At 42.9% G+C, this 119,070-nt stretch overlaps 1 protein-coding gene across 1 annotated transcript; it reads right to left on the bottom strand.

The window, feature by feature from the left end:
- Positions 1–7,137: 7,137 nt before the first annotated feature.
- On the bottom strand, positions 7,138–100,982 carry btbd8 (BTB domain containing 8). The gene is made up of 19 exons (XM_080195205.1): positions 100,578–100,982; positions 98,194–98,391; positions 90,723–90,926; positions 73,634–73,941; positions 72,177–72,297; positions 70,948–71,037; positions 64,094–64,174; positions 58,027–58,123; positions 50,159–50,247; positions 49,936–50,038; positions 41,568–41,750; positions 35,512–35,649; positions 34,134–34,263; positions 23,304–23,365; positions 22,101–22,824; positions 21,302–21,380; positions 16,939–17,078; positions 10,605–12,977; positions 7,138–8,539 (listed from the first exon to the last, which is right to left on the bottom strand). Exons 2-19 carry the CDS (start codon positions 98,328–98,330, stop codon positions 8,070–8,072), a joined length of 5,529 nt encoding a protein of 1,842 aa, XP_080051331.1. The 5' UTR covers positions 98,331–98,391; positions 100,578–100,982; the 3' UTR covers positions 7,138–8,069.
- Between the last annotated feature and the right edge of the window lie 18,088 nt (positions 100,983–119,070).

Here is a 119,070-nt window from a genome sequence, read left to right as displayed (position 1 = left end):
AATTGGAGGGGAATTTGGCCACACAGTCATAGATGTATAAGGAATATAGTAGGGGGCTGAGAACACCGTATGGGACGCCAGTGTTGAGGATGATTGTGGAGGAGGTGTTGTTGTCCAGCTTTACTGATTGTGGTCTGTGAGTTGGAAGTTCAGGATCCAGTTGCAGAGGGAAGTGCCGAGGCCCAGGCCACAGAGATTGGAAATGAGTTTTGTGGAATAATAGTGTTGAAGGTTGAGCTGTAGTCAATAAATAGGAATCTGACACAACCCTGGAACACCTAGATAACAAGGACACCTGAGTGTAGGGCCAGGGAAATGGCAACTGTTGTGGACCTCTTGCTGTGGTGTGCAAACTGTAGTGGATCCAGGTAATCTGGTAGGCTGGAATTGATTCATACAGTGTACTTTAGAAGCACTTCATAACGATGGATGTCAGAGCCACCGGCCAATAGTCATTAAGACTTGCTGCTTGGTTTTCCTTAGGTACCGGGATGATGGTCATCTTCTTGAAGCAGATTGGAACCTCAGATTGTTGTAGAGGGAGGTTGAAGATGTCTGTGAATATCTCCGCCAGCTGATCCACGCAGGATCTGAGTGCACTTCTGGGTGCCCCATCCAGGCCAGTTGCTTTCCATGTGTTGACCTTCAAAGAAGCTGCTCTGACACCTGCAATGGTGAACCCAGATATAGGTTCATCCAGAATGGAGAGCATGCTCTCACTGACCTCTTGCTCAAAACGGGTGTCAAATGCATTGAGCTCATCAGGGAGCGGTGCATTGGAGCTGGCGATTTTACAAGCCTTCCTCTTGTAGCCTGTTATGGCTTCCGGACCTTGCCAAAGTCAGCAGGGGTTGGTGTGGCTAGCCTGGGACTCTAGCTTGGTCCTGTATTGTCTTTTGGCATCTTTGATGGATCTCCTTAGATCGTATCTGGCTTTCTTGTATAAGTCAGTGTCACCTCAGACCTGGACTTCGGCAAGCAGTGGATATCTCTTGTGTAGAACTTTGTCAAATGCTTTCTGGAAGTCCACATCTACTGGCTCCACTTCGTCAACTCTATTAGTTATATCTTCAAAGAATTCCCACAGATTTGACAAGCATTATTTCCCCTTCATGAATCTATGCTGAATCTGTCTGATCCTGCCACTGCTTTCTAAATGCTCTACTATTAAGTCCTTGATAATGGATTTGAAAATTTTCCCCAAGCTTACTGGTCTATAATTCTCTATTTTCTACCTCCCTTTTAGAATATTGGAGTGACATTCGCTACCCTCCAGTCTGCAGGGACTGTTCCTGAGTCTATAGAATCCTGGAAGATGCCCACTGATGCATCTGCTATTCCTAGAGCCACTCTGGGATGTAGATTATCAGGGACTTATCTGCCTTCAATCGCATCAATTTTCCCAGTACCATTTCTCTACTAATATTGATCTTTCTCAGTTCTTCACTCAATCTTGTATTCTCCAACATTTCTGATGTCTGATTTGTGTCTTTTGTGAAATATTCAGTTGCTCGACCATTTCTTTGTCCCCGCTTATACATTCTCCCAGTTCTGTCTGTAAGGGGCCTACATTTGTCTTCACCAAGCTCTTTTTCTTCACATATCCATAGGAACTCTTAGTGTCAGTCTTTACGTTCCTAGAAAGTTTTTGTATTGTATTTTCCCCTTCATAATCAAGCCCTTGGTCCTTCTTCACTGAATTCTAAACTGCTCCCAATCCTCAGATTCTTACTTTTCTTGGCCAATCTGTATGCTTTTTCCCTTAGATTCGATACTCTCTCTAATTTCCTTTGTAAGCCATGGATTAGCTCTCTTACCCATTTTGCTTTTGTGCCAGACAGGAGCAAACAGTTGGTGTGGTTCCCCCACTGTCATCCCTTTAAGTAACTCTCCCCAATCTGTCAAGGCCAACTCATGCCTCATATCCTCAGTTTCCTTAAGATTCAGCAACCCAGTCTCCAAATCAACTACTTCACTCTCCATCGTGATAAAAAAAATTCTATCATGTTATGGTAGTTCATCACCAAGGGTCTTGTACAGCTACATTGGCAATGATTCCCTTCTCATTGCACAGTACCCAGTATAAGATGGCCTGCTCTCTAGTTGGTTCCTTGGGCAAGAATTCCTCTTCTACATTGTGGCTCATTTGATTTTCCCAATCTTTGTGCAGATTAAAATCATCCATGATCACCGCTATTCCCTTATCACATCATCATTAAATTAATGTTTAATGCCAATCCCCACTGCAGGTTGGGGGTCTATATATGACACCCACTAATTGTTTTTGGCCTGTGGTATTTCTCAACTCTACTCATACAGACTCCAGTTTGTCAGAGCCAATATCCTTTCAGAAAGCATGTTTACATTACATAGAATGAAGTAGGATGAATAACTAAGAGGGCTGTTTTGCAGTAAAGGATGGAGACCTAAGGGTTTTCTATGGAGTACTCACAATATGATGTGCAATCAAGCATGGCTATTTACAAGCAACTTGGATAAACTAGCAGTAAATATTCTGCAGTTACAGTCTCAGTAATTTAAGTACTGTGTGCGCATTCTGAATAAAAAGTTCAGCAGCAAGGCAGTAGTCATGTTAAGGACTCCATTCCCATCTCCCAGTTCCTCTGTCTCAGTCAGATTTGTTTCAATGAAGCAGCCATCCACACTGTATTTCAGAGTTGTCTTTTTACCCCTCAACTGAGGATTCCTTTCCACCGGGGTTGACAAGGCCCTCACCTGTCTCCACTACCTTTCCTGCACTTCTGCTCTCACCTTCCCCTCCCTCCCAGAACGGTAAGGTTGCTCTTACCGGCTTTCATATTGAATTGCAAGATTCTATGAAGAGTGTGTGAAAAGATAGAAGCATAGATCCTACAGTGCAGAAGGAGACCATTCAGCCCATTGAGCCTTCTGGACTCATTGTGCTCATACCTATCAGACCATAAGCTCTTCTCCTCCTCCCTTCACCAATTTGTTTTTTTTTGCATGCATTTGTTGTTCCCTTATGCCTTGTCAGCAGCACATCTGTTCTAGGCAGATTTGTTTTTTGGTTCTTTTCTTGCTACATCATTATTTCCTTTGGCCCTGTGAGACTAACTCTGCTCTCAACCTCTTCTGTCTTCCTCCCCATCACAGATCTTTCTTTGTCCTTGTCCCATCCACCCCCTTGTTCAAAACTTATTCCCAGTTCTGATGAAAGGTGATGGAGCAGAAACATCTATTTCTCTCTCCAGAATTGCTGTCAGACCTGCCAAGTAAAAGCAGAAAATGGAAAACAAGTCATCCCTTTATATTTTTAGCAAGCAGTGGGCAGCATAGGAAGTTCATCCATGATGTAATCCATTGCCTTTTTACAAGAGAGTCATATTGGTGCTAAATGTCAGGAATGAATACAAGATGTAAGTAACATGAATTATTCCGTTTCTTATTGCCTCATTTACCTAATAAAGTTAGTTGAAAACACAAAACATATTGAACATTCTGATCACTTTCAACTGTTTTCTGAAAATGAATTTTGCATTAAAATCATGACATCAGCACAAAATCTTGATTAAAATCATGCAAGACAATGTTACTAAAAATGAATTTATTGAAAATTGTGTTTGCTTTAAAGATAAGCTACAAAATTACTAATAGATATCTGGACTGGACACCACAGGATCTGAAAATATACATCACTACATTTTTTTAAAAACATCACATTAAATTCAATTTGAAAGTTGCTCATGTAAATAAACTCCTATCAAAAGATTGCAGTTGAGGTACATTGGTTTTTCCATTGTTTACATTATACATTGCAACTTGCTACAATTTCTCTCCTTTCCCAAGAACATGTGCCATTGTAGAATGTCAAGCCCATGTGACCATTTTGCATGTTTTTACTTAGCCAGCTATTAACAGGCTGGTCAGTTCTATGTTAGGGTCTGATCCCATCCAAACTGCCTTTGCGCACACAGTTCCCACTGTTAGGCATCACTCAAAATCCAAAAAAAAGGCAAGAACACATTTGAGGTACTCATAAAACTGCAGCAACTGTGCTTATAGATATGAAGACTGAAGGAGAAAACCGGGGTGTTATTTTGCATCCTTTGTATCAAGAATCTGTGCTGACCAAACAGCTGAAATCTTTTCATTATAAAATTCCCATGTCCATTCATAACATGAACTGCCTATGCAAACTAGTTATGCTGGAATTGTGCCCTCCTGAGGTACAACAGTGCCAATGACAAGAGAATACATTAAAACAGTTTACATTGTATTTGCATTTTTGATGAAAATAGCCACATAAAATTGAGACTGAACTGCATCTACATGTTTTAGTCTATATAACCTTCTTCACCAGAAAGCTACATTGCAACTTTACAGGAAATCGTTTAGTGTATTTTTAAAATTGTTGATACAAAGTGAACATATTACAAAATATGGGAATTTAGTGACAAGGTTTCAAATGATAATGAAATTTTAAATTGCAAAATTAGAATAACTATAGCAGATACTAAACAAAATAGGGGGCAGCACAGTGGTTAACACTGCTGCCTCACAGCGCCAGTGACCTGGTTCAATTCCCAACTTGGGTCACTGTGTGTGTGGAGTTTGCACATTCTCCCTGTGTCTGCGTTGCTTTCCTCTGGGTGCTCCAGTTTCCTCCCACAGTCCAAAGATGATTGGCCATGCTATATTGCCCCTTAGTGTCAGGGGATTAGCAGGGTAAATATGTGGAGTTACAGGAATATGGCCTGGGTGGGATTGTGGTCAGTACAGACTTGATTGGCTGAATGGCCTCTTTCTGCACTGTAGGGATTCTAGTTGGCATCTAAAACTTCATGTGCAACCTTTATAGAATTTTTCTCAAAAACATTTTTAATGCCTTTTTCCAAGGATTCACGGAATTTAGGTGATGCAATAATTGGAAACTAAGCCATGATCTAGTTTTTGTATTTATAAGTTGCAAGGAAGATGAGGTTCAAAGCCATTAAATATCAGTTTGTCAGACATCTGTTTTTGAATTTAGGAAACCTCCAGGGATGCCCAGTTCTTTCATAGAAGAGCATTTTACTGAGGTTTGCTAAAGCGGATGTTGTGCACAAGACCCTACTTAAGAGAATGATCATATTGTTTTTCATTGCTAGCCTATTACTGTATTGGGGAAAAAACACAAACTTTAGGTGACACTAATTCAAAATGCATCACTTAATTTTCTATTTTGTAGTTTCTCTAAAACACCAACATTTACAATAACCAGAATCAGGTGTTTCTCCAAAACATCAAAGAACAATGTACATTTCTACAGAACTGACCTGTCCCTCAAGGTACGTTACTGATGTGCGAATACCACAGATTGCACAATACAAGTTCTCAATTTTGATTTACCGGCCCCTTTGGAACGCAGTTCCAGGAAAAACACCAAGTATTATTTTCTTATTCCGAGGAGAAAAATAGTTCGAGAAAGTCACCCCAAAACATTCCAATATTTCTTACCTGCTTTAAGTCTTCTGCACCTCATCCCTTGATTTGATTTATTATGTAACAGTATACAGTGAAAAGTATTGTTTCTTGCACACTATACAGACAAAACATACCGCTCATATAAAAGGGAACAAGAGAATGCAGAGTGTAGTTACAATCATAGCTAGGGTGTAGAGAAAGATCAGCTTAATGCAAGGTACATCCATTCAAAATTCTGATGGCAGCAAGGAAGAAGCTGTTCTTGAGCCAGTTGGTACGTGACCTCAGACTTTTGTATCTTTTTCCCCAACAGAAAAAGATGAGAGATTGTCCGGGGTGTATGGGGTCCTTAATTATACTGGCTGTTTTGCTGAGGCATGGAGAAGTATAGACAGAGTCAAAGGATGGGAGGCTGGTTTGCATGATGGATTGGGCTGCATTCATGATCTTTTGTAGTTTCTTGGGCAGAGCAGGAGCCATACCAAGCTGTGATACAACCAGAAATAATGCTTTCTATGGTGCATCTGTAAAAGTTGGTGAGAGTCGTAGCTGACATGCCATATTTCCTTAGTTTTGTGAGAAAGTAGAGGTGTTGGAATGTTGTGCAAGGTGACAACATGAAGGGAATGGGGGGGAAGAGGGATGACAATTTTTGATTTGAAATGACTCAAGATAGCCTATAACTGGGTGAATTTTGCAAATAGAACATCTCCCTTACTTTCAAAACAAGGAGCAGGAAAATACAAAACTGTCTGCAATCAAACGCTGAAGTTGATGCATTTCATTATAATTGGTTAAGCAGCTTTTGAACCACAAAGATCCCTCAGGCCTTTAGCATAACTATTAGCTTTTAAATGCAGGCTATCATCCAAAGGTGGGCAGGTTAGGTTGATTGGACATGCTATATTAACCTTTAGTGTCCCGGGATATGATAGGTTAGAGACAGCAGCAGGATAACTAAGCCGGGGTAGGGCCTGAATGGGGTTGGTGTCAGTGCAGACTCGATGGGCTGAATAGCTTCCTTCTGCACTGTAGGATTCTACGATTTCCTTTACAGCATAGTGTGAACAAGGCACACAGCATAATATTTTTCCATGTCTTGATAGGAGTGCATTTAGTTAAAAAGCATCAAGACCAGTTGAATGCTTGGGTAATAAATATTTTTATTGGTTAATTATTCACCCACATTTAAGTCTAAAGACCAATCTAACTTGTTGGATACAAAAGCTGGATCTCTGAACTGAAACTAGCTTGTTTGTATTGGTATGCAGGTGAGAAAATTTTGTCTTTTTCAAACTCAGGGACAATAGCTACAAGGGAACGGGAAAGCTTTTTCTAACTGCGCAGATGAACTGGTTCCGCCCCCCCCCCCCAACCCCCCACCCCCCACCCCCCAAAATTGGTCCTTTCCACATGACTAAGTCCTGTTTAAGGGGAAGCTGGAGAGGGTTTTCTAAATCAAATCAGGGTGTTTGACCAAACACAGAAAAAGGCAATTTTAATATCCCCTGTATGAATTGATCTAAACTTGGCCGTGCTAAATTGCCCCTTCACGTTTAAAAGATGTGTATGTTAGATGGATTAGCCATGGTAAATGTGTGGATTTACAGGGATGGGGGGGGGGGGGGGAGGAGGTGGTGGGGCAGAGAGGGTTAAGTAAGATACTCTGTCAGAGACTTGCTGTGATTCAATGGGCAAAAACAGCCTCTTCTGCACAGTAGGGATTCTATGAATAATTTCCACCAGTTTGTTCAAATGGTTTTTGATCTGGTCAAAACAAGTGACATGATAATAAAACTATGACTACCTCCCGGATTTACATGATGCAAAACAAATCAACATTTTTTTTTAAAAGATCAAGCTTTGTTTTGGAAATCAAAACGATTGAGATTTTTGTGAAGCTATTTTTTTCAGAAAGGGGTGTGCTTCATGTTCAAAGGGTCTAGTTTATGTTAATCCAGCTGAGGATGTCAAAATTACACCTGCTGTGATAAAGAAAATTCCCATTTTGCTTTAACAAATCCACATTTTACAAGCAGCCAGGAGCTGCCACGTATCCTGTAGTTTATTTTGTCAAACAGGGAGTTAAACAAATGAGTTCAGATTTTGGTCCCAGGGAGATGTGGTATCAAAAAAATCTCAAATAAAAAAAATAAAGTACAAGTTGCCATAGCTGTGCTGGATTCCAAAACAAGATTTTTTTTTAACATAAGTAAACAGTTTTAAGAAAATTCCAACATCCTGGGATTTCTAAATTCTCTCCATATTACCAAATGAGATTCTTTTTTCCAGATGACTCATTCTTGAAAGTAATCAAATTGATTTTAGTTTTACTAACATGTTACATTAGGAAAATGAAAGTAAATTTACTTTCCAGTTTTAGGGATTTGGACTAATAACTTACAAAATTTTTATTTTTCCTGAGTCTCACATTGAGATAAAGCAAACGTTATTATACAAAAGCCTCTTCACAAACACCCTCCAAATGGCAATTTTGTAACAAAAATTTATATAAGTTTATTATCTACTGTTGCATCCAGTAGTGATGCAATAAAACCTGGTCAAGCTACGAAACAAAAATCTAATTCTGCTTGCAACCCAATGTATACAATTTAGAGGTTAGGCTAGTGGTGGGTTTCCAGTTCGACAATTGTCCATTCCCCCTGTGGGGACACTGATTCTTCTGGGGAAAAACTAGCCACTGTAATGCTGGCTGTAGAGTCTTCGGATGGAGAGAGCAGTTCAGTCCATTTACATAGTGCCTCTTTCTCAACTGCAATTTTACCTGAAGTCTTGCAAGCATCTCTAGAAAGGAAGAGTGTTTGGTTGATAAGATACTGTGCTAGGTTGACGTCTTCAGGTAGACAGTTAACAACCCCGCAATTTAGGTCCTGATCTCCAAGAAGCTGCTTCAGAAGTATCCAGTCTCTTTCTGCAAAGTGTTCATTTTCTTCTCGATGCTCCTGACTCACTTCTACCTCGGAGTTCCGTTCCATATCTTCAGTTATCTCCATCTCGTATATGGGAGAGAGGGTTTTTGAAGGGCGACGCTCAAATGTACAGCTTTGTGATCTGTCGCAATCAGCTAAGTTTCCTGAAACAATTCATAATACTAAACATTGTAAAAATTCCAATACTGAAAAACTCCAACCGGGGCTGCTGCAGAATACTGTGAAATATTTTGGTTAAAAAAGACTGATTGCAATAACGATTAATGAACTACAAAGCAGTTTCTGACGGACTTGAGGGCAGTAGCAGGATACAAGTTAATGAAGGTTAACAGAGCATGAACCAACAAAGTCACGTGGCCAAATAAAAAGATGCATGATCAAAGTAAAAGCATTAATGTAATCCAGTTAGTTAATCCAGAAACAAGTTGGTAGGGAAATCATAATGGGTGTTAAATATTGTACAAATGCGCTATGCATTCTTCTGAAACTTATCTTCACACAGGCAGTCACTGGTATAAAATTGGTGAATTCTTACCTTTGTTAAAACAGCAGAGAATTTTTGACAAATCTATTAAATTGTTTATTTTTTTAAGAAAATTAATTTATGAGACATGGGCGTCGCTGGCTGGCCAGCATTTATTGCCCATCACTAGTGGCCCTTGGATGGCATTTGAGAGTCAACCAAATTGCTGTGGATCTGGAGTCACGTGCGAGGACAGCAGGTTTCCTTCCCTAAAGGGCATTATTGAACCAGGTGGGCTTTTCTGGCAATCGACAATGGTTTCGTGGTCGTCAGTAGATTCTTAATTCAATAAAAATATCTGGAATTCAAATTCCATCAGCTGCCATGGTGGGATTCGAACCCGGGTCCCCAGAACATTAGCTGAACTTCTGGATTAATAGACTAGAGATAATACCACTAGGCCATTGCCTAATTTTGAACCAAATGATTCCAGTAAAAGGAAAAGACATCAAGTAGTTTTTATGGGTAACATTACTCCAGGTGATCCTTGTGGTACTATTTACTGGTCATCGATAATATTGCCCTCGTGATTCAGCTACTACTAAACGGATAAAAATGTGATTGGCTGGTTTAAAGTTCAGTTAAACCTCAATTTTAATTATTCTAATTGCAGGCATTATTGGCCATGTGCTAATAGTTTGTGCATTGGTTTAGTCTGATTTGGTGTTCGGTATTCTGCTACACACTCAAATATTTTTTAAAAAATTAAATAAAAAAGATCAGGAAAATCTGATGCAGTTTATTAAGTTAGTAAACCAGTTAAAAGTTCAATCATTCATCAAGCAAAATAAAACTCAGCAAAAATCTTAATTGTCATTGCTAAGCAAACCAGAAAGCCAACAACACAAATACATTTGGCAGAACTTAACTTATTAGGAATACAAGCACAAATAATTTTAATTACATCCTGGACAAAACAAATACAGCATCCATAATACATTTTGCAGCTGGCCAGTTACCTTAAACCTAATTAATTTTGATTTACAGAACTGTGTACAAGTACTGCTATTAACATTTCAGTGCAAATGTCATTTAGTTTCACTTATCAATTGGCATTGTAACATTTTCCCACATGTCCTGAGACCACACCACTTTAACTTGTTCGAGTGTGAAAACACACTTGCTTGCAACTCAGACTTTGCAACTAGCTCTCTAAGTCTAACACTTTGGCATTCCAACGGCTTGAAGGGTTGTGTTGGTCTGGTCTCGCATGCCTAGCTCCGTAAATTCAATGTGCAATAGATCTCCAAGAAGGTCCACTTACCAGCATCTGGTTTAATACATTAAATACACATATCAAATACATGGTATTGGCTAAATGATTTTTAATGTCATACATAGAAAACGGCCAGAGGATCCTGGAGTGCATGTTTTCTTTCAACAAGTCATTATAATTAGATATGAAATAACTTAAGTGCTCAGTATTCATGCTAACGGTTACTGGAAAAAAATGTACACGTTCACGGTTAATAATACAAGGTGTACTCCCCACTTTTTGTACCTCAAATCTTCCCCCTTGACATTTTGTTGTTTTGACTTAAAATTCCCCGCAGTTCCACAAACTAAACTGATGTGGTCTTACTTTTATTCCCCTACGTTTGGGCAACGTGGCACAGAAGATCAAGTGCTGTCTTCAGACCAAGTGGTTTCTGTTGGTATCAAAGGTTAATTACAGTATACATTACCTGCTGGCAAAGTATTATTAGTTTGCTCACTGGATGTTGAGTAGTAACCTTGCACATGCTCTTTATCCACGTTAGCTAAAAGCTCATTTGCATCAACGTCGCCCTCGTGTATACTGGAAGAATCCCCTTTCTGGCAGAGATGCAAATGGCAGGGTCTTTCCTGATGTCTATTGTCATCATCGCCGTCACCTGGAGGCTGGATAACATTTTTTTCAGGCAACATGTTACCCTCGTATTGGTTCTTGAGTACACTTCCTTCCATCCAGTCTTTTTCTACGTGCTCATTTTCTCCTTCGCCAAGATGGTCTGACCCAGGTGCAGTAGTGACGCTTGTTGCCTGTTCCATTTCTGTTGAAGCAACCTGTGGCAGTGCATCGTTAGATAGCATGTTAGTTTCATCCACATCCCCTGAAGGACTTGGACCTCTTGATTGTTTCTTGTCCTTCTCCACATGAGGCTGACCACATACCAAAAAATCATCATCAATTTCTAGTGAGTATCGCGAATAGTAAGTTCTCCCATAACGTTGGGGGCCACCCTCATGGGAACCACTGTCAAATACGTCAGAGGGAGTCAGAGAATCGAAAGAGTAGGCAAGGGGACTTTCTGCTTCTCCTTCATCGGAACCCAACTCTTCACATTCATCCACAGACAGCAAAACAGAACGCTTGAAATTTGCAGCTGAAGAAAAGTTTGTGACCTCTGTCTCATTTTCAGTTACATCTTCAAAAGCCAGGTTGTCAATACCTTGAAAATGATAGATGTCCTGGTCAGAAGGGGGCAGGGGAGGAGGAGCAGGAAGTGGGGGAGGGAAGATTTCTTCTGCATTCTCAATTTCTGACTTATCTTCTTCAGTCACTTCACATGAAGACGACAAGAGGTCGGAGACGGGATCTAATTTCTCAACAACAGGCACAGCGTCTTCCTCAGAGCCCTTTTCCACAGCTTTAATCCCTGGAGATATTCTGGGACAGTGATTACTTATTGATTCTCTCATATTCGTACCTCGTGTCTTTCCATGAGGCTCGGTACCCTTCACTTTCACTTCTACTCTTAATCCAGTGTCATATTCCTTCAGTTCCTCTGGCGTGCTTGTGTCACTGCTACTTCTCCCGAGAAAGTCATGACATACAACCGTGCTGCACTTGGAAACACCCCGCCCATTCGATCCATCATCATCCTGGGAACCTCCAGCATCATAGTCCTCGGAATTGGGTTTTATATCATCTGATGATGTTGTTGCGCTTCCAGTGTCTGTGTCTGGGCTTTGTTTTGGGAAAGATGCGTCTGAAGCTGGAGAGACTTTAGTACCCAAGTTCCAAGATTCCACTAGCGGAGTTTCTGCAGACGCGTGACTTTCAGTGATCCCTGTCTCAGCCATTTCTTTCGGCGAGTTTGACAGAACTTGGTTGACATCTTGTTTAATGTTACAATCTACAGCATCGCTGGTTCGGTCAAACGAATGAGCAGACATTGTTGCATCGTTTAGTTCAAGTACATCCGTACTTAGAAGTGACTCTCCTTCTTGCTCATCATCTTGCAAAAGATGGTCTAATTTAACTATTATCGCACAATTACCTTCTCTTTGAAGAGGGCCTTCCTTTGGGCTGTCACCTTCATGAAACATTGGTAGCTTTGTTTCAGAAGATGGATCACTTGGGGATTCCTTATTTGCAGTTGATGAATGAGCTTGAGTGATTTGCAGATTTGACTTTAGTCCAATGTCTTCAGATGGTTCCTGTGTTAAATGATCTTCAGAATTAAACACATCTGCCACAAGTGAAGTGGCAGGCGTATGTTCTAACGTACAAAGATTTGCCTTTTTACCAAAGCTAGGTAGATTGTTTGAAAGGGCATGGGTCAAAATCTGGTCTCCTCCTGCCAACTTGCTATCTTGTGAAGCAGCTGGTAACACTTCGGTATGCTGGCCATGTGCTGATTGATTATTTGCTCCCACTTGATCATTTTTTATCCGCGTTTCACTTTTCACATCATGGCACGGAGAATTTGGAGCTGCCTTGTCATGACAGCTAGAGATGGATCTTTTCAGGCTGGAACTGGCCTTGTTTGTAGCTGCAAGCAGTTTAGTTGATGGCTTCCTTACGTTGGGCAAAGATGTACTTTTCTCTTTCAGTGCAAATTTACTGGAATTAATAGGTGTCCTTGGACTTGTGGTGCCAATTTGTGCCATTTTCCTTGTATTTGTCTTCACGGTAGTGAGGGCAGCTGCTTTCGCTGGTTTAGAGTGAGCTTTTGCAAGCGTCTCATTACCGATTATTACTTCGCTGGTTGAAACTTTGGCCGCCTGCTTTGATGAGTCACTTCGGTCAGAAGCAGGGTCTTTCTCCAAATTCACCAGCTCTCCTTTTGAATCTAGAGTGACAGGAGAATGGTTAAAATTGTTAGTGTATGTCATACTATACAGTTCTGAAAAAAAATACATTTGAAGTGCCACATCCACAAACTGACAGCATAATGACCAAAAATGTTGCTCGTCAGAGCTCTGACGAAGGGTCACCTAGATTTGAAATATTAGTTCTACTCTACTCAGATGTGGAGACAAAGTTTACTGAGTAAAGTTTACTGAGTAAAGTTTACTGAGTAAAGTTTACTGAGTAAAGTTTACTGAGTAAAGTTTACTGGATTTACTGAGTAGTCACAAGTAAGGCTTACACGAACACTGGAATGATGTTACTATGAAGTTCCCCTAGTCGCCACACTCCAGCGCCTGTTCAGGTCGATGCACCTAACCAGCACGTCTTTCAGACTCTGAGGAAACTAGAGCACTTGGGGGAAACCCACACAGACAGTGGCCCAAGCCGGGAATTGAACTGGGGTCCCTGGTGCTGTGAGGCAGCAGTGCAAACTACTATGCCACCGTGCCAGTGTCAAGATGCTGTCATCCCTGCTGAGATTTTCCAGCATTTTCTGTCTTTGTCTACATCTACCCTGTCAAAACCTTTCATAAATCTTCAAAAGACCTCTGTTAGTCATTCCCTCAGTCAAAAAGTCTCATCTTGTTCAATTCTCTCTCTGATAGGTATATCATCTCAGTACCACCCTATTACATATTTTCACTTTATCCAGTCCCTTGATATCCTTTCTGTAGTATGGAGCACAATGAATAGCTCCTGTCTATGTATGCTCCAACCAAAGTTCAATACAAGAATGGCACGCTCTCTTTGCTTTTACAACCCCTCCAGAAATTAATCCCAGTGCCCTGTTTACTTTTTAAACATCACCAATTTCAGGGATTTGTTTATCTATACCCACAGATCCCTTTGCTCCTCAACAACAGTAGGAAACTTATTTTTCAGGGATTATGCAGCCTCTTTTCTCACCAACAAAATGTTGCACCTCACACTTGCTATACCACTGTTTTTTTTAGTATTTATTAGATGTGTGTGTGTGTGTGTGTGTGTGTGTGTGTGTGTGTGTGTGTGTGTGTCAGTGACAAGGCCAACATTTCCTCCCCATTCCCCGATTGCTTTTGTGCTGAGTAGCTTTCAGGGGGCACTTAAGAGTTAACCACATTGCTACGAGTTTGGAGTCACATGTAGGTCAGACCAGACAAGGGTGGCAGATTTCCTTCCTTAAAGGAGCATTAGTGATCCAGATGGGTTTTTATAACAATCAACATTGATCATTATTGACTTTAATAACCACCATCTGCCAAGGTGGGGTTCGAACCCCAGTTCCCAAAGCAATGCCCTCAATCTCTGGGTTACTAGTCTAATTATATTATCACTACTTCACAGCCTCAATTGGCTGCTACATGCCAATTCCATAAGCTTTAATGTCTTTCTGTATACTTCCATAAACTAACATCCATTAATTTGGAGCGGCTGGAAAATTGAACCTTTGCTTCAGATGACAATTTTACTCATTTGTAAAATGCACTTGCTCTTAAATTGAAATTTAATTAAAACAAAATTATATAAATCATGAAATCAGACAAATCAAAGTCATCTTCAATTTCTAACATACGTAGACTATTTAGCATGCAGTTCATTATTTCTAATTGCATTGTCTTTTTTTGACAAAAGAAATTCCTTTTAGGGTGCAGGGTCCACTTGGGCCACTGATTCATTGATCTGAGTAACTCAGCACGGTGGCAAGCACACTGCCCCACACTGCCAAGGGACCAAGGTTCGATTCCCGGCTTGGGAATCGAACCTTGTCACACTGTCGTGTGTGGAGTCTATCCATTCTCCTTGTGTCTGTGGTGTCTGCACATTCTCCCCATGTCTGCGTGGGTTTCCTCCAGGTGCTTCAGTTTCCTCCCACTGTCCAAAAAGACATGATGGTTAGGGTGCAATGGCCATGCTAAATTCTCCCTCAGTGTACCCGAACAGGCACTGGAGTGTGGCTACCAGGGGATTTTCACAGTAACTTCATTAGTGTTAATGTAAGCTTACTTATGACACAAATAAATAGATCAACTTTAAACTCTTTGTTAGCTCACCCAGGTGAGGAGCCTAGTTTTGAACTTGGATAGTCTATTTTATCTGGAGAGGATCATAGTCGAACCCTAACCCATTCTCACTCAGTGAATCACTACACATTTCTAGATTTAAAAATCACAATGCAGTCTAAATCAGCAACTAGGTTAGACTTTTCCCCTCGCTAGCACCACGGTTAACAACAAAGCACAATCTGAGAATGGAACCAGTCTTCTGGTCTGACTAGCACTTGACCCATAAGAAACCCAAATTATTTGTACACACAAAAATTTATTCAACATGGACTTTTAATCATTAAAAGAGTTTATTATGCTGTGCACAGAAAAATATTGGCTTGTGTATCCTTGCCAAAGGATATTAAACATTCAAGGAAAGGGATATGTTGAACAGCAAGATTAATTCACTGGAACTTCTCCAGAGAAGGTTAATGTGGTCTGAAAGCACAGCACAAGGAACATTGCAAAAAAAATTGAATGCTTTCGAATAGAGAAAAGACTAATGAATTAGTTTGATACCATTTGCAAAAAGGGAATCATTATTTGGTACATGAGGCTTGTAAATGTTATAAGCAGAGAAATGTGGGTATCCTTGTACTGAAATCACAAAGTTAGCATTCAAGAAAAGCAAGCTAGGGAGGCAAACGGTACTTTTTTTCGTTCATTTATTACTATTTATTAGTGTCACAAGTAGGCTTACATTCATACTGCACTAAAGTTATTGTGAAAATCCCCTAGTTGCCACACACTGGCACTTGTTCAGGTACACTGAGGGAGAACTTCGCATGGCCAATGCACCTAACCAGCACGTCTTTCGGATTGTGGGAGGAAACCGATGTACCCGGAGGAAACCCATGCAGACTCCACACCGACAGTGACTCAAGCTGGGAATTGAACCCAGGTTCCTGGCACTGTGAAGCAGCAGTACTAACCATTGTGCCACCGTACTGCTCCTATTGTTAACCTCTGTTGTAAAACAGTTGGAGTAAGAGCAAGGAGACATTGCTACAGCTGCACAGGGCTTTAGTGAAACCACATCTGGAATTGTGTATACTTTTGATCTCCTTACTCAAGGGAGTATACTTTTAACTTAGAAGTAATGCAACAGAAGTTCACTAGATTGATTCCCAGAATGAGAGACTTGTCATATAGGAGAGAGCGAGTACAATGGACTTGCTCTCTTTGGAGTTTAGAAAGCATGAGAGGTGATCTCATTGAAACAATCAAAATTCTTGCTGGTTCCTCTGGCCAATTAAAACCATGGGTCATGGTCTCAGGATATAGGATTAGCCATTCAGGGCTGAGATGGGGAGAAATTTCTTCACTCAGAAGCTGCGAATCTTTGAACATTCTCTAGATAGAAAATTCCAGTCAGAGTAAATTCAAGACAGATTGCTAAGACTTTGGAACACTAAAATAACAGTAAGAATAAGGGGATAGTGCAGGAAATTGGAGTTGGAATTGAAGATCACCCATGATATTGAGTGATGAATTGGACCTGAGTGAACACATTGTCTATTCCTATTTCTGATATTCTTCACTGGGTCAACATGCTGCTGTTATAATGAAGCAAAAACAAGGCTTGGGTAATCAATGAGGCCCCACCAACAAACCCTTATATCAGCACAGATAGAATTTTGGTAAGTATTTTGCTGAAGGCGTCAACATATTTAAGTGGCTTTGCTGAATAGATTTTGCTTGAGCAGTACTACAAAGCGTTCATTGATAGTTACATAATCAGGTTGTCACCACAAAAGATTATGAGCACATGAGATTTTGAGATGTAGATTTTGCAATGGCTGTTAGCTGTTTAATTTTACAATTACCACACACACACAAATAAAATTTTTGAAAAATGAGGGATATTCGTGGTACCTTTAGCTTTGCCTGCTGTCCCAGATGCACTCCTTGCTCTGTGCTGAACAACTGAGTTACTGCTGCTATTCCAGACTTTCTTCGTGTGAGCCTGTGACATCCCTTCATCTCTATTCTGTGCTCTCTGTTTGTTTGGCACACTACCAAAGAGACACACAACAAAAGTCATTCCATATTCCTTTTCATGTCTTTGAAAAAGCACCAGCTATAAAAGCAGCAATTAAAAGTAAAAAGTTTATTTATTAGTGTCACAAGTAAGGCTTACATTAACATTGCAATGAAATTAGTGAAAATCCCCTAGTTGCCACATATCAGTGCCTGTTCAGGTACACCGAGGGAGAATTTAGCATGGCCAATGCACCAAACTAGCACGTCTTTCGGACTGTGGGAGGAAACTGGAGCACCGGAGGAAACCCATGCAGACACGGGGAGAATGTGCAAACTCCACACAGAGTGACCCAAGCCAGGAATCGAACTCAGGTCTCTGGCGCTGTGAAGCAGCAGTGCCGCTCAAAGAACGAAATTGTATGCAACCTCCCAAACCTTGGCAAGGTTTCAATTAACGCCAGATTTGCCATTGCAGATCAATTAGGTTCATCATAAGGACTACTGTAGGGCCTTAAACAGATTAAAACATTAGTTAAAAGTTATGTAGATTGGTATGAGCCTGTTAGGCCAAAATGCACTGTAGATACTTTAACAACCATGCCTTTTCCTGAGGCAAAGCAAGCACTGGCTGGAGACACACAATCTAATCAATGACAGTACCAAGTGAAATTAAATCTTAAAATAAATTGAGTTCAAAGGCTTGTTTGCAGGTTAAAGATGACAACTCATGTTAAAACAGGTCAGGTGTAGGTGACAATAATTTCTTTTCACAAATGATTTAGTTTAATTTATATTTCAATTTCACAGTTTATTGGTTTTGTTTTATAGTATGGCTGATTTAATTAATAGTTGCTTCTTGCGCTTATTTATTTTTGTCTCCTTTACTGAACTCCCGTAAGGAGGGGAATACAATCCAAAGCAACAGTTGCATTCTACCACCTTATACCAGTGAGTAACAAGTTAGCACAGAGGGCTGCACAACTGGTCCTGTTTTCACTTGACATCCATACATTTTCCATAGGGCTAACTGAATGGAGAGGAGAGCAGAAGACCATGGCCAATTCTATTCCTTCCTCACCTAGAGAATTTTTGAATTTCTGCAGAATGCTCTCCATACTGTTGGGTCCAGCCCGATGGAAGACCTCGTCATTTTTGATTCACTCTGACATTAAATGATGATGGAAGTTGGTTGTCTTTGATGGCAGTGTTCTGAAGCTTTGATGTGCCACCTGTAGCAGATCCAGGATTCTGTGCCACGCAGCAGGCTGGCAAAGACAATGGCCTGGGAGGGTTTGATTTTAGTCTCCAGCTTAATGCCACGCTGCACCCGGACTGATCATGGGAGTTGGCAGAGTTTGCTTTCTGGATGTGGGCAGATATCTCCGTTGCTCCTGGAGCGCACACAGAGCAGGGAATTGTTCCCCAGCCTGGAGACTGGTGCCATCAACGTTCTGGTGCTTCATTGCGTACGCCTGATGCTGGCTGAAAACACAGGCCGGAATTTTCCAGCCATTCATGCCCCACCGATGTTGCAAGTGAGGACAGAGAATTTGGCGCTTAGCTAAATCTCTATTCGGTGCAGGGACCAGAAAACACTGCTGGCACGAATGGCTAGAAAATTTCACCCATAGTCTCAGTATCAGAGACCAGAAGTTTTGGTAGCATTCAGAAATTTGTCTGCCATAGTCTGGGTGATTGCAGAATGACCAAGCAGATCCGAATTGGGGATCTATCTCAGGGAAAACAACATGAAGGCGATCAGTATAAAATAGGCAAGGACACTCTAAAATGTGTCAAACTTCTATGTTGCAGGCCGCCTTCCTCGGGAAAACACTGCAATCGATCGGGTGGAGGCAACACTCAAATTAGGGTCAGGGTGTTTAGAGGACCATCCATTCTAATCCTGCAACATCTGAAGTGGCACAACTGGAAGAGATCATTTTCCACCCTCCCAGCCTCAAGAAGTGTTTTGGGATCACACTGTAGCAGGGGGACATTATCATTACATTTCCTCTTCCATTTCTCTGCCATCTTTGACCCACATCACCTTCCTCCATGGAGTTCAATGAGGCTGCACTAACATGGCTCCATCACCCATCTGACTGGAGCTTCTCCAGCTTCACTTCCTAACCCCATATTAATACCTCTCCAGTGTGCCCCCAAAATTCTGTTTGACTGAAAGGTAATCCTGGGCAACAGCTTTCACTATGTATTCACATTTACCCTGATAGCCTTTGGGCCACTTCTTTCAAGCTTTCCGGCCTGTGTGTTGGAAAAGTGTGCATTCAACATCCAGAATGAACCTCCAGATAAACAGTGGGAAGACTAAATCCATTGGCTGTGCACCCCTGCAATAAACCAGTGCCCTCAACACAGACTTCATCACCTTTCCCTAACTATCTCAAGTTGATGCAGAAGCTTCACAATGCTGGCTTCTTATTCAACCCCATATTTTGCCCATCAGCCCACAACCAACAGTTACTCACCTCCAACACAGACTCATAAACCTTCATGTCTTTGTCATAAAGAATTAACCGTGCCCACGCTCTACTTTGCCAAATTGCTGCCCCTGTAAAATACTGTTTATTCTAAACTTTAAGTGCTGCTCACGTATTAGCCATCCTCCCTGAAAGACCTTCTGGACCCAATTCAAAATTCTCAAATGTATCAATTCTTTAACCGCTTTGCCCCCAATCTCCCCCCAGAGTTTAAGCATAACTCTATTCTTCTGACCCCAGTTGCTATGCTGCTGCTAAAAATAACTGTTTGAACATAGGGTCCACAATTTAAGCCAATTAGTTTTCCAGTACTCTCGTATCTGAAATATAATCGGAATTTTTTCTTTAAATTTGAAAGTATTTTTGCTATTATTGGAATTAAGTCTATGTTTCCAAGACAATGAACCTGACCTTGTCAGCAACGAACAAATTTAGCACACTGCCTTCTACAGGACATTTGAGACCTGCAGGGCAAATACCATGCCCTTAACCATCTACAGCGACAAATCTTCACAGACAGGCAATTCCACATCAAATCATGGACAGAAAATAAAACAGAGAAGAGAGTTGAGACTTACTGTGCTGTAAAAAATATTTAACATTAGAATAGATAAGTTGCACAGATCTACTGGGACTTGATGGATTGATTACAAGAGGCTGAATAGACTGGGACGTTTTTCTCTGAAGCGTAGGAGGCTGAGGGTGACCTTATAGAGGTCTGTAAAATAACGAGGGGCACAAATCAGCTACATAGTCAATATCTTTTCCCAAAGATAGGGGAGTCTAAAACTAGAGGGCATAGGTTTAAGGGGAGAGATACAAAAGAATCCAGAGGGGTATTTTTTCACAGAGGGTGGTGAGTGCCTGGAACAAGCTGCCAAAGGTAGTAGTAGAGGCAGGCACAATTTTCTTTTAAAAAGCATTTAGATAGTTACATCGGTACGATGGGTATAGAGGGATATGGGCCAAATACGGGCAATTGGGATTAGCTTAGGGGTTTAAAATAAACAAGGGTGGCATGGACAAGTTGGTCTGAAGGGCCTGTTTCCATGCTATAAACCTCTATGACTCTATTTATCTGCATGTGTGCAAGTGTATGTGCATGTATCATGCCAAACACAACTTCACTCCCTTCATGTGTTTCATTGTCAAGTCTCTTGCGAGATTGCCATTAACAGTTGAGGGAGCCAGGGAAACGTGGGTAGCAATTTCTAAATCCTATGCTTAACTGCACGTGTGTGTACAGTGGAGGTTACTGTCCCACTTGCACTTTAGTATTGGGTGCCTGCCAATAACCTCACAGGTTACTCTTGCCGCAAAATGCAAGTCACAGTTAATAATCCTCGATCAAAAGTAGAGCAATCCAGCAGAGGGGGCCACATCTACAAGTCAGATTCAGTTTACATACCTGAATGTGGCCTTGTTTATGTTGAATAATCCTCATTTTAACCTCTACATCTGAAGTTCAGTAATTCTGTAATCATTCAGGACACACGTTGCTTTATACTTTACAATGCTATTCAAGTATGGTTAACCAATGCAGATTTGATGGTCCGCCCCTGTGATGTAACATGCTATGATTCAAAGTGCTTGGACTCCTAATATTGCACTATTAACTAGGGCATCATTTCTCACAGCAGCAACTTTGAACATTGATGCTTAAGATCCCATCAGTGCCATGGAGAGAGAGAGAGAGAGAGAGAGAGAGGATTGAAATTTTTAATGACCTATATTCACATATCAATATCATTGCTTACCTATTAGAAAGAGGTCTACTAGGTTTCATTGGTGCAGCAGGAGTCTTGGTCACTTTGATGACACTTGCTGGTCTACTAACTGCAAGGCAGTAAAAAAAAAGCTATATTTAAATATACAACTTTTCATAGATATGAAGGTATGAAACTAGAAGAGAAGGCCAACACGTGAGCATTTCATCCCGGCCCTTGTAAAAATGTTTAAAAATAATGGAAGCCTTAGACCCCAATTGGAGGGATTAAAGTTAAAATCCTAGCTCTCAATTAAATAAGCTTAATTTGACACAGCATGCTGACTATTGGAACAAGCATACGAGAGAGGAAGATTTGGTGAGGGGGTGTGGGACAGGAGGAGGAAATGATAATAAAGCAAAGAAACACCATGCAGGCTTTTCAAGTACTTTTCATTGTACAGTTCATACCCACTCATCATCCTGAAGCCCAGCAGCAGAGTCACAGAATCCCCATAGTGCAGGAGGCGGGCATTGAGCCTACACCGACAACAATCTCACCCAGGCCTTATCTCTGCAACGTCACGGACTTACCCTGCTAATCCCCCTGACACTAAGAGGCAATTTAGCATGGCCAATCCACTTAAACCCGTGCATCTGTGTGACTGTGGGAGGGAACCTGAGCAAACCCATGCAGACACGGGCAAAACTTGTAACGTACACCAAGTGGACAGTCACCCAAGGCTGGAATTGAACTCCCTGCGGTTGAGGCAGCTGTGCTAACCACCGTGCCGCATACTTGTGGAACAGGAGAAACAGGGAGGATGGAAGTAATAATTCATTATACAAACCTGCAGACTTCTGGTTTAACGGGTTCTTTGCCATCTCCTTTGAAGCATTTTCAATAGGACTATTCACAAACGGCATTTTCTTGCCACGGAAGTTTACTTCAACTACATTCCCCTCTTGCAATCCAGTGGAATGTCCGCTTGTGCCCACAGCAGCATCCTTGTTTGAAAGTTCCAGCTTGTCAGAGTTCCACTTGTTCCCACGTTTCTCTGCTTGTGGCATTTCTGTCTGCAGGGGGACGGTTTTCTTTGCTGGTTTTCCGGGCTTTGCCTGCAAGCTGGAAGAACCGAGAGATACTTTGGGTCGTGCACCGGTATTGGCTTTTCCATCCTGCCCGCAACCCTCTCTGCTGCTCACTGTCGAACCCACACCATCAGGACTCGCTTTCACTTTACCGACAATGCTCTCATTTTGCGCCTTGGCTTCAAGTCTGGTTTTCGCAGGAGTGTTCACCTTTGTCAAGGTGCTTCTTTCGTTTGCTTTCCCAATTTTTGGCACTTTGTCGTTTGCTTTTTTAATGTCCTTTCCTTTTGCTTCACCTTTCCTCAAAGCTCCAGCTGACAGGCGACCATTTGCTGTTTGCAATGAACTTTCAGACTTCATTCTTGCAGCAGCAGTTAATTGACTATTAGAGACAATCAGATTTGTTGACAGCAGCCTTCCTTTTCTAGACACTTGCTCCAACAGGTCAAATGGAGGAAAATCGAGTAGAGGACGTTTCTTTTGCTGTTGAGATAAAGGTTAAGATATAATGTTCTCCAAGAAGATATTTACTAGCGATGCGCTATTTACAAGTTTATTTTTTTTTAAGGTTCAGTAAGTTGTCCCACAACACATCAAATGAAGGAGCAGTGCTCCGAAAGTGCGTGCAACCAAATAAACTTGTTTGACTTTAACTTGGTGTTGAGACTACTTACTGAGCCTACCCCAGTCCAACACCAGCAACTCCACATTTTTTAAGTTGGCACTTTTAGATTTACAGCTACAATTCTAAGTGGATCCTGCTTACATTTACAATTTGAAAATAAAAAGTGGTATATTAATTTGATGTCCAGTTCAGACATTGCATTGGCAAAACATGCAAGAAAATAAAAGCGTCTTTGTATCATTTGCATTACCTGATTTATTAGTGACATATGTAATGGGACATGGTGAAAGGTATTGTTTCTTGTGTGCTATACAGATAAATTGAATTGACGTCTTACCTGTGAACTAGTCAAGGTTGGTCTTTTGCCAAGTTTTCTATCATCCCCTTTGTCAAGAGCAGCTGAAAAGATGATACAAATTAGCAAACCATACACTGAATTGCTAAGATATAAAGAGATGCCCCGTTACTAGCATCAACATTGCAGATGTTGCCAAGCAAAATTCACCTATTCACTGGAAAACGTGGCCTGGCTAACATAATAGAACAGGTTCAATGGGTTGAATGAAGCATAACACATATGATACAGACATAATATATATGACAAATTTCAAATGGTTTTTAAGTAGAAATGGAACAAAATGAAGTACAATAACACAAATCTACTACTTTCAGGAACATAAATAAAGATCAAGCACCTTATTCTCCTGTGTATACCTGATTGGCACTTGTAATGGAATATTCAGACTTTAAAAGCTTCCAATGTTGATACAAATACTTTGACAGATGGTTGAAAATCAGCAGTGAAAGGTTAAACAATTACACAAAATACTTCCTTTTCTCTTGAACAAAAGCAAGCGACAAAGCGTTCTGAATACGCAAGAAACCTTTTCAATATTCACAAGTCCTAGCGCCTGCACCACCAGGAACAGGGGGGAAACTGAACGTTCTTTATACTCTGTTCATGCAACTGGAAATCTCTTTTCTAAAGAGACAAAGTGAGCAACACACATTTGGCAATCTACACACAGTAACATACATCCCCTCAGGAGTGTCTCAGTCTAGACTGGGCTGCCAACTTACTGGCGAGGAAAAGGCAGTATAGCAATCAATCAACAATTTCAACAACAAAATTAAAACTCAATGCAGAGATAGCAGTACTATCTTTGTAGTATTACCTAAACAGTAGTATACAGTATATGAGTATTTTGAATTGCAGCATGTGATAAGTGCAGTATGTTTGGGAGGAATAAGTATCATTGGACTTGCCCCAAAGCTCTCCACCCTTATGATTTTCCTCATCACATCTAGCTGGATCTACTATAAGCTAATTGAGAGGGGTCAATGACCATGATGGGTCAACAGCTCTAATGTTGTACCATGCAGCTACCATGGCCAGCACGATGGCACAGTGGTTAGCACCAGATACTCAGGTCCAATTCTGGCCTTGGATCTGGAGGTGGAGACTGCATGTTCTCCCCGTATCTGAATGGGTTTCCTCCAGGTGCTCCAGTTTCCTCCCACAGTCTAAAGATGTGCAGGTTAGATGGATTGGCTGTGCTAAATTGCCCCTTGGCACCAAGGATGTGTAGGTTTGAGGGGGGGGGGGGGGGGGGGGGGTGGTATTAGCAGGGTAAATAACGCGGGGTTACAGGGATAGGGCCTGGATAAGAAGCTCTTGAGTAGGTGCAGACTTTATGGGCTCTATGGCCTCTTTCTGCTCTGTAGGGATTCTATGTAGCAAAGCAAATGGGTCTTTTACGATTTGTCAATCCCCTTAACCCTATGATTCTTCCCATTAGCCTGCCTCCAGGCTGTGAGTTGGAGTGTAGGGATCAGAATAACTTACCGATTCATTTGTAGAAATGTAGTAAAGTTGATCTAATCCCAACTGAAGTTTAATTCTTAAGTTTTCAAAGGTGCAGTTCTGGAACACTCAAGTTTGAATTCAAAACATGTACTAAGGTCTATTTATCACTGAGGTTATTTAAATACATGCATTAAATCTTCAAAAGGGTCGGCCTAATGACTCCTCCCCCACCACAATTATCCAAACCAGACTAAGCAACGTTACAAAGAACTGAATAAGTCTTCTGTTCTTATTTGGCCAACTGTTCAGATGGGATACTGACTTGATAGGAAAAAAACTCGTTGATGAAGTCATTAAAGACCAGATAAACTGGGATGAAGATTATAGACAAGATTGGTAGTTTAATCTATCAGCAGTCAGAAACAAATACAGAACCAAAGGGGAAACTGGTGATTTTCTTCACTGAAAATTTGCCTAGTTTAATGAGGCAGTTCGAACCACCTGAACCCAGTTTACATATTAGTACACTGATTAGAAATTTGCTGAATCTAACCATCTCCCCGTGACACTCAATCCCATCACCAATGCTGAATATTCCACTATCAACATCCCGGGGGATACCACTGGTGAGAAAACAAACTAGACCAACGAGATAAATACTGCAGTTATGATCAGATCAGAGGCTGGGAATTCTATGGCGAGTAGCTAACCTTCCAAGTCCCTGAAGCCTGTTCACCATCTACATTAGGAGTGAGATGGGATGGTCTCCGCTTGTCTGGATGAGAGCTGCTCCAATACTGAAGAAACTCAACACCACCTGGACAAAACAGACTCAGATGGCACCCCATCCATCACCTTCAATAGTCACTCCCTCCACCACCAATGCGCAGTGGCAGCAGTGTGTACCATTTACAAGGTGCATTGCAGGAAGTCACCAAGGCTCCTTTGACAGCACCTTCCAAACCCTTGACCTCTACAACCAGGACAAGACCAGCCGGCACCTGGGAACATCCTCCAAGCCACATACCGTCCTGCCTGGGGGATATACTACTGATCCTTCATTGTCACCAGGTCAAAGCCCTGGAACTCCCTCTTTATTAGCACTGTGGGTGTCCCTACACCACGGACTGCTGCAGTTCAAGGCAGCAGCACACTACCACTTTTCTCAAACACAAGTAGGAGTGGGCAATAAACACTGGCCTAACCAGCGATGGCCTCATCCTATGAAATAATAAATTTTTGAAATCTGCTATTAATATAATTACAATCAATTTCCACAACAGGAAAAATAACAAAGGTGCAAAGATTGTAAGACAGCCTGTCCTAAGTCCACTAACTTTGATACTGTATGTTGTTTAGTACTGTATTTTATTTAATTTTAAGACATTACTTGTCAACATTTAAGCCATACATTTTCCTACAATCCTTCAAACAAACAAATCTTGACGTTGCTATTACTGCAAGAAATGGTTTCCACCTTACCTTCAACTGCTTTCCTACAATTTCTCGGAGTCCTGGATTTGTATACGGAGTGAATCTCTTCAGAAATTCCTGGATGCGGAACAGTGTCTCACATGCAGATTGGCCACTCAATCTGACATGCCGAGATTCTCAACATGGATCTGAAAAGTTTCCAGGTCCAGCAGGCAAATTCCCTGCTTGATCAGGTTTTTAAGCACAGACTGAAATACTTTGCACATGTCACAGAAGAGGCTGCGATTCTGACACAGAGCCTTTCTGAAAACTCAACTGGAAATCAACGTTTTTCAAAATTGCCAGTGAGAGATGTCCCCAACTACATGCAGACAGTTATGGCCAGTTTCCAGTCAGCTGAAGTTACTCCATTGCTCATTATAGGATTAATTTAGATGAATAACCTTTAGCCCACTTCACCTATTTTTGTCCCCCCTCCAGAATGCCAACCTGAATATATTCCCTTTAAACCAGTAACAATATCTGGGCTACCGTCCCACGAAGGGGCGGCACGATAGTACAGTGGTTAGCACTGCCGCCTCACAGCACCTGGGACCCTAGTTCAATTCTGGCCTCGGGTCAGTGTGTGGGGTGCTTGCACAATCTCCCCATGTCTGTGTGGATTTCCTCCAGTTTCCTCCAAAGATGTGCACGTTAGGTTGACTGGCCATGCTAAATTGACCCTGGTGTCAGGGGGATCAGCAGGATAAATATGTGGGGTTATGGGAATGCAGCCTGGGTGGGATTGTGGTTGGTGTGGACTCGTTGGGCTGAATGGCCTCTTTCTGGACTGTAGGGACTCTGTGAAGGTTGACTTTATGTAAACATAAGAACATAAGAAATAGGAGCAGGAGTAGGCCATCTGGCCCTTGGAGCCTGCCCCGCCATTCAATAAGATCATGGCTGATCTGTCGTGGCTCAGTTCCACATTCCCGCCCTCTCCCCATAACCCTTAATCCCCTCGCTTATCAAAAACCCATCAACCCGTGTCTTAAAAATATTTAGCGAGGCAGCCTCCACCACTTCAACGGGCAGAGAATTCCAGAGATTCACCACCCTTTGAGTGAAGAAGTTCCTCCTCAACTCCGTTCTAAACCGCCCCCACCCTTTATCTTGAGGCTGTGCCCCCTAGTCCTACTGTCCTTTCTGAGCGGGAAGATTCTCTCCACCTCTATCCTATCCATCCCATTCATCATCTTATACGTCTCAATGAGATCTCCCCTCATTCTTCTAAACTCTAACGAGTACAAGCCTAATTTATTCAACCTCTCCTCATAGCTCAACCCCCTCAACTCCGGCATCAGCCTAGTAAACCTCCTCTGCACTCCCTCCAAGGCCAAAATATCCTTGCGTAAGTACGGCGCCCAAAACTGCACACAGTACTCCAGCTGCGGCCTCACCAATGCCCTATACAGTTGCAGCAAGACCTCCCTACTTTTATATTCAATCCCCCTCGCTATGAAGGCCAGCATCCCATTAGCCTTCCTGACCACCTGCTGCACCTGCAAGCTGGGTTTTTGCGACTCATGCACAAGGACCCCGAGGTCCCTCTGCACCGTTGCCTGCTGCAGTTTTTCGCCACGTAAGTAATAATCCTTCCTACCATTATTCCTACCAAAGTGGACCACCTTGCACTTGCCAACATTAAATTCCATTTGCCAGTTCCTGGCCCATTCACCCAGCCTATCTAGATCCTTCTGTAGACTCTCCACACCCTCCGCACAATTTGCCGTTCCCCCAATCTTGGTGTCATCAGCAAATTTCGACACCCTACACTCGGTTCCCTCCTCCAGATCATCTATATAAATGGTAAATAGCTGAGGCCCCAGCACCAACCCCTGGGGCACTCCACTAGTCACCATCCGCCAATCCGAATAGCACCCATTGACCCCCACTCTCTGCCTCCTATTTGACAACCAATCCTCTATCCATGCTAACACCCTACCCCCAACTCCATGTCCCCTGACCTTCTGCAATAACCTCTTGAGGTACCTTGTCAAACGCCTTCTGAAAATCAAGACAGACCACATCCACCGGCTCTCCTCTATCCACCGCCCTAGACACATCCTCATAGAACTCCAGTAAATTTGTCAGACACGACTTCCCTTTAACGAAACCGTGCTGCGTCTGCTCTATCAAGCAATTCCCCTCAAGATGCCTCGCTATTTCCTCCTTGATGACGGATTCTAACATTTTACCTACAACAGACGTTAAACTAACCGGCCTATAATTCCCTGCCTTTTGCCTGGCACCCTTCTTAAACAACGGCGTAACATTAGCCGTTTTCCAATCATCCGGCACTTCCCCGGAATCCAGCGACGTCTGGAAAATAACCACCAAGGCATCCACTATCACCTCCGCCATTTCTTTCAGAACCCTCGGATGCATTCCATCCGATCCTGGCAACTTGTCCACAATCAGCCCCCTCCAGTCTGTTGAGCACCACCTCTCTAGTAACAGTAATGTCATTAAGACCCTCCAGTCCTACCACCTTTCCATCTCTAACACCCGGCAAATTATTCATGTCCTCCTCCGTGAAGACAGAAACAAAAAAGTTATTCAAGACCTCAGCCATATCCCCATCCCCTACCACTAAGTCCCCCTTCTCATCCTCTAAGGGACCAACGTTCACCCTAGCCAGCCTCTTCCTTTTTATATATTTATAAAAACTCTTGCTATCCTTTTTTATATTAAGCGCTAGCCCAGCTTCATAGTTTAAGCAATATTAATCTCTCAATCTTGTCTGTACCAATGCCCTCTGTTGTGGCACATCTGGAAACAAACAGAAACGCTGCTTTCATGCTTGCATCGTTAATTCTGTAAATTGCTAACACAGCAGATCAGCCTCACAGCCTGGAGGGCCCATTAGGTGGCAGCAAATAAAAAACTTACTCCAGTGACAACCCAACCAGAACACAGCACGGTATCAGCGCCAAGACCGTGAACAGATTTGACAATATAACCTAGCATCTCGTTACTCACCATACAAGTCAAAACTCCCTTAGGTCTTTTAATATTCCCCATTGCAAGTTGTATTCTACTCAAATATGTGCGGTACCTTGCATTTGCCAGAACAGCACATATTTAGCTAAAGATCAGCAAATCCTAGGTGAGCTCTCACTGTAAAATTTTAAGCTGCTTTCTCGAGAGTTCGTATTTGGTAGCACTACCTGTATCTAGACTGTGAAGCAGGTCACTTGTGTACATCAGGAATAGATGTACTAACAGTTGGGATTCTTGTCCACCCAACTCAAATACTTCCTTCAGCTCAACACCATCTGGACAAAGCAGGCTCAAATGGCATCCCATCTATCACCTTCAACAGTCACTCCCTAGCCATCTCCTTTGCATTCTTCCTTTTAGCAATCTACTAATCAAGCAGTGACCATGGCTTATATAGAAGGCAGCCAAATGGTCTATATTAAGTTCATCCAGACAGAACGGCCCAAATGTCAAAGCAGCATACAACTGATTCAATAATTACTTATTGCTGCCCCATTACTCCTTCCAGAGGTTATTCAATATGTTAATCAATCCTTGTGTAGAATTTGCTGCATCAATTCTTAATGTGCCTCATTATTTTGAGTCCAAGCCTCTTGACTTACTTTTATACTTCAAATTACATTGCAAAGAGTATCTCGTGTAGTACATTAGAAACCTTTCAGAAGTGAAGGGACACTGCTGTATGACCCCCATCTGCCTCCAGTCATTTTCAGATGTAGTCTCAAAAAAAAACAGGCAAATCTTCTACACGTAAAAATGTTGGTGATCAAATGTCACTTTCTTGAAACTTGGACACTTCTGCCCAATTACTGTGGCTATTAAAATCAGACTAGTTTTGCAATGAGTTATGACTTGAAATATGAGACTAAAATGAACCTTCAGATGTCTCCACTCTGAATAGCTTGCATCCTATCAGAGTCGCCCTTAACATGGATGAAGGAAAGTGTTTGATAGAGCCTTATAGTATAGGAGGCCATTCAGCCCATCATGCAAGTGCCAGCTCTTTGAAAGAGCCATTTAGTAGTCCCATGCCCTAGTGGTTCTGTATCTATCCAATTCCCTTAAAAAAGTTCCTATTGAATCCACTTTCACCACCTTTCCAGGGAATGGATTCAAGATCATAACTCAATTGTCAAAAAAAATTCTCCTCTCCATCCTGAACCTCGATTCTTTTACCAACGATCTCAAATCAGATTACCGACCCTTTTGCCAAAGAAAAGTTTCCCTTTATTTACTCGACCAAAACCTATAATCTTGAATATGAAATGATTCATCAAATTTCTCTGTTCTAAAAGTAACAATCCAAACTGGTTAGATGTTCGTAAGTCTCCTTGTCGAAATCTCAGTAGGCCAAATGGTGGAAAATTATTGCTCAATACTTAACATAATCAGGTAATTTTTGGCAACACAAACATAGGACCTCTCCACTATTCCTTCTTAAAATGCTTAGTTTAAAAATCAGTAAAGCCTTTTTATATTCCAGCATGCCATCACGAGCCATTCTGGAGTATAAATGGATAAGGTTCAAAAGCAAAACCCGAGAGAAGGGAAAATGGAAATTAGATATCTGGGCGAAGAAACAGGAAAATACAGTTGTTACCGCCTTCCAGAAGTGATGTGCTGAAATGGAATACAAATCTAAAATATTTCTTTAAAAAAATGCCCTTGGATTGTGTTTAAACCCATCCTTTGTGGATCACAAAGCAAAGCCACTCAAGATACTCTTGTGGTATTTAACATAATTTGAACACAATTGTTTTACAGACCTTTTTTTATTGGTACCTTTCAGTACTTTAATTCTAATTAAAGTCCAAACATGGTCCCCAGATGAAGGGCAAACAAGATCCAAGCTGACAGGATGAGCCATTGTAAAACCGAGGTGGCATTGAAAAATTGCATCAGGTAAAACCTTGGTTTAACCTCACTGGCTAGCCTGATCCTTTACTCTACCATAGTATAGGCAAACCACCATCGCAGGTGTCAGCACACCCCCAGCACAATGGGACAGCCTCATTCTGGGAGATCAACGTGCCTGATCGTCAACTCTCCCCTGCCAGGGAAAATAATGCATTCATTTTGTTGATGAGTGCACTATGACAATGGATCTTCCTTTGAAAAAGAAAGTTGCATATATTAAACATTCAAAAGATCTAATAAGTGAACTGAAATCCTATTTGAGTTTTTAAAAACAGCTTAGCCTGTGATTTGCTTCAAATTAGTTCCAGCACGTTTGTTACACTTCAGTGAATAAGGACATAACACTGACAAAAAGTGGCCAATTATACATCTCCTACAGTGGTAGATTGTCCTCGATTATCCTTACATTCCTGGTAATTACAGCATCAAATTTTATTTCATGGCGCTATCTTGGATTGCTTCTAAATAATTGCCTAGTAATTATTTTACAGTGTGTTCCTCTCAGGAATTAGAAGTTGGGTGCGTTAAAATTGGAACTGACAGGGTAATGCTTTGGTGAAGGGCGCAGAGGCAGAGTGAGAAGACAGTTTCCACATTGTCAACTCCTTTCAGCTTCTCCATTCCAGCACATTCCTAATTTCAACTATGGTCAGGCAGCAAGCGGAGGGAGAGAGAGGGACAGTCACTGTTGTGCTTCTTTTGCAACTGTCTGAAGAGTCACATTTGAAGATGCCTGGGAGCAGGTGGAATGGCAGCCAAGTAAAAAAAAAGAAAGGAGAGATTTTACGTTGTGGGCTTACATTTGCACAGGTATCCCCATCAGCAATAAAATTAAAAAATGCTGCTTATTTATCAGTCAGCTTCCTGGATTACTTATAACCACTCCAAATGCTTCCACCACTTTCTCGTTGGCCACCGATAATCAACTGCTTTTGAACAATGGAAATAATTTGAGATGTATGCATGAGAGTAAGGAAACTGAAAAATTATATCCATTCAGGGTTTTCTGTGATAATCACCATCATTGTAACAAGGCACGACATTGCAGAGTAACTGATTTCTCTTCAGGTAAACTCTTCCTTAAATGTGTCTACCAGGGTTACACAGCGTATGGAAAGATGAGAACATTCATTATTTCTTGCTATTTATTATAGAAGGTGTATGCAGTACAGAAACATGAATATTTTTTAATAAATATGTTCATACCAAGCCTCAGCAATGGTGTGTGTTTTAAGGATAGCTCCGATGGTTAAAAGCGGTGCTTAATAATGCCAATGGTTCAATCCTCCACACTGGCCAAGGAGCTCTATGGAGTCTGTCTCTAATTGCCCCATTATGGTATCTTGGCATCACTGATCCATAGCAAGCCTCAAACAGGGGACACTAATCCGCACACCCCCTTATATAATGTGAAACACAATACAAGGGGATACTAAAAATAAAACAAAGGCGACTACCTCTTGACCCTTACCCAAGAAAGCTAAATAGCAAATATTTTGTATATTGCATCCATGTTACTGTTTAAATTTATCCTGGAAATTCTACGGTGAAATAAATGAAACAATTGGACAGATGAAAATTGAATCCAAGATCTAGTGATACTAAATCTGTCTCATTACCTCCACGAAGCTTGGGTAACAAACACACACTCTGGAATGAGATAATTGAAAGACAATATTTAATTTGAAAACTGGTACTCATTTATTCAGCATCCAGCAGATTGAAGTTGCACTGCTGTCTCCTTGCTGTTCAATACCCAGGATAAATGTCTGGGGTGTACAGTATTAGCAGAGAGGTGTCTGTCCTGAGAGCTCTTTGTTGACATCAAACAAGATTAAAACCCATCTACATGCAACATCTTCCTAGTTTGTTCAGCTAAACACAGGGATAAACTTTCTTTGTACTTATTGTAGCTAATCTGCAGAGAGGGCGAAACAGCTACAACTGCTTGGGACAGGCTCTAGGAAGTGGCCCACACATGACCATCTATCTAAGGGCGATTTCCACATATACACGGTCAAGTTTGACTAGAGATGGCATTCATGAGAATGCCAATAATCATTTTTTATTAATCTTGTAGCGTAGCTATTAATAAATAGGCATAGTCACCACTTCAATGTAACACATAGATTTTAAGCTTTGTAAAAGATGATTTTTAATTTGCTAGTCTCTTTCAAAGCAGACTTCAAACTACATTTGCTCTCTAACCTCACACCCATAAAACAGTCTAATTCATGCTTGCGTTAGACTTTGCAAAAAAAGGCACAACATTCACCCCATCCAGCAATTAAAACCTCATCAAGTATGCTGGAGCAAGGTGGTGTGTAAAAACTATTAAATAACCACCCAGATCCTTGGGGACGCTTTTAGCTGACTTAATAACAGCAACCTGCAAAATAAACCAAGACTCCCAATCGTCCAGGACAAAAAAATCACGTACGCGGACCATCCCCATCGCACATTACAGCACCGCCTGTCCAAGGTTCTCCTAACCTTCTTAACAGGGTGGGGAAGGAGGGGAATAAAAGATTCAATGAATTATCTACCTACTCAAACTGAACAAAATACTATAAAAAGCAAGGCTGGATCGAGAAAGGGTAAACCCCAGTCACACACTTTGCAACACTATGACTGACCCCATTCTTGTTTTATGATATTCGCAGCCAACAATGTAAATGGTCATAGCTGTTAAAACAGCATATGTCTAACCCCTCTCAGAAGACTGGTCAATTATTGATAATTTTACTGTGCACCTCTCTGGACTGTAACATTAGAGAGAACAACCAGTGCACACACAAAGCCTACCCACATTTTTACACTTGCTCGGGAGAACAAAGGCAATCACGCAGATTTATTGGCAAAAGCAATGCTGTAGGTGACAAAACTCCAATGAGAGCCAGAGCCAGACCCTCCCCCTACCCCCCAACCCCACCTGCTATGTATTTTTCTTCCCCCACTGTTACGAACCTGCTTGTATTTGTTCCTGGTCCTGAGGTTTCATCAGCTTCCAGCCTTCCGTGTGACGAACTGCATAAAAAGACTGAACCAGAAACGTCCAGAGCTTGTCAAAGAGGGCCGAGATCTCACTCGCAAAACCCTGTGCAAGGAGAACGAATCAGGAGCTGGTAAAAAGCACGTCACTATAGTAACCAAATCATTATTCCACTCCAGAATCTGCTAACTCCCCCAGCTAATCAATGATGTCACTTGCTGTCCCTGGACAGTCGGCTGGTGTAGTAGGGATTTAAAAAAAAACCAGGAATAAAACCTCAGCTTCAGACACTGACACTCAGCCGGTGCAGAGATCACACAGTGTAATCCCTCTGTTTGCTGCAGTGGTTTACTAACCAGCAGCATCCAGCTATTTCCTGGTGCCACAAGGTCAAATTCTCCCCAGATGAATGAACTGATCGATCCACACCGCTGGCAGAGAAAAAAGTTTCCACATGGAAGCCGCTATATTAAACTAATTAATCCTCCTGCTCTTTAGGGGAGCTGTCAGTCAGTCTTTGTTGCTGAAATAAAAGTGGCCAAGAGTTGTGTGTCGGGCAGATGCAGCCTCAGTAAGAAGTTGTACTGTACCTGATAGAAGTTTATAAAATTTTGAGGTATAGATTGGGTGAACTGTAGGAAGCTTTTTCCCAGGGCAGAAATGATAGTTACAAGGGGGCACAAGTTTGTGCTAAGGGGGGGAATGTTCAGTGGGAATGTGCAGGGGGAGTTTTTTTTTAAAATGATGTGGAGATGCCAGCGTTGGACTGGGGTAAACACAGTAAGAAGTCTCTCAATGCCAGGTTTAAAGTCCAACCACTTTATTTGATAGTAAACCCACAAGCTTTCAGAAACGCTGTTCCTTTGTCAGATATGTGGAAGGTTCCACATCCCAGATGAAGGAACAGTGTTTCCGAAAGCTTGTGGGGTTTACTATCAAAAACTGGTTGGACTTTAACCTGGTGTTGTGAGACTTCTTACGAAGATTTTTTTTATAAAAAGCAGAGGGTGGTGGGGGCCTGGATCACAGTGCCAAGTGAACTGCTTGAGACAGACATGTTAGCTACATTTAAGGCTTATTTTGATCGGCATATGAACAAACGGGGAATAGAGGAATATAGATAGTTGGTCTAGATAGGTAAGCGTGATCAGCACAGGCTTGAGGGCCTGTGCTGTACTGTTCTTTGCTCCCTGTGATTCATTATTTACCATGTTAAGAACAAATACATTCTGGCAATGGCTTGTGTTAATGGCCAGCAGCGTGCTGTGCATTGCTTTGGAAACAAACTATTCTAAACTCTCTCCCACTCCCACTGAAACTCAAGCCTAGGTGTTCGGATGATTAAATACTTACCACCTCTTTGCAAGCCACCTGACTCCTTAACAAGTCCACGGCGATAAATTGCAAGCAACCGTCTGTCACTGTAATGTTTTGTTCGATAGCTGCAAAAATCCTTTCCACCAGATATGGCCTTCTGCTCATCCTCTGCGCCTAGAAGATGGGAGTTATTTTATAGCTGACATTTTCAAACCAAATGTAGCTTCTTCTTTCACCTACTAGTGAAAAGGAATGTTGAATCTGGCTTCTGCATTAAATAGCGAATGGGATCAAACTCTGCACACCAAATATGCAGCTAATTTAGTCCTGTGCAGGAGGAATGATGAGCACATTACCAGGTGCGCTCTCATTTGCTCCATTTCCAGTGTACTTTGCCCCAAAGGATTCTTGAAACCAAGGTAACATATTCCCCAGGACAGCTGAATCTGTAGCCTGGAGTATATATGACAGATAAGATGGATTGTGCTAAGGAAACAGACGTCTGTTAAAAATAAATCACCTACTGCATACTCTTACCTGTTACAAATATCCATCATCCAAATGCAAATGTTCCCACACAAGAGGTTAAGTTTGGTCCAGAACTTTCACATTTATGTACGCAAGCAGAAAGGTCACATTATTAAATTTAACTCCAAATTATATTTAAAAAAACCCCAAAGTAATTAGTGCTGTGTAATAAATCAAAAGCAGTTCCAGTACAAATATGAAAGCTCTGGAGCCAGGACATGTGAAACTTAAGCATGATTTATTTTTAGCAGCCTGAACCTGTGTATAACAGTCATCCTGTTCTGATGGAAAACCTTGAATGCTCATGTAAGAGACTGAAAGTGCTTCCATTGCTTTTCTTCCTTTTTAATCCTGCATCATGCACACTATTAAGTAGAGAGGGGAGTTGTTCCCAAACCTGCTCCGTGCATTCTGACCGCAAGAGATTGTAATAGAACAGCCAGACACGTGCACATTTCTTCTAGGGAAACATTTGATTTCTGCTGGTTACTTCCCCCAAAGATGGACAACTACTGTGGTACAGTGGTTAAGCATTGCTGCCTCACAGCACCAGAGACCCAGGCTGGGTCACTGTCTGTGCGGAGTCTGCACGTTCTTTCCGTGTCTGTGTGGGTTTCCTCCGGCTGTTCCAGATTCCCCCCTCAGTCCGAAACACGTGCTGATTAGGTGCAATGGCCATGCTAAATCCTCCCACAGTGTACCTGAACAGACGCCGGAGTGTGGTGACTAGGGAATTTTCACAGCAACTTCATTGCGGTGTTAATGTAAGCCTACTTACGACAATAAACAAACTTTGAGAACATTGCATCAAGAATCTTGGCAGCGATAACTCGCCCTTTCACACGGTGCTGCAGAATGCTGGAGTTCTCGGCACCACTGACTGTTTCGATACCATGATTAAAAACACGTTTCCCTTTTTAATCTCTTGTTAAAATTTCAAGGTGTTCTCTCCTTACTGTTCATTCATCCCTCTGCCTGCTCCTTGCGCTCGCGAGATGAGTGTGCCTGTATTTTCATACGTTTATGCCAACTTGAAATGTGAGGGAAAAACAGTGGCTGAGCAAGTTGAGCAGCTCGCCTGCATGAGCCCTTGATCCATCTGTTAGCTGCCGAAACACGTGCAAGCAAACACTTCACACCATGCCAATAGGGGAGATCAAAGCTGGCTGCCAGCAAGGTATTTCGCACGGTGCACATCAGGTTTTTGAAAGTAGAACCCGAGTTGAAAAATAAAATCATTGTGGATTCCTGTGTGTTTTTATACTGCTCTTGCGCTCAGAGCATCCAAGAATGAAGTGGGAGCTGGATAATTGCAAAGATGTCCTGCATTAGGAGTACTCAACTGCTCTCAACTACAGGCAGTAAGGGAAAGCTCTTTGATAAGGCGGTTGACTACTTGCTTCCGAGAAGATGCAGCATAAGCTTCGTCCATCTCAGATCCACGTGGGACAGACCAGAGATGAGGCAACAATTTAACTGCTTTAGCCGGATATCGTAATGAGCATTTTTCGCAACGAGCTACATGCACTCCTGAGATGTTCTCTAATGCCCTTAACTCAATAAAATAATCCAAGGTGCTTCACAGGAACATTAGATGCTTTGTCCATGCTAAGTTCTCTGTCTATCCAAACAGGCTAAAGTCTGACAACACCAGGTTTTAGTCCAACCTATTTATTTGATAATAGACTCACAAGCTTTCAGGGTTAGCCCCTTCGTCAGGTGAATGGAGAGTTCTGGCCTCAGACAGAGCATATAAAGCACAGACAGTTTAGAGATTACTGATTAGAATGTGAATCCTTACACCTAACCTGCTGTTCAAGACCTGAAGTGGCTGACAGTGTGAGTGGAAGGAGCACCGATCACAGTTTAAAGAGATGTGTATTGTCTCCAGACAGTACAGTAAATGAGGTTTTGCAAACCCAGGCAAGTCACGGGGGTTACAGATAGTGCGACATGAACCCAAGATCCCTGTTGAGACCGTCCTCATGTGCGCGGAACTCACTTGCCTGGGTTTGCAAAACCTCACTTACTGTACTGTCTGGAGACAATACACATCTCTTTAAACTGTGATCAGTGCTCCTTCCACTCACATTGTCGGCCACTTCAGGTCTTGAACAGCAGGTTAGGTGTAAGGATTCGCATTCTAATCAGTAATCTCTAAACCGTCTGTGCTTTATATGCTCTGTCTGAGGCCAGAACTCTCTATTCACCTGACGAAGGGGCTAACCCCGAAAGCTTGTGAGTCTATTATCAGATAAATAGGTTGGACTAAAACCTGGTGTTGTCAGACTTTTTACTGTGTTTACGCCAGTCCAACACCGGCATACCCACATCATATCCAAACAGGCGCCAGAGTGTGGCATCTAGGGGATTTTCACAGTAACTTCATTGTTGTGTTAATGTAAGCCAACTTGTGACACTAATAAAGAAAAAAACAGCATTGTCAAACAAAGTTAAAGTTAAAATTGGACACTCAAAGAGATATTAATGCAGATAATCAAGAACTTGGCCAAAGTAGTTGTTTAAAGGACAAGCATAAAATGAGGAAAAGGAATTAGAGAGGCAGAGAAGCATGGAATTCCCAGATTTTAGGTCAGGACCTTGGAAACTAAAGGCACAGCCATCAACATTGGAGCAATACCCCAGGTTCAAAACCCACATCAGTTGGGAGGATTTAAATTCAATACAAAAACCAGGAATCAAAAGGCTACTGATGTTCATGAAACCATTGTCAATTGCTGTAAAAACCCATCTAGTTCATGAAAGTCCTTTAGCAAAGGAAATTGACCACCTTTAACCTTCCTGGCCTACATGCGAATCCAAACCCACAGCAATGTGGCTAACTGTTAATTGCCCTCTGAAATGGCCAAGAAGCTACTCAGTTATTTCAAAAGAATGAAACTGGATGGACGACCTGGTATCGAACCACAGGCTGGAAACTACAATGGCAAACTCAGCCCAGCCAACGCTGGGGCTTGTGGCAAAATTGGGAGATGAGTCAAACAACAGCCTGGCCTACCAGGTATGATTCCGTGTGCCACCCTGTAAGGTATATTTCCACGAGTATGACAATGTCGCAGACATCACCATCCCTGCATTTGTCCTGTCTCACCGGCAGGACCAACCCAGCAGAGATAGTTCTCCAGTGGTAGAGAGTCAAGAGGGAGTTGCCCCAAATCCTCAATATTGACTCTAGACGTCAAGAATCAGATCAAACATGGACAAGGAAGCCTCCAGTTGCTTATCATGTACAACACCCCCTCAGCTGAAGAATCAGTACTCCTCTATATTGAGGACCACTCAGAGGAAGCAATGGGAATGACAAGGGTGCAGAAGGTACTCAATGGGGGGACTTCCAAGAGTGGCTCAGTAGCACTAGTACTGAGCAAGCTGGCTGAGTTCTAAAGGACATAGCTGAAAGATTAGGTCTGCACAGGTGACGAAGGAACCAAGAGGAAAAAACATACTTCACTTCATCCTCACCATCCTGCCTGGAACAGATGCTTCCTTAATTGCCTCCTCCCTTTGCCGAAGAACTCCTCCCAAAGTCATGGTACGGATTCCACTCACAAAGGGGTACAAGGGACATGATCTTCACCACGTGGCAACTACCCAAGAGAAATGCAGAGAACAGCACTCACCCTTGTACACGGCCTTTTTCACCTTACAAAAGGTCTTTGATACTTTCAACCACGAGGGATTATGGAATGTCCTCCTGTTTCAGCTGCCCCCAAAGAGTTTGTCACCATCTTCTGCCAGGTCCACAATGACAGGCAAGCCATGATCCTGACCATCAAATCCATTTGCATCTGGTCTCGGGCCAAGCAAGGCTGTGTCAGCAGACCAATGCTCTTCTCGATATTCCTTGCTACAACGCTCCATCTCACTCTCGGGAAGTTCCCCACTGGAATGGAACTAAATTACAGAACAAACTGGAATCTGTTCAACCTCCACTGCCTGAAGGCCGGATCCAAGGTCATCCCATTCTGTCACTGAACTACAGGATGCAAACGACGTTTGTGCCTGTGCACACTGAGGTTGCGCTCCAAGCCATCGTTAACACCTGAGGCATGGGCTTTACACTAAATTCATAAGACAGTGACCAACCTGCCCCCACTAGGCAACACTGCCTCAGTTATTAAAATTCATGTCCAGACCTTGGACAAAGTGAACTATTTTCCTTACCTTGGGAACCCTCTGTCAACAAGGTCAACCTTGACGACATGATCCAACATCGCCTTCAATCGCCCGAGGAAGACCAGAACCTCAGATCTGGCACCAAGTTCATGGTCTAGAGAGCAGTAGAGACCCTCCTATACGGTTCACCGTGCCTCAAAACCCTACAGAATTATCACCCATACTGCCTCCACAAGATCCTATAAATCTATTGGCAGGATAGGCGCACCAATGTCAGTGTCCTCACACAGGCTAACACCCCCAGCATTGAAGCATTTTCTATACGCAATCAGCTCTGCTGGGTGGGTCACACTTTCCGCATGCCTGATACGAGACTTCTGAATCAGAGCTTCGGCACAGCAGGTGAGGACAGGAGGGCAGAGGAAACATTTCAAGGGCACCCTCAAAACCTCCTTGAAAATGTGCAACATCCCCACTGACACCTGGGAATCCTGGGCTCAAGACTGCCTAAAATGAAGGAAAAGGACCTCAACACCAAGTTTCCTAGCTGAGAGCAAGCTGAAGCCAAGTGTCAACAGCGAAACGAGCATGTGGCAACCCAGGCACCCACCCACCCTCTCCTCCAACCACTGTCCGTCCCACCTGTGACAGAGACTGTAGGTCACGTATTAGACTCCTCAGTCACCTGAGAACTCATTTTCAATATAGAAGTAAGTAATTCTCAACTCAGAGGGACTGCCTAACAAGTTCACTGTTTAGTTTTGTAAAGTTTAGATGAGCACTTGAAGTGCCATAGCATACAAGGCTATGGACTGTGCTGTAAAATAGGATTGGAATAGATAAGTTTTGTTGGCCGGCACAGATACAATGGGCCACTTTTTGTGCTGTAAAACTTAATGGACTATGATGAAAGGGGTCATCAATCATGCTATCAAGCAGCATTTGCTGAGCTGTAACCTGCTCACTGATGTTCAGTTTGGGTTCTGCCAGGGCCACTCAGCCCCAGATCTCAGAACAGACATGGTTTTAACACAGACAAAATGGCTCAACTCCAGAGCTGAGATGAGAGTGACTGCCCTGGATGTCAAGTCTGCATTTGACCAAACGTGGCATCAAGGAACCCCGGCAAAACCGGAGTCAATCGGAATTGGGAGAAAACTCCCACTGGACGGACTCATACCCGGCACGCAGAAAGATGGTTGTGGGAAGTCAGTCATCTCAGCTCCAGGACATCACTGCAGGAGTTCCTCAGGGTAGTGTCCTGGGCCACAGATTCTGTCAGACCTGCTGAGATTTTCCAGCATTTTTCTCTTTTTGTTTCAGATTCCAGCATCCGCAGCAATTTGCTTTTATTCTTCATTTCAAAAGCTGAGTCGTTCACATTAAAACATAAGGGATGCATAATGGATAAGAAAAAGAGATCTTACTTTTAACAGATGAAGGAAGCTTTTACTCCTGATGGTCTCGAGGAAGTGCGGTACAATAAACTTGATGCATTCATCCTGCAGTTCTTGTGTCAAAGCAATAGTTTGTTCTGCCCATTTCACCTCAGGAAGGCTCCACAGCAAGCGGTCACTTTCCATCAGCACTGAAACCACATTCTTCACACGCTGAAAGACAAGTACATACACCAATCATCTGTGCGCTCTACTGCTCACTGTAGCCAAGAGTCTCTTTTTAAAAGGAAACCTGTGCACATTACCATTTTATTTAATCTGTCTTTATAATAGATTCTTTGCTTATCAAACATTTTGAATTTTAGTTCAAAGTGCTGCATTAATTAAGTATTAAATAGGTGGGTGGTATGATGGCACAGTGGTTAGCACTGCTGCCTCACAGCACCAGGGACGCGGGTTTGATTCCCGGCTCTGGTCGCTGTCTGTGTAGAGTCTGCACATTCTCCCCACGTCTGTGTGGCTTTCCTCCGGGTGCTCTGGTTTCCTCCAACAGTCTGAAAGACGTGTTGGTTAGGTGCATTGGCCATGCTAAGTTCTCCCTCAGAGTACCCAAACAGGCACCAGAGTGTGGGGCGACCAGGGAATTTTCCACAATAACTTCATTGCAGCGTTAATGCAAGTCTACTTGTGACACTAATAAATAAATAAATAAATAAACCAAACAGTCAAAAAATTGAAACATAATCGTCTTACTGGAGTTTACACTTATCTAATACGAGGAAAGGTGACAGAATGGATCAAGGGTAAAGTTGTACACAGGTGATGTACTCGCAGGCTGAATCTATATGGTTAGAGCCAAGAAACAGAAAAGGCTCCAAGTGTTCATTTTAAATCTCCAAATAGAGAAGATAGAGGAAATCAGAGGCCAAATACAACAATAAAAGCAGAGTACTTCAATTTTCTGAAAACAGACAGATATAAAACACAAATAAAATAAAATGCAAGAACAGTGAAGAATTCCTAAAATGTACGCGGGAGGCCTTCCTTGAATTAGTATTATTATAGCCCAAGGAATGAAGCAGTGTTGGATTTCATTCTTGGGAATAATGACAACGCAGTGTGCCTCACTGAAAGAACATCTGGATAATAGCGATCATAATATAACCCCCAGAGTTTGGTATCAGGACCATTGCTTTACTTGTTACATATAAGATGAGCAAGGAAGGCAGTATCAGGATATTGAATTTGATAATCAGCTATGATCAAAATGAATGGCAGAGCAGGCTTGAAGGGCTGAATGGCCTTCTCCTGGTTCTATTTTCTATGTATGTCTCTACGTAGAAATGAGTGACAAATTGGGAAGCTTGCAGATGGTACAAAACATGACAATACAGTAAATATTGAGTAAGCAGGAGAACAGAGACCAGGTGAAATGGTCAGTTATGCAGTTTAATGAGGATAAATGTGAAGTAATGCACCTTCAGAGAAACAACACGCAGAGGCAGTATAATCACATGGTACTATTTTAGTTGGATGCAAGAGCAGTGACACTGAGGGACAAATATTCACAAATCTTTGGAAGGTGGCAGGGCAAGTTAATAAGGGAGGTAAGAAAGCAAATGGAATTAACTGGCTTTGTGAATAGGGATCTTGAATACAGAATCAAGTAAACCTTGCTTCACCTTTACAAACCACTCTTTGGGTCTCAACTGGAGTATTGTAGTCAATGCTGGGTACTACACCCGAGGAGGAACGTTAAGGCCTTGGATCAGAGAAGTTGAGATAGCTCTCGGAGCAGAGAAAGTTAGGGGAGCAAATGAAAAGCATTATTCAAAATTATGAGGGAACATTGCTGGAACAAGGAACGACAGATGATTTCCTCTGGCAAGTGGGTCAGTAAATAGAGGTCATACGTTTAAAATTATTGTCAAAAGAGCCAGAGGGGAATTGAGATAAACTATTTTCCAGAGTGTTTAAGATCTGGAACGCATTGAAAGGGTGGAGGAAGCAGATTCCATAGTCATTTCCAAAAGGCAACTGGACAGTTGAAGTCGATTAATTTCCACTGTTATGGGAAAAGGCTGGGAAGTGGGATTAAATTGGACAATTTTCAAACAGCCGGTATGGGCTTGACTTCAAATAGTCTCCTTTTGCGCTAGAATGTTCTATAAATGGCACGAGTTTCTTTTTCCAAAATGATCCACAAAAGGGAGCCAAAGCGTTCTTCTGTATGACCAATGGAAGCTCATTTGGCCACAAAAGTTCAGGACTCAAATTTTGCTCCCTCCCTTGTTCCTCCCCAAAGAAACCAGGCAAGAGAAGAAACATCCAGTGATTGCTCAGTCTGGGGAGGTTCAGAATACTGCTGTAGATGAACTCTGGCAAGATCAGGAAATAAATCTTCACAAATCCTCCCCCAGTTATGCTGCAGCAGCTGTAATTGGATTTCATATCAGCAGGAGATTTAGATTTCAAACTGTGTTGTACTTGTACTCAGGACTTCTAAGCCAATATAGAGTCAACCACATTCAAAGCAAACAAATCTGGTATCTATTTTGATTTTATTAACAGTCTTTGGCGCTCAATAAATCCTCCTTTTCTTATTACATTCAAGTTTATAGATGGAAAGATTTAAACAGTGGTTGGTATCTATCTTTAGAACAGAGTTCTTGTTCATAAAGCTGGTTGTCATCTACATTGTGACTGTTCAGCACGTCTACATCAATCATTGTGCAATTTCCCCATCAAATGCTTTAGGTTTTATTTTTGTTGCGTGATTCTCTCCTCAACGACACCAGAAAGAACATTCCAGCAATTCAACACCATCCCCAGGACAGGCTCTCATCCACAACCTTCTTCAAATTCCCAGAAGGAAAACAATCAATTGGAAACATCCGGCCAACAACTGCCCCCTTCATCCCTCCAATTCCCCATGCAGCACAAAGCACCTTTTAGAACGGAGTTGAGGAGGAACTTCTTCACTCAAAGGGTGGTGAATCTCTGGAATTCTCTGCCCGTTGAAGTGGTGGAGGCTGCCTCGCTAAATATTTTTAAGAAGCGGGTTGATGGGTTTTTGATAAGAGAGGGGATTAAGTAGAATCATAGAATCCTCCAGTGCAGCAGGAGACCACTCAGCCCATCGAGTCTGCACCGACTACAATCCCACCCAGGCCCTATCCCCATAACCCCACAAATTTACCCTGTTAATCCCCCTGGTACTAAATCACAATTTAGCATGGCCAATCAATCTAACCCACACATCTTTAGACTGTGGGGGGAACTGGAGCACCCGGAAGAAACCCACACAGACATAGGAGAATGTGCAAACACAACACAGATAGTGACCCGAGGGTGGAATGGAACCTGGGTCCCCTGGTGCTGTGAGGCAGCAGTGCTAACCACTGTGCTGTAAGATTGCTTCCTCCAACATCCCCATTCCACCCCATCTGTAGCTTCACTTACAGGGTCTCTGACTGAGGCACGAACAGATACTGAAACAGACAATCCACAGATCAATGGTTACCTGCCAGGCCTGGCAACTCCTCAAAAGTAGCGGACAGTGACCCCATTTGATGGCAAACTATATTCACAGTTGATTAAATATATATTTGGTCTGTGCCTAAAATTCAGTTTGCTGCGCACACAGTCCCCAGATTAAAGAAATGACCAGTCCCCACTTCAGTTTAACACAATATCACTTTGGGAAAGTGTAGCTGGCAGGAGCCAGAGGGTGGGGGGCTTCTCAAACTGATTACGATGCATATGCAGCAAGTTAGAGGGCCTCCAGTGTAGAGCATGCTCAGAGCCATTTTAAAATTAAAAGAATCTCATGAGACTCTGCTTGTTGTTGAGTTGACCTTGCCCATTGGTTTGGGAAGGCTGTGGCATTGTCACTGGGCTAGCAATCCAGGGGCACTGCTCTGGGGGTCCAGGTTTCAAATCCCACCATGGCAAATGTTGAAATTTGAATCCAATAAAAATCTGGAATTAAAAATCCAATGATAACCACAAAACCATTGTCAATTGCTGTAAAACCCATTTGGTTCACTAACATCCTTTAGAAAGCAATGAGGAATGCAAAGAGGGGAGATGAGAAAGCTCTGGCTGGTAAAAGTAGGGAAAATCCCAAGATATTCTATAAATATATCAATGGGAAGAGGATAACTAGGGAAAGAGTAGGGCCATGAGGGGGCACTCTGTGGGTGGAGCCAGAGGATACTGGTAGAGTGTTGAATTAATTCTTCATATCCATCTTCACTCAAGAGATGGAGGATGATGGTATGGAATTCAGCAGAAAGACAGATTCTTGAGCAAACTTGAGCAAAAAGGACAAGATATTGGAGGTGCTGGCAGCCTTAAAAGTGGATAAATCCCCAGGTCCAGATGAATTGTGCCCTAGGCTGTGTGGGAGGCAAGGAAGGAGATAGCAGGGGCTCTGAACCAAATTTTCAATTCTTTACTGGTCACAGGGGAGGTGCTAATTGGAGAACAGCTAATGTGGTTTCACTATTTGAGATGGGTTGCAGAGATAAACCAGGGAATGACAGACCAGTGAGTCTCATCAGTGGTCGGGGAACTATTAGAGAAACATCTTAAGGAGAGCATCTATATATCCACTTGGAGAGGCAAAGCTCTATCAGGGATAGTCAGCATGACTTCGTCAGAGGGGGGGGTCATGCCGAACAAATCTGATTGAATTTTTTTGAGGTGACCAGGTGTGTAGATGAGGGCAGTGCAGTCAATGTCATTTATATGGATTTCTGCAAAGCCTTTGACAAGGTCCCACATGGGAATCTTAAAGAAGGTAAATTCACACAGGATACATGATAATTTGATAAAGTGGATTTAAAATTGGTTCAGTTGTAGGAGACAAAGGGTGATGACAGAAGGCTGCTTTAGTAACTGGAAGCCAGTGCCCAGTGGCGTACCACAGGAATCCGTGTTGGACCCCCTATTATTTGTCAATTATATAAATGACATTCTCCTCGTGTCTGCATGGGTTTCCTCAGGGTGCTCCGGTTTCCTCCCACAATCCAAAGATGTGCGGGTTAGGTTGATTGGCCATGCTAAGAAATTGCCCCTTAGTGTCCAGGGATGTGTAAGAGAGACTAATGGGTATAATATGTAGGGATATGGGGGTAGGGCCTGGGTGGGATTGTGTTTGGTGTAGACTCGACGAGCCGAAGGGCCTCTTTCTGCACTGTAGAGTTCTATAATTTCTATGACATTGATGACCATGTTGCGGGGGGGGGGGGGGGGGGGGGGGATTAGTATGTTTGCGGATGACACAAAGCTTGGACGGGTTTTAACAGTGAGGCAGAGTGTCTTGTGCTACAAGGAGATATAGACGGAATGGTCAAATAAGTGGCAAACAGAATTTAATCCTGAAAGGTGAGAAGTATTACACTTTGGAAGGAGTAATTTGACAAGAAAGTACTCATTGACTGTTAGGACATTAGGAAGTTCTGTGGAATAAAGGGACCTCGGTCTGTTTGTCCACAGGTCTCTGGAAGAGGAAGGCCATGTTGGTAGGGTGGTGAAAAAGGCTTATCGGACAGTTGCCTTTATCAATCGAGGCATAGATTAAAAAGCAGAGGAGTCATATTGGAATTGTACAGAACTTTGGTGAGGCCACAGCTGGAGTACTGTGTGCAGTTCTGGTCACCATATTATCAGAAGGATGTGAACGCACTGGAGGGAGCACAGAGAAGATCTACCAGGATGCTGCCTGAGATGGAACGTTTTAAGTTGTAAAGAGAGCTTGGATAGGCTTGGGTTGTTTTTATTGGAGCAGAGAAAACAGAGGCGAGCTGATCGTGGTGAACGAGATTACGAGAGAGATGGACAGAGTGGATAGGGAGCAGCTGTTCTCCTTGAAGGGTCAGTCACGAGGGGACATAGGTTCAAGGTGAGGGGCAGGAGGTTTAGGTGGGATGAGGGGAAAAACTTTTTCACCCAGAGGGTGGTGACCATCTGGAATGCGCTGCCTGGGAGGGTGGTGGAGGTGGGTTGCCTCACGTCCTTTAAGAAGTACCTGGATGAGCACTTGGCACATCATAACATTCAGGGCTACGGGCCAAGTGCTGGCAGATGAAATTAGGTGGGAGCTGAGGTGTTTCTCTTGTGTTAGCATGGACTCAATGGGCCAAAGGGCCTCTTCTGCACTGTATGATTCTATGAAATCTGCCATCCTTACCTGGTGTGGCCTACATGTGATTCCAGATCCATAGCAATAAAAGCCCCCTTAAATGGCCCAGCAAGCCACTCAGTTCAAGGGCAATTAGGGATGAGAAACAAATACTGCCCCCACCTGTGACATCCATTAATGAATGCCTTTTTTAAAAAAAATTAAGGCTAAAATGTAGAACTGGCTAAATCAAAGTGGCAGACTTTTGAGGTGACATTTAATAACTCTCAGCAAAGATTCATCCGAGTAAGAAAGAGACACTCAGAAGAATGCATCATCTGTGGCTAAATAAAGAGCAACTAAAACTCGTGCTGGCCTGTTAACTGCATGCCTGGGGAATTGATAATGGACAACAAAATGGTGGATGCACATAACACATAGTGTGTCTGTCTTAGAAAACTTCCTCAAGATACTTGAAAATCAAGAGGTGAAGGGAGGGGGGAACTTAAAAGAATCAGCAAGATCAGTGAAAGATACTGGGAAATGTTTGACCTAAGGGCTGACAAGTCCACAGGACCAGATGGCCTGCACTTAGAGTCTCAAAACCAGTGGCTGCAGATTGTAGAGGCATTAGTTATCTTCCAAAATTCCTTTGATTCTGGAAGGGTCCCAGCAGATTGGAAAATAGCAAATGTAACACCTTTATTCAGTAAGGGAGGGAGACAAAGCAGGAAATTGTAAACCAGTTAGCCTAACATCTGCCATAGGGAGATTGCCAGAAACCCTTAAGGGGGTTTTAACAGGGCACTTAGAAAATCAATGTGATCAGACAGAGTCAGCATGGTTTTATGAAAACAAAATTATGTTTAACCAATTTATGAGTTTTTTGAGAAAGTAACAAGCAATGTGGATAAAGGGGAACCTGTAAATATGTATCTGGATTTTGAAAAGGCACTTGATAAGGAGCCACAACAAAGATTATTACACAAGTCAAGAACACAGTGGAGGAAGTAACATTAGTATTGATAAAGAACTGGTTAGCCCACAGGAAGCAGAGTAGCAGCAATAAATTAGTCTTTTTGGATTGGCAAACTGTGGAGCACCACAGGGACGAGGGCCTCAAACACTTACAGATGGATTTAGTAGTTTAATACTGGAATTTATACACAAGCAGAACTTCTCATTTAATTGACTGATACCTAAAATACAATCGCTTACAAAATTCCCCACAACTTGATCATCCCGAGAGAGAGTCTTGCACGAAATACAATGCCATTTTAAATCATTCCTTCTGGGGATGTGGCTACTGCTGGTGAGGCCAACAGTTATTGTTCATCCTGTAAATTAGAGGCTTGAGGTCACTTCAGCGTCAACCACAATTGGTGTGGGACTTGTACATGGCCAAACCAGACAAAAATGACAGGTTTCTACCCTAGGTTCCTTCTTACTGAAACAATAATCTGATAGCTACAAGGCCACATTTATTACCGCCAATGTTTTTATTTCTGAATTTAAAAGGTTGGTTGGACGATTTCTGTAACATATATCCTAGGTACGCAACACAAATAATTCCCATACTCAAACAAGCACAGTAGGGCTCGAGGTTACCAATTGTCAACATCACCATACTCAATGGGCTTCTGAATTTGGAAATGAACGCTGGAACTGGTGGGAGATGGAATGGGATTCATGTCAGAACAGTCAAGAGATCTCTCACAGCAAACCAACTACAGTTTCTAAAAACTAGGGCCAAATCTCCCAAAGAAACAGGGTTACAGCACCAGCAAAATGCAGAATGGAGGATAGCTACATAAAGTTTATTTATTAGTGTCACAAGTAGGCTTACATTAACACTGCAACGAAGTTGCTGTGAAAATCCCCAAGCGCCTGCTTGGGTACAATGAAGGAGAATGTAGCATGGCCGATGCATCTAACCAGCACATCTTTCAGACTGTGGAAGGAAACTGCAGCACCCAGAGGAAACCCATGCAGACATGGGGAGAACGTGCAGACTCCGCACAGACAAGTGACCCAAGCTGGGAATCGAACCCGGGTCCCTGGTGCTGTGAAACGGCAGTGCTAACTGTTGTGCCGCCCATAATAATAGGGACTATGCGGATAACACTAAGCCCAGTCACCCAACAGCAGTGTGGTCTCCAGTTATAGGGAGATATCCCATTATCTCCATTCTGGCTTTGAGCAGCCTTCGCAATGGATACTGCAATGCAAATTTAAACAGATAAATGAAAAGTGTCGACGGAAGTGACTTACTAAAGACTGGACTATGGACATCAAACAGGCTTTCTGCAGTTCCACTGGTAGACGGGAAAAATTCTTCCCTGACCAGCACTTCACAAAGTATTTGGTAATCCATCTGCAAAGAGAAAAAAACACCCACAAATTTCAGCACAATTTTCTTTCAAAAAACAAAAGTTGTGCTAGGCACCTGGAGATTTACACCACATGCATTACTTTACCACATTCATTATTTTACCTCATGCAGGAACTATAAAGGCCATTAATTCCAACAGAGTGAGATATTTGCAGGCATTCCAGGATAGATTGTTGCATTCCAATAACAGGCTATAAATTAATCAAAAGGAAAGCAATCAGACAGGAGGCAAACAGACTGCATTGACTGAATGCAATTAATATTAAATACATCTCCCTCCATAATTAGCACACTGGCAACATAACATTTTTATTACGAAATCTATATCCCCCTCTCTCCCCTGCCCCCCCCACCAAAAGGGAAACCAAAGGTAGCAAACAGTTCGTGAGCGCTGAAAACCAAGTTAAAAGGTTAAGTTCGATTTGTTTGGCAAATATACCATTCCTGGTCTTAAACACATGCTGCTCCCATCCGCTCCTCAGCAATATCAAGCAGCGATGCATTCTGTGAAGACACAGCGGATATCCTATTCACTTAAGTCCTCCGCTGTGCCTCGCAAATCACACTGGTAACCGTCAGGGAGGTGGGTGGTGGGAAAGCAGGATCTGCTAACCGGACAAAATTCCAAACACAATTCCAGAAACGTAATCAGCAACAAGAGCGTCATTTGTTCGGAGAATCCTAAAATGCAGAAGGCGGCCATTTGGCCCATCGAGTCCTCACTGACCGCAATCCCACCCAGGCCCCAGCTACGTACCCCAGTGCATTTATACTGGCTAGTCCCCCTGACACTAGGGGACAATTCAGCATGGCCAATCCAACTAACCTGCACATCTTTGGACTGCGGGAGGAAACCCACACGGACATGGGGGAAATGTGCAGACTCCACACAGATAGTGACCCAAGCTGGGAATCAAACCCGGGTCCCTGGCGCTGAGGCAGCTGTGCAACCCACTCTGCCACCATGTCACCCTTTTTATTGAAATATCCAGGAACAAATGGCATTCTTCAATCTGTCACTGTGCAGCAATTCCGCAAAAGTTCAGAATGTGGGAAAATAATGACTTGGGAAGGAGTAAAGTACTGACTATTAAACCAGAGAGTGGTCAACTAGACTTCTTATAGTTCTGCTGGAAGCAGGCAAAGCTATAGTTATTGATTTTTTGGCAGCTATCAAAGTAGCAATCACTATATACCTTAATTTTAAGTTCATTTATTAGTGTCACAAGTAGGCTTACATTCACACTGCAATGAAGTCACTGTGAAAATCTCCTAGTTGCCACACTCCAGTGCCTGTTCGGGTACACCGAGGGAGAACTTAGCACAGCTAACCAGCATATCTTTTGGACTGTGGGAGGAAACCGGAGCATCCGGAGGAAACCTACACGGATATAGGGAGAATGTGCAGACCCCACACAGACAGTGCCCCAAACTCGGAATCAAACCCGGGTCCTTGCACTGTGAGGCTGCAGTGCTACCACTGTGCCACCCACTGAAACCAAAGCAAAAATGCTGGAAAGATGTTGTTTGGTCAGCATTTAAAATGTATTGTTCAGAGACTGGTTCAGCCAGAAATAAAATACTTTTTTCAGCTTCAAGTGAGATGTTTTTATTTGAATTATGTAAATTTTCTCCACTTTACTTGAAGGTTTTTTAAACAAAAAATCTCCCAACAATTCTCTGACTGCATTGGCTTCAAACATTCTGCCGCTCTCATTTTGCATTTCACTTTGGCCAATTAATTTTTCAGAATATCAGCCTACAGTACCATAATCAAAATAAGATGTGGAAACATGGGGGAAGGAACAGAATGCCATCAATCCCCATGTTCATAGAAACCCTGCAGTGCAGAATGAGGCCATTTGGCCCATTGAGTCTGTACTGACCACAATCCCACCCAGGCCTTACCCCCATATCCCTACATATCCCACTAATCCCTCTAACCTATGCATCTCAGCACTCCAAGGGGCAATTTTTAGCATAGCTAATCAACCTAACCTGCACATCTTTGTACTGTGGGAGGAAACCGGTGCACCTGGAGGAAACCCATGTAGACATGAGGAGAAGGTGCAAACTCCACACAGACAGTGACCCAAGCTGGGAATCAAACCCAGGTCCCTGGAGCTGTGAAGCAGCAGTGCTAACTGTGCCACCGTGCCATCCCATGAGATGTTCTCATCTCTCCTGATGAAAGGAAAGAGAAGATTACTCAATCAGGTCATGGTTGGTCTGAACCTCAATTGCACTCGCCCATCTTTGAGTCCCAAAACTAAAATACATCACCAGAATTTTGATCGATCCAATTCTCCCGGCATCCATGATATTGTAGGGGGAGGGGGGGGGGGATTCCATGTTTATACTCTGCTTTGTTAAAAAAGAAACCCATTTCCCCCCTCTCAAATAGCCCAGTTCTGATTTTAACACCGTGCTGACTTGCTCATTTTATCCACAGGAAACACTTTCTGTGGATGTACCCAATCTAGTCAATCTTTTTAGCTTATAAACACCTTGGTCCAATCACCTTTCAGCATCCTATACTCAAGGGAACACCTGCCTTTTTCACAGTTTTACTGATTTGATTTATTGTCACGTGTTAACAGTGAAAAATATTGTTTCTTGCGCACTATACAGAAAAAGCATACTGATCATAGAGAAGGGAACGAGAGAGTGCAGAATGCAGTGTTACAGTCACCGCTAGGATGTAGAGAAAGATCAACTTATTGTGAGGTAGGTCCATTCAAAAGTCTGATGGCAGCAGGTAAGAAGCTGTTCTTGGTTGGTATTTGACCTCAGTTTTATATCTTTTTCCCGATGGAAGAAGGTGGAAGAGAGAATGTCCAGGGTGCATGGGGTCCTTAATTATCCTGGCTGCTTTTCTGAGGCAGCAGGAAGTGTTCACAGAGTCAATGGATGAGAGGTTGGTTTGCATGGTGGATTGGGCTACATTCATGACCTTTTGTAGTTCCTTGCAGTCTTGAGCAGAGCAGGAGCCATACCAAACTGTGATACACACCAGAAAGAATGCTTTCTATGGTGCATCTGTAAAAGTTGGCATCAAATTTCCTTATTCTGTAAAATTAGAGGCGTTGGTGGGCTTTCTGAATTATAGTGTTGGCATTGGGTGGGGGCGGGGGGAATGGAATAGGACAGATTGAGAGAGATCTGGACACCTAAAAACTTGAATCTCACAACCATTTCTACTTCGCCCCTGTTGATGTAGACAGGGGCATGCCCTCCACTACACTTCCTGAAATAAATGACAATCTCCTTCATTTTGTTGACATTGAGGGAGAGATTATTGTTGCTGCACCAGTTCACCACATCCTCTATCTCTTTCCTGTACTGTCTTGTCATTGTTTGAGATCTGTCACACTATGGTGTTGTCAGCAAACTCGAAAATAGAGTTGGTGGGGAATTTGGCCACACAGTCATAGGTGTATAAGGAGCATATGACAAGGGGCTGAGGACACAGCAATGTGGGACTGTGGATGATCGTGGATTGTTGTTGCCTATCCTTACTGACTGTGGTCTGTGGGTTAGGAAGTTCAGGATTCAGTTGCAGAGGGAGGAGCCCAGGACCAGGCTAGAGAGTTTGGAGATGAGTTTTGTGAAAATAATAGTGTTGAAGGCTGAGCTGTAATCAAGAAATAGGAGTCTGACATAGCTGTCCTTGTTATCCGCACCTGCGCAAGGATATTTTGGCCCTGGAGGGAGTGCAGAGGAGGTTTACTAGGCTGATACCGGAGTTGAGGGGATTGAGCTATGAGGAGAGGCTGAATAAACTAGGCTTGTACTCGTTAGAGTTTAGAAGAATGAGGGGAGATCTCATTGAGACGTATAAGATGATGAATGGGATGGATAGGATAGAGGTGGAGAGACTCTTCCCGCTCAAAAAAGACAGTAGGACTAGGGGGCACAGCCTCAAGATAAAGGGGAGGCGGTTTAGAACGGAGTTGAGGAGGAACTTCTTCACTCAAAGGGTGGTGAATCTCTGGAATTCTCTGCCCGTTGAAGTGGTGGAGGCTGCCTCGCTAAATATTTTTAAGAAGCGGGTTGATGGGTTCTTGATAAGAGAGGGGATTAAGGGTTATGGGGAGAGGGCGGGAAAGTGGAACTGAGCCACAACAGATCAGCCATGATCTTATTGAATGGCGGGGCAGGCTCAAAGGGCTAGATGGCCTACTCCTGCTCCTATTTCTTATGTTCTTATGTTCTTATCTAGGTGTTCCAGGGTTGAGTGCAGGGCCAGGGAAATGGCATCTGCTGTGGACCTGCTGCAGCAATAGGCAAACTGTAGTGGATTCAGATAGTCTGGGAGGCTGGAATTGATTTGTGCCACGACTAACCTTTTGAAGTACTTCATAGTGATAGATGTCAGAGCCACCAGCCGATATCATTAAGGCATGCTGCTTGGCTTTTCTTTGGTACTACCTATCAAGATCTACCCTAGTCAATCTTTTTAGCTTTTAAACACCTTGATCAGGGCAGCACAGTGGTTAGCATTGCTGCCTCATAACGCCAGGGACCCAAGTTCGAAACCCATCTTGGGTCACTGTCTGTGTGGAGTCTGCACATTCTCCCCGTGTCTGCGTGGGTTTCCACCAGGTGCTCCGATTTCCTCCCAGTCCAAGATGTGCTGGTTAGGTGCATTGGCCATGCTAAATTCTCCCTCAGTGTACCCGAACAGGTGTCAGAGTGTGGCGACTAGGGGATCTTCACAGTGACTTCATGTAAGCCTATTTGTGACACTGAAATAACTTAAACAAATCACCTTTCAGTATCCTGCACTCAAGGGAACACCAGCCCATTTCACACAACTCCAGTGGTGAACGTCAGCCCGGTGCTACCACCCTCCAGGCCCAACACACGAGGTGCTGTGCCCAAAGCGGAATAGTGTCAGACCAAAGTTGTGTAGAATTGGAGCAGCTAAATATTTTTAAGAAGCGGGTTGATGGGTTTTTGATAAGAGAAGGGATTAAGGGTTATGGGGAGAGGGCGGGAAAGTGGAACTGAGCCACGACAGATCAGCCATGATCTTATTGAATGGCGGGGCAGGCTCGAAGGGCTAGATGGCCTACTCCTGCTCCTATTTCTTATGTTCTTATGTTCTTATAATTCTAACGGTTTTCCCCACCACTCCCACCCAATCCCCCCCTTACTTTGCAACCTAGCTCCCTCAAGATAAAATCCATTTGCTACTTTGATTACCATTGGACATTTCAATTAGCTTTTAGTGCAGACATCCAACAAATCTTTGTTCCTTCACTGTTCCTGAATTCTGTCCATTAAGAAAAAGATTGAAATGCACCTTTTTTTTTGGATCTGAAGTGAATGAGTCACAGCTCCTGTGAACTCCATTCGAAGTCCTATCCACTCACATAATCTGTCATTCTGTAACTTCCTATCTGCACAACTGGCTGTGTCTCCTTTCAATGGAATCTGTCAATTTGGATAGACAGTTCTCTATTCATTCAACCAAGCTATTAATAAATACATTGAAAAGTCAAGGCCCCCAGAAGGGATCCCTGGCAGCATCACTGGCCACTGGAAGACAAAAGCTTTCGTTGATGTAATTTGAACTGTGCATGATGTGCTTTGGAAAGAATTTTGAATGAACTTTTCTGATGTCTGTGTTTGCAGAGTCTTCAGGGGATGGTTAGAGTAACAATTTAAACTAAGGTTAACATAGCTCCACTATTAATCCTTTGCCTACTGTAGCTAACCAGTAATCAGGGGCTCAGAGATCAGAAAGCTACATTTACATCTCCCTCACTCCCCACTAAAATCAACTCGTTTCAAAGCTTCAAATGACAAAATAAAATCTACCCTCCAGAGTTCAAACTTAGGCTAAATCTAGTCATGGGCTGTGATTTAGAAAGAATTCCCTTATTCAATGGATGTTTGCAATTACTGGATCATGCTCTGAGCTCTGTATTAAGCACAACAAGCAAGTTACACACACCAATAGTCAAAGTACTATTTATAATAATTGCATCAACAAAAGATGCATGCCAAGGTTGTGATTAAGTGCGCCATGCTCTAACCGAATGACCTATTCCTTATTCTACACTCCTAGATGCCTCTTGGTTTTTACAAGAATGATAGTTGTCGTGGCCACCACTACAGACTAGCTTTCAACTCTCTTACATTCACTAGCTGCAGTGATGAGATTGAATCCATGCCTCCCAACCCACTGGATTACTAGTCCAGCGAGATTACCAACACACATCTCCCTGTAATAGTAGAGAGTTGTAGGAGCTAGGTAGACTAACACATGCCAGGTGGCAAAATCTCACCAAAACACATCAAATTCAGCTCCAAGCTTAGGGCTTCAAATTTGAGATGTCTAAAGATTACAATGGCTGGGAATCAAAGCTGCGTTAATGGCTTGGAAGGCAGTCATGCTCACCATTTTACCACTAAATAAAGTGATTATGATGTGGAGACACCGGCATTGGACTGAGGTGGGCACAGTAATAAGTCTCACAACACCGGGTTAAAGTCCAATAGGTTTATTTGGAATTATGAGCTTTTGGAGCACTGCTCCTTCACTCACCTGATGAAGGAGCAATGCTCCAATAGTTTGAGAATCCAAATAAACCTGTTGGACTTTAACCTGGTGCTGAGAGACTTCTTACTGTGATAATGACCAGATAATCAGTATTTTTTGTTACATCAATTAATAATGTATTAATCAGTGGATTTTTAATTCCAGATATTGTGTTGAAATTAAATTCAAATTTCACCAGCAGTCATGTAACGGAAGGGGGATGGGGGCAGTAACTTAACTTCCGGGGATTTCACTCAAGGTCCAAGGAGGCTGAAAACTTTCAGCGTCTTCTTGCAAAAACAGCAGAGGCAGCAACAGTTAATTTTGAGGTGACAGGAGGCACACTGCATAATTTGAAGGATTGGTGGGAGTCCAAAATGCTAAAATAGCATCAGCAGGGGGAAAACAAAAGTCAGAAAAACAAATTGAAAAAGAATCTTTGGAGTAGCCCACTGGGACGCTAAGGAATGTAACTGCTGAGCAGACAAGCCTGAAGTGAAACCAGACAGAGTATTTAGTCTATTTCTTGTTCTTCAATGCACTCTCTGATGGCAGGCCTTTTGAGAACAAAGCATGGTAGTTGGCCTCAAGACAATCTTCAGTCTAGACCAGGGAAATGCTGTAACAGCTACAGATTCTTATGAAAGTGCATACGCTTTAGGATTTTTTTTAAAACAATGAATGGGGGGAAAGGGTTACAAACTGAGAACTTAATGAATGTAACACAAGTCAATTTCGGTAGTACATAGCACACATTCTCCCCGTGTCTGCATGGATTTCCTCCCATTTCCTCCCATAGTCTGAAAGATGCGCTGGTTAGGTGCATTGACCTGAACAGGCACCGGAGTGTGGTGACTAGGGGATCTTCACTATATCTTCAGTGCAGTGTTAATGTAAGCCTACTTGTAACACTAATAAATTCACAGGTACACAATGTATACTTTAAAAAACACATGGTGTCTATTGTCTCAACAAAACAAAATCTCAGAAATTACACTGTTTGCCTATTTTTAAACAGAGAACCAAACTGTTCATATCCAAATTAAACAGTTCCACAAAAATAGGGGACGAGGAGCATATCAGCCATGATCGAATGGCAGGGCAGACTTGATGGGCTGAACGACCTAATTCTGCTCCTATGTGTTATGAACTAGGTCATCAAAACAAAATCTTACATTTAAAAAAAATTCCACAAGGCAAGATTGCTCTCTGTCCAAAGCAACAACATGAATATGGAAAGCCCAAAAGACAATGAAATAAGAAAACTAACAAACATCTGAAAACGAGAATTGTGATCATACTTCTAGCATAAGCTGCACTTCTGCCTTGCTATACATTTTACTTTGATTTATTGTCACATGTACTAACATACAGAGAAAAGTGTCGTTATGTCATTATTAAAACAAAAGCAAAATGTTACCTTGTGAAAAAATTTGCAATAATCTTTCTTGAGAACATGTAGGACAACTTTCTTCAACCCATCCAAGTTGTACATATCTGCTAAGGTAAGCACCGACCTGAAGAGAAAAAAAGTGCCGAGTTAGCATTAAGATTCATTCAATTTGTCATCTTCCTTTCACGTTGTGTGTTTGGGACTCTTCATCATTAAATATGCTCATACGTCACTTAGCGGTATCTAGAATCAGTGTGAGCAGCGTGCGTCTGACCAATGGACCCTTAACAATGGCTGTTCATTAATCATCATTTCCAAAGGGCAACCGTGTTGCCAAATAAAATAGCTGTCAATATAGTGGGGGCGGAAATCTCTTTCAAATGCCAGCTGCATGTTTTGAAACGGTTTGGGGTAGAGTTTCCATTTTGGGTGCACATCACATCTGAAATTGTACTACTTTCGAGCAGTCTCTATTTTCCCCTCTGGTTTCTGCTCAAACACACTTACTGCTGAAAGCAAAACCTGCACTGGTCCAGTGCAGACGGGCATTAAGAAGATTGTTGGTGTAAAATTATCTGGATGTAATTAAGGGTGGTAACCAGGTGCACCGTTTGATTAATACAGCTGAAAATATTTGTGCCTCATAAAAATAAGCATCTTAATCAGAGGCCACCGCCTGCGAATATTTTGATTTCAAATGACCAACAATGGCTTGAAAACAAATTGCACAGAACCAATTTTCCAGTTATACCGGGGACAGAATCAGCTTCTCAATAATTAAAATGCATATATGCTAAACATTCCTATTAGTATCCAAGGAAACCAGCTTAATTTTGTAAGCTTCCTCAAATAAGAGGAGTAACTGGAAATTGCCGATTAGGTCTGGGGGTGCGGCTGATTATGCAGAGAGTGTCTGCTTCTATTACAAAGCTAATGGGCAGAGCGGATCGGACAGAATCCAGTTCCTTGCTTGCTCCAAAAAACATAAGAACACAAGAACATGAGAAATAGGAGGAGTAGGCCATCTAGCCCCTCGAGCATGCCCCGCCATTCAATAAGATCATGGCTGATCTGAAGTGGATCAGTTCCACTTTCCCGCTTTCTCCCCATAACCCTTAATTCCCTTGTCTATCAGAAGCCTATCTACCCGTGACTTAAATATATTCAGCGAGGCAGCCTCCACCACTTCAACGGGCAGAGAATTCCAGAGATTCACCATCCTTTGAGTGAAGAAGTTCCTCCTCAACTCTGATCTAAACTGCCCCCTGCCCCCCCAAAAAAAACAATTCAAATTGAATCCAATTCATAGTCCCCACAAGAAAGACATACAAGATCCAAGCTGACAAGAAGGGGCATTGCACACCTGGTCTTGAGCTTGATTTGACACTTGTGCCGGTATCTTATGACCTGGCTTGGGCAAGGCTCATAAAATCTCACCTGAGATCAATGGAAAATTCCGTTCTGTGAGCTGAGGTGGTAAAATTCTGGCCTTGATCATAGCCCATAGGCTGAGAAGGTGCGTACCCCAGCCAGGCGAAGGGCTCAATGAGTTGAGCTATAGGCTTGGACCAGCTAAAGTCATTAAAACTAATGTTCTTTTAAAAAGCTAACTTAAAAGGGTCACAGAAACTCAACTCGCACTTCAGGTTCTGAGAGAACTCTTTTGCTGAGTTCAAGCTAATTGTACCAGAATCCAGTGAACAGCAGAAATGCCAGACTGTTATGTTTGCTGGACGCATATACCTCGCGTTTTCTTCAAAGAAGAGTAATTATAGACAACTAAAGTAACAGCCACAACATGTTTCAGCAATTTTGAATTTTAAAAAAACCATTAAAAATAAATTTCAGCTCAGAGGTAAAAGGCAGAGCTGGCAAAAATCTTCCTGGCTGTATTACAAGGCTGTAGGTTGAAGTACTCTCTCCCCTTCTGCTCCAATTAGTTTCTAGTCATCCTACATTCTAGCAATTCCTCACTTTGCATTGCAGCTGCATTCCTGATAACTGAAAATTTAAGAGGATCAACTTTAAATGAATCAGATTTTTCCTTACAGCCAACTTAGAAGCTGCAGTTTGGTTCTATGGAACCTCTCCCATTAGAAACATTAACTCGCAAGTTAAATACCATACATTCCCAAATTTTTAAATGAAATAACTTTCAAGATAAAATAAATTTAATTTAAAAATATGCCAGCCCCCTTCTATTTACCCTCCCATCGTTGACCTGCTCCTGAACCCTTGTTTTGAGTCGGGGAGCAGGAGCACATGGGGTAGTTGGACAGATTTTTAATTGGCAATGGATTGAAGAGTTATAGGGAGAAGGCCAGGATCGAATGGCCTAATTTTGTTGCTATATCCAATGAATTTATTTGTAGGAGGGGCTGCAGAGCTAGTTAGCTCACTCAGTGCGGTGCTGACCCCAGAGTGAACTCACGCGAAAGCAGAGGTTCTGATGCCGAGTATGCAAAGTGGCCCCATTATATTGGCATCTCTAAAGCAAGATGCCACTAAATGAGGCGACTTAAAAACAGAGACCGACTCTAATGTGAGTCAGTTGCTGCAAGTGTCTGCTGTACATTTCTTGGGATCTTGCCAAATGGCACTTCATACTAAAGGCAAACTAGCCAAACAGCAGTTCATAATAAAACACCAACACTCCCATTAGAAATTTAATGTGAAATCCATGATCAAGTTTCGCAGTTTCCAGTGACCAGTGCTGAGCCCAACTGAACAAAGAAAATTACAGCACAGGAACAGGTTCTTCGGCCCTCCAAGCCTGCACCGACCATGCTGCCCATCTGAACTAAAACCCCCTACCATTCCAGGGACCATATCCCTCTATTCCCATCCTATTCCTGTACTTGTCAAGGTGCTCTTAAAAGTCACTACCGTATCCACTTCCACTACCTCCCCCGGCAGCAAGTTCCAGGCACCCACCAACCTCTCTAAAAAACCTGCCTCGTACATCTCCTTTAAACATTGCCCCTCGCACCTTAAACCTACGCCCTCTTGTAACTGACTCTTCCACCCTGGGAAAAGCTTCTGACTATCCACTCTATCCATGCCTCTCAATCTTCTAGACTTCTATCAGGTCACCCCTCAACTTCCATCGCTCCAGTGAGAACAAACCAATTTTCTTGAACCTCTCCTCATAGCTAATATCCACCATACCAGGCAACATCCTGGTAAATCTTTTCCGTACCCTCTCCAAAGCCTCCACATCCTTCTAGTAATGTGGCGACCAGAATTGAACACTATATTCCAAGTGCGGCCCAATTAAGGTTCTATAAAGCTACAACATGACTTGCCAATTTTTAAACTCAGTGCCCCGGCTAATGAAGGCAAGCATGCCGTATGCCTTCTTGACTAACTTCTCCGCCTGCATTGCCACTTTGTGACCCGTGTACCTGTACACCCAGATCCCTCTGCCTATCAATACTCTTAAGGGTTTTGCCATTTACTGTATACTCCCTATCTGTATTAGGCTTTCCAAAATGCATTACCTCACAAATGTCCAGATTAAACTCCATCTGCCACCTCTCTGTCCAAGTCTCCAACTGACGTATATCCTGTTGTGTCCTTTGATGATTCTCATCGCTATCCGCAAATCCACCAACCTTAGTGTCGTCCTCAAACTTACGAACCAATCCAGTTACATTTTCCTCCAGATCATTTATATATATTACAAACAGCAAAGGTCCCAATACTGATCCCTGAGGAACACCACTTGTCACAGCCCTCCATTCAGAAACCCACTCTTCCACTGCTACCCTCTGTCTTCTTTGACCAAGCTAGTTTTGCATCCACCTTGCCAGCTCACCTCTGATTCCGTGCGACTTCACTTTCTGCACCAATCTGCCATGAGGGACCTTGTCAAAGGCCTTACTGAAGTCCATGTAGACACCATCCACTGCCCTACCCTCATTTTCGTCACTTCCTCGAAAACTCGAAGTTCGTGAGAAACGACCTCCCCTTCTCAAAACCACGTTGCCTCTCACTAATATGTCCTATTTATTTACGTGGGAATAAAACCTGTCTTGAAGAATCTTCTCTAATAATTTCCCTACCATGAAGTAAGGTTCACCGGCCTGTAATTACCCGGATTATTTTTGCCACCCTTCTTAAGCAAAGAAGCACATTGGCTATTCATCAATCCCCTGGAACCTCCCCTGTAGCGAATGAGGATACAAAGATTTCTCTCAAGGCCCCAACAATTTCTTCCCTTGCCTCTCTCAGTATTCTGGGGTATATCCCATCAGGCCCTGGGGACTTGTCTACCTTAATGTTTCGAGAACCCCAATACCTCATTCTTTGCTTCTGTAAATTACTGAATATCAAATATTTGTTGATTCCAAGATTTCAAAATTACCACAAAGCGATCTGCATGTCCCATGCCTGGGAAAAGAAAGGTAGATTGGTCTCCGCCTGACAACAGAAAAGGAATTAATATCACCAGCACAATGATCAGGAACATTGGATTTCTGATTGGATACTGAGGAGTTACTTGACAGATGTACAATTTGCAAAGTCATTAAGCTAACAGTGCTTTCTATGGAAGAGAATTCCGCAGACTAAATCCCAGAAGAAATTTCTCTAAGTGGGAGCTCTCTCATTCTTGCACCTGGTTCTCATGGCCTCATAACAGCAAACATCTTCCTGGCATTCCCTCTGTAAAAATCTCCCCAGGATCTTGTTTGTTTCAGTAAAATTGCCTTTCATTCTTATAAACTCCAATGGGTATAGGCCCAACCTGTTCAACCTTTCTTCATAGGATAAGCCTGTCATCCCAGTAAACGGGTCGAGTGAATCTTTTCTGAATTGATCCTTGTAGCACTCCACTAGTTACAGCGCGCCCAATTTCCACCCTAACCTCTGCTTACTGCAAGCTCACCTAACCTCAACACCAATCGTACAATTCAATTATTTACGAACAACATCAGAAACTAATCAATTTTTGCTTTAAATATCTTAGCTAGCAAACATGCCCAGTTCCTGACTGTCTGCAGGAGGCTTCACTTTTGCCAATTTACTCGGAATATGTGCTTCCAGATCAGAGAATCTGAACCTTGGATCTTTCTGGAGTCAACGAGTTGTTCATCTGACATTGAGGCGAGTGAGTGCCAGTAGCAACAGCAGGTCAATGGCCTGGTGGTATCTCCATTCAAAAACAGGTCTGTTGAGCAAACAAATTAAGAAGTGGAAGCATGTCTTTCCAGCCACTTCTCCTTCCACCATTGTTTGGAAACTCCATTAGGAGTTTCTCTCGCCACCACATATTGATTCCCTACTTTTAAGTTCCATCCTTTTCATTCATCTGAGAGACATGGGCGTTGCTGGTTGGCTGGCCAGTATTTATAGCGCATCCCACGCTAGCCTAGGGCATACTCGCTTCCACCGGGAAAAAGATGCAAAAATCTGAGATCGTGTACCAACCGACTCAAGAACAGTTTGCTCCCTGCTGCCAGCAGACTTTTGGATAGACTTACCTTGCATTAAGTTGATCTTTCTCTACACCCTAGCCATGACTGTGACACTACATTCTGCACTCTGTTTCCTTCTCTATGAAAGGTATGCTTCGTCTGTATAATGTGCAAGAAACAATATTTTTCATTGTAGACTAATGCATGTGACAATAATAAGTCAAAATTGAGAGTCAACCACATTGCTGAGACTCTAGAGTCACACGTAGCCCAGGCCAGTTAAGGATGGCAGATTTCTTTCCAGAAAGGACAAATGGGTTTTCCCGACAATCGACAATGGTTTCACGATCATTGGTAGAGTCTTAATTCCAGATTTTTTAAAATTGAATTCAGATCACACCCTCTGAGATCCTGGATTAATAGTCTAGCGATAATACCACTGGACCATCGCCTCCCCCTCCTCTCGTCCAGTTATCAGCCTCCCTTCACAATTGAATTTTTTATTCCTGAGAGATAGACTGAGACCCTTGTATTGAGGTTAGCAAATTCAGAAAGTTTCATAGGAAAGTCCTCAAACATTTTACATTTCCTAAATTATAGATGACAGTTTTAAATCAGATAGACATTCAGACACCTTTTCCACTGAACGTATTTAAGTACAAAACAAAAATATTTACCGTGGGAGAGCTTCTTTGGGCAAGTCTAAAATGGCTCCATATAAAAAGTTCATCATGATTTCCACTTCCATATGGCTCACACTGTAATTAAAACATAACATGTCTTTATATTGATCATAATGAAAACATTGGAACAAAGACAATTGCAAACAAAGAATTTAAAAAAAAATCAAACTCTTCTAAAATGTTCCCAGACAACCTGTGCTCTCAGGTTTGCCGAATACTCCTCCACATTCCCCAATTGATCCAAGAATGGCTTAAGGTCTTACTTAGCTTGTCAAGTGTTAACTGGGAGATAGCTACCCTGAGCGCAGTCAAGATGAGGATCTCTTTGTTGGAGGTTGTTGGGTAATACACTGCCACTGAACTTTGCTAACATATGCAAGGAGAATGGCAAAAATGCAGCAACGTGAGGAAGAGTCTTTGTACACAACGAGTGGTGGTTAGGATTCGGAATCTATTGAGATGGAGACAGATTCATTCGTGGCTTTCGAAAGAGAATTGGAGCATACGAGAAGAAAATTTCCAGGAGACATGGAAAAGGCTGGCTGAACTGCCCTTGCAGGGAGCTAGCACAAATGTGATGGGCTGAATGGCTTCTTTCTGTGCTGCTACCGTTTGGTGGTTCCATGATTCTATATTGCATGCCTACAAAGCGACATCTTGGGAAAATCAAAATATTCTATAATATAAAAGAATGACAATGCAGGTGGAGAAGGTATCAAGGAGGCAAACGGCATGTTTGCCTTCATCGGCTAGGGCATTCGAGTTTAAAAATTGGCAAATCATCTTGCAGCTTTATAGAACCTTAGTGAGGCCACACGGAACAGAGTGTTCAATTCATGTCACCACACTATCAGAAGGATGTGGAGGCTTTGGAGAGGAAACAGAAAAGATTTACCAGGATGTTGCCTGGTCTGGAGGGTATAGCTATGAGGAGAAGTTGGAGAAACTTGGTTTGTTCTCACTGGAGCGACAAGAGGTTGAAGGAAGGCTTAATAGGAGTCTACAAGATTGAGGGGCATGGACAGAGTGGATAGTCAGAAGCCTTTTCCCAGGGTGGAAGAGTCAATTACTAGGGGCACAGGTTTAAGGTGCGAGGGGCAAAGTTTAAAAGGAGATGTAGGAGGCAGAACGTCTGGAAGCCGTTGCCGGGGGGAAGTAGTGGAAGCAGATATGGTTGTGACTTCCGTCACTAGGATGGGAATAGAGGGATACGGTCCCTGGAAGGATCGGGGGTTTTAGTTCAGTCAGGCAGCATGCCGGTCACATCAGGCAGGTGTAGGCTTGGAGGGCTGAAGAAACTGTTCCTGCGCTGTAATTTTCTTTGTAATATATTCCTTTATTTGTCACTTACTATCAGTTAATGAGTATACGAAGCTGAATTAGCATAGTCAGTAACTGCACCAATTATCAGTGACTAAATGGGCACGTGCATTTAATATGCAATTTTCCAGTCACAGCTCATCAATTTCTGCCTGAAGCCAGCAGCTTGGCGCTGAAATTTAGACTGCCCTGGTGAACAGCTCAAGAATTCCAGCACATTCCTGAATCCCTCTGAAATAAATCTAAGCTGCTTCTGTGGTGTATTTTTCCTCAGAAATACGGATACATTGCTAATGATGCCTGATGAACATACTTTCTTAAAAATCACTTCAAGACTATATACTCCAAGTTCTGCCATCATGAATGAATACCAGGCCTTTAAACAGGTTTAAATTATTGAACTGCTAAGATGTGTTGCAATTAACCATCTAAAACCACGTACATTACTCGCTCTGTGCTTCTGGAATATCTTCCACTAAATCCAAAAACATCAGCCAGAAAATGCAACAGATGAGGATAAAATCATTCACAGACAAAAGGAGCACTCAATGCAAACAGATACTTTAAGTGCTTTATGTTTGAGGAAATCTTCAAGGGCACGCATTACAAATTTCCTGCTGCCTCCCTATCCAGTTTCTTCAAAACCACAGATCATATTAATGATACAGCGACAGATTTAAAATGCTGGATGTTCATGCACACTGAAAAAAGAAAATAATAGCTGGGAATAAAGAGAGTAAACCCAACCCAACAAGATGGAAAAATAAGCTGGGCGGCACGGTGGTTAGCACTGCTATCGCACAGCGCCAGAGACCAGGTTTGATTCTCCACTTGGGTCACTGTGTGTGTGGAGTTTGCATGTTCTCCTCGTGTCTGTGTGGGTTTCCTCCAGGTGCTCTGATTTCCTCCTACAGTCCGAAAAACATGCTGGTGAGATGCATCGCCCATGCTAAATTCTCCCTCAGTGTATCCAAACAGGTGCCGGAGTGTGGCAACCAGGGGATTTTCACAGTAACTTCATTGCAACATTAACATAAGCCTACTTGTGACACCAATAAATAAACTTTAAGAATACTGGAAGTACACAGTAGCTTACCACTATCCAACATTAAAAAGGACAGATTTATATTGGGTGTGGGCAACTTGTTACAAAAGCAAAGTAGATGCACCTTTTTTTTTTAAGGTCTCAACAAACAGAGAGCAGAACAACAGATACAAGGGAAGTCACCAAGGTGTGTCTTGCTGGGAGAAAAGGAGTGACTGTTGAGCTGTCCTTTTTAATGCTACATATCTGCCAGAAGTGTGAGTTTTGTAACATAATTTTAATTTAAATTTATTCCTTTGTGAATAAATGATGCGCGTGTCACTGGCATTGCCAGCATTCGGGTGCCCACCCCTAATTGCCCTTGAACTGAGTAGCTTACTGGACCATTTCAAGAGGGACATAGACCATTTCAAGGAGGGAGTGTAAGAGTCAGCTGCAGTACTATGGACCCGAGTCATATGCAGGTCAGACCAGCTACAGACGCAGATTTCCTTCCCTAAAGAACATCAGCAAACCAGGTGGGTTTTCATGACAAACTATGATAGTTTCATGGTCATCATTACTGAAACTAGCTTTAAATTGCCAATTGTGTTAACTGAATTTAAATTCCACCAACTATAGTGGTGGGATTTGAATCCATGCCCCATTAGTCTGGGCCTTTGGATTACTAGTCCAATGACATTCCCACTACACCATCATCTCCACCACTTAGTTGCATTAGTTAGTTCATGTGAAAGGGCCTTTTTATTTTAAAAAGAGAGGTTTGATGCAAGTATTAGTTGCCTGCTATTAATGTTTAATCTATATTTATTTTTGTTTGTTACAGTAAAAGTCATAACAATGAATTCCTGTCCACCAGTTCTTTCTGCCAGTCACTGCGAAGTTAACCTCTTTTTAAAAAGTTCTTTGTCTCAATGGGGTTTATAATATATTCAAAACTGCAACATCCACAATCTTCCGGTGCAGAGTAAGTCAAAATTCACCCAGTGGAGAAATTTCTCATCCTAATCCTAAATGATTGTCCCCTTACCCTGAAACTGTCCCCCGATGTTCTAGATCAGCAGTCTCCAAACTCCGATCCGGATGTGGCCCATGGGCTGTAGTTTGGAGACCCTTGTTCTAGGATTACCCACCCAGCTGAAATGGACAGTGTCCACCCGATCAAACCCTTTCAGAAGCTTGTATATTTCCCCGAGATCAACTCTTATTCTTCCAAACTTGGTGAATGTAGGTCTAATCTACTCAGCCTCATCATAGGACAACTTCCTCATTACAATCCAGTCAACTCTGGGCTGTACTGCCTCCAATGCAAATCTTCCTTTCCTTAATCATGAAGGCTAGTACTGCACCCAGATTGTGGCCCCACCCAAAATCCCGTAAAAATTGTAGCAATCCTTTATTTCCGTGTTTCAAACCTCTTGCAATAAAAGCCATTGTGTCTTTCCTAATTGCTTGACGTACTTGCACGCTAACATTGTACATAAGAACATAAGAAATAGGAGCAGGAGTAGGCCAACTAGCCCTTCGAGCCTGCCCCGCCATTCAATAAGATCATGGCTGGTCTGTCGTGGCTCAGTTCCACATTCCCGCCCTCTCCCCATAACCCTTAATCCCCTCTCTTATCAAAAACCCATCAACCCGCGTCTTAAAAATATTTAGCGAGGCAGCCTCCACCACTTCAACGGGCAGAGAATTCCAGAGATTCACCACCCTTTGAGTGAAGAAGTTCCTCCTCAACTCCGTTCTAAACCGCCCCCCCTTTATCTTGAGGCTGTGCCCCCTAGTCCTACTGTCCTTTCTGAGCGGGAAGAGTCTCTCCACCTCTATCCTATCCATCCCATTCATCATCTTATATGTCTCAATGAGATCGCCCCTCATTCTTCTAAACTCTAACAAGTACAAGCCTAATCTATTCAGCCTATGGGCAAATCTAAGTAAATATTGATATTCTGCCTTCCTATTAAGTGAAGAACTTCGCACTTCCCCACATTATAGTCTATTTACCACCTTGTTGCACATTCACTTCATCTAAATCTCTCTGCAGCCTGGGCCTTCCTCACAGGCTATATTCCCACCCAGGGCAGCATGGTGGCACAATGGTTAGCACTGCCACCTCTCAGCGCCAGAGACCCAATTCGAAATACTGGCTTGGGTCACAGACTGTGCAGAGTCTGCAAGTTCTCCCAGTGTCTGCGAAGTTTCTTCTGGGTGGTCTGGTTTCCTCCCACAGTCCGAAAGTTGCACTGATTAGGTTGATTGGCCATGCTAAATTGACTCTAGCATCAGGGGGATCAGCAGGGTAAATGAGGATGACAGGAATAGGGCTGCGAAGGGATTGTGGTCGGTACAGACTTGATGGGCCCAATGGTCTTCTTCCGTACTGTAAGTATTCTATGGATTCTATGATTAGGTGCTAAATTCTCCTCCCTCAGTGTATCCAAACAGGCCCTGCAGTGTGGCGACTAGGGGATTTTCACATTAACTTTATTGTATTAAGATAAGCCTATTTGTGATACTAATAAATAAATTAAATGAGCTTTATATCATCAGCAAATTAAGATACATTGCTGTCTCTTTGTCCGAGACTCCACCATTGATCCTTACAGCACTGCACTAGTCATAGCCTGCCAAGAAAACATCCCATTTATGTCTATTCTTCTCTTCGTCTGTTAACCAATCCTCCACCCATGATATACTAGCCCAATTCCATGATCCCTTTTATTGCCTATTAACCTTCTGCAAAGCACCTTGTCAAATGCCTTTCAGAAATCTAGGTTTACTGCATCTACTGCTTTCCCTTTATCTATCCTACTTGCTACATATTCAAAATCAAAAATTAAAAACTGTCAAACATGATTTCCCTTTGGGAAAATCATGTCGACTTCCATAATAATAGAATGCAGCATTTTCTAGATGACTGATGTTGGGCTAATTGACTTGCAATTCTGTGATTTCTCTCTCCTTCCTTCCTTTCTTGGATAGCTGGGTTACATTTGCCAACAGGGGTGGGAAGGTGGCACAGTGGCACTAGCACTGCAACCCCACAGCACCAGAGACCCAGGCTCAATTCCAGTCTTGAGTGATTGTGTGGAGTCTGCACATTCTTCCTGTGTCAGCGTGGGTTTCCTCCCACACTTCAAAGATGTACAAGGTTTGCTTGATTGGCCATGCTAAATTGTCCCTTAGTATGAGAGATTCCCAGCCTCTGTCAACACTACTACTATTATCTATTACCAAGGGTGGCATGGTGCATAGTAGTTAGCACTGCTGCCTCATTGCACCAGGGACCTGCCTTCAATTCCGTCCTCGGATGACTGCCTGTGTGGAGTTTGCACATTCTCCCCATGTCTGCATGGGTTCTCTGGTTTCCTCCCATGGTCCAAAGGCGTGCAGGTTAGGTGGATTGGTCAAGCAAAACTGCCCCTTTGGGTCCAATGATATGTAGGTTAGATGAATTAGCCATGGTAAATGTGTGGGGTTACAGGGATAGGGCAGAAGAGAGGGCCTAGCTAAGATACTCTATCAGAGAATTGGTGCAGACTTGATGGGATGAATGGTCATCTTCTGTACCGTAGGGATTCTATGAATACATCTATTCTGCTAGGACCATTCCAGAAGCTGAAGAATTTTGGAAAAATCATACTTAGCGTATCCACTAATTCTACAGCTAACTCTTCTAGAACCCTAAGATGCAGGCCACCAGGTATTGGAAATTTATCACAATATAGTCCCTTAAACTTCACTGCTGACATGAATTACCTTAACATCTAAGTATTCTACATTACCCTCTATTAGTGCTAAACATTGGCAAGGCGATGGCCTAGTAGTATTGTTGTTCAACTATTAATCCAGAAATGTTCTGGGACCTGTGTTCAACCTGTGTTCAAATCCCATCACAACAGATGGTGGAATTTGAATTCAATATAAAAAAAACTGTCAATAAAAGTCTAATGATGACCATGAAACCATTGTTGATTATCGGAAAAACCCATCTGGGTCATTAATGTCCTTTAGGGAAGGAAATCTGCCATCCTTACCTGGTCTGACCTACATGTGACTCCAGGGCCACAGCAATGTGTGGCTGACTTTCAACTGCCCTCAGGCAAATAGGGATGGGCGATAAACGTTGGCCAGCCAGTGATGCTCAAGCATCAAACGAAAGGAAAAAAAGCCTTTCGTTCTTTTTTATCTTGGATCAATCCTAGAAACCACTATATTTAATTTGTTCCGCATGAAAAAAATAAAAATTTTTAAAACATTTATTAATTCCTTTAAATTGTCACTGATATCAGTTGCTGCTTCCTGAACACTCGAACACGAGTGCACTGTTTTCTGGTAAGAAAAAGCCAAATATTTTCCTTGTGAAAATATTTAATTAGACCTTTGTCAAATTTGTATGACCCAAGTAGAGATATTGTATGTGAATGTCCTTCAAGAACGATTTATAGCCTTTCCACGCACCTACCCATGCCATCATACCTACCCAGCAAGAGTGATCGACTTCTGAAAGCTTTCGACCCAGTTTCCACTTAGCATTGCTGAAAAATAGCTGGAACGAGCACACAGGATGGCCCTGGTAAGAAAACACATGACAGGCTTAACAATTCAAACTCTAACATTATTTTGTTCTTTTTAGACAGTTTTAATAAATCTTTAATTTGAGAAGATTTTTCTTTAACCTAACAATAGTGCATCAATCTATGAACTCATTGGTGGGTGGCACTTGGCACTGCTGCCTCACAGCGCCAAGGACCCGGTTCAATTCACTACTTGAGTCACTGTCTGTGTGGAGATTGCACATTCTCCGTGTCTGCAAGGGTTTCCTCCGGGTGCTCCAATATCCTCCAGAGATGTGCAGATTAGGGAATTAGCAGGATAAATACGTGGGGTTACGGGGATAGAGCCTGGGTAAGGTCCTCTGTTGGAGAGTCAGTGCAGACCCAATGGGCCGAATGGCATCTTTATGCACTAAATACATAATTCAATTACTTAGTTTGGCACTAGTTATCTTACAGAAATATTAAATCAAGTGATTGAACAAACAGCCATTATTTACAGGGATGGCACGTTAGCACAGTGGTTAGCACTGCTACCTCACGGCACTAGGGACTCGGGTTCAATTCCTGGCTTGGGTCACTGCGGAGTCTGCACGTTCTCCCAGCGCTGGCAAGAATTTCTTCCAGGTGCTGCAGTTTCCTCCCACAGTCTGAAAGACGTGCTGGTTAGGTGGATTGGCTGTGCTAAATTCACCCTCAGCGTACCCGAACAGGTGCTGGAGCGTGGCGACTAGGAGATTTTCACAGTAAATGTAAATCTACTTGTGACTAATAAAATAATCTTTTAAAAGTCTTTGCTACTGAAACTAAAATAATCAGAAAACAAAAAAGAATTTCCAAAGTGCAAAGAAGTAGCTAGTTTGCAAAGTTGAGATGCTGAGAGCAGGAAGAATGAAATATGATAAATTTTGACGAGATTTTTAAAAATCAGGAAAATCAGCACAATAATATATTTTCTTTTAGAAAAAGCAGTTAAATAAAATTCCTTACTGTAGTGATTTTTTAACAAAACAGATTTTATTCACAAAGCTGTAGATACACTCACACATTTGACTACCTCTATCAGTGTATTGGCAATAAATGAAGACAACATTTCTAGGTTAGCTTTTCAGTTCACGTCAGAATATTCTTACCAACAGCCATGAAATGATTGTACCTGTGTGCATGGAAAATTCTGTTCTCAACATGAAGGGTTATGTCAGGACACCATCCTTTTCTATACAGAGCTAACAGATCGGCACCCAACACAGATGCCGGCTCTGGCAAGGGGTCATCACCTGCTCGAGAGAAGACATGAACATTGCGTCACAGAAGGTGGTTCCATTTTTACATTGGTAAAGATGTCATTTCACAATTTGAGCTTGGTCTCACAAGCCAGCCACCGCAATCCGCGCGGCGAACCTCTCAGCAAGCAATACAACCCACACAGCAAACCTGGTGAGGCCAGACTGAACTTTCAGCTGAGATTAGTCTTTTTCAGAGTCATAGTTTTGCCACTGTCCTCAAATAAGTATAGTGCTCCGGTTTCCTCCCACAGTCCAAAGATAGAGTCATAGAGGTTTACAGCATGGAATAAAAGCCCTTTGGCCCAACCTCTCCACACTGCTTTTTTTTTTAAGCCCCTAAGCTAGTCCCAATTGCCCACATTTGGCCCATATCCCTCTGTACCCACCTTGCCCATGTAACTGTCTAAACGCTTTTTAGAAGACTAAATTGTACCCATCTCTAGTACCACCTCTGCAGCTTGTTCCAGACACTCACCACCCCATGAGAAAAAAATTACGCAGGTTAGGTGCATTAACTGTGGTAAATATGTTTGGTTTCAAAGGGTGGTGAATCTCTGGAATTCTCTGCCCATTGAAGTGGTGGAGGTTACCTCGCTGAACATATTTAAGTCATGGGTTGGTAGGTTTTTGATAGACAAGGGAATTAAGGGTTATGGGGAGAAAGCGGGTAAGTGGAACTGATCCACTTCAGATCAGCCATGATCTTATTGAATGGCGGGGCAGGCTCGAAGGGCTAGATGGCCTACTCCTGCTCCTATGTTCTTATGTTACAGGGACTGGGCAGGGAGATAACATCTGTCAGCGAGTCGATGCAGACTCGATGGGCTGAATGGTCTCTTCTGCACTGTATGGATTCTATGAACACTATCTAATGCAACTCACACAACGGCTGTTAGTGCTTTGTAACATTGACCAGCATGGACCGATGTTCTATTTTCTCTTGGTAGTCTGATATCAGCTTGGAAGTAAAAGCTAGAAGTAGGGGCAGTTGTTCATGTGTCTCCTTGAGCCTGCTCAATTAGTCATTCAATAAGATGGCATCAAGGGGCAGCAGAGAGAGGGGATCCTAAAAATGAAAACTTGGTGGCATTGCAAGAAAACATCCACAGGAGTTAAAACAACTTTCCTCCAAGATAAACTGAGGTTTGAGAAAATGAGGTTTGAATGGAAAAGTACCTTTTTTATTCTATTTCATACATAATTTAGGTACAAATGAAAAGCAAAGCTTTGGAACCTTTTAAAATTTCAGGAGTGTAAAAAGCAAGCAAGAGGCATAATGGAAGAGACAAATGGAAAAGAACAGCTAATTACTTTAGGAGTTACCCACCACTGGATAGGGTGTCACACTCTGCTTCCATTTCCTCTGGCATATCAAACATTGGTTCAGGCATGTCATCTTCCAACAGACTTGAGGTCAACATCTCCTCATTTACTTCCAAGGATCCATTATCAGGAGGAAACTGTTTAGATGGCATATTTCTGTCAATTTCTCCTCTATTGCACATCCCAACATTGTGAAAAACACCGTTGAGGGAACAATTATTTTCTTCCGGCAATCTTGCTTGACCGGGCTCCTTGTTCAGAAGCAGCTCCTCCTCAAGGTGGTCTACTTTTCGGTCTGCTGTATAAATCTGCCTATTACAGAATAAGCAAGACAAATCATTATACCAACAGTAGTTTCTGCATGCTATAGTAAGTTGTATTTAATAAGCCCTTTTGTGTTATTCTTTGTATTCACCCAAGGATTTTGGCAATATAAATCATACCCTGATAATTAACACGGTCAACTGTTATTGTCAGCAACACAAGTGAGATGTAAATCACGTTCCCAATATATTCAGTTTATTAGGGTCCATTGGGCAAGCATGGGTGAAAGGAGCTGGATAAAGCACACAGAAGATAACTATCCCGATAAGTCTTTCAATGCATCTATTTAATAGATATCTTACTTATGCATGCACTTCTTGTCATTGCAATTTTTAGTCAAGCGTATCATATCTTTTCATCGTTTATAAACAAAAAAGCAAAACGCTGCAGAGACTGGGAGGATTAAAAGAGGGTGGCACAGTGGTTAGCACTGCTGCCTCACATCGCCTGGGTTCAATTCCCAGCTTGGGTGACTGTTTAAGTGGAATCTACAGGTTCTCCCCACTTCTACATGGGTTTCCTCCGGGTGCTCCGGTTTCCTCCCTCAGTCTGAAGACATGCTGGTTAGGTGTGTTGGCCACGCTAAAATTCTCTGTGTACCCGAACAGGTACCAGAGTGTGGCAACTGGGGGATTTTCACAGTAACTTCATTGCGCTGTTAACGTAAGCGTACTTGTGACACTAATAAATAAACTTACTTTTAAAAAAAAAAATCCCTCTGCCTTAGATCTGAAATGGCAACTGGTTAACTCCTCCTCAGCTATTGCCTGATCTGCAAAGTATTTACTGTTATTGTGTTTTTTTATGAATTGTTAGACTGAGTGCCTGTCCCTGCCTTTGTTCGCCTGTGTGTCTCTCTGCCTAAACATTCATCAACTGACTGCAAGCCACACAACGAGCAATTTGCTAATTCCCAATAATCACATTTTATACTTCTGCGCTGGTATTACTTGGTCTAAAACTAGATTCACGCAATGAGTTGATTTGAAAAACTAAAGCCACGGTCTTCACAGCATTTGTTCCAGCCAGTTACACCTATCTGTATGATCTTTCAAAATAAAGGTTCTTTTCTAAGTGGAGCCCTGGCAACAGGAAAGGGACTGAGCTATTCAAGCTGTCAAGGCTTAGGAATTTAAGGGAACAGAAGTAATGGGGTGGATATTAATTTAAGTCATTAATTCCAGAGTTCGTCAGCAAGCCTATAATTTAACTGTAAAAGCTAATTGTATTCAGGTGCAGGGTCACGTTCAACTCAACGATAATAAGAAAATGCACATCATTTCAAAATCAGTAAAATCCTTAATAATAGTGAGAATTTATTAAAAAAAACCAAAAAACTTACGACTAGAGTTTGTTTAAAAAACCGAAGAGCAGGTCAAATTCTCTCAAATTATACATATTTAGTATTTCTTTGAAACTGTCCACATTTCACAAACTACATTTGGCCTGGCCTACATGTGGAATTTGTATTTTTATATTTATTAACAAAATGTATAAACCTCTTTCAAATAACACATGTCCAAAGAATTGTGGGTTGGGTCGATCGGCCGTACTAAATTATCCTTTAGTGTCGGGGGATCAGTGTAGTAAATATGCAGGGTTACAGGGATAGGGCCTGGGTGGGATTGTGGTTGGTGCAGACTCGATGGGCCAAAAGTCCTCCTTTGGCATTACAGGGTTTTTATGATTCTGTGCAATCCTCAGAACAGGTCAGGTATTTAGAATTAGCTCTGCCAGGTCCAGTGTACCGTCACTGCCCACCCCCACCCGCTTACAAGCATGAAAAACGTAGCCTTTTCTCTACCTGACCTTTAGGTGATACTGTCTTGGAGAGTGGAGCGCTTCATCTTATCTCATACATCGTTACACGCGGGAGTTATTAAGTTAAGTCTTGCGAGCTAACCACTAATTTATGTCCCATCACCAAATCCCCGACCGAGCCATAAACCTCCTGAAAGGCAATAGCCAATTTTCAGTTTCAGGATGCATATTTCCGATTTAGTACACCAGCTTTTACTGGCAATGCACAGCTCCTTCTGGGATTCACTGAACACCAACAACCTCCTATGGATTTCCCACAGGAAATCAAAATGCTAATAGGAGTTGGTTTTCATGTGCACAATCTGCAACTTAATACATCAAGTAATAAAATCCTTGGCAAGTATTTTTCCAAGCAAAAGCAAAACAAAAACTGATTCCCAGAACTCTCATGTGGAACAGAAAGTGGGAGTTCTAATGAGCTACTTTTGAAACAGTAGACACATCTTGTACAAAAAAAAATACTTACAAAAAACACTCTGTAGTGGTTTGTGACTGGACTATCAATTCAGAGACCCAGGGTAAAGCACTGGGGACCTGGGTTTGAATTTGGTTAAAATCTGGAATTTAAAGTCTAACAATGACCATGAAACCATGTGGACTGTTGTAAAGACCCACCTGGTTCACTCATGTCCTTTAAGGAAGGAAGCCTGCCATCCTTTCTTTACCTGGCCTAGTCTACACGCGACTCCAGATCAACAGCAATGTAGTTGACTCTTAAAATGCCCTCTGAAATGTACTCAGTTCAAGGGCAATTAAGGGGATGGGCAATAAATGTTGCCCCAGCCAGAAAGTCCACAGCCCACCTATGAACAGACCAAGAGACCCACCTTTGCTCTAGGTAATATGTAGTTCCCTGGGTGGAGCTCCAGTCCATGAACTACTGACAGGCAAGTGTTGCCACTGAGCACTTAAGGCACAAATATGCTTTGCTACTCTTCCTTCTTCCCTTCCCCACCAGCTAAACCAGCAGCCTGTGGTTTACAAAGGTAAATGATTCCCCCTGCTTCCCCCACCCTTCCCCAACTCCCCACAACTAAGGAACACATTTTCAAAACTGATAGACTGAAACACAACAGCAATGTGCAAGTGGGGGCCAATGTATTTTTGTTGGACGGCTTGGAACCATCAGATTAGGGGGAAGTGGGCCAATGGCTAAGAAGCCTTGATGTAGAGTGACACTGCAGGATTGAAGTAGTACTACAGTCAGAGGTGCCACCTTTCAGACCAGATGTCACGTCTCAAGTGGATATCAACGATACAAAGAGGAGTTCTCCTGGTGTCCTGGTCAATAACTAACAATCTAATCAACATTACTGAAAACAAATCTAGAGATTTACCTCAGTGCTGCATCCACTACTGTGCACAAATTGGTTGCCAGGTTTCTCTACAACTGTGACAACACTTCAGAAAGGTACTTCATCACCTGGGAAGCAGGAACTGTGCCACACAAATTCATAGTAAGAAGTCTCACAACACCAGGTTAAAGTCCAACAGGTTTATTTGGTAGTAAACACCATAAGCTTTCGGAACGCTGTTCCTTCATCAGGTAAGTGGAATTCTGATCAGAAACAGGGCATATAAAGGCACACAGTTTACAGAATACTGATTAGAATGTGTGTGCGCCTTTATATGCCCTCTGCTCAGAACTCTCCACTCACCTGACAAAGGAACAGCGTTCTGAAAGCTTATGATGTTTACTACCAAATAAACCTGCTGGACTTTAACCTGGTGTTGCGAGACTTCTTACTGTGTTTACCCCAGTCCAACGCTGGCATCTCCACATCATGACAAATTCATACGCATAGTATTTCCACCAAAATGCAAGGGAAATTGTAATCTCCTAGACTGAGGTTTGTTTAATGGCTAAAGGCACCTGCACCACCTCTGAAATCCATCTGCATGTCCTAACCGTGGCCAAATACGATAAAGGTTTGATCAACCATGATCAGATTAAATGATGAAGCAGATACAAAGGGTTGCATGACCCACCCCTTTAATGTTCTTAAACAATCAAGTGCTCTGAGAACAGATGTGGACATAGAGGCACAACTCACTTACAGGCAGGGAAAGAGGTGGTGTAATGGTATTGCCACTGGGCTAGTAATCCAGAGATCCATTGTACAGCTCCGGGGTCCTAGGTTCGAATCCCCCCACGGCAGATGGCGAAATGTGAATTCAGTAAACAAACTCTGGAATTAAAAATCTGATGACGACCAATGTCGATGGTTATAAAAACCCACTAATGCCTTGCCACTCATTTCAAGGGCAATTGAGGATGGGCAACAAATGCTGGTCTTGCCAATGACACCCCCAGTCCATGAAAGAGTTTTTAACAATTGTCACTTTGAGAATCTTGTCATCAACAGCATTTGTTGAATTGTTAGGGCCAAAATTAGATGCTTTATGTTTATTGTTGATCTAATTCCTTTGAATCGTTTTCTTGATATCGTGAGGTGTTGCTGAGGCCTTGATTGGCCAAAAGTACAAATCTGTTGAAATGGAGACCTGAAGCTCCACGGGACGACAGCTATATTTATCGGTGGGAGTCCTGCCTTCTCATGCTGTCAAGGTGAAGGAATTGATTCCTCTCTTTGCCCTTCCCCCACCAGTTAAACCAGCAGCCCGTGGTTTACACACAGATAAATTAACACGCGGACATGAATCATAATTTTTTTTTTGTGACACTAACCTAAAACCTTAAAACCAGATAAAACATTTTTGAATCTGAACAACTTGCCTACATGCACAAAACAAACTGAAAGCAAGATAGCTTTCCCTGTGAATGTAGGCCACAGATTTGACACCGGGCCTTCACATGGGTCACTGGTTCCATACAGAGTGTTGTCTGAATACCGGCAATCAGGGAGTCGAATGATTTCTGACACAGCCTACAGGATAATGCCCCTGAACCATTTTATGACTCCATCATTCAAATCTTTACAATTGGCTTTCACTCAGTTATAAAAACTAGAATGGTATCAAATTAAGTGGGATCTATCTGATGCAGCAATTCCGCTGATTTTAAATCATTCGGCAAGTAGACACGGCTTTAGTGCAACGATGGATCTTCTTTCTGCTGGCGAGCCAAATTTTATTTTGTTTTTAAAGTTAGCCTCAAGCAGTTTGAGTCTTTCAAAAATTAAGCGACTGAATCAATGAGCTTGATTTTATTTTTAAACTGAGAGAAAATAGACTGAGAAAAGTATTAACCTTGATAAATAGGATATGACTATGAACAGAAATGTGACCATAGGAATGATTGTGGAATAACATTTGACGCTCGAGTAGGTTGTCTGGCACCTGTACTGTTTCACAGCTTACCGAGTTTGAAACTGGATTTTCAGAAAGATCTCTGAACCTGCTTCTGTGACATCGCTGAACTACACCCCCCTCCTGTTTCTCAATCCATTTGCAGTCTTTGACATGGTTCACCACACCACCGTCCTCCTCCAGAACCTCCTCCCCTGTCCGCCAGCTGAGCAGGACTGCTCTTGACTCTATTCTTGCCTACCTACCTCAAGACAATAACTTGCAACAGTTTCTACTCTTTCTCCTGGACTATTACCTTTGGGGTCTGAGGATCTCTTCCTGCTCATCACTTATTTCTCATCTACGAGCTGCCCCTTAGCAACATAAAAAGAAAAGAGTTCATCTTCAAACTTATGCTGACGACACCCAGCACTACATCGCCAACTCTCTCGACTCCTTCACTATTTCTAAATTCAGGCAATTTATTTGACATCCCGTACCGGAAGGACAGAAATTCCCTCCAATGGTAGGGAGACTGAAGTGATTGCTTTCAGTTCCTGCTCCAAACTCTGTTGCCCAATGACAGATTTCACCCCCAGATTCAGCTCCTCTGTTTATAACCTTAACCTCACATTCGACCCTGAGGTGAGCTTCTGATCTCATATCTGCGCCATTGTCTAAACTGCCTATTTCCACCTCAGTAACTTCACCAGATTTCACCCAGCCCAGCTCATCTGTGGAAGGAAAATCTCATTCAGGACTCTGTTGCCTCTAGATTAGATTATTCCAGTGCCAGTCTCGCACATTATACCCCCTCTAAATTTAAAGTCAGCCAAAACTCTGCAGCCTGTATCTCGACTCACACCAAGTCCCTTTCCCCAGTCACTCTTGCTGACCTATATTGCCTCCCCAGTCAAGCAAAGTCTTAAATCCTCATCCTCATTTTTAAACGCAATCTCTTGCAATTTCACAACCCTCAGACGTCTGCACGCCTCTAACTTTTGCACTGACTTAATCACTCCACCTTTGCTGGACACATCTTCAATAGCCCAGGACCCAGGCTCAGGAGCACCTTCTAAACACACAACCTTGACCATCTTCTATCTTAATACACGTTTTTATTAAATACAGGGCCTTTGAAAGTTGCTTGAAGACAAATGGTTTAGTTCTCCTTCAGCACTGCTGCTGCTGCAGGGTCGATACATGACAGTTCCTCCCTCTGATCCCAGAGGACCGATTCCCCCTTCTGGTGCCCAAAATTCTCAGTATCTGCCGAGTGTCGGACCGGAAACAACCTGGTGCTGCAACCAAAACACCTTTTAAAATTTGAAATCATTGTTGAATCTGCTTGGCCTGGCTTTACACACACAATATAGTGCAAAAAAAATACTTCTACTCTGCTCAGTTCTTGCTCTGACAGCTTGGCTGCTTAATTCTTTTTAAAACATAAACATAAAAGCATTATTATTTCCAAACACTCAAAGCTACTTTTACTAATTGCTCACAGCCTTCATGTTACTAACTCAAAGCAAGGTTACTCAATTTCAAAAGGGAAGAATTTGGATTTCTCTTTGTTGTGACTTCATGAAAGTCAAGTTCCAAATGTGACTGGTCAAACGAAACCAATGTCAGTTACTCCCTACATACATTTTTATCTAAATTAGTAATAATGAGTGTGGAAATGTATGATTGTTGAGTGTTGATGGGGAGGAGTATAACTCTGGTTCTTTAGTGGGGGAAGAGGTGGGAAATGAATTATTTCTCTGGTTCCATTGATTTGAAGATAGGCAGCTCAAGCCCACAGTGCTTTTGGGTAATAGAACATAGAACACTACAGCACAAACAGGCCCTTCAGCCCACGAGTTGCGCCGATCACATCAACACCTATCTATAACCCCCAATCCCATAAAACCCCATATACTCATCCAGAAGTCTTTTAAAAGACCCCAGCGAGTTCGCCTCCACCACCACTGACGGCAGCCGATTCCACTCACTCACCACCCTCTGAGTGAAAAACTTACCCCTAACATCACTTCTGTACTTTCCTCCCCGCACCTTAAATCTGCGTCCTCTCGTAGCGACCATTTCAACCCGGGGAAATAGCCTCTGAGAATCCACCCTATCCATTCCTCTCAACATTTTATAAACCTCTATCAGGTCGCCTCTCAACCTTCGTCTCTCCAGGGAAAAGAGTCCCAGCTCCCTCAACCTAACTTCATAAGGCATGCCTCCCAGTCCAGGCAACATCCTTGTAAATCTCCTCTGTACCCTTTCAATAGCTTCTACGTCTTTCCTATAGTGAGGCGACCAGAACTGCGCATAGTACTCCAAATGAGGCCTGACAAGGGTCTTATAAAGTTGCAGCATTACCTCCCGACTCCTAAACTCAATCCCTCGACTAATGAAGGCCAGTACACCATACGCCTTCTTGACCACCTCCTCCACCTGCGAGGCCGATTTGAGAGTCCTGTGGACCCGGACCCCAAGATCCTTCTGCTCTTCAACACTACTAAGACTCCTGCCCTTTATAGTGTACTCGTTCATCCCGTTGGTTCTGCCAAAATGGACGACTACGCATTTATCCGCGTTGAAGTCCATCTGCCACTTCTCCGCCCAGTCCTGCATCCTATTTATGTCCTGCTGCAACTTTTGACATCCTTCCAGACCATCCACAACACCACCGACCTTCGTGTCATCAGCGAACTTACTTACCCATCCCTCCACTTCCTCATCCAGGTCATTTATGAAAATGACAAACAGCAAGGGTCCTAGAACAGATTCCTGGGGCACTCCACTGGTGACTGACCTCCATGCAGAAAAAGACCCATCCACAACCACTCTCTGCCTTCTGCAGGCAAGCCAGTTCTGGATCCACAAGGCCAAAGGCCCTTGGATCCCATGCCCTCTCACCTTCTCAAGAAGTCTTGCATGGGGGACCTTATCAAACACCTTGCTGAAGTCCATGTACACCACGTCCACGGCACTTCCTTCGTCAATGTGTTCAGTCACATTATCGAAGAACTCAACTAGGCTTGTAAGGCACGACCTGCCCTTGACAAATCCATGCTGACTATTCCTGATCATGTCAAACCTCTCCAAATGCTCGTAAATCTTGTCCCTCAGAAGCCTCTCCATCAGCTTACCAACCACTGAGGTCAGACTCACCGGTCGGTAATTTCCCGGGCTATCTCTGTTCCCTTTCTTGAAAATAGGGACTACATCCGCAATCCTCCAATCTTCCGGAACCTCTCCCGTCTCCATTGACGACGCTAAGATCATCGCCAGGGGCTCTGCAATCACTTCCCTCGCCTCCCACAGTATCCTGGGGTATATCCCATCTGGTCCCGGCGACTTATCTATCTTGATAGAATTCAAAAGTTCTAATACATCCTCCACCTTAATATCCACAAACTCAATCTTTTCCATCTGCTGCAAATCCGTAGCAAAATCTCCCAGATCAGCTTCCACCGTGAATACTGAGGCAAAGTACTCATTAAGCACCTCCGCCATTTCTTCTGGTTCCACACAGACCTTTCCCCTCTCACCTTTTATAGGTCCTATCCCTTCTCTTCTCATCCTTTTACCTTTCACATATTTATAGAAGGCCTTGGGATTCTCCTTAATCTTACCCGCCAAGGTCTTCTCATGACCCCTTCTGGCTCTCCTAATTTAATGGGGAAGGTCTTACCTTTTTCCTTCAAGGAGGGCTTTGTAACTTTTAATTTGCACAATATTTATTGGCCTTTTACATTTTAATTTATTTGTGGGACATGGGCTGGCTGGCCAGCATTTATTGCCCATCTCTAGTTGCCCTGAGGGCAGTTGAGAGTCAGCCACATTGCTGTGGCTCTGGAGTCACCTGAAGGCCAGACCGGGTAAGGACGGCAGATTTTTTTCCCAACAATTGACAATGGTTTCATGGTCATCAGTAGATTCTTAATTCTAGATAGTTTTTATTGAATTCAAATTCCACCATCTGTCATGGTGGGATTCGAACTCAGGTCGCCAGAACATTAGCTGAGTTTCTGGATTAATAGCCTCGCGATGAATGCCACCAGACCATCACCTCCCCTTTAGAAGTTGAATGCTTGGAGCTGTGCCTCTCCATGTTGGTGCACTCCTGCTCCAGAATTAATTCAACTTCTTTCTCACCTCTGTGATTCCCAGAGGGATGAGGGACAAAGTAAGTGGTTGCAAGTGTTTAGATAAAAATGGCCTCCTGCTATACTGTAGGGATTCTGCGATAAACAGTCAGCATGCAGAGGAAAATTCTTATTCCTTTTTTTAAACTCTGATCCCCTGTCATTTGGGTATAGTTTTACCTGGCCATCAGTATGATGTGCGGGCAGCTGTTGCAATGTTAAGAAGTCCAGTGCAGTGTAAAGGCCATCACTATTTATTACCTGTTATGAAATATTGACCTTTAGGATCTACACTCCTTGCACTGGCACTTCGGTTCCACCAAGCATTATTGTGGCACCAGTCTTACCAAGACGACAAATTAGTTTTACCACAAAGAACACAAGATTGAGGAGACTGAGACCACGTTGTATTGAATAGTGGAGCAGACTTGAGAGACTATCAATACAGACCTACTGCCTCTTCACCACATTCCCACGTGGCACGGTCACACAGTGGTTAGCACTGCTGCCTCAGAGCTATGGACCCACGATTGAGTCACTGTGTGTGTGGAGTTTGCACGCTTTCCCCATGTCTGTGTGGGTTTCCACTCAGTGTTCCGGTTTCCTCCCACAGTCTGGGAGGTGTGCTGGTTAGGCGCATTGGCCATGCTAAATTCTCCCTCAGTGTACCCGAACAGGCGCTGGAGTGCAGCAACTAGGGGATTTTCACAGCGTTAATATACGTCAACTTGTGACGCTAATAGATAAACTTTAAATCCTTTCTTAAATACGGACACCAAAACAGCACTAAACACTCTGATGCTGGAATCAAAGCAACTTTACATAAGAAAGACTTAAATCATCACTGTATTCACTGTACTGCTCTTTGGGAACACATACTATGTAGTTAATGAATAATTATGTTCTGCTCAGCAAATCAGAACTTCTTGCTCCGAGAGCTTGGCTGTTTAGTATTTTTTAAATTTAAGTTTGACATGCATTATTGTCTCCCACTCGATGCTAATTCTACTAATTTTAGTTTCAAAGTTCCCTGCAGCTGTGACAAAATTTCCTTACTCTATAAAGCTCAGGATGCCGTTTGCCTTTACTGCTCCTTAGTTGAGGCAGTTTTTTAAATAAAAAGTATTGTTATTGGGAATTTTCCCAACATGAAATTGACCATTTTTACCTCCAGGTAAAACAGGAACCTAATCTTATTGTAACAATGCTGAAACTGAGTGGGTAATACACAGAATCCCTACAATACTGAAGGAGGCCATTCGGCCCATTGAGTCTGCACTGACTCTCTGACAGGGCATCTCACCCAGCCCCTCTCCCCTGCTCTATATTCCCGTAACTCCACACACCTACCATGGCTAATTATTTGAATCCACACATCTTTGGACACTAAAGTTAAGCATGGCCAATCCACCTAATTTGCACATCCTTGGAGTTTGGGAGGAAACCAGAGTCCCTGGAGGAAACCCACGTAGACACAGGGAGAAGGCGCAAACTCCACACAGACAGACAGTCTCCAAATGTAACTTGGAGATGAAGAATTTTACAGCAGAAATGGGGATGATGATAGTTGCACCCCCGAAGGAGACTTTGAGCTTCTTAACAGCTCATTCTTGATACTGGTTCAACATCTGTGTCTGAAAGCCAGAAGAATGTGTTCTTTAGTGCCGGGACTTTGAACAGTATGCCCGGTAGCGTGGCAATTGCTAAAACTATGAGAACATACTTTATCATGGAACCTTCCTGTCCCCAACGGCAAAAATCCTGTCTCCCTAATCAGACCTCCCTACACTCAATCCAATATTCTAAAAAGACGTAATCAATCATGAACGAGACTGCTGCAGGAAGTTGGAGAAACAACTTCAGCGGAATAAATGGATTCCTCCAGTGAGCAGCAGAATCAGTGATCACGCTCCTCTTGCTTCAGTGTTTACAGCACCATTCCCAGAGTTTTTAATTGAAAAATTGATGAATAGACCCCAGTCGGTCTGCAGTCTGCAAACACCACGGGATACTTTACGACGTTAAAAGATGCGGCCTGGATGTGAGCCATTGTTTTCACTCTCCTAGGTTATGCTCTGCAATTCAGATATGTCAAAAATGAGTTCCTGGGATGTGAGCACTGCTGGCAATTAGGGCAGCAACACTGCTCATTCCCGAGTGTCCGTGCGGAGTAGTTTGCTAAGCCATTTCAAAGTGTAGTTAATATTCATCCACATTGTCTGTGACTCTATGCCCAGAGCAAAGAACATAAGAACTAGGATCAGGAGTTGGCCATCTGGCCCCTCGATCCTGCTCCACCATTCAATAAGATCATCGTTGATCTTTTTGTGGACTTAGCTACACTTACCCGCCCACTCACCATAACCCTTAATTCCTTTACTGTTCAAAATATTATCTATCTTTACCTTAAAAACATTCAATGAGGTAGCCTCAACTGCTTCACTGGGCAGGGAATTCCTCAGATTCACAATCCTTTGTGTGAAGAAGCTCCTCCCCAACTCAGTCCTAAATCTGCTCCCCTTTATTTAGAGGCGATGCCTTCTAGTTCTAGTTTCACCCACTTGTGGGAACAACTTCTATCTTATCTGTCCCCTTCATAATCTTATATGTTTCAATAAGATTGCCCTCATTGAACCCGGGTTCCTGGCGCTGCGAGGAAGCAGTGCTAACCACTGTGCTAATCACCCTGCCACTCTATTACGACTATAGTTGCCTATTCAAGGAAGGGGGAAAATTATTCTGCAACATCATGCTCATACAATAAGATGGCTCCCAATTGTAACAGTTAGAGATTCTGGTGTTGTGCCATTTCAAGTCCTGAGCTGGAAGCTCACCCAGGCATCAAGGAGCCTTTTTCTCTAATATCATAAATCTCTACAGTGCAGAAGGAGACCATTCAGCCCATCAAGTCTGCACCTACCACAATCCCACCCAGACCCTATCCCCCTAAACCCACATATTGCCCTGCGAATTCCCTGACACTAGGGTCAATTTAGCATGGCCAATCAACCTAACCCGCACATCTTTGCACTGTGGGAGGAAACTGGAGCACCCGGAGAAAACCCACGCTGGCGGGGCAGGCTCGAAGGGCTAGATGGCCTACTCCTGCTCCTATTTCTTATGTTCTTATGGGGAGAATGTGCAAACTCCACACAGACAATGATCCAAGACCGGAATTGACCCGGGTTCCTGGCGCTGTGAGGAAGCAGTGCTAACCACTGTGCCACCATGTTGCCCTGCATCACAGCATGAACAATCCTTGTGTGGAGCCCCTTGGAGCCAGGGGGAGAGAAACCCTCTGTCCCCTCTCCACCACTTCCTCAACATTGGGGACAACAAGCTTACAAGCATCAGCACAGAAGATGCTTGCACTTTACAAGATCCAAATCAGCTTTGAATGGCTTCACTAGAAAAGTAAATCCACATCTATGGAGCTAAAAAATCTTGTATATTGCCCATTGCTGAGCAACAAAGAGAAATTGATTGCTCCAATTCCCAGTGATTTCTGTAGAACCAGCCAACAGTTGGCTTATTGCTGTGCCAGCAAGGTGTTTGTGCCAAGCAGATGTCCTGTTATTATTCCATGGATGAATTGTTCAGGTGACCCATTTACCCAATGCATATGCAGCGAGATTAGTCAGTGCAAAAATCAGCAGAACAGAACACAGTCAGGGGAAGGACTGGCACTTACTGCATTTCAAGTCCACCAAGAGGGTCAGAAGGTCAGCAGATACTGCAACATAGCCCTGAGTGAGCTAAGATACAAAGCTGCTGCTTATTTGGGGACCACAGATTCATACAGTGGATATACAGGACATGCCACCACTTAACTAGAGTGGAGTAGGGGGTGAAAGTGCTCTCTGCATCAACAGGACACAGGATCTGGCCTCTTCTTGCTCCCCCACCTACAAAAATAACTCCTACAGCAGCATCTGAGCTGAAAAACAGCCAGTAGCCAACATTTCAAAAAGATGGCCCATTACTTCTCTGACTTCCAATATCACTGTAGTCAAATCCCCCAGTGTTAATATTGTGGCAGTCACAACTGACCAGAATCTGAACCCAATCGATCACATCAGCAGCACTGTTACAAGAGTAAGATAGAATTTGGATATTCTGTCTTATGGCTCACCTCCAAACTCACTACAGCTGCTTTACCATCTGGACAGTTTAGGAATGTGACAGAATACTCAACGGCTAAGCCATAACAATACTCAAATAAGTTCAATTCCACCTTGGATAGAACAGTCTGTTCGATTGCTGCTCCTACCATTGGAGTCAATACCTAAACCGCCCCCCTGACCATTCCCCTCCCCAAACCAGCTGCCATTGCAGTCGATACCATCCTTTCCCCACCCCTGCTGGAGTGGATACCCGCCCCTGACCACCCGTCTCCACCTCCACTGCTGGAGTGGACACCCAACCCCCACCCCCTCTGCCCCCACTGGAACTAGAGTGAATGTCCAACTCCCGCCCCCAACATCCTTTGGAGTGCGTACCCAATCCCTGCATCACCAGCACGCTAAGCTGCAGGACGTACCTGCAGTGCGAGATTTAGTGCAGCAAATCGTGCAATACGATTATCAAGCTATGTTGAATGTCCAGTCAGAGGACAGACAGAGTTTCCACTCACCAGGGCTGTCTAGGGTGGGAACTGGATTCACTCAGGATAATGTTGAGGGAACCATGTCTGCATGATCTGTTTAATACATCCTTCAATATTGGCCTTGAGCTATTACAGAATAAATGCATTTTAACCAAAAGCTGTTTAATAAACAACATTTTTAAAAAGTGCCAGAATTATTCAGCAGCTCTGGCCGTGCCTGTGGAGAGAGAAAAATAGTTAACCAGTTTTGTGACATTTCATCAGATAAAATAGTTCTGATGAAGGGTCACAAACTTGAACATTTAACTCGTTCTCTCTCCACAGAGATCGCCAGACTGAGAATTCCCAGCATTTTCTGTTTTTATTCCAGATTTTTATCATTTGTAGTATTCGGCCTTAGGATTGTTGATTGCTATTTAGGATCATCCCACGTACCACCCAACTCAAGAATAGCTTCTTCCTGCTGCCATCAGACTTTTGAATGGACCCATCTTAAATTAAGTTGATCTTTCATAGTCAAGTTGGCTATGGCTTTTACAGATGCACCGTAGAAAGCATTCTTTCTGGTTGTATCACAGCTTGGTATGGCTCCTGCTCTGCCCAAGACCACAAGGAACTACAAAAGGTCACGAATGTAGCCCAATCCATCACGCAAACCAGTCTCCCATCCTTTGACACTGTATGCTTCCCACTGCCTTGGCAGCAGCCAGCATAATTAAGGACCACACACACCCTGAACATTCTCTCTTCCACCTTCTTCTGTCAGGAAAAAGACAAAAGCTTGAGGTCACGTACCAACCGACTCAAGGACAGCTTCTTCCCTGCTGCTGTCAGACTTTTGAATGGACTTACCTTGCACTAAGTTGATCTTTCTCTGCATCCTAGCTATGACTGTAACACTACATCCTACACTATCTCGTTTCCTTCTCTATGAATGGTACGTGTTGACTGTATAGCACGCAAGAAACAGCACTTTTCACGTATATTAATACATTTGCCAATAATAAGTCAAAACCAAAAGACAGTAACACTACATTCTACACTCGCTCCTTTCCTTCTCAATGGATGATATGCTTTGTCTGATAGAATACTTTTCACTGCATGCATGCGACAGTAATAAATCAAATCAAAATTTCTTTTTAGGAGATAGTGTGCACTATTTAAATTGCTTTTTTTAATTACCTTTCAACGCATTTCAGATGCAGAGGAGCATTTAGAAATAGGAACAGGAATAGCCTCTCAAGCCTGCTCTGCCATTCAATAGCCTCATGGCTAATCTTTGGCCTCGAGACTGATTTCACACTCATTTTCCCTTTCATCCCCTGAAACCCAAAGTCCAACTATTTCAGCCTCAAACATATTCAATGATGAAGCGTCCAAAAACCTCTGGTGAGGAATTTTAAAAATTCACAACCCTTGGAAGTGAAGACATTTCTCACCTCAGTCCGAAGTGATCAATCCCTTATCCCGAGACTGTGATCTAGATTCCCCAGCCGTGGGAAACAAGTGTTCAGTGTTTACCCTGTCAAACACCTTCAGAATCTTGTATGGAACTGGAACTCTCTCCCTAACAACACTGTGGGACTAACTACACCACACGGACTGCAGCGGTTTAAGGCAGCAACTCACCACCACTGCCCCAAGGCCAATTGGGGACGGATAATAAATGCTGGTCTAGCCAGTCACACCCACATGCCACAAATAAAAAAAAAAGTACCTACAAATTTAAAACAAAATCTGGAAGTTAGATTTAAAATGACCCGAGTTAAAGTGCCCGCACAAGACAGACGATAATTATTGTACTGTTTTTAGCTAAATAAATTATTGAAAATGGCCAAATTTTGCAGTGTGGTGGAGATGATTCTGGAACAGTTGTGGTAAATGTCTGAAATAAACCATGGTCAGGATTTTGGGTGCAGGCCCAACCTAGAATTATATAAAATTGCACGTGAAGGCAATATTACAATTGACAGGTGCGCACCTGAGAATTAAGAAGCCAGTTTAAGTCAATTAAACATTGGTAGACGGGGCCTTTACACCATCAGTCTGCCTTTACGGTCAGCTGGCAGCCTGATTGGTCAGGCAGCCTTTATGTTGAAGCTGCAACCTCGATCCAGGGCAGAATGAACTGTCCAGGCTGAAACTAAATTAACCAATGTGTCTGGGGGCAGAGGTCAACGTGTGATTGTGCTGCCCGGACACCAGTATCATTATAACATTGATATTTATTAGTCACGGGTCAGCAGCTCCCCACCATGAGGGAGCACATCAGGAGCATCAGCCTACACCCTGCCTTTTCTCGGCATCTACCCTCTTCCTGTCCTCCCAGACAGCGCTTTGAGCCTTTCCTACAGCACGTTTCCACCGAGTGTACTTGCCTGAAGGGTGAAAAATTCATGCCAACGTCTGTACTCTTGATACAATTCCACAGACTCTTTGTCCAAATGCTCATAGAATCCCGACAATGCAGAAAGAGGCCATTTGGCCCATCGAGCCTGCACCAACTCTCCAACAGAATATCGTATGCAGGCCCACCCGCCACCCTCCCCCCCAACATCACCTCTCACATTTACCCCCGCAAATCACCTTAATTTGGACACTAAGGGGTAACTCGGTATGGCCAATCCACCAAACCTGCACATTTTTAGACTTTACACGTTCATGTGTAAGGTTAGACATTTCAACTATAACTACATCTTAGCTACGTGTACTTCAATCGTTTTAAACCACTTTGGGATGCCCTGAGGTTGCGAAAGTCGCTATATAAATGCATGTTCTTTAGCACCAGAAAGGAAGAGGAAAACCACTTATTCCTAAGATTCTTGCAATCTGACATTAAACATAGTTCAGAAACTCTTGAAATAGCACCGATAGTCAAGTCTAATTTAACACTAAAACAAGTCTGCCAAACATGCCGAAAGCTATAGCTCACAACTGCTGGAAACACTTACTGTAAAAAGCATTTAAACTGTGAAGGTCTAAAATTCTCTACGTTGATGACTTGCGGGTAGTTCTCAGCATCTTGTTTCGACCGATTTCCAGAAAGTCTCTCAAAAAACGCTGGCACCCTTGCGAGCAGCACCACTTTGTGAGCTTTGAACACTGCTGCACCCACATGGAATGTGACATCCGTCTGAGTCCCGTCTATAAGAATCCTTCAAAAGAAAAAGGTTGAACCGATCACTTCATTCAATCAAGGTTTTTAGTTACAACGGCCTGGTTGGCTGATTCTCTAAATCAAGCTGAATATTCCCTTCACAATGAATTCGAATTGCAAAGTATGAAAGGCAGTGATCATACAAAGAGTGACTGAAGCCAGTGTTGTGTTTCATCCATTCCTGGGATATGAGTGTCACTGGCTGGCCAGCATTCATTACCCAGTGTGAGCTGCCCGTGAGAAGGTGGTAGTGAGCTGCCTTCTTGAATCGCTGCAGTCCATGTGCTGTGGGTTGACCCACAATGCCATTAGAGAGGGAATTCCAGGATTTTGACCCATTGACTGAAGGAATGCCGATATATTCCCAAGTCAGGATGGGGAGTGGCTTGGAGAGGAGCTTGCAGGTGGTGGTGTTCCCATGTACCTGATGCCCTTGCCCTTCCAATTAGAATTGGTCATGGGTTTGGAAGGTGTTGTAATCAGATTGATCTGGAAACAGTTTTGGAATATTACTGTAAATTGGCTTTGGCAACATGTCTTTCAAGCAAGTCCTTATTAAATGTGCTACTAAAGGCTTAGCGCTGCTAATTAATAGCCCCTTCCTCCATCTCAAAACATTACTTCTGATGTGAAAGACTAATAGAAACTCTACGGTGCAGAAGAAGGTCATTCAGCCCAGCGAGTCTGCACTGACAACAATCTCAACTAGGCCCTAGCCCCATAAGCCCAAGTATTTACCAAGCTAATCCTGCTAACCTATGCATCCTGGGACAATTTAGCATGGCAAATGCACCTAACCCACACATCTTTGTACTGTGGGACGAAACCAGAGCACCTGGAGGAAACCCATGCAGACACAGGGAGAATGTGCAGACTCCGCACAGACAGAGACCCAAGCCAGGAATCGAATCTGGGTCCCGGGAGCTGCGAGGTACTAACCACTGTACCACCCCTCTCAAAACATCTCAAGACTACGAAGGACAGTAGAGAATGACAAAGGCTAATCAGGAAAGAGAAATCAGAGTACAAGAGGAAGCAAGAGTAGGAAATTCTAAGAGTTTCTGCAGGTATTTAAACAGTAAAAGAGCAAGTCAAGTGAGAGTCTTCTGGAGAGTGAAAAGAGGGCATGAAAATTGATAAGACAATGGTGGATGAATGAACAAATACTTTTCTTCTGTCTTCACTATAGAGGATAAGAAACATTCCAGTAACAGCTGTAAATCAGGAAGTATGGGGGAGAATGAAAACTTGGTGAAATTATAATCAGCAGGGAAACAGTACTGGATAATGATGGAGCTGCGGGCTGGAAGTCTCTCTGGGTTCTAACAAACTTCAACCTAATCTTTAAAAGAGACGGCTAATGAGATAATAGATACATTGGTATAATTTTCCAAGATTAGTTAGTTTCTGGAATGGTTCCATCAGACTGAAAAGTAGCAAATATAACCTCTCTATTACAGGGAGGGAGGGAGTGAGGCAGTAAACAGGAAATTATATGCCAGTTACTTTGACATCTGTCGTGGAGAAAATGTTACAAGCGATCATTAAGAGGTTACAGCTGGGCACCTAGACAAGCGCAAGGTAATTGGAAAGAATCAACATGGTTTTATGAAAGAGAAATCACATTTAACCAAATTACTAGAATTCTTACATGTGCTGCAGATAAAGGAGAACATGTAAACGTACTGTACTTTGGATTTCCAGAAAGGTTACTGAAAAAATACAAGCTCATGATGTAGGGTGCAACATATGAGCCTGGATAAAATATTGGGAATAGAGGGATACAAACGAATGGTCTAGTTGGGCTCATGAGCGGCGCAGGCTTGGAGGGTCGAAGGGCCTGTTCGTGCGCTGTATTGTTCTTTATTCTAAAAGAAAATATGCATAAATGGGTCTTTGTCCGATTGACAGGATGTGATAAGTGGAGTCCCACAGGAGTCTATTCTGACCCCTCAACCTTTTACAATTTAGATGAGGAGAGCAAGGTCGTGGTAGCTGTATTTGCAGACAACACAAATATAGGTAGGAAAGTATGTCACGAAGAAGACATATGAAGTTTGCAGATGGATCTTGATAGGTGGAGTGAGTAAGCAACAATCTGGCAGATGGAGTGTAATGTGGGATTGAGTGTAATTGATCACTTTGACACGAAGAATAAAAAACAGACTGTTACTTAAATGGGAGACAACTGCAAAATGCTGAAGTACAGAGGAAGCTGGGTGTTCTCAAACATGAGTCACAAAAAGTTAGTATGCAGGTGCAGTATTTAACGATGCTGGCTAATGGAAAACTTCCCTTTATTCAGAGAAGAATTGGACATTAAATAAGAATGTCATGCTTCAGGTACACAGGTCATTGGTGAGACTGCATCTCGAGTAGCTTTGGTCTCCATTTTTAAGGAAAGGATGCAAATGCTTTGGAGGTGCTTCAGAGGAGGTTTACTAGGTTGATACATGGAATGAGTGGACTATGTTAAGAGTATAGGCTGGAAAGGCTGGGCTTGTTTCCACTGGAGTTTGGAAGAGTGCGGGGTGATTTGAGTAAAGTATAGAAGATACTGAATAGTATTGATAAGGTGGGTGTTGAAGGATGATTTTCACTCTTTCATTCTTTAACTCTCAAAGATAAATGGTTAGATGTAAATATAGATGGTCAGATGTGAATGTAAAGACAGATGGTCAGGTGTAAATGTTATTTTGCAGACATCGCAAACCTTGCCTGTTTATGTCAATTGAACATCGTTAAACAGCTGCTGTTAGGAAGCCGCGATCACACAGAAACTTCAAAGACAAAAGCCGTAATCTCTCAAATAACTTCTAGGACAGAGATGCTGAAGCAGTTGCAGGTGTGGTAATTGAAGGAGGACGATCAGAGACCCTGCTCGGAATTAGAAGTTTGTCACATTTGTTACCAAGACTCATGGTGTATAAATTGTGTTTGCGTTCTATGAGAAGTCTGGCAGTTCATTCTTAGGAACCAGTTCTCCCAAAGCTCTGGAATAAAAACCACTGTATTTTGACTCACTAACAGTCTCAGAGGTTTTATTTTACCTACAAAAGTCTCCTTTATAGGACAGATATGAGGAGTTTTGTTCTCTTGGAGGGTTGAAGCATTTTAGAACTCTCTGCCTCAGAGGATGGTGGAAGTGGGATCACTGAATTTTTAAGGCAGAATTTGCACAAGGGAATCAAACGCTGTTGGGGGTAGATCAGGAAAGTAGAACTCAACACAAACAGATCAGCCATGATTTTACTGAACGGCAGGGAAGGCTCGAGGGGCTGAATGGCCTTTTTCTAATCCTATTTCATATGTTTGCCTGTTTGTAATTTCCCCCCTTTTTTGCACTTAACCAATCAACATCTTTCAGGCATCCAAGCAGATATTTAGAGCTCTCTTTAGAAGGGCAGAATGTCTGCTCTTTTTATAAAAGAATCAAAACATACTTCAAAGAAAATAACTCTCCTTTTGCCATTTATCTCAATTCAGCCTATTCTTTTTGACCTGATTAAAAGCAATAGTGTAAAGGGTGGATATAAATAGAAAAACATACACAAACTGTTATCATTCATAATCATATTCACTTGTGCCTGTCAAATAAAATCTACCTATTATGGATTTGTATTAATTCTTATTAGCTTACTGAAGCTCTGTTTATAAGAACCAGGAGCAGGAGTAGGCCATCTGGCCCCTCGAGCCTGCTCCACCGTTCAATAAGATCATGGCTGATCTTTTTGTGGACTCAGCTCCACTTACCTGCCCACTCACCATAACCCTCAATTCCTTTACTGTTCAAAAATCTATCCATCTTTGTCTTAAAAACATTCAATGAGGTAGCCTCAACTGCTTCACTGGGCAGGGAATTCCACAGATTCACAATCCTTTGTGTGAAAAGGTTTCTCCTCAACTCAATCCTGAATCTGCTTCCCTTTATTTTGAGGCTATGCCCCCTCGTTCTAGTTTCGCTTGCCAGTGGAAACAACTTCCCAGCTTCTATCTTATCTATTTCCCTTCATAATCTTATATGTTTCTATAAGATCTCCCTCATTCTTCTGAATTCCAATGAGTATAGCCCCAGTCTACTCAGTCTCTCCTCATAAGCCAACCTGTTCAACTCCGGAATCAACCTAGTGAACCTCCTCTGCACCCCCTCCAGTGCCAATATATCCTTTCTCAAGTAATACTCCAGGTGTGGCCTCACCAGCACCTTACATGGCTGCAACATAACCTCGCTGTTTTTAAACTCCGTCCCTCTAGCAATAAAGGACAAAATTCCATTCACCTTCTTAATTACCTGCTGCACCTGCAAACCAACTCCTTGAGATTCCTGCACAAGGACACCCAGGTCCCTCTGCACAGCAGCATGCTGCAATTTTTTACCATCTAAATAATAGTCCATTTTGCTGTTATTCCTACCAAAATGGATTGACTCACATTTACCAACATTGTACTTCATCTGCCAGACCCTCGCCCACTCACTTAGATTATCTATATCCCTTTGCAGAATTTCAGCGTCTTTTGCATACTTTGCACTTCCACCCATCTTATTTTGACACACTATACTCGGTCCCTAACTCCAAATCATCTATATATTCACGTATTCACTGGAAGTGACATCACAAGTCCCTAGCACAGGAAATAGGCAGGGAAGCAACCATGTAAGAGAACACACGGAGCTCCACTCTTTTAACCATTCTCCCCACCCTGCCTCCCATGCTCCCAAGGATCATTCTCCAACGTACAACACTACCTCCTGGATTTGGTGTCACTTCAGGAACAGATCCATTCTTGGTGCCGAAGAACCAAGTCCCGCCATCTCCCTTCCATTGCCGGGCAACCAGATTAGGTTAGCGGGGAGAAAAAGCAAGCAGCTTTGCCCAAGACAAGGCAGAGCTTCATTAAAATCCATCAATTTTGAATAATTAGAATAATTCCTTAAATCCCGTTACAGTAGAGGGTCTTCTGATGTTTCATTTAACAACTGAGCTGTCAGTAGAATCCCTACAGTGCGGAAGGAAGCCATTCAGCCCATCAAGGCTACATGACTCTTCAAAAGAGCACCCCATGCAGCAACCTTCCTCCCTTGTCCTAACCCAAGCATCTACCATGGCCAATCCACCGAACCTGCACATCTTTGGACTTTGGGAGGAAGCCAAACTATTCAGAGAAAACCCACAGACCGTGACAAGGAACCGGAATTGAACCCAAGTCCCTGGTGCTCTGAGGCAGCAGTGCAAACCACTATGCCACCCTTGGGTGTGGCAAACTTTAAATATAAAATGTTCCAATATTATAATTCCCTAATAAATGCTCAATTGAGAAAAATCACTCAGGACTTCTGGTGAACAATTCAAAGATTAACATTTAAATTATACAAGACTCTCATCTAACTTAACCGCAACACTCTAGGAAATTACTTTTACAAGTGACACATCCATCTGAACCATTATGTGAAGATTCCCTTGCTGTCAGCAAAGTTCCAAGTGCACTTGCTCCAAATAATTGCACTTAGAATTGACTAGGATCGATTTCTTTTTTCATCCCGTTTCCATTAACGCAAAATACTTTGCATATAAATTGCAACACAATGTGTACAAGTCATTTGCACAATATTGATTATTTGATTCCAGCCAATCGTTTGAATTTGTTTTCCAAAATACTGTTTTAACCTTGAATAAATATTTCCTGTCACTTCACATTTTCTCCCCACTCAAGTCGCAGCTCCTTGAGACTTTGTTTCCAACAGCATCAGAGTCTCCCGCAAGCCTAGAGAATGCCTACATGCTAAATACAGCAGAGCCCACCCACACACACATACATATCCAGGGTCAATGGATACCATTTGAAACAGAAATTTTGACAATTTTGCCCTTTCCTTAATCAAAGGGCACCTAAATTGTGGACCTTACGTCAATTCTAATTGAAATGAATTAATTGAGTATAAAATTGAGCTACATTTTCTCTGCTCTTTGACTATAAATGACTGGTGTATCTAGCCTCTTGTACGTTTTCCTGTCTGTAATTCAACTGAGCTAGTGGTTCAAAACTCAACAGCTTGAATACAAAGTCAAAGCCACATTGTCCTCGAGCCCTGGGTCACCACTCACTCCCTGGAGGCTGATCTTTCAAATCGTTGCTACCAAGTTGCCACATGTAGCCCCAAATCACTTCATCTTACCACCTTCTCTTCTAGTTTTTTTTCCCCCCAAAAGCCAATCCCACTTCCAACTTTGCCGCCCATCCATCTTAATCTTACCCATTTCCTCTGGATGTTCCCCTCCCTTTGTAAAGGTGAGCCAAAAGCAACTTCCACCCAACAGAGACAGTGGGGGTGGGAAGAGGTGGTAGGCTTTTATTGAACCTGTGCCTGCGTTCTGGGCTGGCACTGCTCAATTCCCCTTTTAAAAATAATAAAATCCATCGTGGGGCAAGAACAAGAGAACATTCGGAGGAGGAGACAAAAATGAGGAAGACCAAACACACATTGCAGTCAGAGAGAGGGGGGTTATGAAATAACAGACAGAGGAGGAGCAGGGAGATAGAGGCCAGAACCAGCACGGGCGATCTACTAGGAAGACCGAGAATGGGCCAGGACACCACCATCTTGTCCAGGATGGATCTCAGGAGAAAGGAGATGTCAACAGCTCACTCTCCAGTGATACCACCCCTATTCAAGGGAGTATTAGACAGATAGTCTCAATAGTCTGCAAACTGAGGAAAGAAGGGGGAAAGAAGTGCCCTTACAAAAGGAAAATCTGATGTACAGGAAATATTTTGCCATGCTTACCTTTATCAAGGTAAGTGAATTCAAGCTAATTTATTATATGTGAAACAACAGAGCCCCATACCCTGTATATGATGAAAGAACACAGTGGCACAGGTAACACAGTGGTTAACACTGCTGCCTCACAATGCCAGGAACCCAGGTTCAATTCCTGGTTTGGGTCACTGTCTGTGTGGAGTTTGCACGTTCTCTCCATACCTGCGTGTGTTTCCTCCCGTTTCCTCCCACAGTCCAAAGATGTGCGAGTTAGGTGGATTGGCCATCCTAAAATTGCCCCTTAGTGTCGGGGGACTTGTTAGGGTAAATGCATAGAGTTGTGGGAATAGGGCCTGGGTAAGATTGTGGTCAGTGCAGACTTGATGGGCCAAATGGTCTCCTTCTGCACTGTTATTGTCAAATGTTCTATGAACATTTGACAATAACAAGAATATTTATCAAACAAAACATTTCTTTCGCTAAATATTATGGGAAGGAACTTTCTTACCCAAGAAGGTCCTGGTTTAACTGCTGTGCCAGTGTTTCTTTCAATATTTGTCTTTCGTTTTTTACTCTCTCTTGGAAGCCATCAGTGTCTTCTAGATTCGGTACTCTCTGTACAATTCCCCCATTCCATGTTGCCATTTCCAGCGTCCTTAGGAGTTTTGTTGATATTTCTTCTTATTCATCTCAAAAGGAAAATAATCTAGTAAAAAAGTAAAAAAAAATGACCAATTCAGTTGCAGCAGTCACAATTGACATTGTTCTAGGCCAGGAAATCTGGATTACTTATTCTTGGCCAGGAAATCTGGATTACTTATCCTGACAACTCCAGTCCAGGTCTCCCAACTATCATTTTCCAAAACCATTGGCCAGAAGTTGAATTTCTCTCTCAAGGTGTGTTATGTTGGTATCATTTTTGCTCTATCATTTCCGTCATTAATGTACAGTTATAAGCAGCAATGCTATCATTTAAAATAGATATGAAATCTGTCAGTAGATGCATTTCAATTTCAAGACTCCACTATTTATAACTCACATCACAAAGCACCATCATCTGACGCAATTACAATAAATTACTTTCTAAATCTTGCACTATTCCACCACGCACTTTGACGATTGACAATCAATCAACTGAAATTTCAATGGGCTTTACATGGCGGCTATTTCAGTTTAATAGGCTGTTGTATTTACCCTCATCAATTATCCATTTAAATTAATTTTAAATAGTTGATAAATTAATGCAGAGTGCATAAACAGTCAACTTAAAGGTAACGAATAACTTGCATCATTGCCTTACATAGATCCCACACAAATTTGAAGTGTAGTGCATAGTCAGTGTTGCAATGCAGGAAAGACAATACAACATATGCACAGCAACGGAGATAAATAATCAGATAATATGTATTGTTGCTTTTCTTGGTCAGCAACAAAAATTCCCCTACTTTTTTTTAAATAGCGTCATGGGATATTTTACTTCTACAAGAGCAGCCAAGGCCTTGATTGAATATTTTAGCCAAAAGACCATTAAAGAGCTCTCCCTCTGTACCGCTATTTATGTGCGTGTGTCCTCGAACGCTCAATCTTCTGATTGAGGCAAGAGTGCTTTCACTCAAATGCAGTAACAACTTTGCAGAGTGCAATTCACTGTGTGGAAATTATTCTGCTTTATGGTTACATGACAACACCGACAATGTAAGACTTCAGGATTTTCATGAGTCCAATTTTTTCCCCTTCATATTATGGGATTTGAAAATATTACAACACATCTACGTTAACAGCAACTTTCTTGGTATAGCACGACCAAATAAAATTGTGGATGATTAGCATTAAACCCTATGCCCTATAAAATGTATTAATGATAGTGAGTTAAGTGGCAATTATTGAGGTTTTGATGAGCTCATCAACCACAAGAATGTAGCTTAACTGGCTTTTATCCAGATCATATAGTGAGTGATTGGATTTCGACCTGTACAATTATTCTCATTCTTTAAACTACATTTACTTGCTAATATTAACCACTTGTTTTGGGCTGTCAACTGCCTACATGGGGTTAAGTGTCAAAATTTAAATAACAGATGTGCACGCAAGTTTAAAGATAATTTATTTTTCTGTATCTTACTTGTAATTTTTTCCCTGTTTCAGACTATTAGTTTTATATGTACAGTGTCACTGGCAAGGCCAGCAATTGTTGCACATCCCCATTTGCCCTCAAATGGAGCAACTTGCTCAGCCAATTCACAGCACAGTTGGGTCAACCACATTGCTGTGGTTCTGGAGTCAGTGTAGGCCAGACCAGGTAAGGATGGCAGATTTCCTTCCCTAAAGGACATCAGTGAACCAGATAAATTTTTACAACAAATTGTTTCACCGTCACTATTCCTAAGACTAATTTTCAATTTGACTTTTAAAAACTAATTGAATTTAAATTCCATCAGCTGCCATAGTGGGATTTCAACCCCACAGGTCTGGATTACTAACTCGGCGACATTATCACCATCATCTAAATGGCAGTGATTTTTTTAAAAGAAACTGAATGCCACCTTTATATTATAAAAATCAATGTGAGTATTAATTTGGGAGTAAATTGCAAACAAAGCTATTAAATATTGCAAATACAACTGCAAATGTAACTTGTCCTTTATACCGTGCACTTAAACAGCACAAAGTGATCTTGTATCGCCCCCTCCCCAAATTCAATCATAACTTCAGCAATAAACCCGGCAGCTGCTTAACAGGGGTGACCCAGTTCTTTAATCTGCCCAACGTTACACACGCTGCATTGTAAAAGATACTGGTGACTGGGGGGTGGAGGGAGGTGAAAGAGGCAGAAAAATAAGAAACTGAAGTGGGAAAGGCAGGCGGGCGACCTCAGCTCACAGTTCACATTACCTCCGGTAGAAGTCGCTTGGGGTATCAGCAAAAATGTTAAGCTCTTCGGCTGCACGCACGCGGGGGATTTAGGCCAAGCCGACAGCGGGGAACGAGAGCACCCTGTCAGGCGTTTAAGTGGGGAATAGGGATGGATTAGCTGTCCCTGTAAAAATTCTCTTTACAGAAGTGACAGATAACCTGAATGAAGCAGGGAAGGTGGGTTTAAAGAGGCGAGATCGCGGTGGAGGAAGCTCCCAGCAACAAGGCACTAGTGTATGGGAGAGGAGAGAGGTAGCGCTGGGCTGGAGGGGCTCTGGAAGAGCGCGGCCAGTGTATCTCTCTCCCCCTCCAGCTGGGCTGAAGCGGCCACTGTATCTTTCCCCTCAGCTGATTGTTGCTAAGCTCCGTTTGGCTACAAAAAACACATCGAACCCCCGACCGCCTGATGTCACAATGGGGCCCTACCCTCGCTCCACTTTCATTGGCTCAAGTCACACCTCACGTGCTATCACCTCTCCAATCCGCAGCTGCCGCCTTTGTTCCGCCCCGTCCACATCTGTCTGGGCGCCCCTTCCCGTCTACATCTGGGCACACCCCCCACCTCCACACTGTCAGAGGAGCAGAATAGTGTGGCTGTAGGTTACAGGCAGAATGGTGTGGCTGTGTGTGTGGGAGTAGGTTACAGGCAGAATGATGTGGCTGTGTGTGTGGGAGCAGGTTACAGGCAGAATGATGTGGCTGTGTGTGTGGGAGCAGGTTACAGGCAGAATGGTGTGCCTGTGCGTGGGAGCAGGTTACAGGCAGAATGGTGTGGCTGTGTGGGAGTAGGTTACTGGCAGAATGGTGTGGCTGTCTGTGTGGGAGTAGGTTACTGGCAGAATGGTGTGGCTGTCTGTGTGGGAGCAGGTTACAGGCAGAATGGTGTGGCTGTGTGTGGGAGTAGGTTACAGGCAGAATGGTGTGGCTGTCTGTGTGGGAGTAGGTTACAGGCAGAATGGTGTGGCTGTCTGTGTGGGAGCGGGTTACAGGCAGAATGGTGTGGCTGTCTGTGTGGGAGTAGGTTACAGGCGGAATGGTGTGGCTGTGTGTGGGAGCAGGTTACAGGCAGAATGGTGTGGCTGTGTGTGGGAGCAGGTTACAGGCAGAATGGTGTGGCTGTCTGTGTGGGAGCAGGTTACAGGCAGAATGGTGTGGCTGTGTGTGGGAGCAGGTTACAGGCAGAATGGTGTGGCTGTGTGTAGGAGCAGTGGTCTACTCTGTTCCTATTTCTTGTGTTCTGTGGTCAGGCAAAATGGCCTCCTGCTGCACTGTAACCATTCTATGAAATGGGAGCAAGAGGAGACCGTTCTATTCCTTGAGTCTGCCTTGCAATTCTTAGGGATCCTAACACGATCTTTCTCACCTTAATGCCTGATCCCCCCACTTCTCTGAAAATGGACAGCTGTTTGCAACACTTAACGAAGGGAGGGCTTCTTCCACAACAATCAACAAAAAGCAGCAGCTCTGTGAATTCTCAACCTCTGAACCCCATTGTGTGGCACGAATGTTACTTACCACTTATCAGCCTGAGCCTGAAAGTTGTCCGAGTGCATATGGCATGGACTGCTTCTGTATCTGTGGAGTCGCAAATGGTGTTAAATATTGTGCAGTCATCTACACAATCTGCAAACATCCCCACTTCTGACATTAAGATGGAAGATCTTTGTTGAAGCTTCTGAAGATGGTTGCGCCTAGGACACTACTCTGAAGGTCTCCTGCAGTGAAGCCTCTATTAACCACATCCATCTTCCTATGTGCCATGTATGACTCCAACCAGCAGAGTTTTCCCCTGCTCCCTATTGACTCCCGTTTTGCTCGGGCTTTGTGATGCCATACTCAGTCAAATGCTGCCTTGACGTCAAGGGCGGTCACTTTCACCTCCTCTTGAGTTCAGTTCTTATGTCCATGCTTGACTAAAACTGTCATAAGGAGCTGAGTAGCCCTGGTGGAACCCGAGCTGAGCACCAGATTATTGCTAAGCAAGTGCTGCTTGATAGCGGTAATTTTTGGCGACCTCTTCCATCACTTTACTAATGACTGAGAGTAGACTGAAGGGGCAGTAATTGGCTGGGTTGGATTTGTCTTGCTTTTTGAGTACAGGACATACCTGTGTAATATTCTACATTGTTGGGTAGATGCCAGTATTGTAGCTGTCCTGGAACAGCTTGGCAAAGGGCACAGCTATTTCTGGAGCAAAAATCTTCAGTACTATTGCTGGAATATTGTCAGGGTACACCATTTTCAGAAGCCATTGCCTTCAGCCATTTCTTGATATCACAGGGAATTAATTGAATTGGTTGAAGATTGACATCTCTGATGCTGGAGACCTTACAGATGCATCTGGAGGAAGCTGAGATGGATCATCTGCTTTGCACTTCTGGCTGAAGATTGCTGGGAATGCTTTAGTCTTGTCTTTTGCACTGATGTTCTGGTTTCCTCCTTCACTGAGGCTGGGGATATTTATGGCGCCTCTTCCTCCAGTGAGTTGTTTAATTGTCCACTACCATTCATGACTGGGAACAGCAGGACTGCAGAGCTTAGATCTGATCCATTGGTAGTGGAAATCGTTTAACTGTCTATTACTTGCTGCTTATGCTGTTTGACATGCAAGTAATCCTGTGTTGTAGCTTCACCAGGTTGGCATCTCATTTTTAGATATGCCTGGTGTTGCTCCTGGAATGATCTCCTGCACTCTTCATGGAACAAGAGTGAATCCCCATTTGCCGATAATGGTAGAATGAGGTATATGCCAGGCCAAGGGGTTGCTGGTTGTGGTTGAGAACAATTCTACTGCCGCAGATGCCAAGTTGTGAGTAACTAGACTTGTTCAAAATCTATTCCATTTAGCACAGTTGTAGTTCCACACACCACAATGCAGGGTCTCCTTAATGTGAAGTTGTGACTTTGTCTCCGCAAGGTCTCTGTTGTGGTCATTCCTACCAGGAATGTCATAGACAGATGCAGCGGTGACAAGTAGATTGGGGAGAACTCGGTCAAGTAAATATTTCCATCTTCTTGATCTCCACACTACCTGCCACTGATCAATCTAGAGCCATGTCCTTTAAGACTCAGCCAGCTACCGAGCCACTCTCAGTGCTAGACACTGAAGTCCGCCACCGAAAATGCCTCCTGTGCCACTCTCAGTGCTTCCTCCAAGTGGTGTTCAACATAGCAAAGCACTGATTCATCATTGGGTTGGCCGGGGAGGGGGTGGAGTGTTGTGGGAAGTAACTAGCAGGTGATATTTTTTGCCCATGCTTGACTTGATGCCATGAAATCATTGACCAGAAAGTGAACTGAACTAACCATATAAACACTGGCTAAAAGAGCAAGGCAGCAGCTGGGTATCTGTGGAGAGTAACTTACCTCCTGACTCCCCAAAGCCTATTCGCAATCTATAAGGCACAGATCAGGAGAGGGATGGAATACTCTGGATGAATGACACACAAGAAGCTCAATACTATCCAGGACAAAGAAACCTGCTTGATTGGCACTCTATCCACCTCCTTCAACATCCACACCCTCCACCACCAATGCACAGTGGTAGCAGTGTGTACCATCTATAAGATGCACAGCAACTCACCAAGGCTCCTTCACCAGCAGCTCCTGAATCCCCAACCTGGGGTGGCACAGTGGTTAGCACTGCTGCCTCACAGCGCCAGGACCCCAGCTTTGACTCCCAGCTTGGGTCGCTGTGTGTGGAGTTTGCACGTTCTCCCTGTGTCTGCGTGGGTTTCCTCCGGGTGTTCTGGTTTCTTCCCGCAGTCTGAAAGACGTGCTGGTTAGGTACGTTGACTCGAACAGGTGCCAGAGTGTGGCGACTAGGGGAATTTCACAGTAACTTCATTGCAGTGTTAATGTCAGCCTTACTTGTGACTAATAAATAAATTTTAACTTTTAACTAGATGGACAAGGGCAGCAGATGCATGGGAAAACCACCACCTGCAAGTTCCCCACCAAGCAATACACCAGCCTGACTTTGAACTATATTGTTCCTTCACTGTCACTGGGTCAAAATCCTGGAAGTCCCTCCCTAAGAGCACTGTGGGTGTACCTACACTAGATAGACTGCAGTGATTGAAGAAGGCAGTTCATCAACCTTCTCAAGGTTAATTAGGGATGGACAATAAAATTCTGGCCTAGCCAATGAGGACCACATTCTGTGAAAGAAAAAACTTTGAAAAGTTACTTGCCATGAAGGGCATTGCAAATGATCTCAACTTTGTTCTTACCCAATGTGCACATTGTCACCATTTGATAGTTACCATGAGTTGGAGCAATGGCTGCTTTCTCATCTTCACTTGTTCAGTAGTCTCTCAACATCAATCCTGGTTGATACCAACCAAGCAAACACTGATCAGGTACTGAATGGATACCTGCTTTTGTAAGATTGGGGGCACTTCACTGGCTCACTCTGTCATGGGAAGTTTAATTGTTTTTCAACAATTACTGTTATTTATTTTGTTATGTTTTGCCAAGTCTTAAACTGGTCCAGGAGGAGGCCAGGGAAAGCATGCAAAAAAAAAATTCTATTAAAGCATTGTATACCCATTGAGCTTTGACAAAGGGTCATCTGGACTTGAAGTGTCAGCTCTTTTCTCTCCTTACAGATGCTGCCAGACCTGCTGAGATTTTGCAGCACTTTCTCTTTTGGTTTCTATTAAAGCAACTTGTGTGGCCTCAATCACCCTCGGGTATAGTGGGTGGATAACTTTAAATCGGGTCTTGATGCTGCTGCAGTTTCTACCTCCTGCCTCTTACTGGCTTTTTGTTATAGCAATCCAGATTGAAGCTCAGAGCCTCTGGCTTGTCATTATTCATTAATATTGCATTCTAGTTTATATTATTTTTGCACCCATGTGTATATATCTGGAGTAACTCCCAGTTATGGCGTAAGGTCATTATTTGTATGCTCTCTTTCTCCATCTACGTTGCCTGTATTTTGGGACCAGCTGCTGCTCTCCTTCCTGGTCTCACTGAACTTCCTTTTGAGGTCCTGGAAACTTGAAGTTACTAAAATTGTTTGAATTGGCCTGCCATCAATTGTTTCAGCTGTTATTACAGAATCAACACTAAACTTATTCTAAAACCAGAAACCAAAACTTTTGTTACTCAATCTACCTTCTAATTGTGCTTCCTTGACAGGAACAGACTCACCATTCAAAGGAATCAATGTTTATTTCCACTGTATGTTGTGTTGTATGAAACAGAGTAGTATAACTTTGCTTCTAATGTCTAATTTTCCATCTTTGAGATGCATCATTGAATCAAATGAATATTCCAAAGGAACAGAAATGTAAATAACAAGACAACAAAAGCTAATTTCTTGGGTTGACACAATGTACCGGTTTCTACCAACTTGGAAAAATACTAATTAAGGAAAAAAAGAACCTTGTGGCCACATGCCTTTAAGGTATTAAGGGCATGAAATCATAGAATCCCTACAGTGCAGAAGAGGCCAGTCTGCCCATCAAGTCTGCACTGACTCTCTGACAGAGTATCTCACCCAGGCCCTCTTCCCCACCCTGTCCCTGTAGCCCCACACATTTCCCATGGCTAATCCATCATCTTGGGAGACAAAGGGGCAATTTTAGTGTGGCCAAAATGCCTAACCTGCACACCTTTAGACTGTGGGAGGAAACCGGAGCACCTGGAGAAAGTCCATGGGGAGGACATGCAAACTCCACACAGTGACCCAAGGCCAGAATCGAACGTGGGTCTCTGATGCTGTGAGGCTGCAGTGCTAACCACTGTGTCACTAGAAAGGAATTGTATCAATCCGGTTTAGTTTCACTTTTGATTTTCATGGAGCACACTGCTTTCAGATTTACTGATGATGTCTTTAAGCTTTGTGTCCGTGTTTCCCTCTTCCCATATGCCTAGTCTCATTAAATTAACCCACAACGTCTTTGTACAATCCCTTATGAGCAGTTGGTGCCTTTATATCATTATAACACCCACAGAACACACCATAGAGCAAATAAAAATGCTAGATCAATTCCCTATATGGTTATTTTATCCAGTCCAACTGGGAGCCAACGTCAGATAGTGACTGTATCTAGAACACTGGTCTTTGAACACCGACAGTTACAGAGAGCTATTAGCAGATTCTGCCTCTGGTTGGGGAAATGGTGTTAACGGCACATGGAATGGAGAGGAAGTGAAGGAAAACAGAAGTTTGATAAATGTAAAGCAGGGGATTTTATGCTTCCGGCTAACATTGTCAACTTTCTGAAACGACTGTTTACCAATGAAAGTTTGTCCAGACAGCTATAAACTCGATCAGCGACAAACAGTGTGAATCCCCCTCAGGGAAGAGAGAAAAAAATCACCATTCATGAAGGCAGTAATTTGCAAATCTGAAATTCCGTCTAGTCACATGGAACTGATTGATTTCACATTGGGGAGCGAGAGTGACCGATATTGTTGCAATTGTTCTGATTACATCAAAAATGCCTGGAGTCAGACGAGGCGGTTACCGTCAGGGACAGCTACTTACATTCTCTCTCCCGGATCTCCTTTGGCCAAATTTCTATCTGTAAATAATAAGCTATTATAATTGGTTGCTGTGGGGCTGCGGGCAAACTGACGTTAACAGATGTGTGCAGTTAATTCAGCAGTGGCTCACTCCCATTAGTTTCTGGAGAACAATAGAACGCATTATGCTTCTCATTTGTTTTTGCCAATTAACAGCAGCCGTTGATACTGTAATCTGATGTTGGGTGAGCGCATTCTATGTTCACCAACAGCACTATTTATAATGCAAAGTGGTGCCTCCAGTCAGAATGTGTAAATACAAAGATGCTATTGCTCATCGTTCCCAGAGATTATATTTTGAATATGGAAATTCATGCCTGGGGAGGGATAATGAAATAGCGACCACAGAGCAACGCTTCCGTGCGGAAATACCTGTGTTTACAGAACTGCAGCCCAATACGTGTCTGTGCCTTCAGAAGAGAGATGAAGAAAATCCCCCCCCTCTCCCATCAACAAACACTTACCCTTTGCAAGGTAGAAATGTTTCCATTGTATTACTGCTGCCCACAGTGCTTTGACACAATAACAACATGGTTAGTGTTGGTGCCTTGGATGGCATGGTAGCACAGTGGTTAGCACTGCTGCCTCAGCGCGCCAGGGACCCGGGTTCAATTCTGGCCTCAGGTCACTGTCTGTGTGGAGTTTACACGTTCTCCCTGTGTCTGCGCAGGTCCCCTCTGGGTGCTCCGGTTTCCTCCCACACTCCAAAGCTGTGTGGGTTGGGTAGATTGGCCATGTTAAATTGACCCCAGTGGCAGGGGGACTAGTAGAGTAAATATGTGGGGTTACGGGGATAGGGCCTGGGTGGGATTGTGGTCAGTGCAGCCTTGGTAGGTCGAATGGCCTCCTTCTACACTGCAGGAGTTCTATGGTTTTGTGATGTTATCAGGGTGAAGTTGGCCTCACTTAACTATAGGAATAAATAAGGCGTTTCCTCTCTTAAGTTTAAGGCTGGATGTGAAAATAAGTGTTACAAAATTACCCGACAGCACATTTGGACCATGAGTTTGTGGTGTGCAACAATAATGTCTTGGGAAGAGTGTGCCTTTTGTTCATCACTCGAAGGCAGAGTAAATTTGATTGCTTGAAAAGACAATGCAGGCGACACAGTTAATGCTAATTGATGCCAAGGGCAATTATCCACTGTGTGGCTTCATCGAACAATATAACAGACAATTACTCTGCTTGATGCTCTTTAGATCTTTTTATATGATGTATAGTTTGTTTGTATTGATAGTTATCAAAAACAAACAGGATGGAGATAATTCAATTCATCTTGTTTAATGACTGTTTAATGACAATACTATCCCATACGGAAAAAAAACTTGCATTTGTATTACCACTTTTCATGACATCAGGACGTCCTGAAATACGTTACAGCCAATCAAATACCTTTTAAGTCACTGTTGCAATGTTGGAAACGAGGCAGCCAATTTGTGCACAGCAAGCTCCCACAGACAGTAATGACCAAATAATCTGTTTTACTGATGCTGATCAGGAATCAGAGACGTTGGGTGAAATTTTATGGCCTCGCTAGTCCTGAGATTGTAAAATCCCACCTGAGGTCAACGGACCTTCCCATTGTCCGCCTCTCGCCCGCTCCAATTCCCATTGTGGAAGGGACGGTAAAGTTCCGGCTGTCTTCTCTGTTCTTATTTGAAATTGTGCCGTGGGATTTTTAAAAAAAATAATTCACGGGATGCGGGTGTTGCTGCCTAGGACAGCATTTATTGCCCATTTCTAATTGAGAAGGTGGTGGTGAGCTGCCTTTTTGAACCACTGCAGTCCGTTTAGTGTATGTACACTCACAGTGCTGTTAGGGAGGGAGTTTCAGGACTTTGACCCAGCGATAGTGAAGGAACGGCGATATATTTCCAAGTCAGAATGGTGATTGATTTGGAGATGAACCTCCAGGTGTGGTGGTGTTCCCAGGTATCTGTTGCCCTTGTCTTTCCTAGATGGTAGTGGTCATGGATTTGGAGGTGCTGAATAAGGAGCCTTGGTGAGTTCCTGCGATGCATTTTGTAGATGGTACACATGGATACCATTGTGTGTCAGTGGTGGAGAAAGAGAATGCTTGGGATAAGGTGCCAATCAAGCAGACTGCTTTGTCCTGGATGGTGTCAAGCTTCTTCAGAGTGGTTGGAGCTGCAGCCATCCACGCGTGGAGAATATTACATCACACTCCTGTCTTGTGCCTTGTAGATGGCGGACAAATTTTGGGGAGTCAGGAGGTGAGTTACTCACCGCAGGGTTCCTAGTCTCTGATCTACTATTGTAGCCACAGTATTTATATGGCTAGTCCAGTTCAGATTCTGGTCAATGGCAAAATGTGGCATCTGCTAACATCCCATCCAAAAGATTGCACTTCCAACAGTGCAGCATTCCCTCAGTACTGCACTGCAGAGTCAACCTAGATTTTTGTGCTCAAGTCTCTGGAGTGGCACTTGAAATCACAATCTTTGAATTTAAAGATGAGAGTGCTACTAGTGAGCCATGGCTGATGGCCATGGTTTTACACAGAGGGTGGTGGGTGCCTGGAACTCGCTGCCAGGGAGGTAATGGAAGCGGGTACAGTAGTGACTTTTAAGGGGCATCTGGACAAACACATGAATAGGATAGGAACAGAGGGATATTGTCCCTAGAAGAGAAGGGGGTTTTAGTTCAGTAAGGCAGCATGGTCGATGCAGGCTTGGAGGGCTGAAAGACCTGTTCCTGTGCTGTAATTTTCACTGTTCTTTGTAATGTCTCTGCAATTAACTTAAAATATATATTGAAATGAACCTTTTAAGCTTTATTTCTATGTCCGACTTTGGACCTATTCACATGTGTCACCATGTGTATTCCTGCAGTCTCTTGGTTAACCTATATTAATCTACCCAAAATAGATCAAACTGAGAGCCTCAGGCAGCTGCTGATGTATTGCACGGAGTCAGGAAAAGTTTGCAAAATCGGTTAAGTGCTTGGACCTGTGCAAGACTTTGCAAAATGTTATGTTTAATTTATATGCTAAAGGCAAAAGTCTTCTAGGATGCACACCATATATAAAATCAGGAACAGAAAGATAAAGATTCTTGTACTTAAAGCGCTAATAAATCGAGTGATCAGCTACAAACTCATACAAAACAATGTGTATAATACAAGTCAATTGGTTTGGTACAAACTCAATTGATGGTTAATTATTTAATTAAAACTGGCAAGCGGGCTGCTGATTCTGGCACCCACCCACCGATCATATAATGGGTGTTGCAAAGTTAAGTAGGGTAATTGTAGATTGGTGTTTGTAAAATGCTAGGGAAAAAGCATTGCGAGGTCCCTTTAAAAAGCTTTTCCTGTGCTTAGAAAGTTTTTTAAAAAAGCAAGTACACATGGAGTACCCAAAATGAAACATTGATATTGGAAGGCCAAGCAGCAGGGTTACCAAGGCAACAGGCTGTCAGACATTTGAATTATTTGAATTCAGCCTATCAATTTGAATTAGACACTTGGATACCAAGAACCTATTAAATTTAAATCTGATGGTTTTGGCAAACCAAGACCAATCCTATTGTGGAGAATATTGATATGTCATCACAGGTATAAAAGGAAGGGAGTGTGCGACAGAAGAAGACAGCAACTCCCACCCGCCACAGCTCATAGCTTTTAGCTCAAAGCCTCATCTAACTAGTAAAGAAGAAAGAAGAATCAACAGAGAAGTCCAGAATATTCTGGAAGACACAAAACCTGGTTGTAATTTAGAGAGTGACTAAAATTCTACTTTTTTTGTTAATAAGCGGGAATTGTATTTATCTGAACAACATTCCATTCGAATCATATTTTATTTGATTTGTTAATAGTTTAGTTAACTTGTTCACTGTTAGTTAGAGAAATAAATTGTTACTTGTTGACTTGAGAGTGTGTCAGGGAATTATTTTGATTTATCCATTAAAAGTTGCTGAAGAGCAGATTGTACCACTTCACGCTCATGTTTACAGATTATGAGGTGAGGTACTCCTCTTTGAGTGGTTAGATGTTAGTTCTCGGAGGAGGGGAGGGATCCACCTCCACTTCACAACATAGGGGACAGCTCAGGGGTGGGCAGGAAGATGGCGGACTTGCCACCCCTCATATTTGACACACTTGTTTGCTAAAGAAAGCAGCGTGTGTAAAATCCAACTTCACATAACTTAGCCTTGAGGTCATCAATCTGTGGTGTGGAGATGCCGGCGTTGGACTGGGGTGGGCACAGTAAGAAGTCTCACAACACCAGGTTAAAGTCCAACAGGTTTATCTGAAATCACAAGCTTTTGGAGTGCTGCTCCTTCATCAGCTATCAATCTGTGGGGCATGACAGCCAAAGTAATACTCAAGTGAAATGGGAAGAAATGCTTTCTGACTATAGAGTAGTGAATAGTAACTCCTGAAAAAAAAAAGCTGGATAAATCTCTATTCAAGAGTGAGATTCAATGACAATGAACCTCAGTGGGATCAGAGAATCCATCTTACTGTGTCTTCAAAATGTCAATATTGATCTCAGAGTGAGGATCGGTAAAACAATTACAACAAAGCTGTTAAAAATATCCCATTGAAAAGAATCTGTGTTCTAGTTAACAGGAGCTGACAGGAATTGAGGCCGGCATACCCACATCAGGAATTGAGAAAGCAGCGTGCCTGTTTAGGTAGATACTGAAGTCGGTTAGCTCAATTGGCTGAACAGCAGAGCAACACCAACAGCGCGGGTTCAATTCCCGTACCAGCTGAGGTTATTCATGAAGGCCCCACCTTCATGACGATGGTGGCACAGTGGTTAGCATTGCTGCTTCACAGCACCAGAGATACGGGTTCGATTCCCGGCTTGGGTCACTGTCTGTGAGGAGATTGCACATTCTCCCCATGTCTGCGTGGGTTTCCCCGGATGCTCGGGTTTCCTCTGGGTGCTCTGGTTTTCTCCCACATTCTGAAAAACGGGCTGGTTAGGTCCATCCACCCAAACAGGAGTGTGGCGACTAGGGGAATTTCACAGTAATTTCATTGCAGTGTTAATGTAAGTCTTACTTGTGACTAATAAACTTTTACTTTACCTTCTCAACCTTGCCCCTTGGCTGAGGTGTGGAGATCCTCAGGTTAAAGCACCACCAGCTATGGTCATCTGGGACTATGGCGCCTTTACCTTTTATTGAGAAGAAAAGTAAGGCTTGACAATAACATCACATCATCAGAACCTAAATCTCACAAAGACTTCGAGACATTTGGAGGAAGATTAATCTAGCAATTTTGCAACAGTAAATCTCAAAGAAATGACAATAATTAGATTCTGTCAGATCTATAGCATTCATTACTTTATTAAATTGACACAATGTGTTACATTACAATGGAAACAAGTACAAATTACTTTGAGTTTCTTGTGGATAAATTCTGCTGTATCAATAAATTGGACAAATTTAATCACTTTTGCAGAAGGCCCCAACAAAATTTGACTCTGTATATGTTTGAAGAAATATAATAAATACCATCTAATCTCATGAAGGAATCACATTTTTCAATCTTACCGAGGGATAATGGCCTTTTTGAAAAATAATTTAGCTTCTTTGGTAATAAATTACTCGAATATATTCCACAAAATATAAGCAAAGTGGGAGTTTATTATATGCTACACATTCAACTAAGAGATCAAGATGAAACCAGAATAGCAACACAGTGCATTTTCAATGAGCATCGATACAAAAATATGTTTGTGCCATTGGACTGTAAGAACATAAGAAATAGGAGCAGGAGTAGGCCATCTAGCCCTTCGAGACTGCCCCGCCATTCAATAAGATCATGGCTGATCTGTCGTGGCTCAGTTCCACATTCCCGCCCTCTCCCCATAACCCTTAATCCCCTTGCTTATCAAAAACCCATCAACCCGCATCTTAAAAATATTTAGCGAGGCAGCCTCCACCACCTCAACGGGCAGAGAATTCCAGAGATTCACCACCCTTTGAGTGAAGAAGTTCCTCCTCAACTCCATTCTAAACCGCCCCCCCTTTATCTTGAGGCTGTGCCCCCTAGTCCTACTGTCCTTTCTGAGCAGGAAGAGTCTCTCCACCTCTATCCTATCCATCCCATTCATCATCTTATATGTCTCAATGAGATCTCCTGTGTGCAGTAGATTATTCAAATGTTCTTGATTTATGCCAATCAATTTTGTCTTTTGCCCCTTCCAATTTCATGTGCTAAAATGCACAACGGATACTACACACTGGATTGTGAATTTTCCCATCCCACCCACCATGGGAATTGTAGTGGGCTGGACGATGGACCATGCAAAGGTCTGCTGATATCGGGTGGGACTTTCCCGTTTTGGGGCGAGCATGGCCGGAAAACACCAAGTCCAGCGAGTAGACTTCATAAACTGGCACCCATTGCATCACAAACCCTATGGGAAGCATAAGAATTTTAAAGACTGCAGAGATTCAGTAAAAATTCAATTACTATGGGATTAGGTATCTCGAGTGTTGTAAACTTACTGGTTATGAATGAGTTAGTTTTGCCACTTTGCTTGCCTGCAGGCTATCAAATGTGAGTGGGTAGTCACGCAGAGTGGCTGATGGAAAACATACTCGTCATTCTCTCTCTTGCTGATAGAATTGGTAATTAAAATGTTGTTAGACATTACCCACCTAAACAAATGTTGATTTGTGACCAGTCAGGCCAATTCTTAAAAACATAGAAGATAGGAGCAGGAGGAGGCCATTTGGCCCTTCGAGCCTGCTCTGCCATTCATCACGGTCATGGCTGATTGTCCAACTCAATAGCTAATCCTGCTTTCTCCCCATAACCTTTGATCCCATTCACCCCTAGTGCTATATCTTGAATATATTGCCCTTTTAATAGTTCTGTTTTTGCCTGTTAATTAATCGGTTTCCTCAGCGGTTTTGAAAATATTTCCCTGCAACGTTTAAGAAACTCTGATATTTACACGTTTGCTTATTGATTTTTGATTTCTTACCATTTTACTTCCCGTTCTACACTGTGGTCACGGCCAGTGGATGGTTCTTCTCTCTCAAGGAGGCACAATGGAGAAAACTTCACAGTTTTAGCAGATGCTGGATGATGGTCTGATCGATTTTGCCAACCATTAAAATAACACCAGCGAGCTCTCAGTGCTGAAGAGCAGTTCACCGATTGAGATGGTAGGAAGTCTGCCAGCTCCTCTGCAAGGCTGAATGAGCAGAATTAAGTTGGAAAGAGGTGGGTGGTGTGCACCTCCTGGCCTCACAGAAATCATCACGTGGAGACTTTTGGCTAACCACGCTCCCCTTAAACACATTATGTTTGGCTGCTAAATGCCAAATACAAAATTGATATCAGAGGAGCTCAATTTGACCATAAGTTTATTTATTAGTGTCACAAATAGACTTAAATTGACACTGCAATGAAGTTACTGAGAAAATTCCCTAGTCGCCACAGTCCGGCTCCTGTTCGGGTACACTGAAGGAGAATTTAGCATGACCAATCCACCTAACTTTCATTTCCTTTGGACTATAGGAGGAAACCAGAGCACCCGGAGGAAACCCATGCAAGATCATAGAATCCCTACAGTGCAGAAGGAGGCTATTCGGGCCATCGAGTCTGTACTGACCACAATCCCACCCAGGCCCTATCCCCATAACCCCATGCAAGTACTCTAGTTAGTCCGCCTGACGCTAAGGGGCAATTTGGCAGACACGGGGAAAATGTGCAGACTCCGCACAGACAGTCACCCAAGCCAGGGCTTGAACCCAGGTACCTGGCATTATGAGGCAGCAGTACTAACCACTGTGCCGCTTGTGCCACCCACAAGGCACAGGAGCAGAAGAAGGCTATTTGGCCCATCAAGTCTGCTCCTGGCATTCGATGAGATTATGACAGAGCCAAACTGCATCATCTAGATCGCACATTTTAAAGATCCCAAAAAAATGGAGGTGAGGCAAACATTGATAGAGGCATCTACACTGTGAAAACGAGGGATAATAATGTCTCCATAAGTATTCATTTCTAACTATTTATAAACACATATAGACTGTGTTTATGTCTGTGAACATTTACAGATGCTGGCACATACAATATCTTTGCAGCTTCTTTTTTTTCTAGCTGTGTGGGTACTTTATTTTTAGCTAAATGGCAAAGTTGTTGAAAAGAATGCTTGACTAAAACTGTATTGTTCACCTCCCTCAGTAATTAACATAAATCTCCATAATGCGTATAAGCATTTCACAGCTGCCAGATTGTGTGCTTAAACCAATGGGGATTCAGCACTATTGCTGTCCTGAAGAATTGTGCATGGAAACAGGAATGGCAGCGAAGCCAAGGACTCTGATGCCTTCGCTGCATAGCATATGCTCACTGTGTCACGGGAACAGAAATTCCAGCAGAGAAGGAGGTTGTTTGGCCCATTGTGTTTATGCTAACTCCACGTTGCAGTTATCAACCAGGGGATTTCTGATCTTGCCCTTTCTAGATGGGTTTGCACTTGAAGAATCGGAACAGCTTATTCGAATCCTTGGTCCCCATAATATGTTCCTTCCCAATTCCTTCTTAACTGTTGTAATACAAAGGTTCCCCACCCTATTGTTAATCTTGCACAATCCATGTACTTAACAGCAGTGTGTGTAGATAATCTCAGCATTGCAAGATCAATTACAAATATTTGTTTAGTAAATGAAAATTTTCTTACTTTGTTTTTTAATATGCATTTATTTGGACTACCAAATGGCTGTTAGAGAGTCATAGAGCCATACATCATGGAAACAGGCCCCTCGGCCCCAATGGTCCATGCTGACTATGGTGCTCTCTCAGCTAGTCCCAATTGCCCACATTTGGCCCACACCTCTTTAATACTTTCCCATCCATATACTTATCCAAGTGCTTTTTAAATGTTGCTTTTGAACCTGCCTCAATCACTTTCTCTGGCTGCTCATTCCACATACGCACCACCCCCTGTGTGGAGAAGCTGTCCCTCAGGTCCCTTTTAGATCTTTCCCCTCTCATCTTGGACTATACCCTCTAGTTTTCAATTCCCCTTCCCTGGGAAAAAGACTATGTGCATTCGTCCTATCTCTGTCCCTCATGATTTTACACACCTCAATAAGGTCACCCCTCATTCTCCTACGAGTCCTAGCTTGGCCAACCTCTCTCTATAACTCAGGTCCATTAGTGCTGGCAACATCCTTGTAAACTCTTTCCAGTTTATCAATGTCTTTCCTATAATATGGGTGGCACGGTAGCACAGTGGTTAGCACTGCTGCTTCACAGCTCCAGGGACCTGGGTTCGATTCCTGTCTCGGGTCACTGTCTGTGTGGAGTTTGTATATTCTTCTCGTGTCTGCCCCTTAGTGAGCTGGAATGTGTAGGTTAGAGGGATTAGTGGGTATAATATGTAGGGATTTGGGGGTAGGGCCTGGGTGGGATTGTGTTCGGTGCAGACACGATGGGCCGAAGGGCCTCTTTCTGCACTGTAGGGTTCTATGTTCTATAACAGGATAACCAAAATTGTACGCAATACTCCAAGTGTGATCTCACCAGTGATTTATTATATAACTGCAATATAATGTCCCAACTCCTATACTCAATGCCCTGACCGATGAAGACCAGTGTGCCAAATGCCTTCTTCACCACACTGTCTACCTGTGATGTCGCTTTTAACAAACTATGTACTTGTACTCCAAGGCTCCTCTGTTCCTCAACACTTCCCTGGGCCCTACCATTCACTGTATACGTCCTACCCTGGTTTGACCAATAGGCCAGGGATCCGGGAGTCCCCCCTCCCCCACCCCCCCGCCACCCCCTTGGCATTGAAGGCAGTTCGCCATTGGCTGCCAATGGGATCTTCCAAAACCGTCAAAGTCACTGGCCACTTGTGTTGCTCAACGGTTGCATTGCCGGGGAACTGGCCTTCAGAGAGACTGGAATATCTTGCTGGCAGGAAGGGCTGGAAAATCCCACCCACAGACTCTACAAAGTGGCAGAGAGGCATCGTAGATCATAGAACCCTGCATAGTGCAGAAAGAGGCCCTTCGGCCCATCGAGTCTGCACCGACCACAATCCCACCCATATCCCTATATCCCTACATATTATTATTACCTGCTAATCCCTCTAACCTAAGCATTTTAGGGCACTAAGGGGCAATTTTAGCAGAATGGAGGATACTTTCATCTCACAACCTAAGCGGATAATTAATCTCTCTCTGTTAAAATATTAACCCCTTATTAAATAAATACTTTATCAGATGTGGAATTTTATCACTATTCTTCTATGCTTCTGCCATGATTTGAAGTGAAAAGTGCGCAGAACTCCAGCTCATCCCTTAGCTAACATTTTAAAAATGTCATGGGATTGTGGGCATTGTTGGCTTGGCCCATCTCTAACGGCCTTTGAGAAGGTGCTGGTGGGCCTCCTCCATGAACCACTGCCATCCAGGTGGTGTGACTATTCCCACAGAGCTGTTGGGGAGGGAATTCCAGCATTTTGATCCGGTGACGGTGAGGGAACGGCGATATAGTTCCCAGCCAGGTGTGTGGCTTGGAGGGGAAAATGCAGGTGTGCCCATGGGCCTGCTGTCCTTTCGCGGTCCAAGTTTGTGACGTAAGGGTGCCCGTGAAAATATTTCAATGAAGCAGAAAATATATACCGTGAGGACAACTTGTGATTTATGGAAAGTACAATCAATCAATATTTTAAGTAAAAATTAAGAGTGCAATAACTTTCAATCTTAGAAACTAGCAGCAAAACACATTTTTATCGACAGAAATTCCATTGTGCAATATCACCAAAAAAAAAATTGTATTTAAAATGTTGATACATCTGAAATACAAAACTTATTACCAGATAAATTCACTGGATCCGTGCTCCCAGCGTAGACTGGGAACATAGCCCAATTCCCAATCTGTGGAAGTAGGGGATCAGTAAATTTACCCATACATTTTGCTTGTATTTATATTTTCTGATCTTTGAACACATCTCGAAAATGTACTGCCCTTAGCTGACCTTGCTTTGTAGAAGACTATTTTAGTGATTATTTTACAGAATACTGGCTACCGGACACCGTGGGAAGGCAAGCAAATAGGTCACAGTCCTTCCAATGGTCCATTAAAAGGATACTGCTTCATACTTAGAATAATAGAATCCTACAGTGCTGAAGGAGGCCATTCAGCCCATCAAGTCTGCACTGACCACAATCCCACCCTATCCCCATAACCCCATGCATTTACCCTAGCTAGTCCTAGATGATTAATAGGGCAAGCCAAGTGCTTCAGATTAAGCAAAGCAGAGAAGATACCCCTGGCTTTCCCCTATTGCTGCCCAGCCATCTTTCGGTTCCTGATGCATCCCGCCCAATGGCTCAGTTGAAAATTGTCAACACGGGGACGAAAATAAGTTGCATGCCCAGCTCTCATTAACTTGGGATGTATATTAATGACCTCAGCAGTTCATTGTGCGGAAATTAAGTTGCTACCCTGCAGGATTTCACTCATTTTTTAAAATCATTTGCTCTGAGCTGAAGGTTGGTATTAAAAATTAGCTAAATAGGTAGATGTATCATCAGGGTTTAGGGAATGGGGAATCAGTGTTCACCCATGAACTAAATGTTGAAAGTGCAAAGCAAACCATTAGTTAAACAGGTAGATGCCTCATTTGAGATTAGGAACTCTGTCCACCCTGAATTTAATTGTATTTCAATTGTTGCAGTCTGCTTTTAAACTCTGTGTTTTAGACTCTTCAAGATACAACATTGTTCTCCACCTCCCTCCTCCCCAACACTGGACATCATCCCATCAGATGACTGCAGAGATGAAGCCTTAAACTGCTCTGCTGGGACTTTTACTGGCTCTCTCCTGACTGGCTATATTATCATCAGCGGAAGATTGGAATTGTGTAACCTGAGGTTATGGTGTTTGATCAGCAGAACACTCAAAAGGAAATTCCTGCTGCTTA

The sequence above is a fragment of the Carcharhinus amblyrhynchos genome, chromosome 9 (genome assembly GCF_965287045.1).
Source record: "Carcharhinus amblyrhynchos chromosome 9, sCarAmb.v2.hapA, whole genome shotgun sequence".
NCBI lineage: Eukaryota > Metazoa > Chordata > Chondrichthyes > Carcharhiniformes > Carcharhinidae > Carcharhinus > Carcharhinus amblyrhynchos.
The sequence above is the reverse complement of the archived record's forward strand: the minus strand, read 5'-3'. Positions and strand labels throughout refer to the sequence as shown.

Coding starts and splice junctions, on each gene's coding strand:
- btbd8 (XM_080195205.1), bottom strand. CDS start 98,330: ATGGCAACATGGAATGGGGGAATTGTACAGAGAGTACCGAATCTAGAA. Junction 73,942..90,722: donor CAGTTTAAATGCTTTTTACA/GTAAGTGTTTCC, acceptor ATTCTGTAATAG/GCAGATTTATACAGCAGACC. Junction 58,124..64,093: donor CCCAAAGAAGCTCTCCCACG/GTAAATATTTTT, acceptor TTTTCTCTTCAG/GTCGGTGCTTACCTTAGCAG.